General features: G+C 35.9%; 1 protein-coding gene and 1 non-coding gene across 4 annotated transcripts; one reads left to right on the top strand and one right to left on the bottom strand.

Annotated features, from left to right (window-relative positions):
* Nucleotides 1-354: 354 nt before the first annotated feature.
* On the top strand, nt 355-108,215 carry LOC109054114 (vacuolar protein sorting-associated protein 8 homolog). Of its 3 annotated transcripts, none has more exons than XM_042756933.1 (46): nt 355-541; nt 865-933; nt 2,121-2,251; nt 2,383-2,479; nt 2,783-2,815; nt 2,897-2,951; nt 3,229-3,234; nt 3,806-3,930; nt 4,050-4,136; nt 4,226-4,293; nt 5,057-5,210; nt 6,705-6,764; nt 8,007-8,114; nt 8,412-8,492; nt 8,589-8,759; nt 9,629-9,703; nt 14,925-14,960; nt 15,051-15,141; nt 15,454-15,500; nt 16,343-16,432; nt 17,190-17,236; nt 27,594-27,816; nt 27,892-27,981; nt 30,026-30,077; nt 31,268-31,310; nt 31,390-31,462; nt 33,908-34,027; nt 34,162-34,233; nt 35,948-36,067; nt 36,409-36,465; nt 36,556-36,638; nt 38,630-38,714; nt 38,801-38,899; nt 42,785-42,874; nt 43,728-43,774; nt 56,409-56,559; nt 59,449-59,538; nt 64,454-64,633; nt 64,875-64,956; nt 68,422-68,504; nt 74,585-74,665; nt 79,648-79,817; nt 81,472-81,640; nt 84,184-84,237; nt 91,345-91,425; nt 108,017-108,215. In XM_042756933.1, exons 1-46 carry the CDS (start codon nt 470-472, stop codon nt 108,158-108,160), a joined length of 4,242 nt encoding a protein of 1,413 aa, XP_042612867.1. In that variant the 5' UTR covers nt 355-469; the 3' UTR covers nt 108,161-108,215. The 3 variants fall into 3 exon arrangements, with proteins under 3 accessions (XP_042612867.1, XP_042612872.1, XP_042612882.1); XM_042756938.1 differs by having other exon boundaries at nt 2,121-2,248; nt 2,380-2,479; XM_042756948.1 differs by lacking the exon at nt 3,229-3,234.
* Nucleotides 73,295-73,367, bottom strand: trnar-acg. The gene has a single exon. It is a non-coding gene; the product is annotated as a tRNA-Arg (tRNA).
* Nucleotides 108,216-115,340: the final 7,125 nt, after the last annotated feature.

Raw genomic sequence — 115,340 nt, forward strand, 5'->3', positions numbered from 1 at the left:
TACAGTTGGACCTTAAAGTTAACAAAAATAATAAAGAAAATAAAATATATACATATAATTTTGTTATGATATAAAATAATATTTAAAACATATTATTTTGTTGCGTGGGAACATTAAATCCAACCTTCACCATAAAGACAGCAAAGCTGAAAAACGGAAGCGAAATTACGCTAGAACAAAGAAGGTAGTGGGGAAAAGTTTTTTTTTTCTTTTACTAAAAACAATGCAGAAAACTGTATAAAAATAACAATTATAGACAATGATATTGTACTATTTAAATTAAAATTAAAATTTGATCGTAAGTCTTACGATTTATAAACAGGAAGTGGAATGGTTACGTAAGCCGTTAGGTTCCGCCTCTTCCGACACTATCACGGACGTAAACTGCTGCTTCACAGCACTATGAATACAACTGATAAACATATAATATAAATGATATTACACTCGACAGCTAATCTATGACTGTATAATGGCTGAATCTCCGGACTGTCGCAGTCTTGTGTCTGCGTCCTCGCAGCTCAATTTAATGGAAATAGAGGCGGTAAGACTGAGATTGACTGCTTCAGTGTTTGTCTGTGGTTTTGTTGAAATTGGTTCGTTACAAGCTTCGTGTTGTTATTGACGACACTCTACTAACGCCGCGCCTGAGATCAGTGCGTTTCATATGTGCTCGTTTCTCATAGTCAGTCAGTGCGCTATTTGTGTAAGATGTTTTTGTAAATGTGAATGTTTTGTACATGTAAAGCCGTTATTTTTTTTGTGTATGGTAAGAAACGTGCAGTATTCACAGCGAAAAGCGTCACTGCAAACAGAGTGCTACTTTGATACATGTATGATTTCATATGAAGGACGTTTTTACCTTAGATTGATGATAAAGAGTTTGACATCCCTCAAGTGGACACTCCTCCGACCCTAGAGAGCATCCTGAATGAGGTCAGTATGTCAGGTATACACAATAGTAGTAAGAGTCATAAAAGCTATGAGATAACATAAATGGAAGTATGATTATAAGCTAAATGTTATAAACGAAATATTATCCTCTCATTCATTAAAATGGTTTGTAAAGAAAGTCATATGTAGGCATAATTTATATACTGTTGCTAAAATGTTTGTAGTCGGGTCAGTTTTAGGTCTCTTCTGATTACCAATGCATTTATTTGATCAAAAACACAGTTAAAACAGTAATATTATGAAATGTTATTGCAGTTTAAAAAATGTTTTCTGTTTGAATATGTTTTAAATGGTAATTTATTCCTGTGATGCAAAGCTGAATTTTCAGCATCATTACTCCAGTCTTCAGTGTCACACGATCCTTCAGAAATCATTCTAATATGATGATTTGCTGCTCAAGAAATATTTCTTATTATTATCATTTTGTCACTTTTATTTTGATCAGTTTTAATGTATCCATGCTCAGTGCAGAATATGAATTTCTTAAAAAAAAAAAATTCTTACTGACCACGTAATGTTGAATTATAATGTATTTAACTACAAAACTAATTGCAAGCATTTAAGCATAAGTCTTAAAGCAATGGTAATCTAAATTTAGTCAAGTGTTCAGTTCAAGCATTTCATTGATAAAGTATGTGTGCCTACTTTTTATTCATGTATTAAACAAACCGTAAAAAAAGTATTTGGTACTTCTATGTTTTTCGGACTTTGTACTGCAGTACAATGAAAATACCATAGTACTTGGATATTGTATTACCATCTGATACCATTCCTACACCATGGTACTGCCACAGTATTCTTTTTGTAAAAGAAGTCATTGTGTTAAATTGCTGTTTTTTAATTGTTTGAATGGTCCTTATTTTTACTTATCTTGTATGCATTCTTTTAACATTTTTTTTTTAATTTAGCAGACTTTTGATTTATTCATTTACTGTAGATGATTTTATTCAAACGAGTAACACTGCAAGAAATGTATCATAATAAGTGCCAAATTTTTTTACACCCAATACCAAGTTTCAAACATAAGCTGGATTAATACAGTAACATGAGCAGAAGTAAAATGCACAAAAGCAGAGAGAGAGAGAGAACAAGATTTATTATTATTTTTAAATCGGAATGATTATTATTGTAACAGTAACTATTTTGATTGTCAACACTCTTGTTTTCAGCCTGAAGATGAGGATGAGCCATTCATTCTAGAGGACACGTGTCTTTTGAACACAGAGAACATTGATGCCCACTCGTGTGAAACCTCATCTCTGGCCAGCTCTGACAGTGGAGACCGCACACACTTAAAGAGGAATGGACACTTTCTTAACCTGGCTTCACATTAACAGCACTTGCTCTGTACTGATGTTGTGATGCATGTTTGGTGATTGAATAAAGTATTTTTTTTTTTTTTAGTAATCAGTCTGTGTATGTTCACCTCAGGAGGAGGAAAGCAGTGGAAATGAATGCTACAGTACATGGATCTGTTCTTAGACGCAATGTGCTGAAAGGCATCTCTGCTCAGATAGTATCTGCTGCGGTAAGACTAACAGTAATTAATCTACTGCTCATGCTATACTAAATATGCTGTGGGTAATGTAATACAATATATTTATTTAACTTATTTAATAATTACACTTAGTTATTTTTTTGTATTTAATTCCATTTCCATTTCATTCAAATTCAGGCATTGTCAGTTCATTTGTGAATGGTGCACAATCCTGTTTTAATAATTGAAAACTATAAATAAGAGACTCTTCCAAACATAATTTTCTTCTATTCCAGTGAAATTGTGTTGCTCACTTTATAATTTGGTGCTTTTACTCTTTCCATCTCTCTTCAGGATAAAGTTGATGCTGGCTTGCCGACGGCAATAGTGAGTATTTAACTTTCTTGTGATTTCTAAATAAATTAACAAAAAAATCCCTTCTTGTCTGAAATTCTTTTGTGTTTGCAGACGGTTTCAAATGTGATCGCTGTAGGGACATCACATGGTCTGGTCTTAGTATTTGGTAAGCATGTTTCAGTCCTTTTTACGGTTCTTGTAAAGCTGATAAAGGGCACTACAGTGGAATTTATTTTAGATGTTTGGAAGGCATGTTGTGTGTAATCAAAGTCTTCCAAGAACTTTGTTTATCACAGTGGTTTATTGTTAATTAATATAAAACACTAAAATGCTGTTTTAGAACTCTTTATATGCTTTACTGTAATAGTATTCGTCAGTGAGTGTATTTTAAACTACTCTGGGACTATCTCTCTGCCTTGGCTCGTCTTGGGTGGAATGTTCAGGAAAAGGTAATGTATTAATATAGTACAAAATATGTTAATTAATACCACATTTGTTTCCATTGCATCATGTTTAACATTGCTGCACAGTAATGCCCGTTTCACACTGGAGGTGTAAACAGAGCAGAAGTGGCATTCAAGCTGCATGCACTGAGCTTTCACACTGGCGGTCTTTCTAGTGTGCATCTGAACCACAGCTGAGTGTGTTGACCCCCGACTATCATCACACCATAACCATATAAGATGTTAAACCATGTAGCATGCTGTGTACTGTAGTGTAGTTTATACAGTATGGTAAAATTGTTTAGGCCTTCAACCTAAGATATGGTGGCGAGGGCAAAGCATCGTTTTTCTGAAAGAATGTTATGGGCTGAGAAATTTGCCATGGCTGTTTGCATGCTCTTTGTCTGTTTGTATTTTGCTTGCTGCTGCATTTGGAAGTATATTTACATAAACACAAACCACTCTGGGTGTAATTTTTGTTAAATTATGTTGTTGATAAAGCTTGAAGGACATAATTGTTCCATAATCTGCACTTAATGCTGTTTTGTCTAATTAGTATCCTATATTTTGATTTCAGATCAGAATCAGGCTCTGCGTCTCTGTCTGGGCACCACAGCGACAGGAGCGGAGTATGGAGCGGTGTCAGCTCTCAGTATTAATCACGATTGCACACGACTGCTGTGTGGCTTTGCCAAAGGACAGGTGAGCCGCAATAATCCCTTAAACTGAAAGACGGTCTTGATGGCAGATAGCTTATGATCAGGTCAGGCTGAATGTTCAGGTACATATTTATGGAAAGTGGCATTTTATTCCTAATGCAGATCACCATGTGGGATCTGGCCAATGGGAAGCTGCTCCGCACTATCACTGACGCCCATCCACCCGGCACTGCCATACTACATGTGAAGGTTCTGCACTGTGTTTACGTATGCACTTTACATGCTTTGTTGTTCATAGACACTGAATAAAGCAATTTTCTCTCTCTCTCTTTCCGTAGTTTACTGACCACCCGGCGCTAGCTGTGTGTAATGACAGTGGCGGATCAGTGTTTGAGCTGTCATTCAGGTGAGATGTGATTTCTAAAATTCAAGAAATGTTTAAGTTGATGTACATCATTATTTTACTCCAGATAACTGGTGTGCAGGGGGCAGTAGAGCCTCATGCATCTGACAGTAACCCATAGGCTGTTATGCATCTGACAATAACCCATTATCAACTTGTTAAATCAACTTAAATTAACTTTAAATAGTTAGTTCTCCTTAAAATATCTACTAAGAAAAAACATTTATGATTTAAGAGTAAACATTTCCATATATTCTAGTATTGCTCCATTAATCCTTTCTGTTGATTTAAAAAATGTCTTGCTCCCAGTCTTTTCCCTGTTCTTTTACTTTCTTTCTTTCATTCTATTCTGAAATACATTCCATTAAAAAGCATGTAAATATATACTGAATTATGAACACAGTCCAACTTTGCCAATATGGTGTACCCAGTCTATTTCAGCATTTTGAATTATTATATTGAACAATTACTAACACTTACTTTTTTATGTTATATTTAACCTGACATTTCCTTATACATTTTTCTTACCATTGCTTCTCCTGCCTATGGCAGAGAATAGAGCTCTGTCACATCCCTCAACTTAATCACTCAAACTCCAAGAGATTCCAACAGAAACCTAATTATCTGAATCTGTTTCAATTGATGAATTCTGTTATGATTCTAGTCTTACCTGACAGGTATCTATCATTCCCTGCTGTACTGCTGGGACTCTATTATAGAGGTTCTGGATTATGAATGTTCTCACATTCTCTCTCTCTCTCTCTAGGAGGGTGATGGGAATGAGGACATGTGAATCCAGGTGTTTATTCAGTGGTTCTAAAGGTGAGGTTTGCTGTGTTGAGCCTCTACATGCTGGACTTGAACTGAAGGATCATCCCATTAGCCAGTACTCCCTGCTGGCCATGGCCTCACTCACCAAGGTATACTCATACATTCAGTACTGTCTACTGCTGACTACTCACTCCCTAAAGGTCTAGAGGTGTCACAATATCACTGTTTTTTTTTGGTTCAGACCAAACATACACAATAGTTTGTTAGGCTGAAATGTGGTGTTTATGATTTAATAAAACTTTATGATTTTTGTCAAAACTCCATTATTGTTTGAATGGTAAAGATGTTTAAATCATATTTTTAGAGTCATTTTCCTAATTAAGATGTTACCATAGACAGTGTTTGGATTTTTTGCATTAGGTGGTTCCCATAAAAGCAGCAGATAATAAAATATGCTTTTAAATCACACCTGTGTGACTAAAATGTAGTTGTACTGGCAATAAATTGTGGACTCATATTCATATTCAGCACCCTGATACCTTTTTTTTTGTCCCAGTGTTTGTTTCATATGTTTGACTGTCAAATAATATCTCTGCTCCTCCACAGTTCTTATTATTTTTACCAATTCTAAAACTGTCAGTTTTCCTATTCAGCCACTTAGCATCTTGATGGGTATATGCAATTCAGGGCAAGATTGATATATTTCATTCTTTGATTTTTGCTTGTTTTTGTATGATAATTTATGCGATGATGGGTTTTCTGTTAATGTAACATCTGGGTTTTTGAGCGGATGCTTTAAAATGGATGGATGGAAGGATTTGTTTGTGGTGTGGACTTAATGTCTTAGAGTTGGAGCATTTTATTTAAAACTCAGTGTTCATAGTTGTCATTCTTCATGTGAATGGGACTAAAAGGTCTATGTGCAGTGGACTTATTAACAGTTAACTTCATTCAGGAAGAAAACACCTTTGTCCATAACTGCCATTCCACATTAGTTTCAAGTAACATTTAAAATAACAAGTAACAGCAGTGAAAAACAAGCAGACCAAATTAAGTACTGTAAAAAGCAGTTGCTGGCATAATACGAATGTTTAATATATTTATATATTTTTTATTTTATTTTTGTTTTTTATTGTAATGCATTTCTGGATCATATGACAATGAAGACTGGAGTAATGGTTGCTTAAAATTCAGTTTTGCATCACCGGAATAAATTACATTTGAAAATAAATTCAAACAGAAGAGTTATTTTAAATGGTTATAATATTTCACAGATTTACGGTTTTACTAAATTTTTTATTAAATAGTTGAGCATAAGAGACTTCTTTCAAAAACAGAAAAATCTTACTAACCCCAAATATATATCGGAATATATATATTCTAACAACTAACCCCAAATATATATCGGAGCGGAATATATCACTATATGTGTCACTGTATCCCTGCATTAAATGGGGTGAAATTTGTGTTGTCAAAAGGCTTCTATTTTGTTTTTTTGTGCGGAAACTAACAGTATTGCCAGATGGGTTATATCTTGATAATTGCTTGTTTGTTTGGGGCACCAGTCAGCTACTAGCATCCCAAACACACTCGATTGGATTGACTGGAGTTTTATTCAGCCTCTGAACTCTTTATTTTGACAGATTCTGCTGATAGGACTGAAGCCTTCACTTAAAGTGTGGATGACTTTTCCCTACGGCAAGGTGCGGTACACACTTACATTCTCAGTGATCATGTGTGTATCTGTGTGCTTATCCAACAGCCATTGACACAGCGTCTAACAGATAAACTTCTAACCTCTGTATTTAAGATTTGTGTTAGCATTTGTTTTCACAGCACTTACACGATTGACTGTATATCTAGTGTTTTTCCTGTCTTCAACAGTATACAAGTTCATACATTTATATACATTAGCTAACAATACTCAGTTCTGATCTCAGTGTCACCATGCATATGTTAAAGGGATAGTTTACCCAAAAATCAAAATTCTATTATCATTTACTCACTATCATGTCGTTCCAAAACCATTAGACTTGCGTTCATCTTCTAAATCACAACTGTACTTCTAGTGCACCCATTGATCATCATGCTTTTTAACTGTATTATAAAGAGATGTTTTGTTGAATTTAGCTCTGTTGCAGTTGCAAAATTTTGGCATGGATTCATAATTTTATCTTATTTTATCTCAGTTCATGCTACTGGTATTACTGTGAATAATTGACCAGTGCACATATATTACACACACATTTGCATTTTACACAGAAATACATCACAATATGGAAGTCAGTACTAACTTTTGTTTTCATGCTGACTTTAGAACAGATTATCTGTAAATGATTATTCACAAAACAATAAAAATTAAATAAAAAATCATAAATCAGACATTGCTTTTATTTGAAGTTACATTTAAATTCCATGCAACTCACAGATAAAGCTTCATAGTAAGATGCAATTAAACATTTTTGTACAAAATGAAGCAAACTACCTATTAAGATTGCTGCAAACCACTAAACAAAAGTTCTGAAGTGATTATTGACCTGGATTCAACTGATCTATTGTCTCCTTTATGCCTGTGTGGAGGTTGTTCCCTTCAATTAAACTGAGCTAAATTGCATTCATTTAGCACAGAGCACATGGACCAGCTGCCCATTAGCACGCAGATATCACTCAATTTTGCCTCACATTATTGATTTGGGTTATGACGGAGTTCTGAGGTGCCTGCAAACATTTTCATGGCATCTTCTCATAGGTAAAGTCACTTTAATGAATAGTGATGCTTATTTCTGCTGGTAGGAAAAGATGCCAGATAAGTCCGAAGTCCAAAAAGAACCAGCAAGAGTGGCAATAAGCACATATCGTGCGAACAAAGACGTAGCAGGATAACTGTGTCTTTGGTCTGGCAGTTATGAATATCTCATACGTTTTTTTTATGTTTTTGAATGCAGACGGATCCTGCAAGTGTTCCCTTGTTGGCTTGGCAGTTTGTGGCAGTCCAGAAAACAATCAACCCTGTTCTGGCCTTCTGTAGAGGAGACACCATCCACTTCCTTCTGGTCTGTTTGAGCAACACTGTTTTAAAAGTCATAAACAGAATGTAGACTTAATTGTGAAATGTGGCATTTCTATTCTGTTTGAACGTCCCTAGTGGCCAGACACACCAACAGCATGAGTTCGGGGAGGGATAAATGATTGCCAGAAACAAAGACATTTATGATATTTATGAGTAGTTCAAAGTTGTTAGAAAACAAGTCATGAATCTGCTTCGTTCTGTCATTGGAATAGAAATTATATACTTCACCTTTAAATAAGGTCATGCAGTAATCAAACCACTCTATTGTTTTGGTGCTCAGGTTAAAAAAGATGAGTCTGGCACCATCCATGTCATCAAACAGAGACAGCTTCAACTCAACTGTGACCTCATCAGTCTGAGCGTGAGTTAGACCCTCACTAGCAATCATATGAGTTTGATTACCTGTATGGCAGTGTGTGCATTTTCATGTTGTCTCTTGTCTCTTGTCTCTTGGCAGTGGATAAACCCCCGTACACTTGTGTTAATGGACAGCACAGAGAAGTTGCGAGTGGTAGACAGGCCCAGTCAGGAGGAACTGGAAACTGTGGACATGGCTGAACTGCAGCTGGTTTACAACAGCAGCCATTTTAAATCCCTGGCTACCGGTGGAAATGTCAGCCAAGCACTGGTAAAGACCAGGATCACGACATGCCAGACCTTTCACCATTTAGTCTGGTGCATGTTGACCTTATAGTGTGAAACAGTGAACGGCACCTTTTTACCCCACAACCTTAGTTTCGGAAATATTTTTTTCCCATTTATTTCCTTTGTAAGGATTAAAAAAAATAAAGAATATACTATTTGTGGCCTTAAAGGAGTAGTTCCCTTTCAATGAAAATTAGCCCATGATTTACTCACCTTCAAGCCATCCTAGGTGTATGTGACTTTCTTCTTACAGACAAATACAAACGGAGTTGTATTAATAAACACCCTGACACTTCCAAGCTTTATAATGGAAGTGATTTGCAATCAACAGTTATAAAGCTCAAAAAAGTGCATCAATCCATAAAAGTGCTCCACATGGTTTCGGGCGGTTAGTAAAGGCCTTCTAAAGCAAAGCGATGAGTTTGTGTAAGAAAAATATTCATATTTAAAACTTTATAAATTAAGATAACTAGCTTCCGGCCAAACGAACATACAGATTCAACTTAAGTTCAAAGCGTAACTTATGCGAGTAATGCGATGTACTGCTGATATTTACGCTACGCCATAATGCACTACGCTACTTCTGACGTCACAAGTTGCGTAAGTTGCGCTTTATGCGTAAGTAGACTGCGAATGGCCAGCCTGTATATAATTTACATCTGATAAACAATATGCCTAAGGCTAAAACCAGGTTTTGTGAGACCAGATTCTAGAGTCAATGCTAAGGTCTTTTGTCTAAATATTATATAAACACATGAAGAACCCAGTGGCCAATTCATGAGATGTAGAGGAACTATAGAAAGTGTTTAGCATATAGAGATATTGAATCAGTATTTCTCTGTGCATCTTCAGGCTCTAGTTGGAGAGAAGACATGTTACCAGTCTGTTTGCAGCTATGCAGGCCAGATTATGTACCTGGGAACAAAGGTAAAGCCACACATGATAACACTGAACACAAGCACAAAACGGCACGTAAAAATGGATTCTATACATTTCTGCCTTCTGTATTTTTGCTAAAATTTCAGTTCTATGTGAGCTTCTGGTATAAAACTCTGGTAGAAGCAAAGTCTTTCTGTTGTATTTCTTATAACTGGTAATCACAACTAATCTTATTCCAGTTCTAAAAATGCAATTTGATTTGTGGTCAGTCATTATTTCTGGAATATTTGATTCCATCATTTTAATCGCATCATCCAGGGATAGTAAATTAAATGCTTGTTTGTTTTGAGGTGTTTCTGAGCGGAACTGTAGTTTTTATGTTTCGGCTGTGTTGTTCTGTGACCTCCTTTCCAAATGGAAAGTGCTTGGAACAAAATTAAATTCTGGTTAATAATTTTTAAAAAAAAATAAGAGTACATGGTGCTGTGGGCAGCTACATCATTAAACAGATTTGTGCACTTAGCTCTGGATCTGTATCTAATTTTGACAAAATTGCAAAAATAAGGGTGCTACAGAATTTGGCACAGTGCCAGTAGTCAGCATGTGACATTTCTTTTCCTCCTAAGAGCCTGCGCCAATGCAAGGACTAGAGCTACAGTAAGGGGTTGTAATTCTTACAGTTTACAGAGAGAGTATGTTTTGATAATCTTTTTTTTTTTTTTTTTTTTTTTTTCAAAGCACCATTAAAAACAACATTTAGTTGACCAATGTGCTTGTGCTGTACACCTTTTAAAACATACAAACAGCAAGAAAAAAAAAACATAAATTATCCACCAATATTATACACCACAGAGACATCTGACCACACAATGTTAAATGACAAAGTATCACTAAATAAAAACCTACAAAAAAGCCAGGGAAATAAAGATGAGTTTTCAAAAGAGATTTGAAAGACCCCAGTTTGGAAGCTGTTTTAATATTTAACGCCAGACTGTTCCAAAAGTCTCGGCGTTATCACTGAAAAAGCATGATCGCCCCATAATTAACGTTTTAAATTTTCTGGTCAGCGGACCTAAGTGATCTGTATGGTGAGTATGGTTGTAATAAATCGGAAAGATATGGTGGTGCAAGGCCATTTAAAGATTTAAAAACTAACAACAAAATCTTAAAATCAATCCTATAACGGACTGGCAGCCAATGTAGAGAAGAAAGAATAGGGGAAATATGGTCCCATTTCCGAGAGCCTGTTAGCAATCTTGCAGCAGCATTCTGGACAATTTGCAATCGAGACAAAGTGGACTGACTAATCCCCACATACAGGGAATTACAATAGACCAGACGTGAAGACACAAATGCATGCATCACTCTCTCGAAATCATAGAACAACAAAATTGGCTCAACCTTTGTCAGTGTTCTTAATTGAAAAAAAAAAAAAAGCCTGATCTGACAACAGCATTGATCTGTTTGTCAAATTTTAACGACTCATCAAAAAGTACCCCTACAAAATATTTATTTATTTATTTTTTTTTTACCATGGATTTACCATGAATAGATAAATGGCCTAAATCAAACTTAGGGGACCCATATGTATTTGGGGGTGCAAACACAATAATCTCATCCAACCAAGTTTTCAGGTCAATCAAACATGCAAGAAGAAGCCCTAGTGAGCTACTTTCCTTCTTTACTGGCATATATATTAGTGTGTCTTCAGCATAACAGTGAAATTATATGCTGTGTTTTTTAGAAAATAGACCCAATTGGAAGCCTATATAATGAAAAGAAAATGGGACCCAAAATGGATCCTTGGGGAATCCAACATGTAAGAGGAGCCGAAGATGATATAAATTCACCCAAGGCAACTGGAAAACTTATTTTTGTTCTTTAACCATTTTGACAGTGATGTGACATACAGCCAAGTATGGTGACCCATACTCAGAATTCGTGCTCTGCATTTAACCCATCCAAAGTGCACACACACAGCAGTGAACACACACACACACACACACACACACCGTGAACAAACACCCGGAGCAGTGGTCAGCCATTTATGCTGCGGCGCCCGGGGAGCAGTTGGGGGTTTGCTACCATTCAAAATCCCCCCTCAGTCGTGGTATTGCCGGCCCGAGACTCGAACCCACAACCTTAGGGTTAGGAGTCAAACTCTCTAACCACTAGGCCACAACTTCCCCGATTTTAAAACAGTACCTTGAAACCCTACCAATCACTCAAGCCATGCAGTAAGAATTTTATGGCCAGCGGTGTCAAATGCTGCACTAAGGTCAGGTAACACCAGAACTGCAGCATTACCCGAGTCTACAGTTAACAAAACATTAAGAACCTTTAAAAGCGCAGATTCTGTACTGTGATGCTCCCTGAACCCAGACTGAAATACTTCAAAGAGAGTATTTCTATTCAAGAAAGACTGCATCTGACTGAGAACCGCTTTCTCCAACATTTTTGAGAGAAAAGGCAATTTTGAAATAGGTCTATAATTGCAATACACTGTAGAGTCCAGATTAATGTTTTTAATTAGAGTCTGCACCACAGCATGTTTAAAAGAAGCAGGAACAACCCCTGATACAAGGCAGCTATTTATAATAGATAAAACCCAACTATATCAAAAGCCTGTTTGATTATTTTTGATGGAACATGATCAAGTGGGGAGGCTTAATTAATTGAAAATGGAAGAGGGGTGACTTCTCTCTCCAATTCCCGGCCATGTTGGTTACTTTTTTTTTTGTTTGTTTACTTTTTCTATATAGTACGGTCTAAAAATAGTGTTAAAGATGCCATTAAAGATTTATATTTTTTTAACATCAATGTCTAGTTTTTGTTTTACGATATAGATTCTCTAGCAACAGCAAGATCCTTTTGTTGGGAGTATGGATGAATCTTGGTTAGATTAATACAGTCCTTCCCACTTTGGTGAACTGTCAATCACAAACAACAATTTTCCAGTGAAATACATCCAACAGCACTTTTTGTCAACAAAAGTGTCAAATAAAATATGTTGAAATATAAACTCCATTGTTTACAATTTGCCTGAAAGATTTACCCTCCATCATGTTTCTTCAAGAAATGAAGCAGTCTGTGTTCATGTTGTGAAACTTTATATGATGTTACAAATTACAAAAACAAAATGAGTTCACCTCCAAAGTTTGTATAAAAACTTGGTGGTAGTTTTATTTAAACAGTGCAGTTGGATTTTGTGACGTCTTGAGAGACATAGCTATTTTCACATAATTTTCTCTGTAAACCAGCAGCCTTTGGCTATGTGGGTAATTTTTGATGGACAAAACATTTAGCCAATGAGAAGATGGTTTTTAATGTTTTTAATTTTTGTATGTGTGTTGGATGCTCATCTGCCGCATGTGAACAGTCTGGGATAAATATTGGGCAAAGAACTTGCTAAAAAAGTTTAATTGGTGGTGTTGGACAAGTATATTAAACTTAAGTGGGTCACCCAAAAATTACAGTTTGCTAAAAAGGTACTCACCTTCATGCTGTCCAAGATGTAGGTGAATTTGTTTCTTCATCAGAACAGATTTGGAGAAATTTAGCATTACTTCACTTACTACCCAATGGATCTTCTGCTGTCAGAATGAGCCGATAAAAACATCACAATAACCCACATGTAATCCATGCGACTCCAGTCCATCAATGAATGTCTTGTGAAGCGAAAAGCTGTGTGTTTGTAAGAAAAAAAAAAAAAAAAACGTTTTAACTTCAAACTGTTGCTTCTGCCCAAAATATGAGCCATTAATCCATAATAACGTTTAAAAACCGAAAAAGTCCATCTTCTGTTGTCGTCTCACATCAAATTCCACTGGCATATTTGATTAGAACTATTTTGGACTGTTTTTGCTGGTAAACAGTGCTTGATCTGCGCATATTTCTCTTCTGATTAAGACAAGAAAACATTTTCACTAGAGAAAGCAATAATATGAATAGAGGACTTGTATTTTAGTCAGAAGTGATGGTTTAAGATAACATTTTTAAAAATGTCTTACAAGCACATCTTATAACATCTTATAACTTCAAGAAGCATTAACTGGAGCCGTGTGGATTATTGTGATGTCTTTATCAGCTGTTTGGACTCTCATTCTCATTCCCATTCACTGCAAGTGATGTAATGCTGAATTTCTCCAAATGTCTGTTGCCATGAAGAAAAAAATGAGAACTATTCCTTCTAATATTATACTAGATTTTCAGGAATTATGCTAGTCGCCATGTCACTCCATATGTTGTCCCTGCTTAGCTTGATCCACAACATCTGCCCTTTCAAAGAGACTGGAGTTTAGTAATTCATAGACCTTTACTGGTTATGAAAATTTACAGTTTTCTTTATTCTTTTTACTCTACAGCAGAAATATACAACAAATAATCTTCTCTTTTTTTTTAACATTTTTAAGGGTAAATACGTGAGATTTGCAAGGGTATCTTGTAAACTCTCAAACTGGCAGCACAAGTTAAGTGGCTTGTGTTCAGCTGGAAGTTTGGCTGACTCCTCCAGCGCCCCTCTGACTGAGCTATGGCACACTCAAGTGCTATTATGCTAATCACACATCATGCATACCCTGAATATTCATTGAGGTCTGCTCTCCGTGATGTCCTCACTGAACTTCCTGTTACCTGCAGCCAGAGCGAGCGAAGGGAAGAGAAATGAAGGAGAGAGGGGCAGCTGGAGAAAGAAGGATTGCATTAGAATTGCCAGTGGGTCATCCATTAGAAGTGATAGTGGGCCAGCTCTGGGAGGTCACATTAATTCCTGTGGCCTGAATCATTTCCCCCTAGTGCTGCTTATTTAATAACTCAAGCAGTGCTTGAATAAACATCTAAGGTGACCTAAGCTGAATTATTCAAATTTTATGCTCAATCAATACATTTAATGGCAAATACATATACCTCACTGGGCTTTGTACATTTTCACTGATCCATTCTATATAATAAATGTTTTAGGGTGCCAATAAAAAAAAGTTTGTGGTCAGTAAAGCCTAGTTCACACTACATGACTTAAAACTTCATGTAGTGATCGTGAATGGTTTACAACAATAATATTGTGAAATATTATTATAGTTTAAAATATGTTTAATAAGATATTATAGTTTAAAAAATTGTATCTTATTTTTTTTCTTTCCCCCCGAGAAGCATTACTTGAAGCATTACAGTGACAATGCAAATTCTCTTGGACTGCTCTGGGTCATCAGGCCACCCTTGTTCAGCCCTGTTTCAGATTTGTTTATTAATCACTTTTTTCTCTTCTTTGTAGTCTGTGCACATCATGACTCTGAGGAACTGGCGTGAAGTAAGGCATCATTTTGTAACACATCACATGATGGTATATCTGATTAGCTATAACGTATCTGATAGTAATGGGAGTTCTGATGTCCTGCAGCGTGTGGACCATCTGTTGAAGCAGGAGAAGTTCATGGAGGCTCTTTCTCTTGCCTGGTCCTTCCACGAGGGCACCGCCAAAGCTGTGCTAGGTCAGTCCTTCTGTTCACAACCACTCTAATATTTCTGCTTCTGTTAAATGTTAAACCAAATGACTATTTTCTCAATTTCTGTGAAAATGATCGCAGCTTTCAGACTACAAGCTTTTAATTAGTAATCATGTAAGTTACAAATGATAATGTCTTTCTTTTTCCAAGAACTGCAGAACTTTTGTACAAAAGTGAATCACAAAAAATAAATAAATACTGTTTGATAGAATTAAGATTAGAAAAGATACAAATGCTCTAATGATGCCATAAAATCCAGATAGTAATGTAGACCTATTGTGATGTGTTTATATAAAGGGCTATTTGCAGACCCTGCTAAGAGGAAAGGTGTGGTTGCAGACAAGGTAAGATTCTTGTGAATACACTGACACTGCTGTACAAGTTTCTTGTTGGAACATAAGCTGAAGGAAGCAATTGAAACTAGATATGCACAACACATGCACTACCGGTGAAACATTTTAGAACAAATAAGAAAAAGAGGCTTGTCTATGCCATGTCGTAACACCGGTGGAACAGTGAAGACTGGTAGAAGGTCTTATGGACCAATCTTTGGTTCATCACCCAGTGTTTATTTTTTTATGTCGCAAGTAAAGAAAGCTCTCATTGTGTGACATCAGACATGGAAGTGTAAGCGTAGTGATCTGGGGCTTTTTGCTGGATCTAGTGTTACCAACCTTAGGTGAAATGGACAGAAAGGTGAAAGCAAAGCAACCTACAAGTGCAACACATTTGCAGCATTGTTGGGAATAACTCTCCAAACAGCAATTGATATCCAATGGAGAAAAAACAAAAGACGGCTTATTACTTTGATTCAGAAATGGAGGTTGGATCAGTAGTGGGTACCCACCTGTTTATACTATATGTGTAAGTACAGCATGTCAGATTTCAGACAGAGCACGGTGTAGGTTTATGCTTAGAAATGAGTTTTCATGTGTTGTGTATGTACCCTTTAACTTAAAATTAAATCCATTGGTTAACAGTTTTTGACTGAACTTATGATGTTATAGGAATCCCACTTCCCACTATTGGGACTGTATTTGTTTTGTTTTGTTTTGCACTGTAAGTAATAGTTATAATGGCCTAAATGAACTTGTTGTAGGTACATAAATACTATTTATTATTATTATTATTATTATTTTGTGCAAATAAATGATACATTCCTCTGCTGATTTTTCTCTCTTCGCAGATGGTGGAAATTTTGTTACAGTATGTGGATCGCTCTCTGAAAAAGTGTCCAGAGCAAGGAAAAATCCAGGTGATGGAGCAGCACTTTCAGGTAATGGGCCACCAACCGAAGTTCTTTCAAATGAGCCTCAAATGGTGTTATCTTAGGGAATCATTTTTAAACATCTCCAGAAGTAAAATATTTTTCCATATTATTTAAAGATTTAGATATTATTTAACAAGAGAGCAAGACAGAGCTGAAGAGTTTTCTAGCATTATAGAGGCTTTTAAGAGAGCAGACTGAGAGAATGATACAGTCAGTCTTTAGGCCTGCGGCATCCATTTTTAAACCGCATCTCATCATAAGGCACAAACCACATACAATAATGGCCCACTAATGTCATCTCTCCTCTGCCTCTGGGTCTCGCTTGCTCTCTGATTTCTTTTTACCATTAAGAAGCACTCTGTCATCACAAAAATAAGGCACTCACCATGGCCAAATGGCAGATTTAGCTCTGTATATCTAGGGCAATGTGGAATGTTATGCCTCTCTAACTGTCTGTCAGACACACTTTCAAAGTCAGTTTTACCACAAGAGAAATGTGCGCGTTTAATTACTCCCCATGTTCGTTGGGTTGGGAAATATATCAGATTGGATTCACAATATTTTCAAAATGATTTGTTGTTCTGCAAACAAGAGATTTCTCGTTCTCTTGTATACTTTGGCAGCACTGGTGTTATTAAAACAGTCTATTATTATGATTGAATGAATTCTCACTCTCTTTTTTTCTTGTTCTTCGTGTGTCTACAAACCCCATCACTCTGTCTTTTCTTGCTCCTGCTTGTTCTTTCTGTCTTCTCCTCTGCAGGACATAGTTCCTGTCATGGTGGATTATTGTCTCCTTCTACAGAGAACGTGAGTGTATACACATCTCTTTGCCCTGTGCACACACTCAGTACACACACTATATAGAATGGTGTTGTATGTGTGTACTCTGAGCCTGTTCTTTCTCTGGGAATCATCCCAGTGTTTGCAAACAAGCCTGAAGGATTAATTAATTAATCTCTGGACAACAGTTGTGGCATTACATGATTTACCACTGAAAATCATTTCAGTCCCTCAGTTAAAAAATAAATAAATAAAAAAATAAAATATATATATATAAATACATAAATACATAAATACAAAAAACATAACATTTCTAAGTCTATGGTTGGTAGGATTTTTAAAAATGCTTTTAAAGATGTATCTTCTGTTCACCAAGGCTGCATTTATTTGATCAAAAATACAGTAAAGACAGTAATATAGTGAAATATTACTGAAATAACTAATTTAAAATAACTATAATAATTTAAAATAACTGTTTTATTTTATAATAATATTTAAATATTTTCCTGGAAACCATGCTTTTTTCATACCAGAAAGTTCAAAAGAATGGCATTTATTTCAAATATAGTTTTTCAATAATGTCAGTTTATTTAAACCTTGCTATAAAAAAAAAAAAATTGTGGAAAACAAAAATTCTCACTGACCCCAATCTTAGTAATTGCTTACTGACCTTAATTGTATAGTTGGATCAAATTTTTTAGTTACAACTGTAGAGCCTAAATTGCTTTGAATTTGGAACCTCATCATTACGAAAAATAGAATCTCAGTTTGTAATGTGCACACTTTCTATTCTACAGGAAGTAATGTGAATGACTGTGTTTCCTATGTTGTCCTAACAGTGCTGTACATTTACCTTATTTTTTTTTTTGCACATAGCACTGGTGCCACAGAGTTTTGTGCTACAATAGTATGGTCTGTGCTACAAGTATAAAACATTACTTACATCTTACTATCTCTGAAAAAAAAAAGAATGAAAATTTAAAAGATCCAAAAAGGTTAAAGCTTCATAAGATGAATCCATGTGAATCAGGCGGTTTTGTGACAAGATACGATCACTTTATATGATAAACATAGGCTTTTATTTACAAGTGTGTAACAAGTGAATGAATGATTTTGAAAAATACATCATGAAGCAACAAAGAGACTGACAACATGCCGACAGACAAGACAGAGCAGGTTACTTTAGGTATGAAACAAAGTCTCAGCTTTCAAATTGTATCAATTTGTAAGAAAACCAAACAATAAATACCGTTTACACCATCTTTAAAGTTCTGTTCTACTGACATTAATCTACACAACTGACAAGTTTAGTGATAAGAATGAAAATACACACCATTTTTCAAGTTCTGGTCTACTGACATTAATCTACTCTACTGTCTGGTTTGTTTGTCGGACAAAATGGCAGATTCGTTGTTATGATTGGTCAGATCACCTGTCAATCAAGCTCTTGGTAAAGGTTCAAGTGTTTGGCTAATTCTGTGTTATGTTTCCGACTTGAACGCATGACATATTGTAATAATGAATTTCCAACTTGGAGACTCACATCAGAGAATCTCAGGTAACATGAAGGCAGCATGTGCAGCAAGGTATTTGAGAGAAAAAAAAAGTATTCCCACAGGGAGTGAAAGCAGACAAATCTTTTCATAGCTCTTAGGACATATTTGTCACACCGAACAACTCTACCTCTTCAGTTCTGCTACTGTCAGATATATTTTGCTTTGTGTGTGTGTGTGTGTGTGTGTGTGTATGTGGTAGTACTAAAGAGAATCTGAAGACGATGAGTGTGTGTATGTGCTTGTTTGCTTGTGTTTACTGATAAGAAGGTGAGAGAATGTTTGAACTCTAACAATGTATTGCCCAGTGTTCAGGCACAGTGGTTAGCACGTGTTTCTATGTGCTTACACTCAGCAGAGCAGAGCTTGTTAACTTGAGAAGAAGTGTGATGAAGTGCAGATCTCAGCAACTCAATTAACCCGACCAAAACTCTGAAACTCTCTATCGTGTTAGCTCCACCCCTCAGCACAATGTCAGCAGCAGGTCTCAGATCAGCGGCATGCAGCAGCACTGATCACCCCTTCCTCAACTTCCAGCTGTTCCTACATTAGTCTAATCATTTTTTACACTCACACGGAATTTATAGCAGTTTTGCCAAAAGATAATCTTCCTGTTAATTATTTTGAATAACAGATATTTCATTTGTGGTACTTTGTTAGTATACTGTGATAATTCCACAGTACTGATCTTTAGTATAATGAATAGTATACTGAATATGATTGCTTCGGGTTGTTTGACTAGTCATCCCACAACCGACCAATGATTAGAGTAGTCCAGTGGTTTTCCACTGGTTCTGCTTCAGGGCCTTCATATATACTAATTATTACAGTACTGGACGTTTTCCTTATGTAAAATGTTCTGTTCCTCAAAAAAAAAAAAAAAAAAAAAAAAAAAAAAAATGAAAACGTTGAAAAAGAAATGAAATGAAGGTGAGAATGAGATAATTTTAAAAACTAATTTACAGCATATACAGGCCTTCTAAAAGTAATTTCAGTGCCAGTAGTGTCTAAACAGAATTGTAAAAAAAAGCAAATGGAAAACCATTGACATTAACTGTGATGGGGCAAGTATTTTACATGTACATTAAAATAAAAAAAAAAAAAAAAAAAAAAAACACATTCCATTCTTACAACAAAAAAATAAATAAGTTTTGAAAATACGTAGTTTGGCATATCCCCATACTGAACATATTCATAGATCATGGCATTTGTGTGGTACTTTAAAAAAATACAGTGGAATTACCATACTTATTCAAATGAATAATTAAAAGTGATTTGTTAAAATTTATTTCTTCTAAATTTTCCAAATAAATTTCCTAAATTCATAAATTGGTTGGATAAACAAACTTAAGAATTAAACATTGACATGCACACACTTACATACTACTTATTCATAAATAATTAACATCTAATGATATTCCCATCCTCACAGGAGGCCACTAACTTAAAAATCTGCATTGGAAAATCATAGCACTTTTCATGTTTTGTAAGAAATGATTACTGAATTCAGAACATCTTTGTAAACAGCACATAGTTCATAAACATTTTTCACTCTTTCTGCACTTCTTGTCTTATTGTCATGGTGTTTTCATGACCTGTGGCTCATGGAGATGTTGTAATAACACACACGTGAGCACATGTGTGCATACACACAAAGATAAACTGGAATCACAATATCCTTGGGCCAAACTCTCAGACATCTCATTACTGCCCTGCACTTTCTCTCATGCTGATTATGATCTCCATCTGTTCTCGCTTTCTAGCAATGTGTCAGTGTTAGTCAGTGTCAGCAGATAACCTCATCTCCCCTCTGATCCAGGACCAGTGTCCTAAAGCTTTGCCCCAAATTATGTTTAATTTGTGTGAAGCAACAGCAGTTTTCCCTCTCTGCTGAAAGCCTCCGACTCTAGATTCACTCCAGGTTTTCTCTTTCTCACTCGCTGCTTTGGTGAGAGAAACCCTGCATGTTTCAAGTTTGATTACAGTTAAAGGAATATTCCTGGTTCAATACAAGCTCACTTGGCAGCATTTGTGGCATAAAGTTGATTAACACAAAATAATTTCTACTTGTCCATTGTTTTCAAAGATCAGCGTTGTGGAGAAGCAGTACAAGTAAAGCCCTTACAGTGCCCCTATTATGCCATTTTAAAGGTTCCTAATATTGTTTTGGGAGTCTCCTACAGTAGGTTTACATGCATGCAAGGTCAAAAAACGCTTTTGTTTTCTCTTTAATATCACCTCATTTCTTCGAAGCAGTTTAAAGATTCAGTCTCTCTAAACCCCTCATTTCAGCCTAGTACACAATACACAACTTAAAACGTTGGCAAATCGCTGTGCTGTTCAGACTGCATTACTCGATGTCTGCCTTGAAGTCATTGAGGTGTTCACACTATGCGACACTACATTCTTCTGTTTAAACTGTTATTTTTTTAAAGCTGTGAAGTCATTCTTGTCCTTTTATTTTAAGGTTTTAGTTAGCATTAGTTAACTTTTTGTAGGAGAAAACGGGTTGAGTTCATCTTCCTCTGAGTTTTTTCATCTTCCAGGTTTAAAATCTTTATTGTGTCAGGATGTGATGTTTTTCCATTATAATACATTATATAATTACTCATGAGACTCCGTGTTCTTATCATGCGATCTTAATTATCACAACAGCATATGTTGCTTTCCTATGAAAGATGATTCAAACTGTGAGATTGTGTGCAGTAAGTGAGAGACTCATTCATGGAGTGAGTGTTTGTTTTCATGTACAGTTTATTTTCACTGTATTAGTTTCTAAGTTCTCTTCCATATACCAGTGATGCTTGGTCACAAACTTGATCCATCCATACTGTGAGTGTAACCGGTCTTTAGAGCTACTATAGATAGAGCCTATTAAATGACTTATATAAACACCTCAAAATAGTCTCAAAAGCTATTAAAAATGCATTTATATAATATATAATGCATTTATATTGTCGATGCCAAGTACAAATGCAAATGACTGTGCAATTGCAAAAAACAAATGTGGTTTTCAAGCACATCTCGTCAGTAAAGCCGCTCCTGTGATTAATAGTAAATCCCCAGCATGTGCTTTCAGATGGAGCGGCATTTACTACACAGAGCCGTAATTTACTGACAAGCTACACAAAATCGCAGGTGTTTCATTCGCCGATTATGAACGCGATTTTGTGTAACTTGTCAGTGAACTACGGCTCTGTGTAGTAAATGCCGCCTCATCTGAAACAGGGTTGCCAGGTTTTCACAACAAAACCCGCCCAGTTGCTACTCAAAATTAGCCCAGTCGCGTTTCAAGGAGGGTTCTCTGGTAAAAATTGGCATTCCAGGGGCTGAATATCATGTTATTGGGGCGCTTCAACCCGCGGACATGAAAAACAACCCGCAGCAACAGTGTTAAAATAGCCCACTTTCACGGGAAAACCCCAGACTTGGCAACACTGATCTGAAAGCACGTGCTGGTGATTTACTACTAATCACAGAAGCGGCTTTACAGAAGAGATGCGCATGAAAATCGCATTCGATTTTTTGCACAGCCCTACTAGTCATGTAATTCCCAGGGAATGCACAAATTGATTTAAAAAAAGAAAAAGTGGAACACCTTGAAATGCAGTGCAGGTGCTTTTAATAAAAGTGAGTTTGTGCCAAATGCATAAGCGAAAATTTAAATGTAAAGTGTGCAGTCATCCACATAAATAAAAGCACTTCAGGAAAAAACAAAAGATTTTGCTTGCTCTAAAAAGCAGCGATGTAGAAGCAAAACATACACAACCATAATGAAAACGGGTTGACCTGCAGACTTAACAGTAGCAGTCTGCAATTAAGACACGTGCCATTTCAGAAAAAAGTACATCAGACCTTGCAAAGCATCTGTCCTGTGCTCATCTCCAGTTATACAAGTACTTCAGAGATCCACAGATGTATAAACACTAAACTTAGGATGAAGTTTAACCACAAATACACATGATCTTAATAACTTGGAGAAAATTTAGTTTAGCTGATTTGCCACTGTTATTTCAAAGAAATATTTTATATTAAAATAAAATTTCTGTGGCAAACCACGTCATTTATAATGCAGACGAGCAGAAGACAAAACACCCCTCTTATTTCTCCTAATATTACTGGAGCATTATTTTCTGTCCTTGCGACAAGCCAATTTCCTGTCTGTATAATTTTGTTTCTTGTTGTATTATCAGTGCCAGCAAAGGTCAGCAGCTGCCGCACACTTTCAACCTCCGCTCTTCTCTTCCCCTCCTCTCTTGTTATCATCATACACTCCTGTCATTTCTTGTTATTATTTTGTACGTGAGCAGACACTCCATGGTAATCCATCTGAAAATATTTAAGCAAATAAAGCTGTAAGCAGCAGTTAGTGTTATCCATCAGGTATAGAAAACTACTGTATGGAAGTAAATGAAATTGACTTTACAGTTTAATAAGATACTCTTAAACCTAATCTTGAGTAGTTGGTTTAATTTTCATCTACTGCAGCAGTTCTTAGCCTTATGCCCACCTTTGTCCAAGACAATATTTGAAGGCACTTATATTTATGTTGTAATAAAAATAGACTCAAAAATATGATGTCAGTTTAATGTTGTGCATCTTTTATTTAGATTCTTTAACTAATAACTTAATTTAAGGAATTCTGAGACTTGTTGCCCCCCCCCCCCCATATATACCTTGTTTCCAGATACTTTTTGACCCATTTATTTATATGTATGTGTTTATTTATTTACAGTCTAAATTTGAATATTTACAGCAATAAATACATAAATATACAATATAAATGTAAATGTCTCATTTATGTGCATGTTGGATGGTTTCTGCTTTTGTCCTCATATTCACCGTTGACTCATGTTTGAGCTAGAGATGGGATTAATGGTGCTTTGTCTCTAGATGTGAGACATACTGACAGCTGTGACACTTTGTGTCAGTGGTTAGAGTGAGTAGGTGCATTCCCTGATGTTGTTGCGTTTAAAGAGCCCTGCTGTTCACACTATGCCAGAGTCTCTCAACATAATTCTGTGAATGTGTGTGTTGACATCGATGTGTGTATGTATTTTGGGTCTCTCAAAGACCCATGCACTTTAGGGAAATGTGTTCTGTCATACTGGGACAAACTGTGATCCCCTTGAGCAAAACACCATCTCTCTGGGTGGATCTACAGTAGTTTAGTACAGGGCTTCTGTGGTCATAACAAATCTGGAAATATTCAAGAAGTTTTAAAATTGTGATTTTAAATGACTGCAATTAATTAAACATTATGAATTAAAAAATAATGAAATCTTTACAAGTCATGGAAATTTCTATCTTTACCTTGATTGCAATCTTCATCCATCAAAACTTTACTAGTGAGATGCTGGTTGTCTCAACGAGAAATGTGTTTTGCGTATCACCTGCCATAGAGTGGTGGGATGTTTTGATATTCCGTTCATCAAGGGCTCGTGCTCTTCAGAATACGACAGAGCTGTTTTGGATGGATTTTTTGAATGCATTCACTTACTGGTTCATTGCACTGAAAACTTTCCCGGTGTTTAGCGACTTAAAATGAACTGATTGCAAACAGAGAAGTGAAATTGGGTTGTAGGGTTAGAATGGAAATTGTGCATCAGTAATTTTGCATTAATTGCGTTAAATTATTTGAACACGTTAAAGATTGTATAATTAATCACATGCGTTAATGCATTAACGCTTTAACGTTGACAGCCCTAAGATATACTGTATATACAATAAGACTTTTAATGTTTTTAAAGAAGTTTCTTATGCTCATCTGCATTTATTTGATCAAAAAATATATAAAAAATGTGAAATTGTGAAATATTATTGCAATTTAAAATAACAGTTTTCTATTTTAATATACTTTGAAATATAATTTATAATAACCATTCTATTATGCTGTTTTATTATCAATGTTGGAAATAGTTGTGCTGCTTAATTTTTTTTATTTTTTTTTTTTTGGAACCTGTGATACTTTTTTTCAGGATTCTTTAATGATTAAAAAGTGATATCTGAATGATTTCTGAAGGATCATGTGAAAATTCAGCTTTGCCACCACAGAAATAAATTATATTTTAATGTATATTAAAATAGAAAACCATTATTTTAAATTATAATAATATTTCACAATATCAGTGTTTTTTTTTCTGTATTTTTAATCAAATAAATGGAGCCTTGATGAGCATAAGAGACATACATAAAAAAAAATAAATATATAAATGTATACACACACACACACACATACATACACGTGTGTGTGTGTGTGTGTGTGTGTGGTTTGTTATATATTATATATACATATACATATAACATTAAATAGATATATATATATATATATATATATATATATATATATATATATATAGAGATATATATATATATATATATACTATATATATACATACACACACACACACACACACACACACACACACACACACACACACACACACACACACACACACACACACACACACACACACACACACACACACACACATACATACACCTATATTCAGAGCCTCAAGCTTTGTAATCAAGCTTTACAATCCCACTGCCTAGAGCTGCTATCATGCTGTCTCCACAGAGACTTTAATCCCTGTCTTTACTTCCTGTTTTCTGGTAGAGTTCTGTTCCTTTCTAACACTTCAGGTGCTTGTGATACTGTCGCGTCAGTAACTGATAAGCTCTTATAACAGTAGGTTTGTTTTTAAATGCACATCCAGTTAATCAGCAGTGATGTTTTTTTTGTTGTTGTTGTTGTTGTTGTTGTTTATGGTATTTGCTTGCAGCCTTTAAAATAATTCTCTTTATACAGGTCTGGATTTTAGTGTTGTGTTATACTTTGCTTGATGTTTGAGATGTTTTTGATTCAGATATTAATTATTACATTTCATAATTCAGTGATATACAGATGCAGATTAATATGAGATTTTAAATGTCAGTTTTCAGATCTGTTACTAATGCATTATACTGAAGGATGTGTATAGTTTGTATGTGCATTTTAAGGCTACTGTGTTCGGTGTTTGTACTTTGATCAGAAAGCTTGCCAATAGCATGTGACAGACCTCTGTACTAGAGAGACTAGCTGCCCATGTGCTTTATGCATAATACCGGCCTTTAAAATTATACCTGCATGATCTATATAAACAGATACTGTAATTTGTGGTTGATTTTTGAAAGTGAAATTTTTGCTAATATTTTTAGACTTAATGTTGATAATAACCTTTTATGCATTTCTTTTGTATTTAAAATGTTTAAGTCATGTGCCTTTTATTGTTTTTTGTACTTAATGGGCTTGTCCAAATACCCACACTTGCTGTCTTTGCACTTGACCACTTGTCTGCTTACATGATGCATTTCCTGTGTGTGGCCCAAGAGTTCAAGTAGGCAAAGTTTGTAGAACTTTTCATTGCCTGATGGGATACACTTATTGTGTTGTAAAAATGCAAGCGTTGGCAGAGCTTTATTTTGATTTCCAATACTTTGCATTTTAAAATAAGTCCATATAACTGATGACACAATGTAATAACAATTTAATTTGTATTGCTTCTAATTAAGTGAAAAAAAATGCACTTCAAAATGTTGTACAAAATACATATACTCATCTTTGCACCAATGAAATGTGCAACGTTTTGTTTTATTACCAAATTATACGCAATATCTTATTAGTGAAAGTGAAACTCGTGACATTTTTCCAAGTATGGTAACCCATACTTGGAATTGGTGCTCTGCATTTAGCCCATCCAAGTGCACACACACAGCAGTGAGAAGTGAACACATCGTGAACACACCCGGAGCAGTGGGCAGCTATATATCCAGGCAGCATAACCTGTGACAGCGCCCGGGGAGCAACTGGGGGTTCAGTGCCTTGCTCAAGGGCACTTCAGCCATGGATATTGAGGGTGGAAGAGAGCGCTGTTCATTCACTCTCTCCCACCTACAACTCCTGCCGACACAGAGACTCGAACCTGTGACCTTCGGGTTAGAAGTCCAAATCTCTAACCATTAGGCCACAGCAGCCCCCATTATTATTAACATTTAACTTACGCTTAGATTTTGGCAAAAAATCTCACGATTAATTTCCAGAACATGATGCATGATGGGATACGCTTAGCCTTGAAAACTGCTCCGAAGTGTGGATTTAGTGTGCAGTAAGAGCACTGTGCTTTGACGTTTTTAGACCTGGGGCAGTCTTGCGCACTTACTTCCTGTTGTGTGCACATGCTCTCAAGTGGCCAAGACCACAAGTGTGGGTATATGGACAGGTCCAGTGTTTTTACATCGAATTTAAAAATATCCACCCACTGTCTCATTGGCCTTTGTTATCGAAGTATTTTTCCCATCAACTTTGTATGCGTTTCAAGAGTAAAGAGTTTTAAGACATAAACCAAAATAATGAGCTCAGGGATGAATCACAGCACTACGACCTTTAATTCCATGCAAAAATCTGAGAAAAAAAGACAAGACTGTGCAATTATTCAGTTCTCTCTACAGCATTGTGAGTGAATGAATTAATCTGCAACAACTAATCAATAATAATCATTAATGGAAATAATGGACAATGAATTTGATTGGTTAATTGCATGTGATGCATGAAGCACTGCTTACATAGAGGGCAACCAAGCAGGTTTCTGTTGGTCAATGAAAAAAATGTTGCATATCAGTCCAAAAGAATCCGATGCTAAATCTACGTAGGAAAAATTTCCACCTTCACACGAAATTCCTTATTCATGAGGGTTCATATTGAAATGTCTCGATTTTCCCTGCACAAATTTGATGGGCAATGGTAAATGTTATCACTCATCTCATTTTTCAATCATCTCTCTTCTGCTCAGGGACCTGCTGTTTAACCAGATCTACCCTCGGCTGGTGGAGAACTCGGTGGCCAGGGGTGTTTTTCTGGAAAGTCTGGAGCCTTACATTCTGAGCGAGCGGATTGGCTGTCTGACTGCTGCCGTCATGAGAGACCTCCTCAGCTATTTCCAGGAGAATGGCATGATGGATAGTGTGGAGGGATGTCTGGTCCATATGGACATCACCAATCTGGACATACAACAGGTGTGTATGTGCGAACGCATCATCTGTATGGCGCATGTCAACATATGTCTGCTTAAAAACATGTTATGTTCGTAGGTGGTGCAGATGTGCTGGGATAACCAGCTGTATGACGCCATGATCTACGTCTTCAACAGTGGCATGAATGACTACATCAGCCCCATGGAGGTATGATAGTGTGTGTTCAGTGTTTTTTTTTTAATGTGTTAAAAGGTGATTTAAGGCTGCAATACACTACACAACTTCTCAAATCTGAAAATTTTAAACACTAGGCATCATACACTTACACTTGTTTGGGTGGTTAGACGTATGTCATTCCAAACCCATAAGACTTTTGTTCATCTTCAGAACACTTAGATATTTTTTAATTTAAACCTGAGAGCTTTCTGTCCTGTTTTGGTGAGTTTGACATTTCTTAGAATTTCTTATTTTCAGAAGGTTCATGAAGATCTGATCTCACATCATACATTATCATACATTATCATATTTAAATATGATGTGTCTTCTAAAATCAGCTCAAAATATTTTTCAAATATTTTTCAATGTCTTTCAACTGGATTGAATCATGGACTAAAGCTAAAAAACATCTGTGCCCATCATACACTGTAACTTCAACTGCCCAAAATCTGAAGACTGGCTCTGACTTATCAAGATTGTAAATTGGGTCAAAAGCTGGGCAAAAGTCATGCATTCCAGCTTTTAATTTGAGTTCTTTTGGTATAATTGCCACACAAAGCAGAAAACACTAAACTGAACCTGGTAAGCCTTTTTTCCCCATAAAGTTTGTCTTTTTTGTGATCCACACAAGTGTGTTTTCCCCTTAAAGTTTGTCTTTTTGGTGTTTTTCTCACTATTAAGCTAGAAAAAAAGATGAAAGCCTTGTTGTCAGGGGAATCTTCTGAAGCCCATGATGAAAGGCGACTGAGAAAGGGATTCATTTGTTTCATGGCCAAAATGTCACACACACAGACACTGACCAAACACAGCAGCACATTGCACTGGCGTGACCACTGCGTTGCCCAACTCATAAGCGCTGCCATTTCTGTTGCATTTAAAAAAACAGCAAACAAAACGAAAGCGAAACTTGATTTTTTTATTTTGCGACACTTTAACTGCACAGATGCAACAGTGCTGCGAGATCCAGTGAGAAGCATTTGAATTCGCTGCACAATAAGGTTGCTGTGAGATTTACTGCAAAGCATTCAAATTCTGCACAGAAATCTCTGTTATAAACAGAGAACCTGTAACCATAGTGTTGTGGTAGAAATAGTCGAATGCATTACATCATTGATTTCAGGGTTTGAACAACCTTTTGAGAGAGCACTTTTCAATGACTTTCAAGCATTTCAAACAAAATTCCCAGCATTTTAAAGCTCTAAAATGATCCAGTTTGAATGTTATTTTTAATGGGATGAACAAAATATAATTTGTGGTAAACAAACACTTAAAAAATTTAAAAATACATCAAATCACAATTATAACCAGTAGACAGCAGCAGAGGAGCACTTATTGGCTTATTAGTCATTCATTTCTACTTTTTCTCTATATTTTAAAATTATAAAATCACTATTATAAAATATATCAAATCATCAAGGAATCAGATTTTGTCAGAATTTTACACTTTTTTGTGTATGAAGTAAGAAAAGTCACAAACTTTTCTTCAATCTGCTACTAAATCACACATAATCACTGATGCTGGTAAGTTCCATATGCTAGAAGAATAATGGTAAATTTAATAAGAGTGAAATATATAAATTTTTTGTATATAAAAAATAGATTTTGCACCTGTTACTGTTGTTAATAAAAGTAATTTTTGCATGCATCTTAACTTCTTTAGCTCTCTTAACATGCTGTATGTTTATGTGTGTTGGCTGGTCTAAAAAAAAAAAAAAAAAAAGTTTAAGTCGAGATGAATCAACAGAGAGTTTTTTTTCTTTTTCCAGTTGTATCTTCCAGAAGGCAAAAAAAAAAAATCTTTTATCAAATTGTGATGACTTGTTTTCTCTCTGAAGTGACTTTCCATAATAGATAACATTTATTTAATGGCTGGTTGTTGTTAGACAATAGCTAAATAGCTTTAAAGCAAAAATGGAGTGTCAAAATTATTATTGTTATTATTATTATTTTAAATTAGTTCTGTTACTGTTCATGTTCATTTAAAAAAATAATAATAATTATAAAAATTAACTGCTTATTTTTCCTGTTTTTTCAGAAACTCTTTCAGGCCATTGGTCCTCCTCTCCGTGAAGGAAAGCCTCTCACAGGTAGAACAGAGCAAACATAAAACAACACACATACATCCCACATACATCAAAATACTCTGCTAAACTTGAGGAGCTGGTAGGAGCTATCCCAGAAAATATCCCTGTTTTTTACTGTGCACTAAAAATTGTAAGGCTGCACGTTTAATTGAAATAAAACCAGAATTGCAAGATGACTTTTATCAAATTTTTTTTTTTTTTTTTTTTTTTTAAAGATTTACCCAATAACTTAAACTAACTTTTGCACATTGTCAGACTTCAATTGGACATTACACACACAGTTTCTGCCAATCTCATTAATCTTGAGTACCTATAGTTTAATATTGTATCCTTCATGTCTCTGATTAGTTTTTAGTTTTATCAGATTTACAAAAGACAGATACAGCTTAATGCTTCTCTCTGAAAACACTCAAGCTCCTGGAGGCGTGCTGTGGGCGGAGCTAATTGGTGAATAGCAGTCAGTAGCATTAGCAAGCTTTTGTGTAGCGATCATCTGCAAGCTGTGACATAAACATAAATAACTCCCTTAACGCTGGGTTCTTTGGGAAACTGAACAAGGTTATCTTTCCCTCACAACCAAAACACACTTCTTTGGTGACATTGTTGATTTTGTGGTCAAAAACAAAATATAAAATCCTTCTCGAGCAAGTCCTGTAAAGCGCTGCTGACGACTTCCGTAACCTGAATGAAGCACATTGATGAGCGTGCTCTTGCTCTCGCTCTGGTATGTGTGTGCACTCACCCTTCTTGGAGAAGTGCCTATAAAATAAATTCCGCCCTTTATGACCACACACAGGGACATATTCGATAAAAAAAAAACTTTCCGAAAACATTCTGAACCCTGAAGTGAGTGTATTTGGCACAGAAATACTTCATACATCCAACTAATTTTTCAAACTTTGGTTATGTTTAGCATGAGAATCCAACTCGTAAATCAGTCAGAATGCATGAAATAGCTAAATAAATAAATACATAAACACACCACCAAACCAGCCAAACATTCTCACATCAAAATGTAAAAAAGTACAAAAATCTGCATAACGACACTGTTATTAAAAAATAATTAATAGATAATAACAGTGTGAATGCCACAGGTTTTTGACTGCTGAAGTAGAATGGTTTCATTTCTGAAATCTGGTCAGCTAGTGCTAAACTGCATATAATCTGATTTTCCCATTCATTTCCTTTCACAGATGAGCATGTTGTGATGGGAAATAAAATGCTGGTGTACATCAGGTGAGGTGACTTTCTGCATTAGTACTGCACTCATACATAGTTGTGTGCCATAACACATCTGTCCTTTCTCCTCTGCCAGCTGTTGTTTGGCAGGACGGGCCTATCCGTTAGGTGACATTCCTGAAGATCTGGTCCCTCAGGTGAAAAATCAGGTAAGTAGTCTGATTAAACCCAGACTGCAGTAAGAGATGTACACATGTACACACATGTATGTGTGTGTATATATATATATATATATATATATATATATATATATATATATATATATATATATATGTATATATATATATATATGTATATATATATATTTATGTATACATATATATATATATATATATAAACATAAACAAAAATAAAAATATGTGTTTACATGAATATATATATATGTTTATAAATTGGTGCTGTCAAATCGATTAATCGTGATTAATCGCATCCAAAATTAAAGTTTGTGTTTACATGATTTATGTGTGTGTACTGTATATATTTATGTGTATATATAAATACACACGTGTAAGAGATAAATGTAATATACAGTTAGGTCCATATATATTTTGCCAGCTCTTGATGTCAAGTAAACGAGAGGCGTTGACGCAGACGCCCCATGTGAATGGGCCGTTATGAATGGTTTGCACCTTATTGAACCCTCTGTATTTGCTTTCATGAAGTCTTCTCTTGACTTTGAAAATGGCAAGCCTACCTCCTGGAGAGTGTTCTTCACATGGCAGGATGTTGTGAAAGGGTTTTTCTTTACCATGGAGAGGATCCTCCAATCATCCACTCCATTGCAAAGTTCACCAGTGCATTCTTTTTTTCTCAGAATGTACCAAACTATTAATTTGGCCACTCCTAATGTTCCTGCTATCTCTCTGATGGATTTTTTGTTTGTTTGTTTGTTTGTTTGTTTTTGAAGCCTAACAATTGTCTATGGAGAGCTCCTTTGACCTCATGATGCTGGTTCACAGAAACAGCTTCCAAATGCAAATGGCACACTTAGAACCAACTCCAGATCTTACAAATTAATGAAGGAATAGCCCACACCTATCCATGAAATGGCTTTTGAATCAATTGTTCAAATTCTTATGGTCCCTTGAAAAAGGGGGGAGGTACATATTAAAGAGCTGTAATTCCTTAATCTTTCCTATAATTTTGAAGAGAGTAACCTCAAGCTGAGATTGTGCACTTTAAGCCCATATTCATTATATAACTGTAACTTGAATATGTTGTGGTCAACATAAATGAAATATAATTATATGTACAAATGTAAATATTTCTTACATTTATATATATATATATATATATATATATATATATATATATATATATATATAATATAAATGAAATATAATTATGAATATGTACAAATGTAAATATTTCTTAAAGTTTTATACATGTATGTGTGTGTATTTCTATATACATATACACAGCACACACATCTATTATGTAAACACAAACTTTTTTTTTGGATTCGATTAATCACGATAAATTGATTTGACAGCACTGTTATAAATAAATGTATATTTAACAGGGTATGATTTATTTTTTACAGCAGGTAGTAAATAGTAGCATCGAGTGGCGTATCATCTTTTGGGCCCTAAGGGGTCATGTTCAAAGAGAGACACGTGCACAGAAAGTCTCCTGTTCCTCTTTGATCCCTCATTGCACTGACACACATCCACACATTCCCATGCAGTCACACACACACACACACACACACGGTCACATCTGCAGGTCCAAATCCTTCCTGAAATAAAACCTCTATCCCGCTGTAAACCACAACATTGGCGTCACAAAGATGAGCACCTTCAGATGATGCCCTGGAGAATTACCTCTCTTTATGTGTGTGAATGGGAGATAGTGGCTAATCTTTTGTTCTGTGCTGCTCTCACACATACAGCAGGAAAGTGTACCACCTGGTCACCATGGCAACTAGTCAGCCCTGTACTGTACTCTAATGATAATGGGTTGAATTTTGATTTAGTTATTATGTAGAGGGATTGGCCCATGAACATGTACCTGCAGAATATATAAAATGCATATATTACGAATGGGTTTTTTTTTTTACACTTAAAGCCTATATATAAAAATTAATCACAATAATTCCATAATGTACTTGTACATTTCTTGGGGAGCACATTGTCATGCACGACATCATTATTAATATTTATATAAATAATATAAATAATTACAAAAACAATTATAATACATTCAAGAGTAAAATCCATTAAATCATAACATGGTATATAAATGTAATGTAAATGGATATTTTGTCAAAATGAATAAATGCTGAAAATTAAATGAAATTAGATTTTGATTGAATTAAGGATTACACTCTTACATTAGAACTTATATTATAACTAACATTATAACTAACTATAAAATGATAAGATGCAACATTATAATACAGTATAAAGTATATTTAGAGATTTGCTAAAGATTACATGTAACAGTGTAATAAAATTGTTGTTTTTTAAAAGTTTGATGTTAAGTAAGTGTTAGATGACGGCAAATGTAATCTAAGGCCCAATCCCAATTCTATTTTATACCTCTTCCCCTTCCCCTGCTGTGCATTTTATGTTGTATCTCTGAATGTGTTCCAGGTGTTTGAGTTTCTCATTCGTCTGCACTCGGTGGAGGCTGCACAGGAAGAGGAAGTGTATCCCTACATCCGAACTCTTCTGCACTTCGACACTCGAGAGTTCCTCAACGTCCTGGCGCTGGTGTGCATCAGCTAATCCATAAATCAATATGTATTACTAAAATCATCAATGCTCTACTAATGTGTTACACGTGTAGAGTGTAGTTCATCTGCCCTTTAATCAGATCTGAATATTAATATTTCCTTGCCTCACAGACATTTGAGGACTTCAAGAATGACAAACAGGCTCTGGAGTATCAGCAAAGGATTGTGGACATTTTACTGAAGGTGACAGAAACGTACACACAAACACACACACACACACAAAAAATCTTACACACACACACACACACACACACACACACACACACACACACACACACACACACACACACACATAGGAATGCTCACACAGCTTTCCCCAATCTGTGTAAAAAGCATTTGGCTCTGAAATGATTCTTCACTTTGTTATTGGAATGTAAATCATGTGAATGGGATAATTTGACTCGGTCCTGCAGTCTTCCTCCCCCTCCTCATCACAGCTCATTCAAGAGCCTTCAGCAACTCAAATCAGTATTCACACACTCTCCCTTTCTCTTCTTCTGTAATCATTGACTCATTCATAAAAAACAGAGAGCACTACCTTGGCCCTCATGTCATCCCACATGACTCCATCGAATATTCAACAGAATTAAAATGCGTTAAAAACTCATTTTAACATATTTGAATCCATTCCACAGAATCACAAAAATGTAGAAAATGCAAAAATAAATAAAAAGAGAGAGAAAGAAAGAAAAAAGCCCTGTCTTTTAGGAGTTCTGCTTAAATAATTTCCCCTAAAATTCCAAAATTATTTGATCATAGAAAACCTGGTTCAGTGTTTGTGAAGATGATGTCACAAACAAGAGTCTAACTACTCTGAAAAAATGGAGTAGGATTTACTTGATAAAAGCTAGGAAAAGCATGTTTTCAAGAAAAGGATACACAATTCTTAAAAGTTGTAAAAGTAATGCTTAAAAATGATGTATTTTTAATACTAAAACTTATCTTTAAAAAAAAGATAAGTATTATTATTCATGAGAAAAGCATACTTTTTTTTTTTTTTAAGTATAGAGCGTGCACATGAACATAATCAATAAGAACCTGCACAATGTCTTTAGAAAGTCAAATATGCCTGACATTCACTGCAGATGTTACTGAATGGCCTAATAATTGAATATTGCACAATTTACCATAGTTTAATCCCCATCCTTAAGTAAAATCTCCTTAATCACAGAGGAAAAACTTTGGCTGAGCAAGCCTGTCAGTCAGATCTCCCTTTGCGCACCAATTCCAATGGCAGAAGATGTGCAGCTATTACCAAGTTGTTTAGCATATATTTTACTTGCATTTGTTTTTTTAGTAAATATGTCCTTGGCATTTAGGCATTTCCATTAGGGCTGTGCAATTAATTGCTTGCGGTTATCATGCGCATCTAGTCAGTAAAGCCGGTTCCGTGATTAGTAGTAAATCTCCATCACCTGCTTTCAGATGGAGAAGTATTTAATACACAGAGCCGTAGATCACTGACAAGCTACGCAATATCTCGTTCATTATCGCAGGCGATTCGATCTGCGATAATGAGCACCATAGTGCCTAATTGTCAGTGAAGTACGGCTCTGTGTATTTAATGAAAGCAGCTAAAACCAGGTGATGGAGATTTACTACTAATCACAGAACCGGCTTTCCTGACGAGATGCACATGACAATCGCATGCAATTAATTGCACAGCCCTAATTTCCATTTCAATTTATTTGAACACAAATAATTCCAAAGAAACTGCAAGTAACCCACATTCAATTAAACTTAACCTTTTTAAAGTAGAAAGACTGAAATAGTATTTACTTATAAAACACACTCCAATAATCCTCAAAGAAATTATCTGAAACACTTTTTTTTTTCTTTTTTTTTCATACTGCATATACACACACTAACAAATTCCCCATGTGTGCACACTTTCCAGGTTATGGTGGACAATTCTGACTTCACCCCGTCTCAGGTCGGCTGTCTTTTCACCTTCTTGGCACGACAACTCGCCAAACCTGATAATACCCTCTTTGTTAACCGGAAGCTGTTTGACCAGGTGAAGTGACAGCCCCTCACATTCGCCATTTGCACTCTACTTTCGTTATTTTGTAAAACAAGCTATAATGGTTACAGCAAGAGAATATTTCTAAGAAGGTGTTAGTTTTTGTTGAAGACAATTAGCAGCTTCTGTAAAAATAGCTCTCCCGCATTAGAAGCGTTATGCTTGTTTTCTGCATGTTAAATAGTTCATGATTTTGCACCCTGTGTTGGGGCCTGTTCTAAATTAGATTGCATTGATTTTCTGCTACTGACAGTGAAACTGACGGTAGTGATTTTAGAACTTTTGAAAAGTTGCTTTGTTGAAGTGACTTTTATCTGTTGCTCATTCTTTTGCAGGTTCTAGAGTTTTTATGTAGTCCAGATGATGACTCTAGACATACAGAAAGACAGCAGGTAGGAACACAGCAACCATCTTGAAACTGATTAAGTTTGCTCTAGATTTGTTAAAACATTGATTGATGGTATGCTCTTCACATGCGTCAGGTTCTGCTGGAGCTGCTGCAGGTTGGTGGTGTGGTCCAGTTTGATGAGGAGCGTCTCCTTGACCTCGCAGAGAAGGCAGAATTGTAAGATATCTTCCAATCAGAAAGCAGAACATCCACCAAACAAATATACAGCTGAAGTCTCTCGATAAGATTTGAACGATAAGATCATCCATCTTCACAAAACATAAACCATTCATAGATCATAACAAATCATAATTTATAAGGGTCTGGTGTATAATTTGAGGAGACATATATTTTATTATTCTCTGGAAATGTGGTTTATAAATTAGATTTACCTTGTACAGTTAACTCACTAATATTTACCTTAATTAGGTTACTATTATGAAACATTTCTGTTCTAGATACACAAATGTTAGTTAGATATTTTCTTGCAAGAATGACTTGCATGAAAGTTCACATAGGTGAGCATCTTGAAACCTGTCAAGACTATGTCCAGATCATATTCCACCCTGGAATCCAAAAAAATAAATAAGAAATGTTTCCTGAGCTACGGATCATGAATCGCATGATTAGTACTCTTTGACATAATTCGATTGATTAAGACTGAAGGTATTGATGTGAGATTTGAAGAATGAATTAATATTGAAAGGAATCAATAGAATGAACTATGCCAATTTTAAATTGAAAGAAAAATGTCAAGACTATTTCCAGGTGAATACTTCCACCCTGTTTTACAATAAGATCATCAGATTGTATTCATGTAAATGTGATTCATAGCTTAAATCATTAAAGCTGAACAGTCTGTATTTCATGATTGGATAATGCCTGACAGCTTGAAATAGTATCAGCCTTGACAGGAATAAAACATTGTATCCCTATCGATTTATCATAGAAAAACCAGTTACAATTTTAACTTCCTATCATTGTAATAATCTTCACAACATAACCGTCTTCCTGTATAAAAATTGATTTAAAATTATGTAATGTGCTTTCAACATGTGTAAGGGGACTTCATTGCGGAGATCTAGACTAGAAAATTGTGATTTAAACATGAAAATTGCAAATAAGTGTATAATGGGGATTGCAATTGCTTTAACAGTATGCTGATTTAACTAATGTACAGTCTATTTCCTTCATGTACCTCTCTGATTAAGATGTAAACAGTAAAATATTTCGTTATGCTGATATTTAACTAACTTGCATTTGTGGCAGCATTTTTCACTTAGAACATGAAAGTGATCACCTAACATAATGGGTGTAAAAGTCTTGAAAGAAGCTAAATTTAATTCCTTCAAATAATGGGGTGCTAACTCCTGTTGAATGTGTTTATCAATGACACCTTCAAATTCAACAGGAAATGATAAAAGAGCACTGTCCATTGCTATAATCAGCTAATATAGAAAGAAGAGCTCTGTGCGTCAAAATCTTTAAACCTAGTCATTTCAGCCTGTCGAGTCAATGTGAAGAGCTTCAAGTTTGATTGTTGTCATATTTTCACAGGAATAAATACAATGTGATCACTCATAAAACTCACAGTTTACATCAAACCCCTCTTTAACCCTTAATTTTGCTAATCAGGTCTTCCAAATGATTTCTCCCTTTGAAAATTGAGAGCACTGAAGCCACTATAGAGTATTTGGAAAACATGAAAAATCTTACAAAAATAACATATCATAAATCTAATTTAAAAATAATTTAACTAACTGTTCCGCAGTCTTTTTCCCTTCTATTACAGTAAAATATTTCATTTATGCTGATTTAACTAAATTTGTTGCACAGTATTTTTCACTTCTATTACAGTAAAACATTTTATTTAAGTAATGAGAATCAAAAAAAAAAAACGGTAAAAACAAATTTGAAAATTATTAAATTAACAATAAAAAATAATGAAACTAACAATAAAATTAACGGTAATTACAAAGGAAACAAAGTTTAGTATGTGATCCACTTTAAGCTGGACTTCACAGCTAGATCACTGATAAATCTAATGACTGCTGTTGAATGCATCATATCATGACACTGACAATCTAATTTCAGAAAAAGAGCAAACCTTTTTGTTGTTATAATTGCTCATTAGTCAGCATTGTCTTTTTGTTTTTTCACTCTTCCAGTTATCAGATCTGCGAGTTTATGTATGACAGAAAGCACCTTTACAACAAAATTGTTGACTGCTACCTGAAAGACCCTTTGAGAAAGGTACTCAGCTGTAATTCCTTCATTTCACTCTTTTCTTTCCTGTCACTCCTGTTATTTCTGTACTAAATCTTTATCTCTAACTCCAGGAGGAGCTCTTCAACTACATCCACAACATCCTGTCCATGCCAGGCTACAGCTCAGAGGAGAAGCAGCTGGTGTGGGTCAAAGCTCTTCAACACGTCAAGGTGAGTCAAACAAGGCTTCAAATGATTTGTCCCCTAGAGCACACTCCAGGTAGAGAGAGCTCCGGCTTCAGAAAGCTCATTTCAGACCCTAATCTCATCAGACCCTTCTCTCTCTCTAATTTTGCTCAGTCAATGGTCTTTGTCCAAATGACTTACTCTGATTGTTAAAATTGAGAGCACTGAAAATCAGTCAATACCACTGCATTACTTGTGACTGCCTTTCAGTTTTAAAAATGAACATTTATTATATAACCCAACAATTTTCTCTAAATAAGAAACTCAAACTGCTAAGTCATTGAGTCATTCATTCATTCATTCCATTCGTTCAAATGGCTGATCCTTTCAGGAATGAAGTAAATGGCTCTCTTTATGAATGGGTCATTGAATCATTAGTTCATCCGTTTGTTTCAAACCACGGATTCATTTCAAATGAATCACCACTGTGTTGCTCGGAGATGCACAACATTTCTGCTATGGCTTCATAGGTAATATTTTCGATGGCAAAATTGAGCAAAAATGACTATTACCTTCTTATTTACGGAATTGTTGTATAAATTAACATTTGCACTTGTGCTATTCGGGATAAAAACATCCCTTCTGTGATATTGCTCTCGCTGCTCATGTGATATCGCTTATCATATGATATAAATGAGATGAAAACTCATACAAGGTCATTTTTTGCCCTGATATCTTGAATTTTAGTGGCACATAACTGCATTTATGTACTACAACATCCAGTGACTTGTTGCTCTGCATCATGTTTTTCAGCAATAAACTGTATGAAATTTAAAGGGGTCATATGATGCTTTTTTAAAGATCATTAATTTGTGTATTTGGTGTAACAGAATATGTTGACATGCTTTAATGTTCAAAAAACACATTATTTTTCAAATACAGAGTCTTAATTAGAATAAAGAATATCTCTTTGGATTTGAGACTTTAGTCTTTGCAACTTTACAGATCTTCTTCATGCACCAAGAGCTTGTAACACTCCAATGAGAAAGCAAAAATTGAAATCGCATCATATGACCACTTTTAGATTGCATACAGGTCTGGGGCAGGGTCAGTGCGTTAACTGCATTAAAATATTTTAATCAAATAATTTTTCAATAACTAATTAATTAAATTACCACTTTAAATTGACAGCCCTAATTTAAATATCATCTTAGTTGGGAGATTAGACATGAGAGTTACTTGAGAGTGACATGCAAGTAGTCTATATACTGATATAAAGCTCACAAGCTATCAGAATTTCATCTTAATTTTTGGCCATGAAAATATTAGCATCAGCACCATCTTGCTCAGTTTGGGCCAATTAATAATATTGAGCAGTATTTTTCCTCCATAATCTCGCTATATCATACTACATGATAAATAAGAATTATGTATCAAATATGACGCTCAGCAAATAACATGCATGCAAACTTTTTTGCCCGGAGGTCACCTGTAGGAGAAAAAAATACAATCCGTGGCGACGGTTTTGCAATCCGTCCCCTCTTTATAGTTTTAGTTTATAAAACCGTACTCACAAATTCTTAAACTGTTCCCTTGGTTTAACAAATCGTGCCCACGAATTAATAAACCGTACCCACGAATTTCCAATCCATGCACTCAGATTTTGTAAACCGTACCTTGGGTTTTTGAATCCATACCCACAAATTCATAATCCGTGCGCACGCTTTCGCAATCCGTTCCCTCGGATTTGTAAACTGTACTCACGGATTCATGCAGCAAGCTCCTAGGTAGCCTACGTGTTAACATACTGTTATATAGAATATTATTATGTGGAATAGGCCTACGTACTGCAAAGTGTCTAAAGTGATTCTCTATCAGTTGTAGTACAAGGTGGAATACAACGATTTAATAAGAAAGATGTGCGTCAAAATCTTGTTTAATATGTGATCATCTTAGCACTCGATTATTATTGTATAATAAACCTGGCATTTTGACTGATTTTGGAGTAATTTGTTTCTCTTTTATAAGTCGTTTTGGATAAAAGCTTCTTGTGCATAACCTGTACAATAATAATAATAATAATAAAAATAATAGTTATTTTTATTATTATTATTATTTTAATTTTGTGGCTAAATAAATGAGTGCACTTAAAGGGTTAGTTCAGCCAAAAATGAAAATTATGTCATTAATAACTCACCCTCATGTTGTTCCAAACCCGTAAGACCTCCGTTCGTCTTCAGAACACAGTTTAAGATATTTTAGATTTAGTCCGAGTGCTTTCTGTCCCTCAATTGAAAATGTATGTACGGTATACTGTCCATGTCCAGAAAGGTAATAAAAACATCTTCAAAGTAGTCCATGTGACATCAGAGGGTCAGTTAGAATTTATTGAAGCATCGAATTCAAAATGAAATTTGCTCCAAAAATAACAAAAATTATGACTTTATTCATCATTTTCTTCTCTTCCGGGTCTGTTGTGAGCGCGTTCACAACAGTGCAGTGACGCCGCTGATGTATGATACTGCTGACGTGTTATCTTTGTTATTGGGCGCACCAGAAAACACGTCAGCAGCGTCATACTGTACGTCAGCAGTCACAGCAGTCGCATTCACAACAGACCCGGAAGAGAAGAAAATGATGAATAAAGTCATAATTTTTGTTATTTTTGGAGCAAAATGTATTTTCGATGCTTCAATAAATTCCTAACTGACCCTCTGATGTCACATGGACTACTTTGAAGATGTTTTTATTACCTTTCTGGACATGGACAGTATACCATACATACATTTTCAATGGAGGGACAGAAAGCACTCGGACTAAATCTAAAATAACTTAAACTGTGTTCCGAAGACGAACGGAGGTCTTACGGGTTTGGAACGACATGAGGGTGAGTCATTACTGACATAATTTTTTATTTTTGGCGGAACTAACCCTTTAAGACAGTAAAATGTTTGTCATAAAATCTTTCTTGAATGCTTTATTTTTAAATAACCTTTTACAGTTTTGGAAATGTGTTTGTGTACTCTTCTTTCTTAACATTAAGACTCATTTTGGTGATTTTATTATACTAAGCTCTTTCCCCCAGAGTTGCATGCTTCACTGTTAATGTTATTATTAAATAATTAGGCCTATTATAACATTGCATTGAGTTAGAGAGCAAAGGAATGACAACATAACCGGCACATTATTTGTTCTGTATTGCTTTTTACCTTTTATTTTTATTTAATTTTTTTTAAGTCTTTAACTTCTTTTTAGCATTTATTTTAGGCTATAAAACACAGGCTGCGGTGTCTTATCCTATTGGTGATTAATCTAAAATAAATGCTAAAAAGAAGACTATTTTGTGAGTGCGGATCATGGTCTCATGGTCTTACACAAATGAATGTTCTGGTGGGGGCGGGGATCACAAATCGGTGAGTTTACCAATCCGAGGGAACGGATTGCGAAAGCATGCGCATGGATTATGAATTTTGTGGGTATGGATTCAAAAACCCAAGGTATGGTTTTTTACAAAACAGTTTTTGAAATCGGGAGTATGGTTTTATAAACTGAGGGGACAGATTGCAAAACCGTCTACACTGATTATTTTTTTTCTCCTACAGGTGACTTCTCGGGCTCCATACTAAAGGTTCAATAAACTGTTCCGATTGGTGGGAAAAATATATATTTTTCGATTGGTACTTCATTTGTCAGGCTTTACAGGGTTAAAGCAACATACTGAAATTCATGTTATATTTATTTTAATGAAACGCTTCATTCAAACTGTTATGACAATACTATTATTTGTAATGAAGAATGAAAATAAAAAAAATGTTTTCACTAGTAGACCCTAGGACCCAACTAATACTAGTAAGTATTAGAAAATACTACTCTGGTGGATTGGCTGATTTTATGAATTCTTATTGGTATGTCATTGTTCCTCCATTGCAGGATCTGGTCAGCATTAACTCAGCTAAGACAGCAGAGCTAGTCGCAGTGCACTTTGCAGATGAGGTGCAGTCTATCATCACATCTCTGCAGGTATGCAGCATTGGACTTGATGTTGGCTTGACACACATAGTGTATCCTTCAACAGGCTGGACTGTTAAGAAAAGTGTTTCTAAAGGACCCTGTCTGTGTTGTATTGTGTGTTTGATTCTCCTTTGGTGTGTGTATAAATGTGTGTGTTGTATTGTCTCGGCTCCTATTCACTCTCCTTAAGATAGTGACAGTGAATGTGTGTGAGAGGGAAGAGCCCCCCTGAGGCCCACGCGCGCATGTGTGTATCAGTAAATGGATTAGGCTCTGTCTGCAGAGCTGTGTGTAATTGGGTTTTACGTTATCTCGCACACTGTCAGAAAGGTGCTAATTGAAAAGCCTTCTTGTGCAAACATATGTGTCGATGAGAAGAAGATATGAGGGAAATGGGGAGAAAATAAACAAGTGTTAAGGGATTTTTTTTTTTTTTTTCTCACAGTCAAAGACTAGTGTGAGAATAACGTTAATGTTGTTTTAATGATGTGTAGTTCATTAAAGTCTGGAGCATTTGGTAAAATAATGGTGATGGTGGTCAAACAAACTTTTTACTAACACAAGCCAGACCCATGATATCATGCTCAGGGTTTAATAATTTTATGTCAATGGAGATGAAAAATGGTGTTCTACTTGCAAACTTCCAGTTATTTAAGATAATGCAGCCTGAAAGTACTGTGCATGTAATGGGAAAGGGAAAATTCAAGGCACAGTATCTCTATTAAACCCTTTTGTGTAGTACTCAATGCAATTGATCAAGAATTGCTATATGTTAATACAAGATCTCAAAGTTATAATTTCACATCACTGCAGTCCTTGTGAATGCGAACTAAATTTGAATTTAAACTCTCTATGTCTGTAGGATGACTATTTGGCGTTCCAGTTTCTGAAGTGCCTCCTGAACCCCAGGTAATAATAGCAGCACCCTCTGCAACACTGTCTCTTTTTGGCCATTTTGTTTCATTTTATGTGCCTGCTGTTTTTTGTAATGGAGTGATGTGTGCAGTTAAAGTTTCACGCCTCATAGATCTCTCTCCAGGGCAATCTGAGAAACACTATCACTTTTTACCATTCATTCTCTTTTTGTTTCCTTACCATCCATGCCAAACCTCCAGGTCAACTGGAAATACTAGCCATCTTTTATTATTATTATTATTACTTGAACTACACTAACTAAATTTTAGAAGAATTATTTGAAATATGATTTGAATTTTTTTGAAAGAAGTGTCTTCTGCCCATCAAGGTTGCATTTATTTGATTAAAAATAAGAGTAATTATGTGATTTTTTTTTTTTTCCAGGATTCTTTGATGAATAGTTATATTTTAACTTGTTATATAAAAGGAATAATTGTATTTTTATTTATAAAAAAAAAAAAAAAAAAAAACATTTACCCAACCTGATGGCTGTTAAAAATTCAGTCCCACGTGACATTTGCTGTATACAGGGTGTCCGCGGGTCCTTAAAAAGTCTTAAAATGTCTTAAATAACGTTTTCCTAATATAAGGCCTTAAAAAGTCTTAAAATGTCTTAAATTCGTATTCGATGGGTCTTAAATATATTTGGTCACATTGCCGCTAATATATTAAGTCTGATGGACCTAAAGACGGTTTACAATCATTGGACAGACCGAAGATTTTTTCTTCCCCGCGGTAAATTACTACGTCATCAGAGAATTGCAGTGAATTAGCAGAATACAGAATAGAACTTACCGCTGAGGCTCACTCTGTTTGTCTGTTTGTCTCTTTGTGAGAGACTTCAGAACAAATGAGCGTGATGGCACACATAAACTCAGAAGAAACACACTGAGGTAAAAATTTAAATTGTTTAGTTTATTCATAACATGATATAGTTACGTAATACCATTACAAGTGAGCTATTTAGCTCAATATTCGTTAAGTCTAGTGCGCTTGCGCATTTACACTGCACTCTTTCACTGCATGATTACCATATACATTATGTAATATTGATTTTTTTTTTTTTACAACAGTTCAATAAACTAGAGGTTTTATTAAGAGATGTTTTAGACACCATATCGCCTATTTATGCTCTATTTCGCCAACCAAAATAATTCCAAACAAATCCACAGCGCTGTTTTGCGTCTTTGAGAAACATTACAGCGTTGCCATTTTGTTCCTGAATGAATCACCATTTAAATGATTCGGTTCAATCGCAATGACTCACTTATTAACAGTGACTTTCTGCCACCTGCTGGCGGTTTTAATTTCACATTTAAAGTATCTTTTCATTTTTTTTATTATTATTTCAAATATCAGTATTCAACGTTTTATGTTTAATATATCCGATTATTTATGCATTTGTAACTGCAGGTTAAATGCATACATGTTTTGCATTAAACAGTATGTAAATACTTCTAAATGCAACTTCAGGTGCAGCTTATGTCTGGATTTTAAAGAGGAATTTTGTTGATACTGATTTCATTTGCTTAATAACAGCCCAAATGTCTTATTATTCTAATTCACCTGATTAAATGTAAGATTTTGACTCAAAAGATAATGCACAGTTATGGAAAAAATGGCTTTATAAAGGAAAAATGCCCATAAATGGTAAAAATCAATTGAAACTTATTAGAAAAGATTCATTTCTATTTGACCACCACACAGAATATGAAGAATATCAAAAACTTTAGGAGTCAGCTGTCCACAAAAGTCCTTAAGATACCAGCATGATAGCATACTCAATCAGTTGAATGAATGATTCAGTGACTCATTAAGTGACTTACCGCCTGCACTTACTGGTCGTTTAGTTGAGAAGTATGTTGGAAAGTATGCATTTTTCCCCTCAACCTTTCTTATTTGTATATTCATAAATGCATTTAAAACATTAATCTAATAACATTATTTATTGCAGTTGTAATAATTTTTTTTTTTTTGCAGTGTAAATTATTTAATCTGCCTTGCAGCAGCCCTATAGTGTATATTGAATTTATTGATAAATTGTAATAATTTGACATGAAAGATGATGCATACATCTAAAAAGGTTAAACATAGGCCTTTGTACAGGTAAATAAAAAATATGCAGATTTAAGTATGTAAAAGCTGATAGAACAGAACACTGATGAAAATATTGCTTCAGAATAAATTGTTTACTCCACCAAAAATCTCAGTAATGCAGTTATTTTGCAGGGATATTTTGCATGGAATATTGTCTGCTGACATTAAAAGTTTACTGTGTATTGTAGTAATAAATATCATTTATTACAGCAATGATATTTTGTTTTCTATTTAATTTAAACACATTAAATATTACATATGAATGTAATAAAAATAGTGTATTTACATTACAGGTTTAGGTCTTAAATTTCATATAAGGTGGTATTAAAAAGGTCTTAAAAAGTCTTAAATTTAACTGGTTCATGTCTGTAGAAACCCTGTGTATATTCCAAGTGTTCTGTGGGTATAAAATGTGACATGAAAAAAAAACAATGCAGAGAAATCCCCAAAAATGTATCTGTGTACTTTGTTCACTGAGTTGAATCTTCTTCACTGACTCCAGATCAGAACTCCAGTTGTCGTGACAGTCAAAATGACAGTTGACAGATGAACGTGATAAATTGCTGCTGCGACGAGCACAACGGATATATTTACCTCAGAGAAGAAAGCACATGGATTGTATTTTATGTCGCGTTTTCATTAATCTTGAATTTTCACAACTTGTGTGCTTTTCCTGGGTGAGTCAGAGCGATAATAGAGTCATGAACACGCAGTCTTGCAGAGACCAACGGCCAAAATTTGTTAGAGAATATGGTAAATTTCAGTTTGTTTATCACCAAACCCTATTATATACCCACAGAACACTTGTAATATACAGGTGCATCTAAAAAAATTGAATATCATTTATCTTTATCATTTTTATCATCTTTATCATTTTATCTTTATTGTAATTTAATTAAAAAAATCTGACTTTCTTATGTTCTAGATTCATTGCTCACAAACTGAAACTGAGTTTTTTTGTTTTAATTCTAATGGTTATGACTTACAGCTTAGGAAAATTTTAAATTCAGTATCTCAAAAAATTAGAATATTTTCTCAAAGATCAATCAAAAAAAGATTTACAAAACAGAAATGTTCAAGATCTCCAAAGTAGGTTAAATTATGCACTCAATACATGGTTGGGGCATCTTTTGCACGAATTACTTCTTCAATGCGGTGTTGCATGAAGGCGATCAGCCTGTGGCACTGCTGAGGTGTTATTGAAGCCCAGGTTGCTTTGATAGCGGCCTTCAGCTCCTCTGTATTGTTTGTTATATGTTACTTAACTTCCTCATCACTGTAAGAAATTATCAGCTCTTTTAGAGGGGAATCGAATCTAAAGATTCAAATTAATTTTATTGGATTTATTTCAAATTTGATTAGCTTATACTTCAACGGTTCGTCCAGCGAACGTTAAAATCAGTATATCTTAACAATTCTGTTATATTACTTTGTGGCCAACGAGAATACAAACAAAATGATCATTTATAAGCTACGAGCTAGGTAGCAAAGGATCTGATATTTTGTTAATTATGAGCAAGGTAACGTGATCAGGGCAAAGTTTGACTTTAAAATACACCACACAAGACAATACTTCTTTATAATCAAACGAGAATTTATTGAGCTACTCTATAGATTACATGGATCTAAAACATAATGAAAACACACATAGACACACATAGAAACACATACAGTTTCTGAATAGGAGGATTAACGGAATTTGAATAAAGTCCCAAGAATCTAGTAACTTAAGTAATTTGTTCCTAGATCGCACCAAGAAAATCACAAAAGTAGAGATTTGTCTTATCTTTACTGCTTAAAGGGTACATAACATACACAGTTTCACCTAATCTCATGTTAATCTTGAGCTATAATACTGATGTTTCGTGTTGTTTCCATTAACATATATTCACTTATGTGTGGATTTCCAACAAAAGACAGAAATCTGATGCAGTTGTACTTACATGAATGGGATCTTTTATCACTGGGACCGCTCCATGTTTTAATAGCAAACGATGTGCAAATCCAGCGTCGACCTAGGCCTTGTTTATAAAATATTCGTCACTGAAATGACAAGAACACACAAACGCACTTGCTACACTCCGTTGCTGCCCCGGAAAAACAAACTGCATCCACTGTTCGTGTAACGCTGGGTTCATTGGGAAGCTGAACACAGTAATCTTTTCCTCACATCCAAAAACACACTTATTTAGAGACATTCTTGAACAAATCCTATGCATCGCTGCCGCATAGGTCGACGTGGGCACGCTTTTCCGAGAGAAATGCTCATATAAGGAGTTCCACCACTGTCTACGTCATTAAATCCACAATCGAAAAAAAACAGCCAAAACTTGTACCAACCCGGAAGTAAGATTTTCGACACAGAAATTCTCCGTCATTCATCCAAATTATTTTTTTAAACTTTGGCCATGTTTAGCATGAGAATCCATCTCTTTAACACTGTGAACAACTCTGAATATGTGAAACACCATTGTAGCCCCCCTTTAAGATCAATTCGCACCAGTTCAGCAAGAGATAAAGCTTTGTTTGTTTTACTTGCATTTGCGCTGAAAAGCGGGGTTGAGATGAGTTGGAGTTTTGCTTGTTGTCTCGTCTCAGGGAATCCTGGCGCCTCTGATTGGTTGCAGATCTGTCGTTTGGAGGACTTCTTTAGGGAAAACCCTCCTGGTGATTGGTTGGTTGCCTGGTTACGTAGGAGCTTCGGAAGTTCATCTGACAGTTTCGTTGTTTGCAAGACTTAAAAGATTCCTGGCAGTCACAAAGTTTCAACGGAGTATTTTGAGTTTTGGATGACAAGAATGCTGGAGTAAGCAGTTCTAGTCATGGCGAAAAGCAAGTGTGCTGAATTCGTTAAGACATAGGGGTTTTGTCCAAGCTGATTTGGTCCATCCCACGACGTGATCTTCCAGTCGACTTGTTGCAAGGCGGAGCGTGCATACCTTAACATGGCGCTTCAATTTATCACATGGGGAAATATCTTTTCAGGTTTTGTTTAATAACTTCTATAAAGTGTCGTACAGTTCAAACTACCATCTTTTCATTCATATCACAGTCTTGCAAATATCGCAGCCATTCATTCAACACTAAACTTTCCATATCTTACACACATTTAATAGCACTATCTGCTATAAGGGGTTATAAAACATTGGTTAAAGTTGCACCGATTACATTGAACACATCAAGCATATATTAGACATAAAACATATTATTTGTGAATATAGTTAACCTTTCAGATTTCTCATGATTGTCCTTTTGAGATTATTTATTGAAAAGTTCAGTTCGTAGAAAGAGTCACAAGCAAGTCACAATTCATGGGACACGCTGTATGGATCCTTTGTGTTTAGGTCCATAAATTATTGATGATTCCTGCGGGGATGTATCTTGTGAAAAGAGTTAATTTCAACTCTTTTGAGTGGATAACAACACAGCTGACACGAAACCAACTCAGGATATCGACGTCACATGATTAGTTTATGATTAGTTTTTCTGATGAGCGGGAGTATGTCAGAACAGACGTCCTCTGTTGTGGAGTCACGTTATCACTTCTCTTAATGCTGACATAGGTTTTTAGCAACTCTTCTCCTTGACAGGAAACGGGTCCAGACAATTTGAGCATTGTTAGTCCTTAGTTGATTATTAATAGCTGTAAGACCGCAGATGGGAGAAAAGAGTCTCTTTTGATTCCTTTGGAAGCAGCCGATTGTGCAGTTTATTTTTGTCTGTTCGACAGAGACCCTACATCACAATACCCCATAGATTTTCTGTAAGGTTCAAGTCAGGTGAGTTGGCTGGCCAATCAAGCACAGTAATATCATGGTCAGCAAACCACTTGGAAGTGGTTTTGGCACTGTGTGTAGGTGCTAAAGTCCTGCTGCAAAATGAAATCAGCATTTCCATAAAGCTTGTCAGCAGACGGAAGCATAAATTGCTCCAAAATCTCCTGGCAGATGGCTGCATTGACTTTGGACTTGATAAAACAACAGCAGACATCATGGCACCCCAAATCATTACTGATTTCGGAAACTTCACACTGGACTTTTGATTCTGTGCCTCTCCAGTCTTCTTCCAGACTCCAGACCTTGATTTCCAAATTAAATGCTAAATTTACTTTCATCTGAAAAGACGACTGTAGACCACTGAGCAACAGTCCAGTATTTTTTCTCCTTACCCCAGGTAAGATGCTTCTGAAATTTTTTTCTGGTTCAGGAGTGGCTTGGTTCTAGGAATGTGACAGCTGTAGCCCTTTTCCTGAAGATGTCTGAGTGCGGTGACTCTTGATGTGCTGACTCTGGCTTCAGTCCACTCCTTGTGAAGCTCTCCCAAGTTCTTGAATCGGCTTTTCCTGAGGCTAAGGCTGTGGTCATCCCTGTTGCTTGTGCACCTTTTCCTACCACACTTTTTTCTTCCAGTCAACTTTCTGTGAATATATTTCGATACAGCACTCTGTGCTGTGTGATACAGCAATGACCTTCTGTGGCTTACCCTCCTTGTGGAGGGTGTCAGTGATCGTCTTCTGGATAACTGTCAGTAGTCTTTCCCATAATTGTGGTTGCATGTTCTAAACTAGCCCAGGAGGTACCCAGTATTTATACTCAAAATTAATCAAACTAATCAAGTTCAAAATGGAATATTCAAATTTTTTGAGATACTAATTTTTTTTTCCTAAGTTGAAAATCTAGAATATAAGAAAGTTAGCTTTTTTTAATTAAATTACAAAAAATAAAGACCTTTTCCACGATATTCAAATTTTTGGAGATGCACCCGTACAACACAGCGCATGGGACCACTCAGTGATATTTTTGCATATTTTTTAAAAGCTTGATGTTGATTGCCATGTGCTGGCATTATATGTATAAGCACACGTTAGACATTTTTAAAAGAATCTTTTTATTAGTGAACAGGAAGCAGTCTTTTTCTAACTGGAGTCTCTGTCGAAATAACAGCCACCTCTGTCACCAATTATCACTGTCTTAAGCATTGTTCCTTCATCTCTTTTCTCATATGACCTCTCCCACACATACATTTTTCTAGACCTAGTATTTCATTCGCTTGTACACTGTATATTGTCCCTTACGCCTGGCTCCCACATTTTAGTTTGTGTCTTTCTTCTGCTGCCCTTGGCAAACAGGACTCAAGGATTAAGATCAATATCTATAGTGAGTTTTGTACATGCTGCTGTTTAAATGCATGTTGGTCTTATTGTAAACGACTGTAATTTTTTATTTACTTATCTCTGGTGACGTGTGCTGGACTTCTCAAATCATTTAGTTCACTTAAACCCCTATCTTACGATCAGTTGAACACTAGCATTTATCATCTCATCCGAAGGAGAAAAAAAAAAGTTTCCCTACTTTTTAATTTTGTTGTTCTTGGATACTTTTCACAATATAGAAGAAAAGATCTGTCATTCCTTCTGTTTCATTGCAACTTAAACTTAAACCAGTAAGAAACTAGCTAGCAACCACTCCAAACAAAACAACAAAAAAACAACAAAACAATAAAACAAAACCAGAGCAGACAACCCAAGCAAGTATGTAGCATCACCCCTTTTCGTTTTTTACGTTATTACTGAAAATGTATAAATCTAAAGTTGAAATGTTACACATTCACCCGGCCCAGATTCACAGTTGTTTTAGTTTCAGACACAGTCACACATCAGTGCTTGCTCATTTCTGCGTAATGGCAGACCCTCAGAGCTACAACATTGCTTTTGCTCTAGCTGACCTGCGGTGCCCTTTATAGGACATATGGCACCTCAGGGCCAGAACTCATCTATGGAAGAATATTTGAATTTACTCTGTCCTCCCCATGTGACGTCTGTCTCCTCTCAACCAGGCCTCAAGGCATGTTTCACCTCACAATCTTCCTGTCCTTAGCAACCTCCCATCTCATTTAAACACAGAGCCTCATCTTGGACAATAAAGTGGAGTTAATTTAGGGTAATTTGTATAGACAAAGACCTTCTTTCCTGATGCAGGCACTCTGAGACTTTTGTAGTGATGAAGACAATCACAGCAGTGATATACACACTACAGACTTAACTGTAAAAAATAACTAATTTGTGACTATACCTTCTGGCAGAAACTTTAAATGTAACACTTTCAGGAGAGCGGCATAAGCTGTACCACTTTTTACTTAAGATTTACTTCCTCTAGGCAAGACGAAATTAGAACGTGATGAAACTAATACTCTCAATTGTAATTTGAAAGTATTTATAACATACAGCCTTAGAAATATGACTTCTGAAAAATGGTTAAATTGAATCATAGGACAATATGTGAATAATTTACATTTCAAATCAAAATGTGATTATTAATGAGGAAAAAACTACTCCAAGGCCGCCACTAGTCGGGGTGTAAAGAGTGAGATATCTTGAGACAGGTGAAAAGCGTTTGGCTAATGCTGAATATTGGCCTATGGTGGATAATCGCTGCATTTGGGGTAAAAACAACAGAATGATTTATTGTGTAAAGTGTCTAGATTATAAGGAGACCCGGGTTGCACTGTCTGTTCGTTCACACGCATCTTTTTAACGAATACCTCCATTGTTAAAAGCATTCAGCACAATCGTCTGTGAGTGACGTCACTTTCCAATAAAAACACTCCCCATAGTATAGTCCCGCCCCTGACACTGATTGACAGGTTTCCATGTAATGCATCTGAAATTCAAATGTTAAAGAATTTGCAATTCCACTTGAGTTTTGGCAGGTTACATGCGCGATGCAGAGTGAGTGAAAAAGCAGATGTTGTAATTAATATTGCTATATAAATTTTACAGGCTCACGTAAGACTAGGGCTGGTCCGAATACCATTTTCTTGAGCTTCGGAGGGAGGGGACTGAACATATTTTTCTCTCTAATCAAGACTCTCTGTGTGTCTGTCTGTCTGTTTTCATTTTTATTATGTCAAGAACCGTTCATCTAAAAAGAAGTTTAGTTTTGGGCGGGCCTGGGCAAAAGTGAGCGGGCACTATAAGTATCGGATGGATTCCAGAGGCTTAGCGCAAATATGCGGTCCCCAACCGCGAACTCAAGGGTGTACTGTACGTGAATATTTGTTTTAAACCAGGAAGGCGATCCAATGGATATTACACAAGCAACGTTGGACCTCTTAATCTGTGGTGAACCTCTTAATCTCAGTCTATTCACTAGAAAGTGAAAGTAAAAAACTGATGCCCTTTCGGCATCTGACTCTGCATTACAGCACATATTCTCTTAGAGACGACGAGAGACACATCTGCTTCATATGCTGATAATGGTTGCCTATATAGCTAAATGTTTTAATGCACTCCCTTAATATTTATCTTGTGGCCCGAACATAGGCTAGTGGAAAATAAATAAAGAGGAAGAAATATATTTCATGTTAAAGGTTTTTTTTTTTCTTTTTTTAAAAGTCGGTACTTGAAATAAAGCTTTTTTCAGTGATGATTGCAGTGTTAATTTTAATTATAGACCTATAATTCACTTATAATAAACTTTTGAAAGAACTTTTTAAAAACATTTTCAAAGAGGAGTAAACTAGCCTAATCTTTATTATCCTCGCAGCGTGTCAGTTATGCAGTGATATGAAATTATTGTGGGGCAAATTAATTGTAATAGCCTATTAATTTAATAATAAATGTAACTTAATAATAATAGGCTTAATAGGTTAATAAGAAGAATGTAACAGGCCTATGTTAATTGAAAATGCCCAATTAGATATAACTAAAGCGTAGGCTATACAATAATTTTATTCAAAAAAGTAATATTTGTGATTTTTTTTTAAATTTGTTATTTAAATTACTAGCCTAACAGTAGTATAGACAGAACACATAAAATCACACATAGAACTGAAAGTCTTACCGTTACTTGCGGGACTGATGGACGGGCTCAGTGCGAGGTTTTTTTTTTTTTTTTTATTGGCTTACACAGAATTATGCATTACATTTTCTAACACAGCTGCAAATTACAGTCCAACTGAAAGGGTGAACACGCACGAATTTACGCAAGACATGCCTGAAACATCCTGGATAACAATTGGCTTACACTGCTGTCACTCAAACTCATCAAGAATTATGCAAAAACACATTTTATTTATTTTAGTTATTTGAGATGTTATAATAGTTCTCTAACTGTGTTAAATAGATTAAACAATAATTATTATTTAATAATAAGGAACGAAAAATAAATGAACGAAGTTCTTCAAACTGTAATAAATGAACGGTAGCATATTCAATAACAGCATCACACATTTTAATTAACAAACAGTTTAAATAAAATAAAATTAATTCCCTTATATAGAATAAAACAAACTAATATGCTAAATAGAACAAGGTAACGTTAGGCTGGTTAGACAGCTCACATTTCAATAAACAAACTCTTTCTTTACAAAGTCAAATTTCAAATAAATCCCAATCAGGTTGCAAGCTAGTGAAGATACCTACTTAGTCTACCTACACTCTTTTCATGTTGTGTGCGAGGAAGATGAGTTTGTACTACTGTGTGTTTTACAAAACAAATTAAGTGCACGTTTTTATCATGTAAAATTACTGATTAACATTGCGGATAAAAGCAGCTCGTTTTTCACACCAACAATATACTATAGGCGTACTACTTACAGAACTCAGGTAATTTTTCTAGCTTGATGTGCTGTTGTGGTAGGCCAGTTTGAAATTGCATATTTGGCACACTGCCTTTGTCCTGACCTCGGTCAATTTAAAGTTTTCCCACATTTCGGAGGTCTTCAGCATTTTTGTCATCTCTTCCAGATGAACTGAATCATGACGTTCACTCATGGGCGATTCATATTCAAGCACGAATGAGAACCATTTCAAGGGGGATGCCAGGTGTTAAAAAAAAAAAAAAAAGTATAAAATATTTGAATCTCAAAATTGAAAATTGAATGCCAACCCACCGAACGAATGTTCGAATAATCGAATATTCTGGTCCAGCCTTATGTAAGACATGGGAAATACAGTTGCAAATGAACTTTGCTTTTCCATTTGAAATTTGGCAGTCACTGTGTGTTCGCAAAGCAAACACAAAGGGTAATGAAATATTTGCAGTTGTGTTTGGATTGTCACAAGTAATGCGTCCACATATACAAAATGCAATTGAAAATACAATTTACAGATCCTTCTGAATATAGTCCGAAATATCCTTCCATAGATAAGTTTGCTATGATGTAAAAATGTATTTCACCAGCCATGTTTTTTTGGTATGCAAATATCTCAGCCATGAAAGACGGAATTATTCAAAGTTTGCTACATTAAATGGTGACGCCCACTGACACATCTTACCCCATTCTGCCTTAGAGAGATAGTTCCCCATACAATGAAAAGTCTGTCATCATTTACTCAGCCACATATCATTCCAAACCTGTATTGATAAATATGTCATATATATATATATGAAAAATAAATATATGTCTCCATATCTTTACATTGAAAGTCAGTGCTGTTTTCTACCGCATTAACTTGAATTGTAAGGGCACAGACATTATTGAAAATATTTTGTATTTCACAGAAAGTCATGCACATTTGGAACATCATGAGGATGATCAAACAATGACAGATTATTATTATTTTTTTATTTTTTTATTGGTAAACCTTTTAATCTATACTACAGATCTGTTCTCTAGTATTTACAAAAACAAAGGCATTCACTGTCACTTGGATAGGAAAACACCTGCCAGAGAATATTAATATTACTGTATTCTGCTTTATTTTATCCTAATTCAGCTGTGCACTTTCAGAATCCATTATTTTTATGTTCTGTGTGATTTTGACCACTTCATACACTTCATTTCATCATCATTCTCATACGCCTCATAGTCTTACCAGAGCAAAACAGTACATCTCACATAAGGATGTGCTCTCTCTCACATGCCTCATGCAGCAGGAGCTGATGGTGGCTGATTGGGCTTTGATTTGAGAGATTGGCTGTGATTGCGGTCTGAGAAAACCACCTTACATGATAACTTGATAGGGAGAGAAAGAGAAAGAGAGCAAGAAGGATGCACAGATGACACATGATTTCCATTTGTAGCTTTATGAAAAGGGACGACTTTTCCCCAGGAGAGACAGACGGCAGTGTATTGAGTGGATGGCATGGCAACAGCTATACTATATATCTATATATCTATATATCTATATATATATATATATATATATATATATATTTACATAAACACATGCTCTCTCTCTGGAACGAGAGCATGGAAAATATTCTTACTGACCCTAAACTGTAATACTGTCTTGAGCAGGCTGCTCTGATGTGCTGCATGTAGTAAGTCTGGACAGTAATGCTCACAGCTGTAGTCTGATGATCAAAATAAATGACAATTTTGCAACAAATCATGTTTATTAAAAAAAAAAAAAATATATATATATATATATATATATATATATATATATATATATATATATATATATATATATATATATATATATATATATATATATATATTTTCTGATAGGGTTTTTTGAGACCGTTTCCTCTAGTCTAGAATAGATTAATTTGACATAATTTATGGTTTTCTTTTTCTACAACAGCTTCAGAGAGGGTCTGAATCCTCAGACTGTCTTGAGATTGGGTCCAGATCTTCATGAGCTCTTAGTGGACCTACAGTGCCAGTTCAGTCCTCAGCAGGTCACTGCCTTCCTTAAGACCTCTCAGGACTACCGACTGGAGGAGGCCATTCAGGTATAAATCAATAAACCTCATACACACATATTGATTGTTGGTGAACTGTATTGTGGTTTGCTGCCTTCATATATACAGCTACATTCTATTGCATTGAAAGCTCTACAAATCCCCTTCGCTTTGAATGTTTCCATTTATCCATCCATTTTTTATTTAATTTTTTTTTTAATATTTAATATCATTTGTTGATGCTTTCAGCTACCAAAAAAGAGGACACTTCTTTCAGCTCCATGTAACATTGTACTCCACATGATTCCACAAAAATCTGAAAAATTCTGCAAAATGCGTCTGATCCTAATGACTGATTTGAAACGCTCTTTATGGGCAATCCAATATTGACCACACGCATGCCTCCCACATAATCAGCAATCCTCATGTGAAGTGCATTAGAGACTTGACTAAGGCTCACAGTTGATTACCAGAGTTTTGACATTAACTTGTTGATGAGCTAAAGACTTGATACTTTAATTAGCAAACACAATACTTAGCACACTCAATTATTAACTAAAATAGGTGGGTTTTAATTATTTTGAGCTGTTGCATTAATACTTTTCAGTACTGAAAACATATAAATATGAATTAAATATAACTATCAAATAAATTTAAATGTACATTTTCCTCGTTTGCATCTACCACCTTGGTTGATTTGTATAGGTCATTGCAATGTATGTAATTGCAATAGCTTTCTTAGAAGTGGGAAGATTTTTTTCTAAGAAGTTTGTTATACAGTGAGTTATACTGCCTTGATGGACAACTTAAGGGGTCTGTACACTAGATGAGAAATGTCTTTTGAACGCCATGTCTTTGAAAATCTTTTTCAAATGTTTGCAAAACGTGTATGGACCACTCGCCATTTATTGGCCACCCCAAGCTGCTTAAAATCCTGCCGCACCAAATACTGCAGCTTGCATAGTTTCATTGCATTATATTTGTCCCAAATCAGCGAATAAACTGAGCTTAGGCTGGAAGAATGTGTACCTGACTTTTTTTTTTTTTTTTTTTTTTTTCAATAAATTTGTATTTATGTGGCTTGAATAAAGTCTATGCTTAATATGTAGAAAGAACTTAATATAGATTGGCCTTTATCTTTCGGTTTGTACTATGTGTTACACCAAAGTTACACTCATTGACACGACTTTGTTGATTTGCTGACAGATAGTTTGTGAATAAGGCGCTATAATAAGCCTAATTTACATAAAAGGAAGTTATGTTTACGCAGAAAGTGAAAGATTGAGAATTATTTTATTACTCACAGTGCTTTTTGGTGTGATTTCACCTCATTTAGCATCTTGGTGAACTGGCTTTGTTATGGAGTACTTAGTTTGGGCTGGTTAGTAAAAAAACTAATTACTATGGCACATCCTGTTAGAATGCAAGGATTCTAATGATGTTTCTTCGACATTTATTCTCCACTGTATATGCAAGTATGTGTGTGGTTCTGAAAAGTATATATACAAGAATAGTAAATAACAGTACGCAAATAATTATAATAACAATAAGTATTTATAGCCATATTAAGCAGTTACCAGGGCATTGAAATATTTCTATGATTAACTATAGTCACTATATAATTATAATAATCACAAAAATCAATATTATGTACATTACAGCCTTGCTCTGAGCGGGACTCGAACTCACAGCTGTAACGTCATTAGCGCCATACTGGCAGCCTCATGTAAACAATGCGCATGTGCAAATAAGCATATAATCCACATAACAGCCCTGATAAGCATGTAAGCAACTGTCGTAAACAATTACAGTCACATTAATTCACACAAGAAGAATGATGATTGCTGGATCATGATCGTGGAGCATTAGCATACAGTATTGCCATTAATATCTGCAGTCCGTGACTAAATTCAACAGTTACAATACACAAATATAATAACAATAAATATAATAACATTTAAACTTACTTCTGGGTGGACGCACTAACTGGAAATAAACTTTGTGGAGAACACTTTAGCTCCGCACTAAACTTCCCGATGCAACGCACTTCTTTTTCTTTCTATTGGAACTACTTGCAGAGGCCACTAAATCTGTACTGATTCGTAGTTAGAGCTGCTAGTTAAGCCAACCAATGACATTCATTAGTTATCAGAGTCCTTCATAAAATAATTGCAGGCTGTTAGTAAATAAGACAGTTTTTGCACTGAAATACAGATGATAACTGAATGAATTCCTCAAACTACAGGTTTGGCATGGCATGTTCACGATTAGGAGACCACACACTATCTAATCTGTCAACATGAAACCACTGATAGAGCAAGTAAAGGTTGGCAATCTGATGTAATTAGAGTGCCGGTTGACAGGCTCAGGCAGAAAGATGCCTTGAGGAACGAACGAATGAATGAATAATGGAGGGAGGGGAGATATCTCCTGTGCTGAAGTGCTGAGACAGACAGACAGGCAGAAGAGGGAATCAATACCGTTGCAGAGGAAGAGTGGCACCTGCTAAATATTTGAACAGACACCTTGCACACACATGCATATACAGTAGCTCTAAAGTCCTGCCATCTTGCCTTATTCTTGTTTCACTGTTATTTGTATGTCTCCATATTTAAACCCATCTGCTTGCTGCTGTTTCTGTCAGTCTGTATTGTCTTTTTTTCCTCAGTGCTCGCTCTCAGCTGCCTTGTTTTTGTATTCATGAATGCCTGTTCGTTTTTCTCTGCCTTTCACATAACCCTCTTTTTACTTTAGATTCAGAATGGGTTTGAATGTTTCATTATGAAAATGGTTTCTCATAAACAAACAATCTCACCTCTCTGTCTGAGTCTGAGCTTGTTCCTCCAGTGGGTGGCTTGGAGTGGATCATTTGTCTTGATAATCTTGACAATTTGACTGCAACACAATTGACAGGCTTATCTCTGTCTTGTCTAATCACAGATCACAGAGAAACACAAGCTGCATGAGGCCACGGCCTATCTGCTGGAGAAGAAAGGAGATGTGCAGGGAGCTTTTGAAGTGCTGCTACAGGTTTGAGCTCATCACACCACACAAGCGTGCATTATAATCATCCAGAAGACTGGCCAAAAGGATCCATGCTAGCTTGAAATGCTTATTGACTGCTTTAAATGGCGTTTGCTCCATTATGATTGAAATGCAATAACAAATACCTTACAAAAAAAAAAAAAAAAAACAGTTGTTAATTTTTGACAGCTTTTTTTACATTTCATAATAGAGCAATTGCAAGTAAGCTCCAGACGCTCCACATTTTTCTTCAGAATTATAGAGAACAAAGAACCATTTAACCCTTGAATGTGACCTGGCCCCAGAAAATCTAACACAGATTGATCTCTAAACTGCCCCAATACTATAAAACGGTCCTGATATTTTAAAAACAAATACAAAGTAATAAAATAAAGCATATTTCGTTATCTGTTGCTTCCCCACCATCATCACCTACATTCAGGTGCATTCAGCATCTGGCTCATATAGGGGATTGTGAGCCTTTTGATACGTTACTCTCAAAAATGTTCTTTTTCATCATCTTCAGAATCAGTCATTTGTTCCCTGAAAGCTTTGTCATCAGATCCATCTATAAATTACACTAATATTTCATTATGAACTTGCTCTGCAGTAAATCGCTGAGCCATGTCAAGATTTGCTGATGATACTTGAGTATTCTATTTTTATGCCTGCTTTTATTTTTATGAGTGGCACATCCAGAAAAAAAAAAAAACTCACACTATTATATACCTTGGATTTTTTTTCTGGTCATATTGTGAATAATAGATTAAGGAATACTAAAAAGGTGGAGGTGTAACTTAAGAAAATCAGTGATGGAGAGGGTAGTAGATAATGTTTCAAGGTATGGGTATAAAATGCTGTAAATTCTTGGGCTGTTTAATGAGACGCCACAGGTGATGTGAGTAGGAACAAACATCCTTTGCTGTGACTCTAAATACATGAGCCCCCTAAGGTTGTAAGCTTATTCCCACCTCTCTTTCCTTTATTAATCCATGAGTGTTTCACCAGATATGACTGCAATGCTATTACATTAAACGGTATATCTTGGCAGTGCAGCTCTCTCTGGACCAGTACAACCAAAGATGTGATTGTAGGTTATAGGGAACTTCAGATTGGTGACCAGACATAGATGGAAACTTGAGTCGAGAGGGTCAGCAGTTTCTGAGAATAACCATCATAGAGAAGTTAACCTGATCTTGTCACACCAGCGTTGTGGTCAGAATAGCATGTCAGCATATTTTCTGCACAAATTTTGTTTGGCATGCCATCACATTCTGCTCAGCTTCTGTAAGTGCACTATTATATGTGTCCTGACTAGGCATATCAGAGCCTGGTGTGGGAGCTGCACTGCCCTGAAGTACAAAGTGCTAGAGAGAGAGGTACAGGCAGCAGATCTTATTACAGGCACTTAAACATCAAGGACAGGATGTTTACAAATAGATGCTTAATGAAGACCAGGACTATTCTTGCTTTATATCACTAAAACAGAATTTCACTGCTACTCTCTGGTAAATGGAATCAGAGCATGTACTTAAAAACCACCCAAAATACTTTGTAACTGATTTTACCCTCATGTGCTCACTATTTATGGAGTTCAAAAAATATCTTATATACAAAAATCAAATCCACATCACTTACATAATAGACATGACTGTCTACTCTGCTAGGGGTGCTCTCACTTCGTAGTAAAATATATGTGAGATGGAATAATCAAATCCACTTCATGTTCAAAATGGCCATCTTAGTGAAAAAAATGAAATAAACAGTTTGTGTTAAGTAAGTGTAAAAGACAGGACAAAATATTGAGATGTCAAAATATGAGATCTGTGCATCCATTACATTGTAAATGCAGCCTAATTGGCTGTACAGTTCTTGTCATTAGATTAAACCAGAAATTATAATTTTGAAAAATCAGACGTAGTGTTGAAGGCTGTGGTTTGGAAATGCAGGCATTTTGATCATTTTACATCAGTTTCATTTCATCCAAGTGATATATGAAGCACATCTCACACAGAAGTTGTTTAGTCTATGCGGTGAATCTGTGTGACCAACTTGAACCTGTTGCGAAATCAAAATATTTATTACCCTTACTTAATTTAAGAAAGTTTTTAAATGCAATTTAATTTAATTAATTCAAAATAAATCTGTTTAGTTGTCAACACATTTTAGTTGGCTTAGGTCAATATAATCTACTATGTTCAACTTAACTTTACATTTGTCAACTAAATTTTCTTATGTGGGACTAAAATTTTTTTGTTTTGTTTTTTAATTACTGAGGTTTTCTTTTCTTGTGTTTAAACAAGCAGTTATGTTCATCAGTATACACAATGTAGTGAACAAAAAAGAAAAGACTGGTGTTAGTACCAACATTAGAATAGCTATTTCTCACTGAGTGCCCATGCCTAAGCACAGACAACACTCATCTGCATAATGGTAACTACAAAATTCAGAAAACATTACAGAAACTCCTCTAAATGTCCAACATAATTGAACATTAAACACCAACATGCCTTTCCTTTTACTGAATATTACTGTAAAACAACACTTAATCTCTACATTTCTCTCCAGTGCAGTCCCTTGCAAAGCATGCATTGAGTGTATTGAAATGACTGGATTTGACAATGATTAATGTTTAAAATTGATTGATAAAAAATTCTGGAATTCTGCAAAATGGATTTACCCTTGTTCAGTTGTTAAAGTGAAATGGCAGCACTAATCTTTTTGGTAGCTGAAAGAAAGATCAAATTAGAGAAAAAAAAAAATCATAAACCCACATCTGAACTTTTTAAATACGAACATTCTGATTCAGAAGAAAAATGAAGATTTTTTTTTTATTTCCAGCCTTTATTATTATATTTCTAAAAGGCTCTCAATTTAACATGTTGATTTTGTTCAATAATTATTAAAAAAAAAAATTCACACAATTAATCATATACCCTGGCCCCTGTCCCATTCATATATTCCATAATGAGCAATTTTTCTAATGCCAGAGCAAGTCAAGCACAACATTAGTAAGCAGTTGTTTCCACAAGGCATAATTTTGCATTTAAAAACAGCTGAACATGTAACAGAATGCCAGGGAGGTTGGGCTTTTTCAAAGTTGAATTTCAGCATTGCCGATCATGATTAGAGATGCAGAAAAGTGAGATGCGACAAAACAACTAAAGACTTTCTGCCACATAGTAAATTAAACAACAATTAAAAAAAAATTGCAGATTGAATACATGAACAAAAATCTTCCTTGGACTTATAGAATTATGCACTTATTGTACTTTGACTGTAGACCACCATCTTACAGAAAATATATTCAAGAGTTTGGGCTCAGAAAGAAATCAATACTTTATCTTGCAATGACATTAATGACTTACTTTTTTGCTTGGAAATAAATGCATTGTGAACTTTCTATTCATCAAACAAACAAACAAATAAATAGTTTCCACAACAATATGAAGCTGCAATGTTTTCAACATTGATAATAATATATGATAACTATATTCATGTAGAAAGTGGTTATTTTAAAGGGGAAGTCTATTTAATGCATTCTGACTTATATAAACTGTTAAAAGAGTTAGATTCTGCTGTGCAGGACTTGCTCGAGAAGCATTTGTCATTTTGTTTTTAAACCACAAAATCAATAATGTCACCAAAGAAATGTGTTTTTGGTTGTGAGGGAAAGATAACAGCAGTGTTGGGTAAGTTACTTTCCAAAAGTAATTAATTACTATTACTAATTACATAATCAATATTGTATTTAAATTACTTTACTAATTACTGTGTCTGAAAAGTAACTTAGTTACTCAATAAGTAACTTAATTATTCAAATCGCTTATTAGGCTACATCTTAAAATCCCTATAAACCTTGTTAGAAATTAAACTCTTTATTCTTTCAATTTGAGTCAAACATAGAATAGTTTAGCCTTTTAGCTTTAAAACAACTGTAATACTTAAACATTTTTATTAAAAAATGTAACCACCTTTGGTTAACAAATAGAAATACTCTGAATAATAACATATCTGAATAACAAAAAAGCTTAAGAAAAATTAAACAATACATTTCAATTTGGCAAGATGTTCAGGAAAAGCCCAACTAGTAAAATCTGTACAGGTTTATGTAAAAATAACACGTTAACTAATGTAGGTAAGTATAAATGACATAAATTATCTTCTCTGCTGAATAAAGCCGTGTCAGATGTGTTCTTCTGAAGTAAATTCCTCATAGCAGGACTTCTTTTAAAAATGATGAAAAATGGACGAATCTTGATTGTTTTTGTTTTTTTTTATCTATTTTTTGTATCTAGATGAGGGTGTTTGCGCACAGGTGACTGCATATAATGACCTCAGATATGGAAAAAGACTGCACATCGCTTTAGTTTCATACGGATTACATAATCAGAGAATATTTGTTTTCGATTTTAGTTTTATCTGTATCTGAGTATTTAATGTTTCTCTGCGAATTAGGAAAAACTGAAAAGTGAACGCGCTGGCGTGCGGATGGTTAAAGACGCTGCATTCAATTTTATCTTTAGATGGTAAATTTAGATTTCAAATTCAATATTGATTTTAGAACTGAAATGATTTACTGTATGTAATGCAAATACTTTATAAGTAACTGTAATTAAATTACCTAAAAATGAGTAGTAATTCCTTACTTTACTTTTTCAGTGGATAAGATGCACATGAAAATCGCATTCGATTTTTTGCCCAGCCCTAGTACAGTACCACTTGCGGTCTGCATGGCAGCGTTCAGATTACCATTTTTTTACCGTGCCCTGTTTCAAACTAAATTGCCAGTGTGAATGCACCCTCAGAAATAGCCAGTTCCTTTAGATGATGTTTCAGAGAACAGTGTCTTAAATATCCCTGGTGAGACAGAGAGGGCAGGTGGAAATGTGCTATCGATCTGTTGATATCTGTTTCTCAGACCCTGAAGGGCGAACTACACAAACTTGCCCTGGAAGGCTCAGAGGCAGACAAGCCCGATGGTGAGGAGGAGGAGAGCGATGAAGTGCAGAGTCTGCTACGAAGAGTGGAGGAAGCTCTCCATGACATCATTGCTTTGTGTCAGAGGAGCTCGCACGGTCTCAACCAGCAGCAAAGAGAGGTGTGTGTGTGTGTGTGTGTGTGTGTGTGTGTGTGTGGCTGTGTATATGCGTAGTCTGATCATCCTGAGCTGTATTTTTCATGATTTAAGATTTTATTTGTCACATACATGGTTATATGGAAAGCATATGACCAGCAGTGAAATGTAAGTAAGTGAACAGGATGTATTGATCTTCTTATTCCCGGTTTTACATTTCTCTCTCTCTCACTGTGTGTGTACATCAATCTTCTGTCACTCTCAGGCTCTGTGGTTTCCCCTCCTCGAGGCGATGATGTCACCACAGAAACAACTCAAAGGTGCCGATGCCAAACACACTTCAGACGGTGAGACAAACATTTACATTACATTTACATTTAGTCATTTTGCAGACGCTTTTATCCAAAGCGACTTACAATTGGGGGATACATAAAGCAATACTTCTTAAAGAGGCAAACAGACACAGGAAGTGCTTGTTATACCAAGTTTTAGGCATTGTTCAAGTAAGTACAAGCTAGAAAGAAGAAAATAAAATTTCCACATAGGGGTGGGAAGATCATTCCACCAGTCAGGAATGGGGAACAAGAATGTTCTGGAAAGTGAATTTGAGCCTCTCTGTGATGGTACCATGAGGCGTCGCTCACTAGCACATCTCAGACTCTTGGAGGGGATGTAGATTCGTAGTAGTGAGTGGAAATAGGTGGGTGCTGAGCCTGTGGCTAATCAATATGCAAGCATCAATGTCTTGATGCGAGCCGCAACCGGTAGACAGTGCAAGGAGATAAAGAGAGATGTAACATGGGCTCTTTTGGGCTCGTTGAAGACCAGTCGTGCCGCTGCATTCTGAATCATTTGTACAGGTTTGATTGTGCTTGATGGAAGTCCAGCCAGAAGAGCATTGCAGTAGTCTAGCCTAGAAATGACAAGTGTCTGGGCAAGAAGTTGTGCAATGCAAACCTACAAGATCGAGCAGTCTTTGCAATGTGGTCTTTGAAGGTCAGCTGGTGGTTACACCAAGATTTCTGACCGAAGTTGATGGGGTAATTGTAGAAGAACCTAGCTGGATGGTGAAATCACGCTGTAGAGTTGAAGTGGCAGGGAAGACAAGATGCTCAGTCTTTGCCAGGTTGAGCTGTAGGTGATATTCTTTCATCCATGCCGAGATGTCCGCCAGGCAGCCTGAGATACGTACAGCTACTGTTAAATCATCTGGTTGAAATGAAAGATAGAGCTGTGTGTCATCAGCATAGCAATGGTAGGAGAAGCCATGTGACTGTACGATGTGACCCAGTGATGTCGTGTATATGGAGAAGAGGAGGGGTCCTATAATTGATCCCTGAGGAACCCCAGTGACCAGTTGATGTGCTTTGAATACCTCCCCTCCCCAAGCCAACCTGAAAGACCTACCAGTGAGATAGGATTCAAACCAGTGAAGTAGAATCCCTGTGATGCCCAGTGATGAGAGGGCAGACACGAGGATCTGATGATTGACAGTGTCAAAAGCAGCAGATAGATCCAGCAGTATTAGAACTGATGATTTGGAATCAGCTTTTGCAATCCGTAGGGCTTCTGTGACTGACAGTAGTGCAGTCTCAGTTGAACGGCCATTCCTGAAACCTGACTGGTTAGTGTCCAGTTTGTTGTTCTGTGAAAGAAACAATGATACCTGGTTGAAAACAACTATTTCAATGGTTTTCGCTATGAATGGAAGGAGAGAGACAGGTCTGTAGCTATCTATAAGAGAAGTGTTTAATGTAGGTTTTTTGAGCAGTGGGGTTACCCGACACTGCTTGAATGCAGTGGGGAAGGTGCCTGTGAGGAGAGATGTGTTGATGATGTGTGTCAGTGCTGGTAAAAGTGTAGGAGAGATTGTTTGGAGAAGATGGGATGGGATTGGGTCTAGAGGGCATGTTGTAGGATGGCTGGAGAGGAGAAGTTCGAATTCTTCTGCCTCAGTGAGGGGATAGAAGGAGAAGATGGGAGTTTTAGCAGTGGGTGTGGTTGGTTTGAAGTCCTGTGTGTGTGGGGTTGAGAATTGACTGCTGATTGATCTGGTTTTGTCTGTGAAGAGGCGAAATTATCAGCTGTTATGGAAGTGGTGTGTGTGGTGGAGGGGGACAGAGGAGAGAATTTAATGTTAATTCCACGGCAATACTATGACTCAGCATAAAATGACCAACCAACCCAACACCCAACTGCTCCCCGGGCACCGCAGCATAAATGGCTGCCCACTGCTCCGGGTGTGTGTTCAAATTGCCTGTGCATAATTTCACTGGCTTCTGCAGCAGATCACACTATAAATAAACGCATAATCATTTACTTCCGTATGACGGCGCGCTTCGCAAGTGTTGCCAAATCCACAATTTTCCCACACAATTGGGCTACATTTTCCTTTGTAGCCTCGGGATGTTTTTCAACTTCGTGGGTTGACGCGACCCCACTCACGCAATGTTTATCTCCCTGAACATGATTGGGCTAGTTTTGGACTAGTTTTGAGAAAGAGTTGGGCAGATTTTTTTGTGAAAATCTGGAAACCCTGTTCGTATCGTTCTTTTGCGCATGCGGATCAGTTCAGAACCATGATCTGTTCACACTGGAAATATGATATTGACCACATTTAAAACAACAATGTGAACAGCTATACAAAAAAATCGGATCTGAGAAAATATCAGAATTGAGCACTAAGGCGCCAAGAGACCTACAGCAACTCTGAAGCAGTTGCAGGAATTTATGACAAAGAGTGATCACTGTGTGCATGTGACAACAATATCATAAATTCTCCACAAATGTGGCTTGTATGGGAGGGTTGCAAGAAAAAATCCACTCCTCGAGTAAGGCCATATGCAGTCTCTTCTGAGCTTTGCCAAAACACACCTTGAAGATTCTGAGGCCACATGGAAAAAAGTGCTATGGTCAGATGAGACTAAAATTGAATTATTTGGCCTCAACACCAAACGATATGTCTGGCGGAAATCCAACATCCAAATAACAGCATTCCTTCAGTAAAGCATGGAGGTGATAAGATCCTGTTATGGGGTATTTCTCTGCAGCAGGGACTGAAGCACTTGTCAGGATAGAAGGAAAAGTGGATGGGGCAAAATACCATCAAATTCTTGAGGAAAATCTGCTGTCCTCTGCCAAAAAGTTGTTAATGGGAAGAAGGTTTACCTTCCAACATGACAATGACCCAAAGCACACAGCAAAACTCAGCACACAGAGGTTGAAGGAGGAAAAGGTGAATGTCGTTGCATGTTCTAGTCGGAGCCCAGACTGAAACCCTACTGGAAATCTGTGGAATAACTTGAAGACTGCAGTCCACAAATGCTCACCATCAAATTAAACTGAACTTGAGTAGTTCTGCAAAGAAGAGTGGACAAATATTGCAAAGTTAGTAGAGACAGAGACATATCCCAACAGACTAAAGGCTGTAATTAAAGCAAAAGGTGGTTCAACAAAATACTGACACAAGAGGGTTATCCTTTTTCCAACTTCTATTTTTATGTTGGTGTTATAGTGTATCTTTCACTTTGATGTTATAAGTTGCACTGAGTAAATACAGCTGGATAAAACAAACTGTGTCTGACTTCATTTCAGGCTGCAAAGCAACAAAATGTGATTATTTAAAGGGGGGGGGGTTCTCTTCTATACCCACTGTAAGTGCTTTAAAGCTTCCTTTTTAAAAATAAGAATAATTAAAACTGATAAAAAAAATACATTTAAAAAAAAAAAATCCCGGACATTAGAGAAGCACTGGTGTATAATGAATTAAGCTAAGTGCTCAGTCAGTCCTGATTGTTTCTCTCTTTCCTCAGCATTAAAAGAGCTCACTATGAAAGTCTTAAACAGCATGTCCAGTTTTATCGCCCCACCTGCCATCATTCAGCGCATCCTACAGGTAAGTAGGTGCTTTGTTGTTTTTAACAGCTAATACAATTTTTGTCTTAAAACTAGGCTGCTCTTATTCCTGCCTGTTACTAAATGGCAGTCATTGTGTGCACGCCAGAGGTCGCTCAGTGTGTTCCAGTGATTGTGGTATGTGTGAGATTGTTATTGTTCTGTGGGATTTATGGGATTTGTTTGGAAAGATTTAGAGCCTTCTGACTTGACAATAGGGTAGCAGGCTCAAGCTCAAAATCCCATGGTTCTTATTTGTGCAAAACCGTTGACACCCTCACATACTCAGCTACTCCGGATATGTCAGCAAATCTGCCGTCTTGAAACTTTTAAACATTTCAAGGTTATGGTTTCTAAAATGTAGTTTGTGCAGTTGCTATGGGACATAAAATCTGTTGTACTGTAATTGCAATCAATTACGTCTCTTATAAATAGTTTTTATATACTTCAATTATGGTGTGTTGCTGTTATATTCTAATTTAAATTCAGATAATCTGACTCAGATTATCAATTTACAACTACTTTATAGTTCAACATAAGGTTTTCGCATCATTTCACTTTTTATTACACATCATTATGTGAACCGCAAAATATTACAATGTTTATTGCTAAATTTATTTATTCATTTACTATTGCCCGCTTTTTTTTTAAAGTTTTGTTCTTTGTTTATTACTTTTTTTGGCAGAAATGTTATGCAATCCGTGCTCAATATTCATCATTTTTATTTATAAGCACGTTTAGAATTTTATTTAATAGTATATATTGACATTTATGTTCAACCAACTTTTGTGTACATTTGAAAGGTACTGTAACTGCCTGTTCAGATTCACAACTTTTCAGTATGGCAGGTCATGCTAAATGCATCATGGGAAATAGAAACGGTTGCTTACGATGGCATCTACAGATGCAGCTTTTAAAAGTGTGAATTTTTGTCCCATGGTCTTACACAATCCACTGTTTGTTCTCATATTTGGATCGATGGACACACTGCAGAAACTGAACAGCAAATTTGCTTTTCAGTGGCTCTTCCAGCTCAGAGTCTTGTGTAGATTCAAACACACACTCACACACACACAAGCACGCTGCACTTATTTTTGCTTTCCATGAGATCGATGCAGAAGCTCATGAATCGGTTGAGGCTTTGGGCAGTGGAAGGCCTTTGTCTGTTTTCATCTGCACATATTCATTGCTGTCGGCTTTCTCCCATCGATCTTCCAGTCTACCCCTCTTTATCAGTGCTATTACACCAGCACTCTGCTATTATGCTTCTGATTTCTTTTGAATTAGTGATTATGATTTTATTTTTATTTTTTTATTTTTTGCAAAGATACACCACAGTTCAAAATTTTTGTTAACACTTTATAACAAAGCACTTACTTGCAAACTATTATAGTCAGTTTTTCTAGTTCATAGTTTAGAAATTGTGTTGTTAATATAGTAGTAGGCTATATGCATAATGTAATTATGTAATTAATGAAAAAATATATTATTGTTTATTTAGCTTATATGTTTAAATGTTTGACCATACTTAACTAAAGTGTAGTATTTTAACCAGTATTAAAAGAGTTGTTAATGGTCATTTGGAGTAAACGGTTCTCATTTTAGATTAGATCATGAAAAATTCCCAATAATTAAGTGCTACCTTTTTTAGACATTTGTTTGAAATGCTACCAATATGCAAAATACTTATGGCTATTCATTATATGTTAAAATACATCAGTTAGAGTTAGGATACAAAGGATAAAAAACTGAATAAAACTTTATTCTATTTTTATTTTTATTTTTTTTACATATGAGCTTATACAATATTACAGTCCTAATGAATGAAAAACTTACAATTCTAATAGTTTGCATATGATTTTGAAGTAAATTAAAATTAAATTAAATTTATGCATTTAGCAGACGCTTTTATCCAAAGCGACTTACAGTGCATTCAGGCTATCAATTTTTACCTATCATGTGTTCCCGGGGAATCAAACCCCCAACCTTGCGCTTCGTAACGCAATGCTCTACCACTTGAGCTACAGGAGCACTTTTGTTCTTGAAAAAAATTTATAATTTTCAGCAAGGATGCATTAAATTGATTAAAAGTATCAGTAAAGACAGTATTGAAAGAATCCTGAAAAAAAAAGTCCCATGGTTTAATCAAAAATATGAAGCAGTGCAACTGTTTTCATCATTGATAATAAGAAATTATTCTTTAGTTGAAAAGTAGCATACTTGAATGATTTCTGAAGGATCATCTGACACTGAAGACTGGAGTAATGGCTGCCTAAAATTCAGCTTTGTATCACAGGAATAAATTACATGTTAAAATATATGCACATTGAAAAAAATTATTTTAAATTGTGATAATATTTCAAAAAATAAATTTAAAAGTATAGTATACAAGTATTAATAGAACCGAGCTCGAGCTCGATTATTAGGTGAGAACCAGAGCCATTATAAACCTAAATATACTTGACTGAATTAAATAAATTGAAAAGTATAGTGTAGTAGTAGTAATAGAATATAACCGCGCTAAAAAAAATGACCCTGAGCGCGGCACGGGAGTATCTGTTCCATGCTCTGGCACGGTTAGCGCTCACACTGCATGCGTACCACGCCTGAGCCCAACAGAACCGGGCTAAACAAACTGCTCCTGAGCGCGGCACGGGACGCTCACACTAGTCAAACGAACCAGGCTTTGGGGGCAGTTCAAAACACCTAGTGTGAGTACACCCTAACTGTTTTCACTGTATTTTTGATCAAATGAATGCAGCCTTGGTGAACAGAAGAGACTTCTTTCAAAAACATTTAAAAATATTACCGATCCCTTATCGACCCAATTATTTAATAGTACTGTACATCACCAACGAGCATACACATTAAAGTGAAAGTAAATCTGAGACAAAACATTTACTAGCATTATAATTTTTGACATTGTTCATGTTCATTATGATTTAGTAATAGTCTCTTTTTTTGTGGCCCATTAATCTCCCTGCCTCAGCATCTATCTGAGCAGCTCTGGTTCTGCCCGGCTGCTGATGGTGACATTTGATGGCATTTGCTCACAGCGTGTAATCATTAGTGCACTGCTGTGAATGCAAATGCACCACTGACAAGGAACAGGAAAGGTTAGAAAGAACCCTATCAATTTATATTAACAGATGGTCGCAATCATTATATTTCATGATCAACAGGTGTCATCTTGAATGTGAACTTACACCTGGGCAGAGGCACCTGCAGCTGTACTGTACGTACTGTGCTTGCTTGTTCTTGTATTTAGTATTATTATGTAATTCAAAGCTTAGAATTGCAATTTGTTTGCACTCCACAGAATTATAAGATAAGGGGTTGTTGTCTACACCAGACCAAGTTAATAATGCTGCTTGCAAATGTTCATTGGAACTATGGTTTTGGGAAGCACCTAATCTTAGAGCTATGTTTGTTATGGCAGAACTTGCTGCTTCTAATGCTGCTTTTGGGAAAGGCACCCCTGGTTAGACCTATTAGACAGCTTTGGCAGCCAACCAGATAACTACCTTAAGCTGATATGACCTGTAATGTGTGCAATATTTACCTACTATAGTAGTCTGCCAAATATATTTCTAGAAAATAAGATGGCATATGAGGACATCACCTGAGATGATGGCGTTTATATTTCTACAAGAGAACCTGTAAATCATGATTCTCCAAAATTTAAAGGCTATGTAATTACAATATTGAAATTCTTTTTGGTTGTCCATGAACATTAAATGTTTATTTGTGTTTGGATTTGTTTAGAGCTTGTTTACAGGGTGTCTGAATAGTGATAGCTGTTGTTTGGGAGGCTGAATAACACCTGCAACTAGAGTGGCATGCTTATCCAATAAGGAGTTTAGTCAAGGATGCTCATCTGAGTCAAACATGCTGAAGTAATTAGTAGACCACCTCTTGTCTTTCTCTCTGTCTCTTCCTGAAGCAGTAGTCATACTGAATGTTTATAGTAGCTCCCAGAGGCGTACTGCAAATCGTTGGGGCCCCTGAGATCCATGAAAACCATCTGCATCAGTGTGAAATAGTTTTGCTGGAAATAGAAAGTGATGTTATTTTAGACAATTCTTTTCTTTTCATTCATCCATTTATGTGCTAAATTGTTTTCTTTTTTTGAAAAAACTATCACATAAAATCAGGATTATATAAGACTGTATGGCTGCAGAAAATTTAACTTTGTTTACACAGAAAGAAATTACATTTTTTAAATATAGATTTTGCTAAGGTTCATGTACCTTTTTTGTCATGCTTGAGATTAATTTTGAGAAATGTAAAATGTGAAGAAAATATTATTATTGTATTTAATTTCCAATTAAATTGTAATTTTGTCAAATTATGTATTATACAAAGGAATCAGTCATTTAATTCACAAAATGTTAATTTACACCACAGGATGCTCTTAAACATAATACACCATTTGGAATGTGGTGGAAATGGTACTGCGGTGGGAATTACTTAAAGCAATTCTCCCTTTGTCTAGGTATAAACAATGACAAATTAAATAAAAAGTGAAAAAAAAGTGACCAAGTATGGTGACCCATTTAATCCACCCAAAGTGCACACACACAGCAGTGAACACACACACCATGAACACACACCCGGAGCAGTGAGCAGTCATTTATGCTGCGGCGCCCGGGGAGCAGTTGGGGGTTCGGTGCCTTGCTCAAGGGCACCTCAGTCGTGGTATGCCGGCCCGAGACTCGAACCCACAACCTTAGGGTTAGGAGTCAAACTCTCTAATCAATAGGCCACAACTTCCCCCAAATAAACACAGAACGAGCCAGCCAGGAGTCGAACCTAGAATCTTCTGATCCGTAGTCAGACACATTATCCATTGTGCCACTGGCCCACCATCAATAAACTAGTGAGCGTGTGAAAATTCTGTTTTAAGAGACGTGTATTTTGAAAAAATACCGTGCATTTAGACTGCCAACGTGCAGCATTTAAAAGTCTGTGTAAACACACTGTGTATTTGCCTTTTTATGCACCTTCTGTGAAGTTATATTGTTCTAGATTTAACCTTAAAAACATACGATATAAAGAATAAAACACAAACCCAAATTTGGCTCATTAGTTCATATGGGGGCCCCTGTGGATCAAAGGGATGTTCCATATGCCAAGCGTAGCTCCATAGACGGTAGTTGAAGTTTTTGTGGAACATGTATATAGTAAAGAGTCAAGGTTATTGAGTTTTGTTAGTTTTCATTCTTCTCGTAGAACATATGTTGGATTTCAAACCTGAGCTCCATGAATTTGATATTCCAGATGTTTGTGTGAGTGACGGTCTCTCCTGAGGAAGAGCAGTTTTGGCCTTGGGGAACTGGCTCCATTCATCTTGTGTGTGAAGGAGGCAGAATGTAACTACAATATAAGGTTTTATTCCCCGTTCTCTTCATACAGCATCAATAAATTACATTATTGGGATCAATAAAGTATCTTATCAGGATCAATAGGGTATCATATGTTGTTCTAGGTGAACAAGCTGACAAAGGCAGTCAGGAAAAATTACTTTTTCATGTTGAGAAAGTGTGACAAAATAGAGAGTAAGAATAGGAGTGATATGATTATAAAATAATGAATGAACAGAAGTCTGTTGTGTTTGCCATTGCGTAACCTTGATGTTTTTCCCCTCAATAACAACAGAATATGTGTACGTTTCTGCCTGTCAGAATGAACAGGATACTGTATGTGAGTGTGAGTCTTCCAGGTCTTGATCTTTGTGACTGCTTCAATCTGAGCCCCTACTGAGGGCAGAATTACCCAAGTGTGTGCAGTCCTGTGATAACAGCTAGTGGTGTGTGTGTGTGTGTGTGTGTGTGTGTGTGTCTGTGTGTGATGTTTCTGAGACCGCACTCCTTCGTCATCTAAGAGTTATCAGCTGTCATTGTGTATGCAGTCTGACAGCATGCACTGTGTTTTCTCTCTGATTTGTGCTTAAGTTGGTTTACTGCAGAACATGCCTTTAAAATTGACTTACAATCTTTATACTAACAGACACAGGTTTCTGCTAGTGTGATCAAAGCTATGAGAAAATAATTTATGTCTTAAATGTGTTCTCTCCTGCAGGACCCTGTGTATGGGAAAGGAAAACTGGCTGAGATTCAGGGACTCATTCTAGGGATGCTAGAAACCTTCAACTATGAACAGGTAGTGTGTGTGTGTGTGTGTGTGTGTGTGTTTGTGTGTGTGTGTGTGTATGGTTTATTAGGACACAAATGTGTATAATGACATGGGTACTACAACATAAACATGGTTTATGAGGACACTTCCTGTGTCCCCGTAAAACAAAAGGCTTAAAAAACATACAAAATGCTGTTTTATGAAATTCAAAAATTGGCAGTAGTTTTCTGTAAGGGGTAGGTTTAAGTGTTGGGCGATAGAAAATACAGTTTGTACAGTATAATAAACATTACACCTACGGAGAGTCCCCATAAACCACAAATGCAATAGTGTGTGTGATCATAATAATTGCATGTTTTTTTTATTTATTTATTACTGTTCTGCTATTTCACGTAACAGATGTTTACTTATATCCCACAAGACAAAATAATAACTGAATTACCAAATTACAGAACTACCAAATTTTGCTATATGTTTGATTGCATCATATAATAATTGCTGTTAATAGTGTTCATCGTCTGTTTGATTACGTCTTCAATTGATTTTTTTCATACATTTCTGCAATATGTACATTAAATGACAGTCACCACTGATAAGCTACTACTAAATATTATAGAAACTTAATTTTCTGTAAATTTGCTTTGCAACAATTTGTATCGTGAAAAGCACTATACAAATAAACTTGAATTTAAATTAATTGAATTGAATTGAATTCATAACAATGACCCCATTCAGAAGTTTACATACGCTTGATTCTTGATACTGTGTTGTTACCTGGATGATCCACAACTGTTTTTATGTTTTGTGATAGTTGTTCAGGAGTCCATCTTTGTCCTAAGCAGTTCAGCTGCCCACTTTTTATCAGGAAAATCCTCCAGGTCCTGCACGTGTTAGTTTTCCAGCATCTTCTGCCATTTTGAACCTTTTCCAGTAGTGACTATATGAATTTGAGGTTCCATTTTTTTTCCACACTGAGGACAATTAAGGGACTCATACACAACTATTATAAAATGTGGAAACATTCGCTGATGCTCCAGATCGTGACATGATTTAACATGGGGAGTTTAAACTTTTTGAATTGGATGAACGGGTAAATTGTACTTATTTTGTCTTCTGTGAAACATCTAAGTATTTGATGTAGCTTCTTAAGAGCAGTACAGAATGAAAATATATGATCTTTAAACAAAATAAGAAACATTTACACATCATCATCTTGTTCGAAAGTTCACGCCCCTGTTTCGCATCATTGGGAGGTGCTTTGTTGAGATCACATGGCCAGCTGAATACTACTGGGTTTATCTCAGTAACTGCCCCTTTCACTCACATAATAAATTATTCATGGCCTGTTTTCAAGTGCATATTTCTACAGCAGCATCAGTAAACAAAAACCCATCACCGTACCATGGTGTCACCACATTTTTTTATTTTTTTATTAATTGATTTATTTATTAATTTATTGTCGGGGTAGTAAAGGGTTTGTGAGGTGTTGATACACAGCTTGATTCACAAGATGAATTGTTAAATATGTCCATAGTATAGCTACCCTTAATGCTTCATTCATGTCTTACTTTCATACTAATTGCACTCTTGCTGGCTTCAGACAGCAGCGTAGACAGACACATCATTTAGCTCTGTTAAATTATAATGAGAGCTTCTCTTACTGTTCACACAGCTGAAGCAACAGCAGCTAAGTTCACAGGGTTTTATGTGATAATTGGAATGAGATGTGGAGGTGAGATCCTTTGAAAAAAAAAAAAATTAAAACTTTTATGCCTATCTTATCTTGTCTTATCTTATTTTGCTTTTCAATGTGTCTTGATTCTTGGTTTAAGAATCTTTTAGACATTTGAACTGGAAAACAAGTCAAAAAAGCAAAAAAGTGATGTAGAAAACTTTTGCAGTGTGATCAGAGGGTACAGTAAAAATTCCATATTCTAGTTAAAAGTTTATTTTTTATTTTTTGAATTAATGAATGATTGAAAGAATTAAAAGTAATGAAGATCTTTTGGAAGATTTGTTTTCAGACTTGCTGGTATACATTTAGCAAATTTTGTTGGTATTTATTGATTGATCAGCAGAAAAAAAGCCTGTACCTACTACCTACTTATAAAGAAACCAGTTTCTAATGCCAGTGGTTTTAATTTGACCAGTAATCTATACTATAAATATTGGTATAAATATTAATAAAATAAATATTCTGCTTCAAACTATTAAGAGAGTTTGGATGTTTCAGCAATTTTCATAAAAACAGCACAGTGATGGGTCATGCGTGCACACACACACGCACACACACACACACACACACACACACACACACACACACACACACACACACACACACACACACACACACAAATACTGTACCTTTTCAATCCCACTTAATAGCTTTTAAGGGATTCTCGCCCTTTAGAGGAACTGTCATTCTTAACTTATTCCAGCTTATCCTCACAGCTGCTTTAATCAGGTCAGTTGAGGGTGGAGTGTTATGAGAGCTCATTAATGGCTGTTTCTTCATTAATTAACAAGTGCGTAATTGAAGCAGCTCTCTGGAGGTCTTAGGACCCGTAATGGTTATCAGTGGCATGCACACATACACCCTACAGTTTTGCTTAATGAACAACGAAATACTTTCCCATAAATAGTTTCCCCTCATCTCAAGCCCTCACACAACTTCCTTTAAAGCTGCCTGAAAACTTCTGAAGCATTAATTCTTATTTGTGTTTGCGTTATTATATTGTAGCAACTGGATTAAATTCCTCCCTCTTTTCGGCTTTGCTTGTTATTTTCTGAAAGTCAAGACAAAAGAAACAAGAATAAAGAGACTTTGATGTCTGAAATTCAACCGAACTTGTCTGACACTTATTGACATCTTTTTGCAATGCTAATTTCTTTTATAGATTTTTGTTTATTAGTGTAGAGTTGCTTTCTTCAGCTTAGTGTCACCTATAGGCTAATTGCATCCAGAAATTTGCATCAGACTTCAGTGTGTTCCCTTTTATACCTTTCTATTCTATATTTGACAAAATAAATGCTAAATCAAGCTGTTACTTTTGAGAACTGAACCTTGAAATGGTGTTTTCTTTGGCCATAGTGTACATTAATCATCTGGTGCAGTATGAGTTGAACCGCAGACTTTTAGTATGCTGCACAATTCTTTGAAGCCTTTGAAATCCATTAGCCCTGTTGCTGGAAGTTGTGCAAGCATGTGAAGCACGTCAGAAACAGAATGATTTGCTTCTCCTGTTGCTGAGCTCCTGTCATGCTACTAAAAATGAAAGTATTTTGCCATTTTATCTCTGTTTCACTTGCTCTGTCTGTGGAAGTAAGTGTGTGTCAGTGTATGTTTGCACTCTCTCTTCCATAACCAATGGGAATTTGCAGCTTGTCATTCAAAGGAAATAACGAGCAAGGCAAGAATAGCACCTGACCCCCCACCCCACACACACACACATTTTCCCCATGCTTTTGAGACTCTCCTCTTGGAATCACTGAAGTAAACAATAAGCAGCCACAAAATTTAGATGTAAATTACACACACGTAAATACACACACTTGAACAATCTTGTCAAAAGCTTGTCCTGGCATACATTTCAACACAGACTTTGTAATTTACCCCAATAGCTGATGAAACATTTTGAAATGCATCTCCAATCATCAGAAATGTCTGTCGGAATTAAATGTGCTTCCTGATATGTGTGTTTGTGTGTATTACTCAAAATGCTGCACTAACAGCAAAATGAAATAACATACATCATGCCTGCCTCTCTCTCTCTCTCTCTCTCTCTCTCTCACTCTCACTCTCACTTTCTCTCCTTCTCTCCCAATCTTCAGTCTTTTTATCTGACCTTGCTGAAATTTGTTGCCTCTGGTGAGGAGACTGTGTAGATTAACAGAGATTCTTCCACTCCTGAAAATAAACTGAACCAAGTTAATGTCAGCTCAAGCTCAAGTGTTAATCCATTTCACAAATTTCAAAAGATATTTGATTGTGATAGAAAAGAAACGTTTAAGGGAGTAGAAATGGCATTTTTTTCCCCTTTAGATTCTGAGTCGTTTCACATGCCTCATTGGTTTGAGTCCTGATCATTTGTATATAATTAATATATTATCATTCGTTATGGGGAAATTCTTCCATTGCCTGTGGTTGTGGATGAATAAATGTGTTCCCTCATGAATTAAACTGAAATAGGATAGTTGACACACAACTTAAAAATTATTACTTTTTTTAACATCAAGATGTTATGTTAAAACATAAGGAAAGTTGTATAATGTTAGAAACTGTAGCTGTTCATCATTTCCTGTAATCTGTTTAGAAAAATTAAATATGATGGCTTTCATGCCTTTTAGCATTTTCCATCCTTGTGTAAGGGGAAAATCTTTCAAATGTATTTAGATATGGTAAAATGCATTTGGTATTAGACGCTTATTTGTAGTTGAAAGCATAACAAATCCAAAAGTATATAACACTGTACATGTGCTATGGATGTGTAGATCTTTGTGTAGATGCCACTGTACATGTGCCATTTCTGCTGAAAAATGCTGCAGTTTCTGCAAAGTTCTAAGTATGCTTATATGCAGGTGTTCTACTTACAGTATAACTGTTCTGAAGTTATAAACTTAATTGTTCACCTAAAAAAAGAAAATTCCCTCATAAAAATTCATTTTTTCTTGTAGCACAAATGAACATACTTTTATATTCTTTAATCAGTGTTGTCAATCCAACCAAACTTTAACACATTAAAAAGTACAAAAAGGATCCGCATTAGTACAAGTTTTTGCCTCTTACAGTACAGACATAGAGTGCAGTATAATGGTGTATGGCAAGACATTTTTGAGAAGAGAAGGGGGATGTTGAGTCAGGAAACTTCACAGCCTAGACTCAAACCTGTTCCATCTGAATGAGCAGAATTGTGGAGCATGTGTGCCGACCTCTGTGCCATAACTCTGTGTTTTTTTTTTTCTTTAAACCTTTGCAGTGGTTTACTTTACTTCTCCTTTCTCTCTCTCAGACGTTGTTGGAGACGACCACAAATCTGTTGAATTCAGATCTTCACTGGTCTCTGTCACACCTACGCAAGGCGGTCAGTAGAGGGCTTCACCCAAGACAGTACCACTGCAACATCTGCTTACAGCAGTACAAGAGACGGCAAGAGAGCGAGGAGGAGATCATTATCTTCAGGTACACACACACAAAAAAAACTGATTCATTTCACATTCTTTTTTTTCTTTGTCATTTTTAATGTGTTAATTTATTTATATATATATAGTTAAATACATTTACTGTAAAAAAAAAAAAAAAATTGGGGCTGTCACAATATACATTTTTACTACACTGTTATTGTGGCTAAAATAATTTATGATAACTATATTATTGTGTTATCTATACAAATTCTTAAAAAAAAAAACAAGTAACTAAATAATGCTATCAGTCAAATTTATCTTTCCATTTGTTTACTTTGTGTTTTCCTTTTTGTTGGCCAATGAATGTAACACAAAATATAAGTTTAGAAAGGTGAAGAGATTTTGTGACCATAACTGTACAAAAGATGTACTAAAAGAACTTTACTGTGGATCAACACTTCCTGCAGACTGGGGTTTCTAACATCCCTCCTTGGCAAGCTGACTTTTTTCAGCTGCAGGTAGAATGTCTGGTCTTCTCCTCCAGTGATTTTATGTGGCAGTAGTAGCTCCACACTGCACCTTCTACCTTTTTTTCCAGCTTATGACGGGTACCAACCAGTGTTAAAGGAATACTCCACCCCAAAATGAAAATTTTGTCATTAATCACTTACCCCCATGTTGTTCCAAACCCGTAAAAGCTTTGTTCATCTTTGGAACACAATTTAAGATATTTTGGATGAAAACCGGGAGGCTTGTGACTGTCCCATAGACTGACAAGTAAAATACACTGTCAAGGTCCAGAAAAGCATAAAAGACGTTGTCAGAATAGTCCATCTGCCATCAGTAACGTAAAATTATGAAGCAATGAGAATACTTTTTGTATGCTAAGAAAACAAAAATAACATCACCGTAGTGCCATTACCCTCTTCTGTGTCAGCCGCGACATAAGTATTTGTTTTTTTCTACGTGTATTTACGCTTTGATTTGAACGAAAACAGCACATCTGTGCAGCGCGGCTAACACTGAAGAACATACGCTGCTTGCGTTTAGTGGATGTTCTCCAAAATGGCGCTACAGTGATGCGGAGAGACATGGAGGAGACGAATTGTTGAATAAAGTCATTATTTTTGTTTTTTCTGCGTACAAAAAGTATTCTTGTTGCTTCATAACGTTACGGTTGAACCACTGATGGCAGATTGACTATTCTGACGATGTCTTTTATACTTTTCTGGACCTTGACAGTGTCAGTTAACTTGCCAGTCTATGTGACAGTCACAAGCCTCCCGGTTTTCATCCAAAATATCTTAAATTGTGTTCCGAAGACAAACGAAGCTTCTACAGGTTTGGAACGACATGGGGGTAAGTGATTAATGACAAAATTTTCATTTTGGGGTGGAATATCCCTTTAAGGTGCAATAAACCAACCACTCTTTGGAAGTATCAACCAGATCTTTACTGGTGCTGGATTATTTACAGTATTATCGTAAGTGTAATATTAACGTGATATCAATATTTAATTTCTTAAATATCATGGTTATTGTGAGACCTCTATTATAAATATTAGCATTATATCTGCCATTGGTCGCCCTGTTCTGATTCCATATTTGAGTCCCATATTTCTTACTTAAACGAACTGTTGTAGCACTCTGCCCAAACTTACTACACAAACAGACCAGGATTAGCGTCATTCTGAACTCTTATTTCATGTGTAGCTGTGGACACCTGTACCACTGCCAGTGTCTTCAGCGTAAAGAAGTGGGTGTTTTGAGCGAGAGGCAGTACTCGTGGAGCTGCTACAAATGCACATCCAATCAGGGCTCGCGGCCAGCGGACAGATCCAGCGAAGAGAGCTCTCGATCACGCTCCACTTCTCTGGCACAGGTCAGTCGGTCACATTTCACAATCAATGTGTTCACCCAAATCTGAAGATTCTGGCATATTTTACTCACCCCAGTGTGCTTCTAAAGAATCTCATTTTTCTATGGACGACAATATTGCTTACAAGTTCATACTGCCCATGTCAGTCAAGCCCCAAAATGGGGAAAAAAAACACCATGAAGGTGTTCGCATCTACAGAGAGTTCCCATTAAAGGCGATACGACTTTTAAAGTGCTTTCATATGCATGCAGGGTGTGTGTATTATCCACGCTAATTGGATCTCTGTTAGGTGGCAGTGATGTATGTAAATGGCATGCAAATGGCTTTCTCTGCATGCAGCTGTATTAGTCATAACCCTAGAAGGCTGATGGCAGCAGGCACAAAAGTGAGCAATGCTAGTGTCCCTAATCACAGAGGTGTCCAACCAGTGTGATTAGAGTATTTGTATAACTGCGTAAACAAAGCAGCTGAAAAAGCTGCCTTGACCTTGAACACACAGCCCATAATTCCTGCTGATTGAATCGGCACCGCTCCTTAAAAATTAATGTTACATTTCTGTAAGTGTGACGGTTAGTGATGTACTGTAAATTAAATAATATATATAAAAGTAAGGTGAAAGTGCTGGATTAATGGGTCAGTGATGTGTTAATCTAATAATTTATTCAAAAATACAGGCAAATGCAATTCATACATGTTAGTAGTAACATAAAATAAAATAGTAACATAAAATTTAAATAAGTATATATATAAATTACGGCAGCACCGAATTTCGGCCGAAAAAAAAATTCCAGCCAAAAAGGCAATTAGGGGTGCACCGAAATTTCGGTCGCCGAAAATTTCGGCCGAAAATGGCATTATCGGTTTCGGGCCGAAATAAAAAGTCCAGCCGAAAATGTCAACCGAAAATGAATGTCAACCGCGCCCCTCCCATCCGTGCGCTAGCGCTTGGGTTTCACTCACAGTCAAGCTGTTATCACTCGTCACCCACCCCTCCCCTCCGTGCTCAAGCAGGTTTCACTCACATTATTTCGACGAAGAGAAAAAGCAGCGAGTGCGTGAAATGACACAAAAAGAGCTGACGGAGAATGAAACATCTGGTGAAGGAAGAGACTCGACGGGGAGCGGACCGCAAACGGTGCCCGAGAAACGGTCACATACAAGTGAGGAGGCGTACACTCCCTCACTTTCTGAGATGTTTGACGAAATTTTACAGAGAAAGCACCCCAATTCGTAGCGGTGTTGAAACAAGCGCAGCCGCACAACAAATAGAGATGTATCTCTGGACTACTGGCGCGCAAACAAAGTGCAAGTAAATATTTGTTTACATGCAGCAACAGAATAGAGGCCCACTGCCATTCTGTGATTTGTGTGTGCAGTTATTCAGATAATTGTGGATTGTTTTTTTCCCCCACAAATGTTAAACTATTTTATTCAATGTAAGAAAACTTGAAGAATAATATTATTTATTTATTGTTAAAAAATATTTTAGGTTTTGTTATGTATCTGTAAGTGTTAATAAAAGTTTGATGATTATTCGATTGGTTTGTGATTTTTCATTTCAGATCCATTAAAAATTAAGCAATACGTTTTTAAAAGAAGCCATTTTCGGCTTCAGTTTCGGTTTTCGGCCAAGTGCATCCTAAATTTTCGGTTTCGGTTTCGGCCCAGAATTTTCATTTCGGTGCATCACTAATATATATATATATATATATATATATATATATATATATATATATATATATATATGTATATGTATATATGTGTATATGTATATATGTATATATGTGTATATGTGTATATATGTATATATATATATATGTATATATGTATGTATAGATATATATATATATATATATATATATATATATATATGTATGTATATATATATATATATATATATATATATATATATGTATATATATGTATGTATATATATATATGTATATGTATATGTGTATACATATATGTGTATTTGTATGTGTGTGTGTTTTTCAAATAACCTATGCTCACATTTGGATTCTCACTCCATCTCGTTCCTGCTCTCTCACTTCAGAATGTGAATATAATGTATGGCCTTAAAGGTAACATATATGGAAATATAACTCTTGATATAGGGCAATACTGTTTATGTCATATATAACATTTCCATATGCGAGTAATTAAAAGAATCTAATTCTTAATGATAAGCTTATTAGTAGTAGTAGTTAATTTTTTTTTTTTCCTAGAAAAATCTGTATTTTTAACAAAAGCTTCACTGCTGCTTAATATTTTAAAAACGTTTGTCTGGAAGATCAAAGTCATGTGGTGTGACCTACATGCAGAAGCATTAAACACATTAAAAAAACATAAAACAGCAAATGATATCATAGAGAGGACTGCTGCAGACCCTCTTGACAGATAATTTCACCTTTTTATGACCAGATGAAGGTAGTAAGGGTAGTTGGGAAATTATGATGACAGATCTATATTCGAGTCTGACTGTATCGCTGCACTTCTTTTATCATAATCCGTCAATCACATTCAACCTGTCACCTCATGTGTTTCAGACCAAAGTGACGTCTGCTCATCGTGGGATTGTAACAGAGGCTCATGGGAGAAAGGTAAGTGAGTGGAATTTCATTCTACAGCTACACTGGATTTGATTCGTTTAGGATGATTAAATCTTATGTTAGATGAAATAAAGGTTCTGTTTTAAATTGTTTTATATTTATATTGTCAATTCATTTAGCCACAAACTTAATTGCCATTTAATTGTATTTAGATTTAGTTTGTTTCTGGTATTAGACCTTTACAATAAACAGTTTTAATATTGTGTTGCATTTTTTCTTTTCTATGACTGACTCAGTTCAGCACTTTTAGAGGTGCCTCATTGCTCTACTTCAGCTAGACGGAGAATCATAGCTCTTTTTCACTCTTGCCTTTTGTGTGTTCATTCATCCATGAAACGTAAATGGCTTTTTCCCTGCTGGTTCAAAGCAAATTAGCTTGCTTATGATTGCATTACACTCTCTCCTTACTTCCATGGATTTGTTTACTGGCAGGAATGGAGTGAAAAAACAGTCCTTCTTTGTCTGTCTGTCACTTTCTTTCTTTCCGTCTCTCTCATCCACATTTCTGTCTCTGGGTTCTCACTCTTTTGGAGCCATTCTCTTTCTCTCTCTTCATTGAGCATTCATTGCCTGTCGGTCAAGAGACTTGGCGTTTTATGCAATGTGACAGTGAGCCTTAAAGACAAGACAGGAAGTGACATGAACCTTTTGACCTATTCCTCTTCTCCAGCATCCCTGCGTCCTCTCTCTCCTTCAGTAAACCCTCAGCCATTAGCATCACTAAGCACTATGTTATCTGTAACAGGCAAAATTCAGCACTTTTCTTCCCATCCAAGTTTTCAGGAACTATACCTGTGGGGGGCTTTTGCTTTAATTAACACTTGTAATTGTAATTCTTCAGAACTTCTGCATGCTAATGATAACAAGGCTGACAGGTTGAGACACAGCGCTTTCTCTCTCTCTCTCTCTCTCTCTCTCTCTCTCTCTCTCTACATTTCATCTTTGAATGCAGGAGAAACTGTTTCTTGGTTTTTGCAGGAGAAACTGTTTTTTACATGCGTAGATAAAGATTTACATGCTTGAATGTACTCAAACCCATAAAAAATGTCATACATGAAAGAAAAATTTATATTCAGGTAAAAAAAAAAAGAATAAAGATAATTACATGATATGCAGATTAAAGGGGTCATGTGATGCAGTTTCAGTTTTTGCTTTCTCTTTGGAGTGTTACAAGCTCTTTTTGCAAAAAGAAGATCTGTAAAGTTGCAAAGACTAAAGTCTCAAATCCAAAGAGATATTCTTTATTAAAGTTAGGATTCATCCACCCCACCCGAAACGGCTCGTTCTAACACACCCCCACATCTCAACGTCACTATGTGGGAAGATTTGCATAACACCCCCCCCAGATGTTCACGCAAAGAAAGAAGGCGTACCTTTTATTCTCATTGTATTATTGTTGTTCCCTCCGCCATGTCATATAGAGGCTGTGTGTTTCACTGTGAAAGCAAAACTACTTTGTTTGGCCTTCCAAAAGAGGATGATATCAGCTTCGTCATGCCTGGAGCTGATCCGTGCTGGTCGCTGAGGAAATACATCAACTTTGGACCGTGTTTTACCCGTTGCTCGTTTGTAAAATCTGCCGGCCGTGCCGTTCTCAAGCCTGCCAGCCTCTGCTCACTCTAGCCCGTGGCTCACTCTAGACCTCCGGCCCCTGCACTCTCAAGGCCTAGGTTTGTGACGCTGTTTCGTTGAGAAAGCGAAACTACTTTGCTTGGCCTTCCAAAAGACGACACGACTAGAAATCATGTTTATGTCACATTTATAATGGTTTTTATGTTTATGTCTCATCGCTCCGGCTGGACAGGGCATCACAATATATTAAGAGGCGTAACATTTCCATCACACGCTTGAGGTATTCGGCCAATCACAACGCACTGGATAGCAGGCCAATCAGAGCACACCTCACTTTTCAGAGCGATGAGCTTTGTAAAAATCGACGCGTTTCAGAAGGCGAGGCATAGAAGAGAAATAATAATGTACAGTATGTGGAAAATAATGTGTTTTTTTAACCTTAACCCTCTGGAGTCTAAGGGTATTTTTGGGGCCTGGAGAAGTTTTGTCATGCCCTGACATTTGTGCTTTTTTCAGTTTCTTATAAATATCTAAATGGCTAAAGTCTAATCTCACTGTAATCAGCACAAACTAGGCTATAATAATATGTGAGCAGCATGTATGTACATGATTGTGTTTTTGAGAAAAAATGTTATGCGTGGTTAGTGAAAAACTAAAAATGTTAAATCACTTGAATAAGGCAATAAAACACATACAGAAAATTGGTTCCCGGGACTTTTGAGAACTGGAGCTTGTAGCCTAGAATTTTTTTTTTCTAAATGATGTGAAAATCATCTTGTTTTACTCACTTACAGAAAACAATATATTGATTTAAATTTTCTACGACACTTTTTGTTGGTAAAAGTCATATGCGAGTAGGCGTCAACTATCATGAATACACACCTGAGAAGACAAAGGCCTGCATAATGAGCTGCATAATGAGCCATTCAGTCAGCTGTGTCACTGAGAGGGATGAGTTACAACAAAGAATGTGAGGACAAAATAAATGTATATAATTTTATGTTTGTAGTTTATTTAGAATATATTTAATTATCCCACAACATAATTTAATATTCACTTGTGAGTGCAGTTAAACAGTTTATTAGGAACAATCAAAGCTGACTTTCAAACTGAATTTTTTGCATCATTACTCCAGTCACACAATCCTTCAGAAATCCTTTTAACAATCTTATTTTCTACAAAAAAACATTTATTGTTATTATTATCATCATCATCATTATTATTATTATTATTAATATTGAAAAGAGTTGAGAATATTTTTTTTTCAGGTTTTTTAGGGGGGGTAAATTGAAAGAACAGCAATGTTTGTTACATTTGTTACAGTTACATTTATTGGTACATTTACATTATTTACATCAAGCTTTTGAATGGTATATTAGTGTGTATATTTTTATATAAACTAAATAATAACTAACAAAATTATAAAACTATACATGAAAAATAGTACAAAAAAATAAATAAAAGAAAGTCTAACTAGTAAAATGTTTACACGTTATGTGAAAACTAGTACAAGTATATAAATAAATAAAAACAGACTTACTCATGTTTATGATCTCTGCTGAATAAAGTGCTTCATTCTTTTTTCTGAGGAAATCCAAATCTCAAATCCTCAACCACATCACATCTTTTTGGGGTGAATTATGTCTTATTCCTCTCATCGCGAAGCAAACAGTAAAATAAAAAAAAACTTGAAGAACAGTCTCGCTGCGTTATCTTCTGTTGTGTGTGCGTATTCAAAAGCCGCGCGCTTCAGTGAAACATTTGAATCTCAAAAGCGCGCTCGGCGCGGGGGCGTGGTCGCATTAGAAGATAATGAAGGGAGACGTGAAAAAAACGGACATCGCGTTGTTTTCATATGGATTACTTTATCACAGAATATTTGTTTTCGGCAGCACTTGTTCAGTTTAAAAGTAGACATGTCAGGCTTTCTATAGATATCTCTCTCATGTCTCTTCGTTGAGTATTCACTGAGTTACAGTTCATTTTAATGACGCGTTTGTAACTGAAGATCAGCGCAGACAAAGGCTGCAGACAGCACTCCTTGTTTGTTATCTTTATTTTATAAGTGCACAAAATTTTGTTGTTATTATGTCCGTATACAAAAAAAAGGAGACCCTTTACAGATTCAATTGATGTATTGCTCTTAGTCTGTACGATCAAAACTGAAAGTGTAATTTAAGTTCTTTTCGGGGTTATCAGGAGAAAATACCCCAAAACGCGTATACGCGTTAATCGACTTCAGAGGGTTAAACCACATAAACACATTTCATTACACCAAATACACAAAATATTGTTCTTTTTAGCAGCATTATATGACCCCTTTAATTAATTGGATTGTTCACAATTAATTGCTGAGAAAAGTCCACAAATAAAAGTAATTCAGATATATTGTTGTGCCAGACAACAGTGACATTAGAAGTCAATATAATCTTTTTGCTTATATTTATTTTCAATTGTAATTTTATTTTAAATAATATATCATTTTATTCTTATATATTATTGAACTTACAGAACCTGCATTGCATTACTTTTCATTCAACCCAGGCTCATTGAAAAAAAATAAAAAATAAACGTGCCTGTGGTGAGATTTCTGCAGAATGATATTATTGCTTCCTGCACACTTCATGACACTTTCAAAGTGAAATGTCCAGTGACCCATCCAGCTGAATGTGAATGTGGCAGCATTTTACATTGGTTGTTGTATGTATTGCAGAAGTTTGAAAATGATATGTTCGATGATTGATGCCTAGTAAAGTTAATGCTCTATCGCATTTAAAAATAACATACCCCCCATCCTACACTAAACCGACCCTAAACCTCACTGCTAGTGTTAACAAGAATAAAGGTTAGATAAAAATGCATTTGCTAAAGCAACCATGCCATTTTATCTAGCTTCTACAAGCTCTTTTATCATGCCTCATGTTTCACAGACTCCTTCAAGTTCTTCATATCACAAGTCTAACCAGGTGAAGTACTGAGACTGTTTACTACATCAGAAAAGCTATATGGAGCTGGTTATATGATGCAAATGTGGAAATTTGTTATGCATATCAGAAATAAAAGTTGTTTGACTGCATTTAGTGTTTATTTCAGCTGGTAAATTGTATATTTTGTAGGGTGATCATACGTTCTCTTTTCTCTGGACATGTCCTCTTTTTGGACCTTAAAAAATGCGTCCGGCCTGGATGTCTTAATCGCCTGAAATGTCCGGGATTCGGTTGTTTTCTTAGTCCCGCTGCCACTGAATTTCTGATCATTGCCGCCTGCTCCCAAAACATGTGTTTTGCTCCCGCAATTTTTGTGTCCACATTCTAATATTGTATAATTTTGGTGCATCAGGGACCCGCTCTCAATATGGAGAGTATTTAAATCTCTTTTGAACGAGCGTTCACGCTGTTCACATTCACTTTCGATTTTGTGATCACACTCTGTGTAAAGGTAGCACATCTTACAAGATCAGATATTTGTCAGTGAGCTCAGGATCTGTTGAGCAGCAAATACTCCAGAATGGTCTTGTCAGTCATCTTATTCTTGACCTGTGATCAGTCAGATCTGACTCCTGCAGCTCTTGTTGGATGTAGGGTTGCCAAGTCCATGTTTTTTTCTACAGAATCTGGCTACTTTTAAACTGTTGTCATGGGTTTAATTTTCCAATAGGGTTAAAGGTTTGAAATATTGCATAAATTATATTTAAATGAAATGCTTGTATTGAAACAATTTGCATTGTACCTATGATAAAGTTTTCACTGACTTTTACATTAACTGTTCCCTCCTGGTGGAATGAACTGCCCAGCTCAATCTAAGCAGCTGAGTCCTTAATCATTTTCAAGAGACATCTTCATTTGACTCTCTAACTCTAGCTATCTCTATTCTAATGTTAATTCTAATTTTATCTGCTTGTCTTTTTTATTAAAAAACTTGACCCTCTAACATTTGCACTCTCTATTCAATTTCTGTTTTAACTATTTTATTTTTTCTGCTTAATTTCTTTTTATTTTTTATAAATAATGACCTTCTAAAAATAGCATTATCTATTCTTTTTCTGTTCTATTGACTTTTTATTTTTATTTAAAAAATGACCCTCTAACACTAGCATTCTTTTTCTATTCTATCTACTTGTATTCTTTTTATTTATTATAAAAACAAAACAAGCAAACAAACAAAAAAGACCTTGCTACGTAAACTGTGTTAGGCAAACTGAATATATATATATTTTTTTTTTTTTTTTTTTTGGCAGATCTTTAGAATTAGATCAGATGTTCTCTAAACAATTTCAACACCTTGTCTAGTTGGCTGAAATGCTTCCCTTCCTCCTGTCTCGAGGTGCAGAAAAGTGTCTTTTACTGTTTTTTTTTTGTTGTTGTTTTTTTTTTTAAAGGAATGAAATGCATTGAGCTATCAAAAAGTGTGTAATTGGTTTATTTAAATAAGTCATGTGTAAATAACGGATTTAATGAATGCTCCACCAAATTATCCTACCTTTCCCACAACACTGTCACGCAAAATTCACGTCCTCTAGCTCAGCGCCCTGCGAACAGAGCCAGCAGAAACAGCATGACAGTGTTCTTCTCCTTCTTTCTGCTGAAGGGAGGGCACAATAATTGCATTTACTCTTCTGCAGTGACAGTAGCATTTGTCTTTTGTGCCACTCAAAACCGACTCTGATTATATATAGAGACCCAGTGAGATAAAATGAGGATGCACTTGATTTAATTCTGGAACATTCTGTTGAAAACCGTCTCTGGGTGAAGTTTGGCAGATCTTTAGGCTGTGTGCTTGACTTCATGCCTTTGGGACTGGAGACGTCATTGACAGATGACAGAGACTGAGAGGTTTTGGATCACTGGAGGCTGATTTGAGCCAAACCAAGTGATGAAATGATTCTGATTGGTGTGAAGGTCACTGGAATCTGTCTTTAAATAAGCGAATCTGTCACTATGTATCATGGGCCTGTCTGTAAATCTGGTCCAACAATGATTAAATATGGATTATTATAGATTAAATAATGTATATTTACTCGTGTAAATTCTTCGAATTCATACAGCCACAAGAAGAAGCATATGACCACATAAACAATTCATTGGCAAGCAAACTCAAAGCATTTCGCTTCTTATTTTCTTCCTGCTTGATATTGCTGTTGATGTCATGTTTTTTTTTTTTTTTTTTTTTTTTAAATGTCACATCCGTCAGGATTTAATCACTTTTCTTTCCCACATCTTAGGCTTGTGTATGAAAATGTCACATTCGATGCAATTAACACTTCTGATTCTTGAAGGGTTTTATTTAGAAGTTGCGCAGTTTGCTAGTTATCAAGTCCATATCTGACAGCAGGGTTTGCCCCTTCACATTCTAATGTTTTTATATATGTTGTTGGTGTATTTTCACCAAAATGTTAAATTTAATTGTCTTTAGGATTATCTCTGGCCAGTCTAAAGTGTTTTAGCTGAAGGTTGTGTCAGGACTCTGGAATGTTATGGTTCTGTGAGTATGTTGAGCTGTTATGTTGGTATGTTTTTCTCTCTGCAGATGTTGAGTGAAGCCACTCTGGATGCCCAGCAGACACAGGCCTGGGATCATTTCCGGACTCTCTACAGAGGACCATCTAGGGTACGGCTGACCTTGAAATCTTTTCTTTCCATTCTCACAGTACTCAAATGTTGACATGCCACTTGCAGAATCTGTTTACTAAAATAGCATTTTAGTACTATCATAAAAATGTTATTTTAGTTATGGTGAAGCTGTTTGACATATACACTATAGTTCAAAAGTTTGAGTTTTTTTAAGATCTTTGTAATGTTTTTCAAAAAAGTGTCTTATGTTCACCAAGTCTGTGAGTCAGCAAGTTTTTTTTTTTATAAAATAAATACAGTGAAACAGTAATATTGTGAAATATTACAATTTAAAATAACTGTTTTCTTATAATATCTTATTACCAATTTTAAAAGCAGTATTTGTTGCTTCATGTTTAATTTAATGCCTCTGACAAATAAAAGTATTAATTCTTTAAAACAAAAAAAAATTACAGACCACAAACTTTTGAATATTGTATCCCACAAGACAAAAAATAACTTAATTTAATAATAAAATAATAATTTAAACACATTTTCCTGTTCAATACATACATACTTTTACATACCCTGGTTATTAATATCTAGTGTTGACACCGCGGGCATCAATAACTGCTTGCAGGCTTTTGTGATAGCAGTGCATAAGCCCCTGGTTTGTCCAGAACATTAAATTTGTGGGCCGTTCTTGAAAAAAAGCCCCCAGGTACTTTAAGTTCCTGCATGCTAGTTGAGTTTATCCCCACATTGGCTCAGTGATGTTGAGATCCAGCTTCAGGATAACTGAAGGACTACCTTATTACAAAAGGCTGCAAGCAGTCATGGATACTCAGGGAGGCAGTACATGATACGAAGAACCAAGACTACATAGACATATTTTACTTTCAGTAATTGCATTTATTTGTCTTGTGGAATATTTGTAAATGTCTGTTATGCAGCTTCTTCAGTACTAAAATAAAATCAAGTTCTGCAGTACTAATTAATAAATAAACAAAATGCAGTTTTTGTTATTTCTAGGTTTTTAAAAATGCTAAACCTCGCAAATTCTCTAAGGCAGTGGTTCTCAAATTTTTGGTCATGCTTCCCCTTTATATAATAATAAAAAAAATCTTCAAAGTTGAAAACACATACAGTTGTTTCACTTTAACCATGTCTAACACAGTATGTAAGGATCACAACACGATGAGACTAAAGACAATAGAACCCACATCAGTTGGATGTGGTGCAACGTGACAAATCCCCGACAGTAAGCTTACAGCCCATTCTGTTTCTGACTTATTGCACTACTGCTGAAACGAAGAACAAATGGATTTGCATTGGTCACTTTGTCCTGTCCAGTGTAGACAGCTTTTAGCTGTTGCAGCATGATGCAACAATGGTTGCAATCCAGTGGAGACACGATATTTGTGTTGCTGTTGAAGAGTGAGTTCATAATAGCAGCTTGTGATCCTGTTATGAAGCAGTGCTCTTCGATGGTGAGGATCCTCTGTATGGGGCTGAGTCAGATAATCAAAGTGAATGGTTTGAATGAGAAAGATTTAGAGGAATTGGCGACTGGCGCCGCTTTATAAAAGGCAGAAAGCCAACCGCCATTCGCACACTTGATGGCAACATGCTGTTGCCACATCTGCTTTCTGTTTTGTTTTTTCCTTTTTCTGCTAATCTCCCACGCCCCCCATGCAGGACCGGTGTGCCCCCCTGGTGGTTGCACCCCTCATTGCTCTGAGGGATATGTAAACACTTGAACTGCAACTCTTTTGCAGATTTTGTGGGATTTTCATTTAGCTATTGAGAATACATGTGTCAGTGTCTTACATGATTATTGCATAACAGCGGATTGTTATGCAATACAAGGTGTGTGTTTGTGTTGCCTTTGTATATTCACTGGAGTCATTGATTCTAACTGTTTATGGGTCAGCACTTATCAGACAGAGACAATCCAAATGTCTTCATTTAAGTGTTTGACTGTCAGTATCCTGTCTGAACACACTCACACAGTCCTCTGTCCTCTGACCTGCTGTCACATCTGTGTACTAATCATTCTGTATCTGATGGTCCAGTTTTAAAATCAGGTGTGCGCATATACAGTACATTTGTATGTGTAAATATGGGAGGTTGGAAGGCCATCCTTCTCCCCCTTACTTTTATATTTATATACATTTTCCAGATTAGAGACTTGTAGTATTGAACACTATTCATGCCTTTGTTTCCACTCACAGCTCTATCCACCACATACACACAGATGCACTCACATATACTCTCACCCACATGTACACACCCCCACATACACTCACACAAACATAGAGACATTCAACAGAATCAAATGAAGGTCCGTGTCGACTCAGTGCTACTGACTAAAAACTAAGTTGCCTCAGTGTCAAATGGCATTTTGGTTAAATGTGTCCTTGAATAAAAGAGGCCAGTTGCCCCATTTACACCTGGAATTAATATTCGTTTACTGTCATAAAATAACACTTAATCAAATTAAAAGCCAGGCATAAATGCACCCAAGAGACATTTAGATTGGGTCGTGATCGAATCACTGAAAATGTATTTGTAGGTGGTCTGACATGGATTATGACACATTTAATGGTGTAAATGCATTTTTGTTCTCCTCTTTGTGTTATGTAAGTAAATTACTTCAGACTTCACATGAATCTTCTTGATGGATTTTTACTACACGATTAATGTGGCCCAAATAATTAACCCAATAAGTATAGAAATTAAATAAATAATGCTGTATAATTATCCCTTGTGATATATCTTACAGTGCATCGTCTGATCTCATGAAAAATGGTAAACACAGATATATTACATTGTAATAATTATCCATTCATTGTTTACCTTTATAAAGTATGTTTTATTAAAGCATGTGACAATCAACCTACTTGTAACAATGTAACAAGAATAATAAAAATAATAATATAATGCATTTTACCCTTCGTTACAATTATTTAAGAATAGATAAAAATGCATTGCAACATGCATTATGTACCTTTAAAGGACATAAACCTATTATGCTTCTTCACTTTTTGAATTTTAGTTAGTGTGTATGTTTGGGCCTAAAAAAGCTCTACAAAGTTACAAATGTCAAAGTCCACTCCAAAGGGAGATATTTCATTTTTTAAAAAATCCCTTCTCAAGAACTACAATGAACAGCTCATTTGGACTACAGTGTTGTTTTCCGGGGTTTTGTGATGTCACAAAGTGGCCCTATTAGCATAGACACAGCCTATACAATGCCATACAATGTCAGTGCCAAAGAGGCATTACAAGTGTTGTGTTTCGGGATGCACCAACGATCATAAGAGTCTCTATAGATTGCTGAGGGCACGGTGGTTAAATGTAAATTTCAAAGGAAATTTCTCAGGAAAAAAAAAAACCTAAAAGTCTTATTTGTTTGTGCTAATCATTTTATGCCGGACTACCTCACAAACAAGGGTCAGTTGAGTGCTGGAGTTGTGCAAAGTTTGCTTCTGAAAGAGGGATCGATACCAACGCTTTGTGCGCAAACGTCCAGATAAAGTAAGCATCACGCGTCATTTTTTGTTTTTCATAAGAGCTTCTTGGCTCTCTGTAAGGCTAATGTTGCTAAAGCAATCATTGTCTCTGCCTGTTTTCACTGATGCTATCTTCACGTGCTACCAGAATGATCGTAAATAGGAATGTGGTAGTTAAAAATTGCATTTGGAAGCAATGTGAAGTCGAGCGCTTAAATTTGTCGAACTCGTAATGTGATAGCACACGAAGGCACCGTGAGACCAGCTATGTCATGATTGTTATCGCACCATGCTCCCCGTCTGTGTAATTCATAAATCCGTATTACTATGCACAGTACAGTCAGATTACGTGATATTGTCCTGTTTTGTTGTTGCCTGTGTGCCGGAGCATGAGCTCTTGAAGCTCCACCCTCTTCTGAAAAGGGAGGCGGGAGCACCAGCTCATTTGCATGTAAAGGGACAAACACAAAAACAGTGCGTTTTGGCTCATACCCTAAAAGTGGCAATTTCAGCAAGCTATAAAATTATTTGTGGGGTATGTTGAGCTTAAACCTAACATACACTCTGGGAACATCAGAGACTTATTTTACATCTTGTAAAAAGGGGCATAACAGGACCCCTTTAAAGTGCATTATACATAAAGTCAGTTCAAGTGTTTTTAGAATTACTGTTACTGTCTAACACCTCAATTTTTTTTACAGAATCCAAAATACTCCCACATTTGCGAGCTGACTTTTTCTCGGTCTGGCTTTCTCCTGTCATCTCCTCAGACATGATTTTGTGTGATAGCTACACACTGGCTCAACCCACTGTGTTGGAGTCTCAAACAGATAGTTAGTCATTCGATTATTCACAGTAATATCGCATGTGTAGTATTAACATTTTTTTTCCCCACTGTAATTCTGTATCATGGTTATCGTCAGTGCGGATACTGCAACTCCCCTACAGCAATGTTTTTAAAGTGCAGTAAATGATCTACATTTTTCACTTAATGCAGCCTCACATTATTCATAAATAACCGTTTGCGTTTTCACATATAAATGTGGTCACTTTTAACTGTAGTTGTAAAAGGAGCCATAGTGGCCTATTGAAGACCTGCTGTTGATATTATTCTCCTGTTAAATATCATATTACCAATCAGCCCTGCAGCTCAAACCAATCCAGTCAGTTTGAGCCATGGTTATTTTCATAAACGAATATTAAGACGAAAACGATTGATGATGAAAAAATTTCGTAAACGGAAATAAAATAAAAATGACAAAATAATTGAAAAACTAAAACAAAACTAAACTAACAACAGTAAAAACTGAAATAAAATAATAATTATCAAAATAAATAATCGTTTTCATAATCATTAGGTTCTCACCCTTTGGTGGAAAAATATATAAACTGTGTGACAGTTTAGGAAAATACCTGTAACTGGCGCATCATGCACATGAGGTTATCTGATGGAGAGACGCAAAGCAGTTCAAAGCAGAGTCCTGCATGGGTCCTGCTTGATAAACGCGCACCAGCAGTACTTAACAACACACTCAATCTGTTATCCAAAAGCAGCACTAATTTAATTCTGTACCAGACCAGAACCGTTTGAGTTAAAGATTGTGAGTCGCGACCCAAACCACAACTGCATTAAATCTATTACATCAGGTAGGCAGAATGATTTATTTTCTCATATAACACAAGCAATCAAACCAAAATTAGGCATTCTAAGTTGTTGCTTTAAAGAAAAACAGACACTCAGAGCAACATGATAATTAACAGAAAAAAAGATGAGAATGTGTGTCCTTTCTGTAAACAATACAAAACTTTAGCCTAGCATCTTGTGATCACTCTGCCAGGCTTTCAGACAAATGTGCATAGGCTAAATCACATCATACACACACTTATAATTATTCATAAATGAAAAGAACATATGCAAATATGAGCCTTTACTGTTTAATGCGCTTGCCGTTATTATTGAATTTCATTAGTCCCAGTTATGATTTATGCGCAGTTGTTCACGGAAAAGTGAGCAAGACACGACAGTTACAATATTATGATTTATGGTTAAATAAGAAAAAAAGACATCTAACCATCATAACCAAATTAGGCTACATTTACTGTCATATTAAATATCTCAATACACATCATTAGATATGACATTAAGCACAACTTGTGTAGATTTATTTAGTAAAAAGGCTTGACTGCTTCATTTTGGTGTATATTTGTATATACTTTTACCATTTAGTCAATCTCAGCATGCGTTAATTTTCTGTCGGTAGACGTTTGCCTCACTAAGGCTAAATTCTTTCTTTCTTTGGCCTGCGCTCTAGAAGTGATCTGTCAATTCTGCTAAACTTTAATTAAAACTGAAACTTCACTATATAAAAACTAAATAAAAATGTGTTCACAAAATAAAAACTAAACTAAAACTAACAACAATATTAATGAAACTAATAAAAACAACTGAATTTTATAGCAATTTTGAAAATGATATTAAAATAAAACTAATTTAAATATTCAAAACTATAATAACCGAATTATCAAAATGGCGCTACGCTAATTTGGAGAAACACAGAGGAGAGGAATTGTTGAATAAAGTTTTTTTTTTTTTTTTTTCGTGTACAAAAAGTATTTTTGTTGCTTCATAACGTTACGGTTGAATCACTGATGGCAGATGGACTATTCTGACGATGCTTTTCATACTTTCCTGGACCTTGACAATGTTACTTATTTGGCAGTCTATAGGACAATCTCAAGTCTTCCTGTTTTCATCCAAAATATCTTAAATTGTGTTCCGAAGATGAACAAAGCTTTTACGGGTTTGGAATGACGGGTTTGTGTATGTGCTGTCGTTCTTTTCCTGTCTCTGTGCTAGACTTCACACTCTCTGTAATGAGGAAACAAACTACTCTAAACATGACATCATGTCAAACTGAGCTTCTTAGAGATGAACAAACAGGCTCATGTACTCAGTGTGGATATCAATGTTTATGAATACAACACATAGTACATGTATGTGGAAGTGTATGTGTGGATGGTGCAGGTAATGCAAAGTATTCACTCCTTAAAAACTCCCTCACATCCCTTCCTATACAATTTGAAATAACTGTTTTCTGTTTTCTGAGAGTCAACAGCTGGAAGGAAGATGTTTGATGAAACCAGAACATTTTAGTCCTCTAAAGTTTGGCAGACCTAATGCAAAAATGGGGTTGCAACTTTTTATAGGTCCTGAAAGTGTCCCCAAAGTCTAGAGCTAAATAAGTGACTCATTACTTGAAAGGGCTCTGTTAAAGGGGTCATTATATTTTGAAGTGCACATAGTCAAAGGTTGTTTTATTTTTTGCTATGTTTTAGTGGGTAATAACCATTTTACCTTGCTTTAATGCACAAAATTCACAAAACACAATTCAGTTGTTGTAAAGCAAAACACCTTACAACTCAGCAGATAAAGAATTTTACTAATATACTGTAGTATAAATTTCAGTGTAAAGTACTAAAGTTGCACCTTTGCTTTCATATCACATATTTGTTGTCTGCTTTTTTAACCCCAAACATTCTATGAAAAATTTAGTGTATTTATTTTTTATTTTACCATCATTGTGTTAGTTTGTTTGTTTGTTTTTTTGCAAAATTAAGGAAAAAGATTGTGGGAAAAAGTGTTATACGTTATATTCCGTCTTCAGCGTATGTAGGTTCATAGGAATGCATTTCTTTTTCATGGTGAATAGTGTCTCTTATTATGAATAGGGTGGCCTTGGTAAATATAAGCTAGACAGAGAAATATGTTCTTTCACGCAACCAGTAAAGGAATGTTTGATGGATATCCCATGCATCTTATTGTTAGTAATATTCCAGCTTGAATAGTTTTATGTTCTTCTTTTGGTGTTCAGGAATGCCAGTATCTAATGTCAATATCCTGCTTCCGCTGTATTACCCACAACATTTGTGTGTACATATAAGCTTTTAACATTTGACATGGATTAAGACAATTTTACAACATAGTTTTAATAAATGAAACTTGAGAGGGAGTTTTACATTCTGACAGTTACAATAATATAAAATAGTACAAAGAAAATGATCAAAAGACCAGGGAACTTTCGATTTTTTGTGATATGAATTAAAGATGTTAATAATTCAACAAAAGGAAGATGCTGTGAAATCATGAGGCAACACTGATAATACAGTGCCTATAAAAAGTATTCATACCCCTTTTGTTACGAATACTTGCAGCCTTATGTTAAGCAGCAACTTTATTCCCCACATCAATTTACACTCCATACACCATAATGACAAAGCAAAAAACAAGATTTGTGATAACTAAATTTCAAAAACTGAAATAAATACATTGCATAAGTGTTCATACCCTTTACACAGTACTTAGTTGAAACACCTTTACAGTCTCAAGTCTTTTTGGCATGATGCGCCAAGCTTTGCACATCTGCATTTGGCAATTATCTGCCATTATTCTACTCCCCTCTTCACCTCTCAAGCTCTGTCAGCTTGGATGGGGGCTGGCAGACATTTTCAGGTTTCTCCAGAAATATTTGATTTGGGTTCAGGCTGTGGCTGGGCCACTCAAGGACATTCACAGAGTCAAGTCAAGTCATCTTTATTTATATAGCGCTTTAAACAAAAAAGATCAAAGCAACTGAACAACATTAATTAGGAAAACAGTGTGTCAATAATGCAAAATGACAGTTAAAGGCAGTTCATCATTGAATTCAGTGATGTCATTCATCGCAGTTCAGTTTAAATAGTATCTGTGCAATCATTTCCAATCAAGTCAACGATATCGCTGTAAATGAAGTGTCCCCAACTAAGCAAGCCAGAGGCGACAGCGGCAAGGAACCAAAACTCCCAGAATGGAGAAAAAACTTTGGGAGAAACCAGGCTCAGTCGGGGGGCCAGTTCTCCTCTGACCAGATGAAACCAGCAGTTCAATTCCAGGCTGCAGCAAAGTCAGAATGTGCAAAAGAATCATCTGTTTCCTGTGGTCTTGTCCCAGTGGTCGTCTGAGACAAGGTCTTTACAGGGGATCATACAGTTGTCTATAAGCCACTCTTGCGGTGTGCTTAGGGTCATTGTCCTGTTGGAAGGTGAACCTTCTGCCCAGTCTGAGGTTCTGAATGCTCTGGACTGTGTTTTCATTAAGGCTATCTCTATATTTTGCTGTGTTGAGCTTTTCTTCTACTCTGACGAGTCCCCCAGTTCCTGCCACTGAAAAACAGCTCCACAGCATGAGGCCGCTACCAGCACACTTTAGTGTTGGGATGGTACTGTGTAGGTGATGAGCAGTGCCTGGTTTCCTTTAAACATGATGCATGATATTTGATAATTGTCAGTCAGTTTGAACCTTAGATTGTATAAAAACTTGGACGTAGTGTCAGTGACGTCACCCATAGACTCCTGAAGAGCGTTTTTGAAGCTCAAAGTGTGTAGATCGGGCTGTCGCCATCTTGGCACTGCGTGACTCTCCTTGATAATCGAAAATGGGCAAAAAGGCGGGAGTTAGTTGCTGAAGCCATGCCCACCTAGCGCGAGGGCATTGTCAGCAGCGTCAATCCACCTGTCACTCACATGGCCACGCCCTTAATTATGCAGAACTTTAAGGCTTAATATAATTTAAACGGATGAGTTATAAAAAAATTCACCCCCTCACAGTTGTCATTAATGCTGTAAACTTGGGCATTTTAACATGGAGCTCAATGAGACTGCTTCATTATGGAGCTTGTCTCTTGCAGCCAGTCAATGAAATGTGGAGTCTATGGGATTGACTCCCTTTTGCAGCCATCCTAAAACTGCAAGTCAATGAATTGCAGTTTTAGTCACTTAATACCTGAAATCACAAAAAATAACACCAGTTCACAAAAAGGTTTGAACCTAATAATAATGTTAAAGCCCTGATTGAAAGTAGAAACACTGACACCTGTTCACACAAAACGGACATTAAAAAAACTTTTCTATTTGATCAAAAGTGACAGTAAAGTAAAAACACTTGCAATGTTACAAAAGAAAAAAAAAATGTAAAAAAAATTAACAGCACTGATAATAAAAGGAAATATCTCTTGAGTAGCAAATCAGTATATTAGAATAATTTCTAAAGGATCGTGTGATGCTGAAGACTTCAGAAATGATTCACCTGACAATTCACCTTTACATCACAGGAATAAATTACATTTTATAATACATTACAATAGAAAACAGATATTTGAAATTGTAAAAAAAAAAAGGAAAAGAAAACTATTTCAACATATACCTGTTTTCTCTATATTTTTGATCAAATAAATGCAGCCTTGATAAGCATAAGATTTGTATCAAAAACATAAAAAAAGTACCCACCTCAAACAGTGAGTGTTTTCCCTGCAGAGCTTTAGGGTGGGAGATGAATTGACATGGCCGTCTCCCATGAGGGCTGATAGTCAGGTAAACATGTATCAGTCTTTTGTGCCGATCGCTTCACACAATTATCCTCAAGAGTTTTATTAGAACTGTTTGCTCACCACACACACATACACATTCCCAGCAGACTTCCCATAATTAACACAGCAGAACTGCACAGCCCAGTTCTGAGCTCCTTAATTAAACCGTAAATGGTTTCAGAGGATGAGTAGATGGAAAAAAAGACCAGAGCGTCAGACAAGGTGTGTATTTGTGCTTGTGTGGTTAGTGTCTCCCCTTGTTCCTTTGTCTGGGTGAAGATTATGGAATTCTAATTTGTATTAAGAAACTGAGCTGAACAGATTGAAGATGTTTGTGTGTTTGGGAGAGAGATTAATTAAAATGAGAAGTGAAAAGCAGATTGAGTGTTGATGTTTTTAAAGAGACACTACCAACACCTGAGAATACTAACCTGGCGTGTGTGTGTGTGTGTGTATGTGTCTATACATGTTTTGACTGTACTTGTGAGGACCAAATGTCCTCACTTATAATGTGAAATACTTTGACAACCTGCTATCGAGGACATTTTACTGGTCCTTGCTTGATAAAGTTTTGGATGATATAAATCATCCAAAATATGTTTTTATTTAAATCTAGCATTCTGCACATGTTTCTGTGATGGGTTAGTTTGGGGGAAGGATGAAAGAGCCGCGAGTTGCTGAACCCTGGGTTAGGTGATAGAAAATATCATTAACCTGATATAAATTTACTGGAAGTCTATGCTATATACTTTCTGAGATAGCAAAACAAGTGTGTGTGTGTGTATTTCTTCAAAGCATTAATGAGAAGGCTACCAGACACTGGCAATAAACTGCAGTCGTAATTATGTCAACCCTAGCATATGTGTGTGAGCGTATGCGGGTGCGTTTGAGAGTTTTTGAAGTGCTAAACGTTCTGAACCTGCTGATTAAGCTTACAGGAACATTTGATTTTGACCAGGAGGAAGTGAAAGATGTGTGGTGTTCATGTGTTTGTGTTTGTGTGTGCTTTATTTTATAGTCTTTCTGAAATCTGTGTGCGTGTGGGAGGAGGTCAGGGTTTCTCTGATGCTTTGTCAGGGCTGAGCTTTGATTGCTGTCTTTGAGGTCCCAGTCGGTCCATTTCCCTTCAGCGCTGCAGTTCCAGGAAGAAGGCGAGGAAGACGGATGAAGCCACTGGAAAAAGAAATGTATGTGAAGACAGATGAGACAAGCATGCAATAAAGAGGAACAGAGCTGGAGGAAAGGGATTGTGTTGATAGGAATGAGTGGAAGGATAATGAAATAGCAGGAGCAATGAAATGGTGGAGAGTGTTCGGAATGAATGAATTAGAAGGACAAGATTTAAGAGAGGTGAAAGGACACAATGAGGGAGGAGAAAAAAAGGCATATGATAGACTATATGGACTTTCACTTAGGGGTACTTTTGACTCTTTTGGAAAATGTTTCATTTGTGTGAAAATAAATGTTTCAGCATGTCCTGAAAGATCTGATCATGGCCTTAAAGGAATAGATGATCCAAAATGTTCTGAAAACATACTCACCCTCAGTTCATCCAAGATGTAAATGAGATGAGTTTCTTCATGGGAATAGATTTGGAGAAATTTAGCACTTGCTCACCAATGAATCCTCTGCAGTAAATGGGTGCCGTTAGAATGAGAGTCCAAACAGCTGAATAATGCAGCTGTCAACAGATGTAACGCACACGACTTCAGCCCATCGATCAACATGGTGTTAAGTGAAAAGCTGTGTGTTTGTAGAAACAAATCCATCATTAAAATGTTTTAACTGTAAACTTTCGCTTCCAGTCAAAATACAATATCCCAAGTTCTCATGCAAAAGAAAAAAATTAAATAGGGTTCAGTCCCAAAACAACGCGTTCTTGAACATTTCTCCTTTAAGCAATCTTAAAAAAATAATGATAAAGGAATTAAAGAAATGACACAAAATTAAAAAGGTTTTATAATCAATTCCCTGCAACTTAAAGGAATAGTTCACCCAGAAATGAATATTCTGTTATCAGTTACTCAATCTCAAATGTCAATCAAAACCCATTAGACTTTCATTCACATTGAAAAATTATTTTGAGCCAAATACAATGGCCTGTCAAACCAGACACTTGATGAGAAAGTCTACTTGCAGCACAAAAATAACCATTACAAACACAATTCTAGAATACATAGTCACAAATATGAGTTTTCTGCATTTATCAAGCACAAATCTCTTGTTAGAGAATGCGGTATAACAAAGTATTCTCAAAGAAATATGCATTCCTTCAGACCCCTATTAAGCTGATTTATTTTCCTTTTACCCGGATGCTAATATCAACAGCTCAATGTCTATGTGGTTCTGGAAAATTGCTTGCTTTGTCACACAGTTCTTAGTGTGAATAAACCTTCAGGCTCTCTTTGGGCCCTTATCCATATATGGATTTTACAGTAGGCACCATCGCACACAGCATAGTACAAAGTGTGTCCTTTTTCATATCCAGCACTTTGACAGCTCTCCACCAGTGTAATTAAATCATACACCATAGTTTTCACACAAAGGCGAACTTTTCATACATCGCCTCCATGAATGACTCACCCTGAGAAACCATTGCAAGCTAACATGCTCAGAAGTACAACACATGAATTTGTGTAAAGATGTGTTGTAGTCTCTAAAGGTAACTAAGCTTTCCTTAAACAAGCAGACAAACAACCATTTCTATAAGTTTATTCTATAGATGCAGTATAAAATGAGAATGAAACATGGTTATTATGGTATCTAAAGCCACAGTTTTTCCCAGAGGAGTGTCAACCCTGGTTAGCAGTGTGGAAAATTGCTCATAGTAAAGTATGATAGAAAGACTGTTACTTGCATCAGACTTGCCCAGACTTCTTACTCTGTGTTTAGCCTGTTTGCTAACAGTATGGGGGTAATAATAAAGCCACCGCAATGACAGAGGAGATGATTAGCGACTGACGTGCTTTCAGTGTCTGTATTTGCTTTTATCCGTCACTCTCCGTAGCCTTCGTTTAGCAGGTGTCCGGTTTAGATAGGGAAGCAAAAGAAATGAGGAATAGAACTATGGCTTATAAATGGCAGTTTGATTTGAAGACTGCTAATAAACAGCAGGAGAAAGAAGAGGGCATGAAATGAGTGAATTGAAATGAGTAATGCAGATGGGTTTGATTCTGAAAAGTTGGTTTGCCCACAGAAAAAAAAGGACTCATTAGAGAAGGAGTGGACTGGAATGAGAAAGGGAAAATATGAGTGAGATCAGAGAGAGAAGGAGAAGGAGAAGATAAAGATGCAAAGGAGGGCTTCAAAGTGAGGCTGGAGAGAGAAGGATAGATTATGCTGTTTGATTCATGCTGTTTCGTTAAATGCGCATTGATTGCTCAGGCTGTAACAAGGTCCCTGCTGAAAATATACACATTAATGAATGGCTCTGGACAGGCTAATGCTGCTAATGAGTGGGGGTGGGTGGGTTGGTGTGAATCTGTATTTAAGCTTTTTAAATCTTCTGAATATCTTTCTTCATGGTGCAACCCAGGTTACTGCATAACTTATACCGGCCAACACCAACAGATTGGTTCAGTTGTCAGTGTGAGAAATTCCGATTTTAAATAATGGCTCATCCCTGTTCAGTGTCGCCTATCAGTGGTATAATATCCACACTGTCAGTTTCCGCTTTTAGAAACTATTATAGCAACACACGACATTAATGCTGTCACAAATAAAATGAAAATGAAATGAAGTGTGTTGATTGCAGCATTAAACTGAATTCTGCTCTCTCACTAATTCTCTCATCATAAACAAAGTGCAGTTGTACGTATGATGTAAGTAGGATATTCATTCATCAAACAGTGTATAGACAGCTTTAATGATTATAAGGGCAGTTTTTTGAGAGTGCTTAAACTTATGTTAGACTTAAGTCAGTCATACAGTTTTGGCCAAAAGTTTTGGCAGTGACATGAATTTAGTTTTTTGCAAAGTTTGCTGCTTCAGTATTTGTAGATTATTTTCCCACATTTCTATGGTATACTGAAAAACAATGATAAGCATGTAAGTTTTAAAGGCTTTTATTTGCAAAAAATATAATGAGTCAATATTTAAACCGACCCTTGTTCTTCAAAACCTCTGCAATTCATTCTGGCATGCTGGATATTAGCTTCTGGGCCATATCCTGACTGATGGCGATCCATTCTTGCTTTGTGGGCTTCTGCTTGTCCACTCACCTTTTGAGGACTGACCCAAGGCTCTCTGTGAGATTGAGATCAGGGGAATTGCCTGGCCACAGATCCAAAATTTCAATGTAATGATCTTTAAGCCACTTCTTTATCACTCTTGCTTCGTGACATGGTGCTCCATCATGCTGGGAAATGCACAGATCATCACCAAATTGCTTATGGATCATTGGAAGAAGTCGCTCTTGCAGGACATTTTGATACCATTCTTTATTCTTGGCAGTGATTTTAGGCAGAATTATGAGAGAGAGCACTCCCTTGGTTGAAAAGCCAATTGTTTGTCCAGTGAAGCAATTATTTTAAATGCATCTGATCACTCTACACAATAATCTAGAAACAATGTGAATGAACACCACAACAGCTTAACTGTACTGTTCCTTGACAGTGTAAAAGTTCTTTGCTTGTTTCTCTGTATAATTTATTCACTATTTGAATAACTTAGGATACATTATATCTGTGAACATGATTCAGTTATCTCTGGATGGTGGAAACCATGGATATGTATAAGTAGATGCCTCATGGTACTAAAACAAAATCACATGTGACCAAACCTTGTCAGTTGGGTGCAGGAAAATTACTAATCATTTTTATTTTAATTTAATTAATTTAATTTTTTAATGAAAGTTTGTATTGAGAAAAAATCAGAAATTGCTACAGGGAAAGCACTTTGAGACACATTAAGAAGCTTTTAATACTGTTTATTCATCTTGCACTGTTAGCAAATGGTTTTATTTTTTATTTTTATTTTTTCTTATTTGCCTTATTGGCAGCTGCTATGGCAGTGTAGTGTCCACTCAATCGGCCCGATTGAGGTATCCAATGGTGTCTGAAGGTTTCCTGCAGTTTTATTATGACATTAAATTGGATTGAAATGCAAATAGGTTGTTTGTCCATTTCTAATTATTATTCTTCTGATATTTGATTATTCTAGTTAACTCATCACTTCAGCTTATTTTACTTGTTTATTAGGAATTTATGTCGCTCAGAGCATTTCGCATCGGCCGTTTTACACACACCTCATGGTTACAAATTCTCCACTCTGAACATCAGTCAGAGGTTATTAAAAATAATATTTAATAGGCTTCCTCATGCTTGCCATTGTTTAAATAGTGATCCTGTTTTGCCCCCTACAGTCACATATGTACATCTTAAAGCTCAAACAATAACCAGAGGTTATGCTAGTACTATGAAGTATGCCGCACCATGCTTGCTAATACTTCAATAGTATTTTATCTAGCCCCCTGTAGTTAATCTAACTACATAACTTAAATAGAGCTGAGACAATAACCAGAGGTTATGGCTAGTACTATGAAGTAGCATGTTTAGATATTTGTATTGGAAAATACCCCCCCCCCCCACACACACACACACACACACACACTTCACTACAGGCTCATCTGGCTACAAAAGTGCCCTGATCCTCTTGCAACTTTTCCTTAAGTACTCAGACCAAGACAAATTTCCTTCAAATGGAGGCAGGAACTAACAATTGGTAAAAAAAAAAAAAAAAAAAAAAATCATTGAAAATATATCACAAATCACAGTGGAGCTATAAATATATATATATATATTTTTTTGGGAGCTGTTACAGAAACAATTTTACAATAAATATTCTGATTTGATGTCAAGGAAGATAAGATAAGAATTATGAATTATTATGTATTTATGTTAATACTTAGTTACAGTGACACTTATACTTCTTATTTCTGCCAGGAATGCAAAATCAGTCGAGAGTTAGTGATAGTTTGAATAGAATAACGTGTCACAAACCTGTACATATTCAATCACGTTTGATTCCATTTATTTTTGATCAGTGCTTCGCTACACAGCATACAATCATTTACTCCAAACGTGCGCACATTTTGTATTCACACGTTTGCCTCATATTTCTTTAAATAGAATAGAAGCATCATTTCTTAATGACTCGCAGAAAGACTATTCTCTGCCGATATCAGTCAATATTGCATGATCATAATACCCACGTGGTAAACTTTCTGTCTCATAATACATTTATGCGTCAGTTTATTATATACAATATCTCCATTAGGTCACGGTAGAGTGAGTTTTGAGCAAAAACATTGTGTATTAATCTCATACTGTAACGCTGAGTTTCTGAAAAGGCTTGCATGGATTGAGGCGCGTGAACTAGGATCACGAAACCCAGACGGTCTTAAAGCGGGAGCACTGACAGTCAAAGTCCATTTCTGATTGTATTGTAGTTTCTATTGTCATCTTGCAGTATTTTACTTGACAAGGTTTTATTAAAAAAAAAAATGTTCTGAGTGTGTTTTATATGCTCTGTTGGTGGTTGGTGGGGTAGCATCACGCGGGGGATTTTTTAAAAATTATTATCGTATAATGTAATATTAATGTTATTGTCATTAATGTTTTTTGTAATAAGTATTTTAGCTGTTAATTTAATTATTAACTACAGGTTTTTTTTTGTTTGTTTGTTTGTTTTTTACACTGCCACACTTTTCATCTCTGTTTTCTTTGTTTTTCAGCTTGCTGTTCTGACAGAACTCACACATTCTCATGGCAATGAGAGGCCCGGTCTGTCGAACCCTGTCCATCCAGGAACTGGAAGTATTTATCACAGCGAGAATTTCCAGTTAAAGCTTTCTCCTCCACCACTGGTGGAGGAGTAGATTATTCCGCCCACTGTTACAAATCATAATAAAGCACTACCATGCCTGTACAGAACTCATGTTTGAGATCTTGTGTTTCAACAAATAATGCTTTGTTAGTCATCACATTAGTCCAGTCATTACTGTGTCAAATCAGATGATACAAATGAATTGTCACAACATTGGTGGTTACTAGTTAATATATATGTTACTTCCACAAGTTTCAGAAATGCTCAATGGAGTAAAATCATTTACAGTATATTGTCAAACAGATTAAAGTAATATTCAAGTGATGCACAGTCTTTAGACTTGGCCCATGGCACTGTTAATAGTACAGTAGCTTAACTACCTTAGGCAAACAAAAAGAATTGATGTTTATGGATAAGTGAGCTTGCATTAGAATAAAAAAAAAAATAAGAAAAGGTTTATTTGCCTTTTATGATTGCACAGGCAAATTGACTTTGTAACCAAATGTTTCCAGTACTTAATTTTAACAGCAAAAATCATTCAATTAAATAAAAATGCGAAACTTGTTTAATTTAAATATAATTAAACCTAATTTCCTTGCTGTTAAAGCACTAATAAAGTAAATTTTAAAATATTTGTAAATAAGAATGTTGCATGTCTCAAAAATATTGCAGTATAAAGAGAACCACTGTCACAGCGTTAAGTGTTTGTGAAGAGATCCTTTGGCTTTAGCGGTCTGAGGGAAGAAGCTGCTCTTGTGCCTCTGTTCTCTGTAGCATCTGTAAAGCTCAAAGAGGTTGTGGTTGGGTGTGTGAAGTCTGTAATATATTTTTCTCCAAAGCTAGGACTGTGGTTAAGGGGACCCCAGCAATCCTCTCTGCTATCCTTATGGTCTGTTGTGACCTTTATTTTTTTCAGATCTGGTCGCTGAACCAGACCAGATAGTATTCAGTATTCCAGGCAGCAGGTTGAACTTTCTCAGTCGTCCTCCAGTATCACTGATTCTAATATACACACTGTAACTTACACAGGAAACATTGAGATGTGTGTGCTGGAGAACAGACACAGAGTTCTTTAAGAGATAGAGAGCAGGCGTTGTTCCCCTACAGCCTCTGAGTAAGGATTGTTCTCTCATCAAAAGCTCATTTCAGTGTCCTGAACAGTGTAAGGCACAGAGATGCACTGCAAACACTGCCCTGTTGATGCAGCTGTGAGTGTGTGTTGTATAGCTTCATTCAGGGTTTCTGTAGGTCTTAAAAAGTCTTAATTTGCCCTTCTCCAAATTAAGGCCTTAAAAAGGTCTTAAATCAGAGCAGAAAGTCTTAAATTCAGAAGGTCATGGAAATTAATTGTTGCATGCATTGCAGCAAACCTTATTTAGTATTTTTCTCTTGATTTCCAATACAAATATCTAAACATCCTTAAATAAAGATACCTTCACTTGAGATACAAAATGAAGATGTAAAGTCTTATTCTCTGAGAAATTGAGTATGTCTGTATATCTGGGAAACGTATTTTATAGCTTATGAAGGCCAGTACTAAATGAAATATATATATATATATGATCTTTAAATAAAAATAAACACAGCCACAGCTAAAATGCTTATTTTTTTTCACCTATATTTCTATACATAGATCATTAATGGTTCCTAAACTATTCAGCAAAGGCATGACTGCTTCAGACCTCACCGTCTACTTTTAATACTCCCATTTGCAGCCCGGATAAAAGGCGATTTCTAAGTGTCGGTGAGCGCTTACATGTGTGGGCAGTGGAAGAGAGTCAATCAAAAGAATGGAGTGTTTTTCGATGATGGCTTTAAATCCCTCTAATTGTGCTGAGCCTTGGCCCGTGTCTCTAAAGTGCTGGAGGAAACATGAGAAATGTGCATTCAGGGCAAGAAATTATTACAGACCATTTATGAAAAGTTTTCCAGTGTGACCTTTCATACTCATAGTATGTATGAAGTGTAATGCATTTAAATTTAATTATTTATTTTTCAAAAAAGTGAGAAAAAGATCAGGTTTTTTTTTCTGTATATGCATAGATGCATTGCCAACCACATTAGGGTGTTCGATGCATTAATAGTGTAATCTCACTGAATGCATTAACACTGAAGCCTTTTAAAAGCGTACATCCTCATCACCACTATACAAAAATAAAGCTATGCTGTTAAATGCTCAGAGAGATGGGAAGAGAGAAGATCCGGCATCATATTGCACTGTATTGTATCTTGTACTTCATATAAATATGAAAATAAATAAATACATAAACAGTTGGACATAAAATCTAGTGCAGAAGTGCAGTGCTTGTGTTTCTTATTTTAAAAAGCATTAGGCAAACTTCTGCTTCAAGTGCAGCCTTTCAAAGACACATACTTAAATGCCTTTTGTTGTCTAATGCAATTACTTTCAAGATTCTGAAGCATGGATTAAGCGTCCCAGTTCTTTTTCATGTTGTCACAAAAGGTCAACGTGTTCAGTGAACTGTAGGTATGTGTGTATGCATGTATGTATTTTCTAGGAGTTAATGTAGCGTTTGGATTGACGATCACTGTGTAATATAGAATCGTAGCATATTTTAGTGTCTTACAGCCAAGAGCGCTTCAGTATTTATTGCGTTATAATCATTTTTGTATATGTGTTAATGTAAAAAAAGAAAAAAATCTCAGATTAGAATAGGAGACGGATGTGAATTGGCGTAAACTGTGTGAAATGTGAAAACATTGGCTGTTGCTAGGTTACACTACGCCAAGGAAGGAAGATGCAGGCAGGGCAGCTACTAAGAGCTGAAAGTATGAAAGGATCTCGTCATGCTGGCTATAGACTCATTCAACCTCAGAATTCCATCATCCACATCGAGAGCATGTTCTCTATTAAGAAAAGCAAGAGGAGTCTATTATATTGCTTTAACAAAACAACAACTTCAGGACTAACAAATGTTGTTGATTAGAGAAGAGAAAGTAAATTTTTTTAAAAAACACTTTTGGCTGCTGTTATAAATAATATAATGAAATAAAACTTGAAAGTTAAAATAAAGTTTTGTCTTTTTTTTAGGTTTAATCGTGGTTTAATTTTCCTAAGTAGAAGTTAAGTTGATGTTTGTATAATATGTGTGATAATTTAGTAAACTGTTAATATTAGTTTATAGGAATGCAATTTGACGTTTAATGAGCTTTTATGTTTTAACAGCTTTTTGGTTTTGGTTGGCAAATCGATAAGTATAATATGACATAGTTTCTTACTTTAGTGTCTCAGAGCCAAACAGAAAGCTGTTATGAAAATTTCATTAGAATTAGAACAGGAAACAATGTAAAAGATGCATGTTTCTGTGCAAAATTCAAAAGGGATTGCATTTTAAATGCATTTGAGCATCTTTTTATATGCATACTGCAGGTGTGCACTATGACTGTTTAGCATTTCAGTTTTATTTACAATGTAGTCAAATGTCACTTGTACTTGTTGCATATGTGATATAAAACAGAGAGTGTCCCTTATTTAAAACACACACACACACACACACACACACACACACACACAGAGAGTATCACTTATGTAACCATAATCACCATACAGAACAGATGGACTTTTATTTATAGTTTCCGGTGGTCTAATGACTGATTTATGCCTTTTATTGTTAAATGAGAGGCCATCCACTAAAATGTTTGTCGAGAATGTATTTAGTACTTTCCCCAACAATGACTTACGCAACAGCAATTAACACAACCAAAAGAATTATGATTCATCTGTAATAACACTAACTTGAATTGTAAATGAAGCAGTGCTAGAGGTTTTGTTGCTCTTATGATTGAGTTGATTGAGCTTCATGGAGGAGTGTTTGGTCTCCAGTCCCTTTTTTCTTTCTTTTTAATGATCTGAATCAAGCACAGCTGACCTCTCTTGAGTATTTAAACACACCATGTCTCAGCGCTGCACATCTCTGCTCACACTGTAAATATTTGTTCTTATGAAGGACTATAGGCTTAACAAGATATAGAGGGTAATTATGGAAGCCTTACAAGTTGTGAAACTGACTGAATGTGTTGTTAAATAATTGCACTGCCAAGGCTGTTATTGGCTGTGCTGCATTTATTAGTGTCCTGCTAATTCAAAAGTCAATGTTCTAATCTGGGCATTTTACCTGAAACCACCCACCCTCACAATCCAGCATTCAATGAGAGTCTGAGCCTATTGCGGCTGGACATTAAACAGGAGAGGTGAGTTCACATGTCTCTTGGTGGACTTAAAAGCTTCTCAATGCATTTGTTTCACGTTTCATTGTGTTTTATGCCTTCTGCTATCACACTATTGAGAGAAACTCCAATATGTTTTGAGAGACTCATTGCTCTTCAAGGACCTTGCCTCTGTTCACAATAGTAATTCATCATCATCATGTACTTAGTTGTGTTCAGAGTAAACAAACAATTTGAAACACCATCTCCCTACTTCTGTTGTACTTTGGTGATGCTGGATAACTTCCAAAACATTGTGTGATGTATAGTCTGTGTGCTTGTAACTATTTTATCAGAGATCTCCCTGTGCTTGGAAATAAGTCATAATAAATCATATTAATTCCTGTATTGAATATCCATTTGATTTGTTTGTGTTGTTCTAGTGGTTTTAAAAGTTCTGATGCTTCCTGCAAATCAATCAGTGAAATTTGTATATTGCATATAAATAAAAAAAAAAAGTATTAAAATAAAGTGTTACCAATTTGTTAAAATCTTTTTCTTTATTATTACAATTTCAATTATGCATGTATGTTTGCGTCTATGTAAGTGTATGTTTGTGTGGTGGTTGGGGTGTTATAAAATGTAAAAATGCAATTTGCGACAATAAAAATTCTGATTATAATATTTTTTATTATTCATATTCTAAATCATATTTGCTACCTCAAGTCAAATTAAATTTATATTCAGGAACTTGAAATTGACATTCTCAAATAAATTCTGAATGGCAAAACACCCTGTCAAAAAGCTCTACAAAAACAGAAAGAACCTGAAGGTCATGAGAAGTGAGGAACTCCGTCCATACTGTGTACATACTGTAGGCATATGTATACAGTGGGTATACAAAAGAATCTCTCCCCTTTAAAATAATCACATTTTGTTGCTTTGCAGCCTGGGATATTGGTTTATTTTGACTCAGAGGGAGTGTCAGCCACATTAAAAAAGTTAACAGCTTAAGTCATTTGTGGATTTATGCTTATTGGAGACGCGAACCGTTTCAAATGATTCAGTTCGATTTGGTGAACTGGTTCAAGAAGATCCGGTTACATCGAGTGATTCGTTCGCGAACCGGATATCACTAAACTGCAGTGTTGTGAACGCGCTCATAACAGACACGGAAGAGAAGACAACGCTGAATAAAGTCATAGTTTTTGCTATTTTTGGACCAAAATGTATTTTCGATGCTTCAAAAAAATCTAACGGACCCTCTGATGTAACATTGACTACTTTGATGATGTTTTTATTACCTTTCTGGACGTGGACAGTATACCGTACATACATTCTCAATGGAGGGACTGAAAGCTCTTGGACTAAATCTAAAATATCTTAAACTGTGTTCCGAAGATGAACGGAGGTCTTATGGGTTTGGAACGACATGAGGGTGAGTCATTAATGACATAATTTTAATATTTGGGTGAACTAACCCTTTAAGGCTACAAAGCAACAAAATGTGATTATTTCAAATAGGAGAGATTCTTTTTTCTATATCCACTTTAACTTTTGATAAAGTCTTTATTTGGATAACAAGCTAAGATTAGGAATGCTGCAAATGCCACCTCACTGAAATATTGTTTTAATATGTTGCGTCATTTTCATGAGATGAACCAAACAAAATCATGCAGTCACTTTCATTTAGAGCTGTCTTAATTGTTTTTTTTTTTTTTTTTTTTTTTTTGTTTTTTACTTTTTGCAGTGGTATTCCGAATTTTATTTCCAATTTTCAGCTTAAAGCAAAAAAATTATGCTTTTCTCACTGATCTTTTTGCCTTAGGTTAGCTTGGAATAATTAGCTGAATTCTGTAGATGTTTCTCAGTCTAGCTCTCTGCCTGCTGTGCTGCACTGTTTGCATGAAGATTAACAACATCAGACCCCATCAAACTGAGTGAACCCCACCACCAATGAAAGAAAAGACTGTTTACTTTTTGCAAATGATGCCAGCCCTGGGGTAATAATCTAATTCTCCACTAATTGTTTCAAATAGAGCACATATCTAATGAGATGAGCTCTGTGTTTCTAGATGGTCTTGAGACTGACTGTGCACTTCTTTGTACTTTTTCTAAGTTCCGAAATGAAAGTCTCCTCCCTCTCTCTATCTACAGGATACCTTGTAGCTATATTTGTTTGTCTCTCTCTCCTCCGATCCCCAGATAAATGTCTCCCTGACAACCTGTGGGGATGAGTGCATGCTGGATCCAACATTTCTTTTTGCTCATTAGCACGAGTTTCCTGTGTGCTCTATTATTGAGTGGATTCTTCAGATATGTGGACAATGGTGTGAGCATTACAGTCAACTGTTTCTCCCATCACTTTTCATGTTTTCATCTTGTTATGCATCGCCTTAGTCATTCTGTTTGCAAGACTGATGCAGTCTGGTACCCCTACCAGTGGTTTAGCGGGATTGATTCCAAGTCTTGATAGACTACCTTATTTTCTTCCCCCTGCATCCATAAAGCTGTGCTCTGTTGCAAGCATCTGCTCTGGTTTACATAGCATTGCATCATTCATTTTATTGCATGTAAATGCAATGCAATTGGAGTTGCCTGGCATGTTAGTTTATGTAGTATTACATTCAATCTATAAAGAGAAAACTATCTTACTGTTCACAATATTGGGGTATTGTAAACAATTTTGTTTATATTTAAAATGCACGTAATTGTAATGATCCAAGGATGGATTGTGTTCCCACCCTGTCCCAGGGCATCAGCCACCACCCCCCAGAAATATTGTAAGGAATGGGAATACAATACAAATATTTGTTTCAAATAAACATGCAGTACAAGAAATTATGGAAGCCTATTTTCACCAGTTTTTTTTTTAAAAAAAGTTTAATGTGCAAAACTTAAAAAAAGTAAAAAAGTTAATTTTAGCTGTATTTCTTATAATTGCAAATATTATCCCCCAAAATTGTATCCGTTTAAGTCTGTAGTATTGTGTTTTTAGTTGTATTCACAGTAGCAGTTTCTAGCAGCTGTGATAGGCACTCCAGTTCTCTAGTGTTCATTTAAAG

Source organism: Cyprinus carpio, chromosome A1 (genome assembly GCF_018340385.1).
Source record: "Cyprinus carpio isolate SPL01 chromosome A1, ASM1834038v1, whole genome shotgun sequence".
Lineage (NCBI taxonomy): Eukaryota > Metazoa > Chordata > Actinopteri > Cypriniformes > Cyprinidae > Cyprinus > Cyprinus carpio.

Excerpts from the sequence above, each read along its gene's own strand:
- LOC109054114 (XM_042756933.1), top strand. The coding sequence starts at position 470 with ATGGCTGAATCTCCGGACTGTCGCAGTCTTGTGTCTGCGTCCTCGCAG. Across the intron at positions 4,294-5,056 it reads GTGTTTGAGCTGTCATTCAG|GAGGGTGATGGGAATGAGGA; the intron begins GTGAGATGTGAT and ends CTCTCTCTCTAG. Across the intron at positions 43,775-56,408 it reads AAGTGCCTCCTGAACCCCAG|CTTCAGAGAGGGTCTGAATC; the intron begins GTAATAATAGCA and ends TTTCTACAACAG.